Below are 144,179 nucleotides of genomic sequence, written 5' to 3'. Positions count from 1 at the left end.
GTTGATTTCTGAAATGGATTTAGTTGTTGTAGATCTAGAAAGCATAGATATGAATACGAGATACAGATACGACACGATACAGATACGGATACGGATACGGCGATACGACAAAATCTAAAAAAAATAGGATACCGGTACGGCTAGGATACATTTGTGACAAATATATTTTTTAAAATTATTAATAGTGAGTTATACATAAGCTAAAGAACGTTGAGAAACCACAATGTAATTTTATAATGCAAAATACAAACCTTTAAGAATTTTGTAATAATTTAAGCTAGTAGCTTATTTACTTTTTAAATTTTTAACAAGTCTTGTAAATATTTCATTTCAATATCAAGTTTAATATGTTTATATTACAATAATAGAAGAATTCACAACTTGTCCCTATGCTTTTTCCTTCGACACTAGTGAAAAATATTGTATTCAAGTTTACTTCTTATTTATTTATTGATATTTAATTTTACCATTGTTATATTTTCTTGTTAATTCTTACTTTCTATGTAGTTATAGGGGACATGCATGAAATAATTAGGATACATCAATTTGACAAATTCTATTATTTAACTCACTATGCTCTTCTTATCGAAGAACTTAACAAAGTATTAGAAAAATATTCTTAAATTTATACTTGCAGTTATATTATATTATATTACTATGCAAGAAATGATACAATTCTAATTTCATAAAACAAGTATACATGACTTGGAGTATCCGATACTTCAAAATTAAGTATCCAATACTCCAAAATTAATGAAAAAATAATTAAGATGTATCCGATAATTTTAATAAGTATCCGATACATATCCGTGAGTATCCAAGGAGTATCGGTGTCCGATGCGGATACGATACACATACGTCACCCTATTTAAAGTATTTGTGCTTCATAGTTGTAGATTAATTTCTAAACTTCTATGGTTTTTGTTTTAATTGATTTAACATTTCCCCCTCTTTTTCCTTCCTCTCTCTTTCTCTTACAAACACATACAGTGAGACTCTAAACTGTGGTTTTCTGCAGAATTGAGGCCAAATTGGGAATTTTCTTTCCTTTTTTTTTCCCCCTTCTTATGAAAGGGGAAGAAAAAATCTTGTGGAAGGAACAAAAAAAAAAACTTAAGATTCATGTAAATTGAAAGGAACAAGAAGTCGGTTGGCTTGTAATACTAGATGTGTTTATTTGCTAACCATATCCATTGTTCTTAGTTTCACCTTAGGACCATATACAAATAAATAAATAAATAAAATTCTATTTGGTCAATGATCAATGAGCATTTCTAGCTAGTATACATGATTGTTGTTATTCATGGAAATTCAAATAATATTATTGTTGATTATTGAGTCAGACCAATGACACCAAGATTTCTCATAAGAAATCAAATCGCCATTGTGACATCTAGTAAGCCAACAGTTGATAGTATATTATTTATAACAGAAGATTTCAACAGAGGAAACTAAAGTACACCAATTGTTTTTTATACAAAAATCATAGCACTTGCATGTCATTGGCAGTGGCAGAAAAAAACTCATATCTTGAACTTGAGACATGCATGTTATTTTGCTTGGTACTTGTACTAGCCTTTTTGTGGGTAGGCTTTTTATTTTTCAACCCACGATGGGCACCTCTTTCAGAAGATGAATTAGTGTCATATCTTAAAAATACACCTGTGGTTTCAGCATGCTTGATTACTATCTCTTTCCCACTTCCAATTTGAAATATCTCTTCTTTGTGGTTCTGCAAAGTTGATTCTCTATCGCTTCTCTCTGAATCTATGGGACAATAAACAGAACCATGAAGTCCTCTTCCAGATATTCTCTTTTGTGTTGTTTTAGCAGGAACTATATCAGTTTTAGTGCTCCTAGCTAAAATTTACATATTGATGAGTTGCTGAACAGTCACCTTCGATAAGAGCCACATTGGCTTGCAACTCACTCACAACAGCCTTTCCATCTGTAGCTTTGTTGCTAAAAACACCAAGTTGTATGTCTATTCCTGTGGATGCATCCATAACGGAAATTCCCACTCCAACTTGATCATGTTCTTCATCGTACCCGGTCCTAACTTTGCATGCCCTCTTATAGATCTGATTGCTTTCTTCAAACCGAGTCCTTTTAATATATAGTATAAATTGTTGTGCTGCAAGTTTATTTCTAAGAACAACAAAATCAAAAGTAGGTAATTGGAGAAATCTATTCAGTGCACCTCCAAAAGGAACACATTGTAAGAAATGTTACACCACTATATCATTTTCTAAAAAAAAATTACGAATGGAAAACTATACGTGTATAGCCCTAAAGTGAATGTTATGAACCATTTACTAATTGAAAGGATCAGTACCTAACCACATGGGTTTCTAGACTTTCACCAAAGACACACAAGCCAACATAATAAACCACAACCACACGCCCTAATTAGATTCACCAAGGTATATATCCCTTTTTCTCAAAATAATACATTTTCAATGTTTAAGTATGAAACAACGCTTAATGCAAGATGTATTAGTAATTAGTTTCAATTAACATAATCCTCGTGTAATTTCTATAACAATCAAAACTACCCTCCACCAATAGCCCAAAACAAATATCTCTACTCAACAGATAATTTTTTCAACAACAGATATAATCTTATTAATTTCAAAATGGAAATGATAATAGCTATATCTCCACTCTCATCATTAACAAATACATTCATCTTACCCTTTTAAACCCAACATCTTTTCCTTTCTTTCATAAATCAAACATCAATGATTTTCCAAATAAACATCCTTTATTTTCAAAATCACATTTAAGGAAAGAATTTTCAACATTTCAACACAACCCAACAATATTCGCACTCCCACAACTTTTTTCAATAATCTATTTGAAAAACCCCTCTTTTACATTTCAAACTCAAGCCCTAGATTTAAACTCAAAATTTCCAAATCACTAGACCTTTTAAAGAGCAAATAAGCAAGCCATGAACTATACAAAAGGTTAAAAAAATCCCTACCTCAAAGTAGAAGAAGAAGAGAGCAAGAGTAGAAATTTGATGGAGCCGAAAATAAGATCTTCTCCAATCAAAACGAAGTTTTCAACGAGCTCTACCCTTTTTTCCAAGGAACTATGGTGGGGAAATCAATGGATTTGGTGTATTTGAGGCATTTAGGCAAAAACTAGAGAGAGTGTGAAGAAATTAAGTTTAGAAGTGTTTTAGAGAGAGAGAGTGAGAAAAATGAATAATTGATTGAAAATGGCTTCTTCTCGATCTGATATACGCATAGACCGCTTAAGCGACCAAAACACCACTTGAGCGCAAAATGACCCCCTTCTAGAAGTTTAGACCTACAAAAGACCGTTTGAGCAAAGATCACCATACTCACATAAGTTTTACAAACTTGCAAAAATACTAGGAGATCTCAAGGACTGCTCGAGCAACTAAAACACCGCTCGAACGAATAAGAAATGAAGCGAACGACAACTCTTTTGAAAAACTAACTCCCAACCTATTTCAAACATAACCATCAACTCTAAACAACCAAGCTCAACTAACAATAAGATGAAAAGGGTATAAATAACAATTAAAGATTTGAAACTCTAAATCTAAGAACGTGAAAAGGGTTGAGTCTAAACCGGAACCGTTATAATCTCCTCCTTTAAGAAATTTCGTCCTCGAAATTTAAATCAAACCACAATCACACATTATTTCAAATTGCAATATTAACTAATGTTCAAAACAATGGTAAGACATAGCCATTTAACCCATAAACACTACAATTTTAAATCTCTAAAGATCATAACATTCATATATTACAACACAATGAAATTTAAATACAAAACTCAACACCAACAAACAAGTCTGGATACTTCTCATGGACTTCTGCCTCGCACTCCCAAGTTGCCACCTCAGTTCCATGGTATCGCCATAACACCTTAACCAATGGGATAGTCTCAAGACTTGATCTCGAGTATCTAACACCCGAACAGGCCTTTTTTCGTATGAGACATCCTCTTCTACTTCTAATTTAATCCAGTCCAGCACGTGTGAAGGATCAAGTTCGTACTTCGGAAGCATATAGATATGAAACATGTCATAAACCCTAGAAAGTTGAGGCGACAAGGCCAAACGATAAGCTACCTCCCCAATTCGCTCTAGAATTTCAAAAGGTCTAAATCTAGGAGGCAACTTCCCGCTCTTTCCAAATCTCATCAAACCCTGTCTCGGCAATATTTTAAGAAACACATGATCCTCTACCTCGAAAGACAAAGGCTTGCTCCTATGATCAACATAGCTCTTCTGACGACTCTGAGCCAAAACCAACCTCTTACGAATAAGCATAACATTTTCCGTCATTTCCCAAACTAATTCAGGACCTAACAAAGGTGTGTTATCCACCTCGGCCCAACACACTGGAGATCTACATAGTCGGTCATACAAGGCCTCAAAATGTGTCATACCAATACTCACTTGAAAACTGTTATTATAGGTAAACTCTGCCAAAGGTAAATGCCTCTTCCACGACCCCTTGAAATCAAGAACACAAGCCCAAAGCATATCCTTTAAAATCTGAATAGTACGCTCAAACTGTCCGTCAGTCTGAGGATGATAGGCGGTGCTAAACGTCAACCTAGTGCCCAAGGCACTCTATAGGCTTTGCCACAGTCGAGTCATGAAATGCGGATCTCTATTCGAGACAATAGTCACTAGGATCCCATGAAGTCGAACTATGTCTCTAATATATAAGTCGGCAAGATAATCTATCGAGTCACTCGTGTGCACAGGTATAAAGTGTGCTGATTTGGTTACCCACGTGGCATCATTACCTCGTTGAGTCCTCAAAAAAACCCATAACAAAATCCATCGTGACATGCTCCCACTTCCACTCGGCTATAGATAAAGGTTGTAACAAACCTGTTGGTCGTTGATGCTCAGCCTTCACTTGTTGACAAGCAAGGCACCTCGAAACAAATAGGGCTACATCTTTCTTCATTCCTCTTCACCAAAACTGGTGATTAAGGTCGTGATACATCTTTGTGCCTCTTAGGTGTGCGGCAAGATGAAAATGGTGAAACTCTCAAAATACATCCTCTCTACAAGATTCTGGCACATAAAGACAGTCTATATACCTCGCACTCAAGTTAGGATAAACATTCAAGCCCTTCTCTACCTTCCCACTAGATATCTTCCCTCGGATAGATTCCATTTCTAGATCATTTTATTGTGCTTCCATAACTCAGCTAATTAGAGTAGGTTGTGCAACTACAGTGAACAAAGGGGCTAACCCGACGGACTCGCCAAGATGCAAGTCAAACTTGCATACTACGCCTAACATCTCCCATTCTCAGATGGTGATACTAGCTACACTGCTTACAGACTTTCTACTCAAAGCATCAGCCACTACATTAGCCTTCCAGGGATGATAGTGTAACTCGAAATCATAATCCTCCACAAACTCCATCCACCTCCTCTACCTCAAATTCAAGTCTTTTTGTGAAAGTAGATATTTCAAACTATTATGATTAGAAAACACTTCAAATCTCTCCCAGTACAGGTAATGCCTCCAGATTTTTAAGGCAAAAATCACCGACATTAACTTTAAGTCGTGAGTAGGATAGTTTCTCGGGTATGAATCTGCCAGTAGGCTATATGTGCACTACCAAAGCTAGTTTATCGATACTAATTAGAAGGAACGACATCTAACTGCGCAGATTTCTGGACTTTCACCAAAGACACACAAGCCCACATAATAAACCACAACCATACCCCTAACCAAATTCACCTAGGTATGCACCCATTTTTCTCAAAACAATACATTTTCAATGTTCAAGTATGAAACAATGCTTAATGCAAGACGTATGAGTAATTGGTTTTAATTAACCTAATCATCATGCAATTTCTACAACAATCAAAGTTATCATCCACTGATAGCCCAAAATAGATATCTCTACTTATCCGATAATTTTTTTAATAACAGATATAATCTCGTAAATTTCGAAATGAAAGCGATAATATCTATATCCAACTCTCATCATCAACAGATATATTCATCTTACCCTTTCAAACCCAATATCTTTTCCTTTCTTTCATAAATCAAACATCAATGATTTTCCAAATAAACATCATTTACTTTCAAAATCATATTTAAAGAAAGAATTTCTAACATTTCAACAGAACCCAACAATATTCACACTCCCATAACCTTTCTCAAGAATCCATTTGAAAAACTCCTCTTTTACATTTCAAAATCAAACCCTAGATTTAAATTCAAAATACTTAAATCACTAGACCTTTTTAAAGAGCAAATAACCAAGCTATGAACCATATACAAGGTCGAAGAAATCCCTACCTCAAAGTAGAAGAAGAAGAGAGTAAGAGTAGAAGTTTGACGCAATCGAAAACAAGATCTTCTCCGATTAAAATAAAGCTTTCAACGAGCTCTACTCTTTTCTCCAAAGAACTATGGTGGAGAAATCAATGTATTTGGGTGTATTTAAGGTGTTTAGGCAAGAACTAGTGAGAAAGTGAAGAAATTAGGTTTAGAAGTATTTTAGAAAGAGAGAGAGAGAGAGAAAGGAATGAAAAAGTGATTGAAAATGGCTTCTCCCCGATCTGATATACACACAGACCGCTTGAGCGACCAAAATACCGCTTGAGTGTCAGACATAATAGGTGATACCACTCAAGCGACCAAAACACCGCTTGAATGCAAAATAACATCCTTCTAGAAGCTCAGACCTACAAAAAAACTGCTCAAGGGAAGAAAAGACCGCTCGAGCGAATATCACCATACTTCTACAAGTTTTACAAACCTATAAAAATACTGGGAGATCTCAAGGACTACTCGAGTGACCAAAGCACTGCTCGAGCGAATAAGAAATGAAATAGACAGCAACTCTTTTGAAAAATTAACTCCTAATTTGTTTCAAACATAACCAACAACTCTAAACAACTAAGCTCAACTAACCATAAGATGAAAAGGGTATAATTAAAAATTAAAGTTACGAAACTCTGGATCTAATAACATGAAAAGGGTGTGGTCTAAACTAGAACCGTTATAGATGCAATAATTAGACTTTTTGCTTGAAATTTCTATTTTACCCTTATTTTATATGTACATAAAAAGTTAATGTAAAGGTACTTTAATCTTTTTATACTGGTATAAGTCAACAAATGCATGTCAAACATGTTAGCATTTTGAAATTTTTAATAATTTTTAGTTTTTTTGGCTAAAAAACTTCTTCCCAAGGTCTAATTTTAAGAGAAAATTAGTGAAAAATCCATCCTAGCAAACCTCTAAGGCATTACGTCCAGTGATTTTTTTTTTTTTTTTTTTTTTTTTTTGGTAAGAGGTCCACTTTTTGTGAAACAGTTTGGTGTGAAGTCCTGGAGAACATTTTGTTTCCAATTTTGCCCCTTGACTTTTTTATCTATTTGACTTTTCATTGACTATCTGTTCAAATTTATATCTGTTTGTTTAAATTGTTTTCTATTTGTTCAATTTTTTAAGCTATATGTTCAAATTTTTTTCTATCTGTTTGTTCAATTTTTTGTCTATCTGTTCAAATTTTTTTAGTGTAAAATTTCTATTTGTTCAAATTTTTCTATGTAAATTGTCTATCTGTCTACATTTTATCTGCATAAATTTTCTATCTATCCAAATTTTATTTGTACAAGTTTTCTATCTCCTTTTCATCATCATCTGATTAACGGAAGAACAAATTGCATAGATAAATTTATAATATGTTCCATCACTCTTTTTCTCCTACCCTTGTTCCGGATCTAATAAATACTACCACAGACTTCTTGAGTTTGCAACATTTGTTGACAAAACTATCTAACTTTAATGTAAAAACTTAAAGAAACACAACAAAAATAGCATAAAGCATAAATCAGCCAATACCCTAGGCAAGTTCTAAAGTAGAAACTTACCAAATAGCTATGTTGGCCTTGGAATCTGATTTGCCCCGTCTCTTGTAATATTTTCGGAACTTTCTAGGTATGTCATTTGCATCATTACCATAAAACACATTTTGGCATTATCATATTTTCACTATAGAAATAAATAATTATATATACACATGCGTACAATAGTGTTATGATTCACAAAAAGAAATATATATATATATATATATAATGAAAGATTAAAATTAAATCCAAACATGAAAAGTTTAACATTTAGGAATCGTTTGGGATTACTAACCATTTCCAATCATCACAGAATCTCCCAATGCTGGTAAGCATCAAAACAATATACATGCATGCGTATATACATACATAAATAAAGGGCAATTATTCAGTAATCCTGAAGCATGGACAGGTGGTATTCCATAGTATTATGATTGGTGGAGAATATGGGTAGGTGGGGTATTATGTTGGATGATTGGCAAATATGAGGGGGCATATTGAATGATAATTGGTTAGGGAGTACAGACACGTAGTACTCTAAGAATATTGAATAATTTCCCATATATATATCCATATAAAAATGACAAATTAGGAGTAGAAGAAATTCATCAGATCTTTTCTTCGCCGACGACAATGGCGGCGAAAATGCCATCGTAGAAGGTCTCAACGTCCATGTCAGCCTTGTCAGACTCGATGACAAAATGGACTCGCCTTTGTAGAGCACGTCTGTAATAACCCTCATCACTGCTTACCGATAAACATTGATGACTGATAACTGAACTGATTATGACTGATAACTGAACTGATAATGACTGATAATTGAACTGATTAAAGTACTGAACTGACTGACTGAAAATTGGAACTGAATTGACTGAGTATGTACGTTAATCTGTATTCTATCTGTTTGATTGATTATTTGATCTGTTCACGTTTTATGTTTAAACTGCTAATTGAAGGCCTTATCAACGGCCGAACCAGGAATTGATTGATGTTTTATGATCATCATAATTAATGTGGTTTTATGGTATAATTACCTGAAAACTGATTAGGTATGATTAAATTAGATTAAATATTGATGGATTGCGAGTTTTGGACTTAATTACCATTAGACCACTTAGTGGCCACTAAATACAATATATTTGAACCTCATTAGACACGTAGGCAACATTTTGTTCAGCCATTTCCTTGCTCTTGCCGACTTGAGAGGGAGAGAGGGAGAGAAAGCTTGAGTTCTTCTCAATTTGCTTAGAAACTTGGAGAATTGAAGTGTAGATTGCATAATTGAGCTCCTAATCTTGCATTGGAGACCTAAGGTAGAGTAATTACCCTCTTGTTTATCTTGTTCTTGCATGATTCATGCCAAAATTGAGAATTGAGCCATGGATTAGTTCTAGCATGTTGAAATAGAGCATAATTCATGCATGCATGTTTGACTTGTGGGATTTTGAGTTGAGTTCATGGCAAATTGTCATATGCATGTCCATAATTTTGTAATGGTCCATGTTTTCAACTTGTTTTTGGATCAATAGGCTCCTTAGAGCATCAAATTGAAGCTTTGAATTGATTTGAATTCATGCATGTTTGCATGTTCTCCATGTTCATGAAAATGGTTTGAATTTGGGTTTGAATTAAACACCCTTGGGCTTTGATTTCTCAAAATTGAGCTTTGAACCATGTTATTCTATGTGTTTACAAATTTTTTCTGGAAATTTAGCCCAAGAGGTCGAGTTTTGAATTGTGAAAGCTTGGTTTGAGCTTGGAGGTGCAATCTGGGTTTTCCAGATTTTTGCACTTCCGCTCGAACGGGGAATTGGGCGCTCGAGCGGATAATCCGAGCATCCAGTATTTCTTTGCACTATTTTACAGTCCACTCGAGCGGAGGATTGGGCGCTCGAGCGGAGTCTTGCGTCTCAAGCTCGAGCGGGCGTCGAGCGGAGATTTCACCCATCCAGTACTTTTACAGTACACTCGAACGGGAAAGTTGACGCTCGAGCGTGTACCTTTGTTGCATGTCCGCTCGAGCGGGGAAACCTGCGCTCGAGTAGGACTCTGTTTTTTGAAAATTCTGAAACTGTTTTCTGATCACATCTTTGCATCATCATCCCATTCTAGGTATTCTTAGGCCTAGTTTAAGGCATCTTACTGAGGATATAGATGTAGAACACACCGAGGCATTAAGGATTAAGTTATGATTTTTTTTCCCAACCGTGTAGCTTAGTGTGTGTTCAACCTGTGAACTGTGTAGGGTTGGCGACTGGGGAGGCACGCTCTAGCATACCGTAGCCCAAACTCTGTGAGTAACGATTGTGTAAAAATATGTTCAAAAATGATTATTTTCTGAACAACTGAACTGTACTGTTTCTGAATTGAATACCGTTAATTGAATGAATGTATGTCCTATATTCTGAACTGTATTGTGGCATCCTTAGCACCTACTGTTTACTGTTTACTATTACTGTTACAGAGATCTCTGTCAGTTCCCTTGTTGGAACCACCACTGTTTACTGACTGATGGTCATCATTACTGTTCGGTCTTTTAAGACCTATTGTTTACTGTACTATTATGCTAACGGATGTACCACATATGACTGTACCGACTGAACGACTGAAATACTGATTTAATGAACTGTTTTCATTACTGTAAGGACATTCATTCTTAACCTCTTTACGTATTATGTTATTCACTGGGCTTTAGCTCACTGCTCATATATATATGTAGGTGTACAGGCACCAGACCGCGGCTAGAAGCGTCAGAGTTACTCCAGTTTCGTCAAGCCAGCCTATGTGCCTCACTGCGAGGTTCTGAGCCTATCGTGTTAAGGCTTAGGAGTGTTTTACAATTCCCCCTTCTGCACTGTCTTACTGTTTGTTATAATCGAATGGATTGTATAGACTGAACGTGTACCGTACTGCTATGTAAGGGATGGTGTCCCTAGTCTGAATAATTGTATATATTGTGTATACTGTTCTGTACTGATTATGTATATATATATGAAAGCCTTTTTGCATACAGACTGTCACAGCTCATTGGACATTGTTTCTTTACTGTTTTGGCTTCTGCCAGGCCCTGTACTCTATTTTACTGTGCTACTGGTAAGCAGGCCTTTGGTAATCTCGAATTACTGGCCGGTTACGGTGCTAAACCCATAGGTCCGGGTTTGGGTCGTGACAGAGTGGTATCAGAGCGATACTTACCACGAGTTATACCACACACACGTGTCCAAATGAGCTATAGGGTGTCCTAGAATCGTGATTAGGGCATCTCATGAGCATGATAAGTGTGTGGTTATGCTATGACTGACTATATGCTAACATGTTAAACTGTTCAACAAATGATTGCTTATGTTTAAAACTGTTATAACTGCTTATAGTGAAATGGATAATGCAAACACTGCAAATGAAACTGGAACCTCATCCTCTGAGGCCAGAATGGCCAGACTGGAACAAATGATGGAACTGATAACTGCAAGACTGGACCAACAACTGAATCAACAGCCTCCACCTCCTCCTCCGGTACAGCCGGAACAAAATGTGAATGTGAATGTACAAGATATGAATGCTACTGATGGGGATATAATAGCTCTCACCCACAAGTTCAGCAAAATGAAACCGCCATCCTTTCAGGGAGGCCTTGAACCGTTAAAAGCTGAAGCTTGGGTTCTGGAGACTGAAAAATTGTTTGAAGTTTTCCCGTGCTCTAAAGCACACAAAGTACTGTTAGCCACCTTACATTGCAAGAAGAAGCTAGAAGGTGGTGGATGCTCATCCGTGATGAAAATACCGTTCTGACTTGGGCTCAATTCAAAGGAGCCTTCTTTGAAAAATACTTCCCTCAGTGTGTTAGGGACAGAAAAGTAACTGAGTTTGAACAGCTAAGACAAGGAGCAATGTTCGTGGCTGAATATGAGACGAAATTCACCGAGCTTGCTTGATATGCCCCGCATATGGTGGATACTGAGTATAAGAAGGCCAGAAAATTTGAAGGCGGCCTTAATGTTGCAATTCTTGACCGAATAAATGTTCTGAAGTTACCGAACTACGTGAATGTTCTTGACAGAGCCTTGATGGCTGAATCAAACATTGAAGCACTGAAAACTGAAACGCCATTGCCTGAATGGCAGGGAAAAAGGCAGAATTTTAAGTTTAAGAAAGGCAAGCATAGTCCATTGAACAAGAAACAGAATACGGGGTCAACGACTACGGCTAGTCAATGAAACCGTACAATACCGCCCTGTTCTGAATGTGGTAAAAATCACAAGGGAGTCTGTTACAAGATATCAGGAGCCTGTTATAGGTGTGGCAAAGTGGGCCACATGGTTAAAGACTGTCCCTCTGCTCCACAAGCTAGTAGTAAAGCTACACCAACCGTAGCGGCATCAACTGTTACACCAAAACCGAACCCCAAAGCTACCGGGAAAGAGCCTATGAGGCAGGGCCGAGTGTTCGCCCTAGTACCGGGAGACGTCCAGAATACCGAGACCGTTGTGTCAGGTATTCTCTCTATTTGTACTCAAAATGCTTATGTACTGATTGATTCGGGGTCTACGCATTCTTATGTGTCGCATGCTTTTTCGCGTAAATTGAATAGACCCTTAGAACCTATGAACTATTTGTTAGCTGTATCATCACCCGTTGGGGGATCTATCACCTGTGTATACATGTACCCTGCTTGTGAAATCATTGTTGGAGATGCACATCTGTTTATCGATTTACTGCCATTGAACATTGATCATTTTGATGTAATATTGGGGATGGACTGGTTAACGAAATATCATGCCACCATAGACTGTGTAACGAAACAAGTAGTGTTCCATCCACCTGGTCTACTTGAATTTGTATTTAATGGGGTAGGAGTAGTACCTCCCCCATATCTGATTTCATCTGTGAAAGCTATAAAATTGATTAGAAAGGGCTGTAAGGGATATCTGTGTTCTGTATTGACTGTGTCTACTGATGATAATGCTAATGTGAACTGTATTCCTATAGCCAGAGAATTCCCAGATGTTTTTCCAAACAATTTGCCAGGGGATTTGATCGACCGGGAGATTGAGTTTACTATTGATGTGGTTCCCGGAACACAGCCAGTTTCTAAAGCTCCTTACCGAATGGCTCCAACTGAACTGAAAGAACTGAAAGTGCAGCTACAAGAACTGTTAGACAAAAAGTTCATCAGACCTAGTACCTTACCGTGGGGCGCACCTGTTTTGTTTGTAAAGAAGAAAGACGGCTCACTGAGACTGTGTATTGACTATCGTGAACTGAATAAGGTAACTGTAAAGAATAAATACCCGTTACCGCGTATTGATGACCTGTTTGATCAGTTACAGGGTGCTAAAGTATTTTCGAAGATCGATCTCAGATCCGGATACCATCAGTTGAAAGTTAAATCAGATGACATTGATAAAACTGCTTTTAGAACGAGGTATGGACATTACGAATTTTTAGTTATTCCTTTCGGAGTCACGAACGCACCAGCTGCATTTATGGACCTTATGAACAGAATTTTTAAACCATACCTTGACAATTTTATTGTTGTGTTTATTGATGACATATTGATTTACTCCAAGAGTATAGAAGAACATGAACATCATCTGAGACTTGCCCTACAAACCCTAAGAGAACAGAAACTGTATGCTAAACTGTCTAAATGTGAATTTTGGCTTGACCATGTTATGTTTTTGGGGCATGTTGTTAGCAAAGATGGAATTTTCGTTGATCCACAGAAAATTGAAGCTGTAGTGAACTAGCCTAGACCAACCAACGTGACTGAAGTCCGAAGCTTCTTGGGTTTGGCTGGATATTATAGAAGATTTGTCAAAGATTTCTCCAAAATTGCCTTACCATTAACTCAACTGACTCAGAAGGGGATATCATTTGACTAGACTGACCAAAGAGAATCGGCTTTCCAGGAGTTGAAAACTCGATTAGTGACTGCACCTGTTCTGACCTTACCTTCAGGTACGGATGGTTATACTGTGTTTAGTGATGCTTCTCATAAGGGTTTGGGATGTGTTTTAATGCAGAATGGGAGAGTAATTGCCTATGCTTCCCGACAACTGAGACCGCACGAAAAGAACTACCCGACCCATGATCTGGAACTTGCTGCAGTAGTATTTGCCTTGAAAATTTGGCGTCACTACCTGTATGGGGTGACATGTGAAGTGTATACCGACCACAAGAGTTTAAAATATTTCTTCACACAGAAAGAACTGAACATGAGACAGCGAAGATGGCTAGAACTGATTAAAGACTATGACCTACAGATTTTGTACCATCCGGGAAAAGCCAATACCATTGCCGATGCATTGAGCCGGAAATCGATTGGAAACTTAACCTGTTTACTCACTGGACAGAAAGAGCTGCTTTGTGACCTTGAAAAATCTGAAATTGAAATTGTTTTGCGAGAACAAGGTGGAACCTTAGCTGCTATTTCTACTCAACCGGCACTGATTGAAGAAATTAAAGAGAAACAGCAACTGGATGACTTCTTGAAGAAGATCATCGAAGAAAGAGAATCTAAACCGAGACCGGGATTCAAATTTGAGAATAATGTACTGAAATTTCAAGAAAGACTGTGTGTACCGAACGATACTGAACTGAAAAGAAGAGTTCTGCAGGAGGGCCACAACTCAAAATTTTCTATCCATCCAGGGAATACGAAAATGTATCAAGATCTGAAACTGAATTTCTGGTGGCCGGGAATGAAGAAAGAAATTGCCGATTTTGTATCCAAATGTCTTCATTGCCAACAAGTTAAAGCCGAACATCAACGACCTGCAGGCTTATTGCAGCCCTTACCAATACCGGAATGGAAGTGGGAGCATATCACCATGGATTTTATAGTGGGATTGCCTCGCTTCAGTAAAGGTATGGATTCGATTTGGGTTATTGTTGACAAACTGACTAAATCTACTCACTTCTTACCTGTCAAGACAATTTATAATGCGGACAAATTGGCTATACTCTATATTGATGAAATTGTTAGACTGCATGGAGTGCCTGTGTCCATTGTTTCTGAGAGGGATTCGAAGTTTACATCGAGATTCTGGCAAAGCCTACAGACTGCACTGGGCACTAAATTGAGACTGAGTAGTGCCTATCATCCTCAGACAGATGGCCAGTCAGAAAGGACCATCCAGACTCTAGAGGATTTACTGAGAATGTGTGTCCTTGATCTTCAGGGAAACTGGGAAAGCCATTTGCCATTGGCTGAATTTGCTTACAACAACAGCTATCACTCGAGTATTGGCATGGCGCCTTTCGAGGCATTGTATGGCAGAAAATGTAGATCTCCGATTTGTTGGGCAGAAGTTGGAGACGGGCCTTTGCTTGGGCCCGAGATTGTATATGAAACAACTGAGAAAGTGAAACTGATACAACAGAGATTGAAAACTGCACAAAGCAGACAGAAGAGTTATGCTGATGTTAGAAGACGAGATAAAGAGTATGAAGTAGGTGATCACGTATTTGTGAAAGTGACACCAATGAAGGGCCAGACTCGTTTTGGAGTCAAAGGCAAGTTAGCACCAAGATATGTCGGACCGTATGAGATTATTGAGAAAATCAATCTGGTGGCGTATCAAGTTGCGCTTCCTCCTGAAATGGAGCATATGCATAACGTCTTCCACATTTCTATGTTGAGAGACTATCTCCGGGATCCTTTCCATATAATAGAGCCTACTCATGTAGTGCTAAGTGATGACTACACTTACGAGGAACGGCCTATACAGATTGTAAACAGACGGATCAAGAAACTGAGAAACAAAGAGATCACGCTAGTGAAAGTCGACTGGCAAAACCATGGTGGCGTGTATGCCACTTGGGAAAGGGAAGAGGACATGGCTAAAAGATATCCTGAACTGTTTCCACTGAATCCTGTTTTCTTCCAGAACGAAGGTAACTCGAGTTTAGAGGACTAAACTCTTTATAAGGAGGGGAGACTGTAATAACCCTCATCACTGCTTACCGATAAACATTGATGATTGATAACTGAACTGATTATGACTGATAACTGAACTGATAATGACTGATAATTGAACTGATTAAAGTACTGAACTGACTGACTGAAAACTGGAACTGAATTGACTGAGTATGTACGTTAATCTGTATTCTATCTGTTTGATTGATTATTTGATCTGTTCACGTTTTATGTTTAAACTGCTAATTGAAGGCCTTATCGGCGGCCGAACCGGAAATTGATTGATGTTTTATGATCATCATAATTAATGTGATTTTATGGTATAATTACCTGAAAACTGATTAGGTATGATTAAATTAGATTAAATATTGATGGATTGTGAGTTTTGGACTTAATTACCATTAGACCACTTAGTGGCCACTAAATACAATATATTTGAACCTCATTAGACACGTAGGCAACATTTTGTTCAGCCATTTCCTTGCTCTTGCCGACTTGAGAGGGAGAGAGGGAGAGAAAGCTTGAGTTCTTCTCAATTTGCTTAGAAACTTGGAGAATTGAAGTGTAGATTGCATAATTGAGCTCCTAATCTTGCATTGGAGACCTAAGGTAGAGTAATTACCCTCTTGTTTATCTTGTTCTTGCATGATTCATGCCAAAATTGAGAATTGAGCCATGGATTAGTTCTAGCATGTTGAAATAGAGCATAATTCATGCATGCATGTTTGACTTGTGGGATTTTGAGTTGAGTTCATGGCAAATTGTCACATGCATGTCCATAATTTTGTAATGGTCCATGTTTTCAACTTGTTTTCGGATCAATTGGCTCCTTAGAGCATCAAATTGAAGCTTTGAATTGATTTGAATTCATGCATGTTTGCATGTTCTCCATGTTCATGAAAATGGTTTGAATTTGGGTTTGAATTAAACACCCTTGGGCTTTGATTTCTCAAAATTGAGCTTTGAACCATGTTATTCTATGTGTTTACAAATGTTTTCTGGAAATTTAGCCCAAAAGGTCGAGTTTTGAATTGTGAAAGCTTGGTTTGAGCTTGGAGGTGCAATCTGGGTTTTCTAGATTTTTGCACTTCCGCTCGAACGGGGAATTGGGCGCTCGAGCGGATAATCCGAGCATCCAGTATTTCTCTGCACTATTTTACAGTCCGCTCGAGCGAAGGATTGGGCGCTCGAGCGGAGTCTTGCGTCTCAAGCTCGAGCGGGCGTCGAGCGGAGATTTCACCCATCCAGTACTTTTACAGTACGCTCGAGCGGGAAAGTTGACGCTCGAGGGTGTACCTTTGTTGCATGTCCGCTCGAGCGGGGAAACCTGTGCTCGAGCGGGACTCTGTTTTCTGAAAATTCTGAAACTGTTTTCTGATCACATCTTTGCATCCTCATCCCATTCTAGGCATTCTTAGGCCTAGTTTAAGGCATCTTACTGAGGATATAGATGTAGAACACACCGAGGCATTAGGGATTAAGTTATGATTTTTTTTCCCAACTGTGTAGCTTAGTGTGTGTTCAACCTGTGAACTGTGTAGGGTTGGCGACTGGGGAGGCACGCTCTAGCATACCGTAGCCCAAACTCTGTGAGTAACAATTGTGTAAAGATATGTTCAAAAATGATTATTTTCTGAACAACTGAACTGTACAGTTTCTGAATTGAATACTGTTAATTGAATGAATGTATGTCCTATAGTCTGAACTGTATTGTGGCATCCTTAGCACCTGTTGTTTACTGTTTACTGTTACTGTTACAGAGATCTCTGTCGGTTCCCTTGTTGGAACCACCACTGTTTACTGACTGATGGCCATCATTACTGTTCGGTCTTTTAAGGCCTACTGTTTACTGTACTGTTATGCTAACGGATGTACCACATATGACTGTACCGACTGAACGACTGAAATACTGATTTAATGAACTGTTTTCATTACTGTAAGGACATTCATTCTTAACCTCTTTACGCATTATGTTATTCACTGGGCTTTAGCTCACTGTTCATATATATATGTAGGTGTACAGGCACCAGACCACGGCTAGAAGTGTCAGAGTTACTCCAGTTTTGTCAAGCCAGCCTATGTGCCTCACTGCGAGGTTCTGAGCCTATCGTGTTAAGGCTTAGGGGTGTTTTACAATTCCCCCTTCTGCACTGTCTTGCTGTTTGTTATAATCGAATGGATTGTATAGACTGAACGTTTACCGTACTGCTATGTAAGGGATGGAGTCCCTAGTCTGAACAATTGTATATGTTGTGTATACTGTTCTGTACTGATTATGTATATATGTATGAATGTCTTTTTGCATACAGACTGTCACAGCTCATTGGACATTGTTTCTTTACTGTTTTGGCTTCCGCCAGGCCCTGTACTCTGTTTTACTGTGCTACTGGTAAGCAGGCCTTTGGTAATCTCGGATTACTGGCCGGTTACGGTGCTAAACCCATAGGGCCGGGTTTGGGTCGTGACAACATCACCTTTAGATTTGATCAAGGAAACTATCTTATCCTTGGTCATGGTAGAGCTGAGAGCCGGCATAAAGACCTCCTTGATTTTGGCATGGACGTTGGAGATTCTCTAGCGTGGCTTAAGGAGAAATACAGATGAAGGACGACATTAGAGGTTGGAAGAGGAGGAGAGAGAGGAAGAGAATGAACTAGTGATGTAAGAAAAACCGAAAAAATTGACCAAACCGATTGAACTGGACCAAGCCGGATATATTTGGTCTTTTTTTTAACAAGAATCGGTCCACTACAACAAAATGCACCTTTAGCGACAAAAATTGGCGACTAAAAAACATTTAGTCGCCAATAGTTGTGGAATTGGCCACCAAATCTTTTTTTAGTCGGCAAAAATATAATATTTAGCTACTAAATTTTTTTACTCGGGGTATATTGATTATTGGCGACTAAAAAAAAATTTAGCCGCTAAAAATACTAGAATTGGCCCAAAAAAATATTTAGTCGCCGTATATTGAGTTTTGACTACTAAAACCATTTAGTTGCCGAATTTGGTCGCCAAAAACATATTTTCAATGAAAAAAAATAGTTTAGTCACCGTATATTGAGTTTTGGCTACTAAAACTATTTAGTCGCCAAATGTAAGATAAAAAATTATTTTTAATCTTTGGCGACCAAAATTTGAGTCGCCAAAAACATATTTTCAGCTACAAAAAAATATTTTAGTCGCCGTATATTGAGTTTTGGCCACCAAAACTATTTAGTCGCCGAATGTAAAATAAAAAAATTAATTTTTATCGCCAAAAATATATTTTTAGGGTCAAAAAAATATTTTAGTCCCCCAAAAATTAAAATATTGGAAGGAGATATTTCAAATTTTAGAGGGATTTGTAAAATTAATTGGCGTCTAAAAAGTTTTAGTCGCTAATGGTGTAATATATATATATATATATACATATATATAACACCCGCCCCTATTCTCTGTTTATTCTCCTTCACCACACCACCCCACTTTACATGACCACAGACCACCACCACCGCCACCGCCACCGCCTCAGATCACAACGGCCACCGCCGCAGATCGCTACCTCCACCTCTGCAGATCGCCATCACCATTGCTGCATATCACAGGTTTTCTCTCTCTCTCTCTCTCTCTCTCTCTCTCTCGCTCTCTCTTTCGATCGAGCTGTGTCTCTGTGTCTCTGTCTCCCTTCCTCTATTTCCCTCTGTCTAATTGTTGCTCTAGGGTTTTATATTCTTGATTCAGTTTATTTTCGTGTTGGTTTCTGAAATGGGTTTGGTTGTTCAAATAGTTTTTTACCTTCCCTACGTGGTTTGGATATCAAACATTTAAATTGGTTTTTCTAGAAATTATAGTGAACTGTGGCTTACATTGCATTTTCGTGCCTTTCACTTCTAGATCAGCATTTAGGAGGAAAGAAAGGTCTTTAGTTCTCGAGGGCAGGTTCTTTGGTTCTGGTGTGTAGCTTTAATTCAGGGATGAATGTGTTTTATGATTTGTTTTTGCATAATTTGAGGATTAATACCATTTTCCATCCTTTTCTTTGTCTTTGTTTTGATTGCTTCCCGGTTTCTTATTCATGCTTTACAAGCTAATGTCAGTCTGGTTTATTGATATTCCGGTGGTTCTATTTTCAATTGGTGGGGCAGAGGTCAATCTATTCTTCATGTTACAATTTTTTTTGTATACATGCTCACTTTAAGCTGATAAATATTTAGCCTCACTTATTCCTAAGAGGAAAAAAATAAAAATCTTATAATCCTAAAAATTGTGGAATAAAAGTTTGTTCCTCTTTTCTACAATCTACCTCGTCTCCTGTGTATAGACTTGCATATTTATCTACCCAAATTTATTGCCATATTTGTGTGTGTACATATATGTTGTTAGTAAGTTACAGCTCTCTTCTGGGTTTTTTTCCCCGCATGTCCCTATGTAGCTAGGACCTTACTAATTTACTGCTATGTTTGATACTTTGCATCTCCTGGAAACTGGAACAATATCTAATAAGACTGTACTTTATGTTTCTTTCTCTTCTCCTTAAGTTTCTTTGGACGCCTGTAATACTACCACCCTCAAATGTCTCCTTGTTAAATAGGGTTGTCAATTGGTCCAGGCAAGCCCAAAGGCCACTTGTTTGGCCCAATCTTTTCCCGGCTAAGCCTAACTTGGTTTGGAATGGGCTGAGCTTGGGCTATGCCAACTTCAACTGGAACTTAATCACAATCTGCTCAAGAATATGACTTTAAAGTGCTTTCTTATATATATGTAAATATTGTCTGTTTAATTAACAAAATCACGTGTTGATTGAGATTCTTGAGATTTAATATAGTTAATTTGCATGGTTTTCAAACCTTTGGGCTTCCTGAAAGTTGGGAAGTGTTATGTTACTAATAATTTTGAAGAAAAATTAAACAACACAATTGAACATTGAGCTAGCCCGAAGCCTATTGCATAAAATGGGCTGAGCTCAAGCTAAGAGATGTTTTCTTATGAACTTGTCTTGAAGTGAGCAGAGACTCTTGAACATTAGAACATCAGTTTGCAACATACTTGCATGGTTAGAGGCAGTGCATGCCTCAAATACAATAAGGGTCTCCAGTTTAGGGTTCAACTCATGCACAACTCTTAATTTGAGACATGGGTCTCAGAGGTCTGAACTTGTCTTGATGTGACCTTAGACTCATGGACATTAGAACATCAGTTTATAACATGCTTGCATTCTTGAAAAAGAAATGGGTTTGTTTGTCTCAAATTTTCTTCTCATTTTGAATGATGTACCTCATAGTCTCAATGTACTTGCAGGGTTTGCAAACTTGTTTGGTGGCTTTCTTATCGAGGTATGCATGTTGTTGATTAAGAACTTAGTGTAGGTTCCACTGTAAAGGAGATACGCTTTCTTGAGAAAGAAACTGAAAGCAGCTAAGTAATGGTTTATCAGTGCACTTAAGAGAATGTACATGCATGAAAAAATTGTGATGGAACTCTGTGTGTGTGTGTGTGTGTGTTTTTTTTTTTTTTAATCTTCTAAATGCTTGTATATGTATGTCTAGCTATATTTTGCTTAAAACTTTTAAATTTTATTGGTTTTCGGTTCGGTATCGGTTTAAGCACCTTGTACACCGATCTAAACCGAAACCGACCACTTCAACATATATTGTATTTACAATATATATACATAATCTAATAATATAATGATATAAATAAGTATAATAAATCATTAACCTTAATTAATTGACTTTATCATCTTTATAACCTAAGTTTGTAAACTCTTATTATATATTATCTTAACTCTAACTCATTATTCTTGAAACCTTAATTTTTTTAAACTTTTTTTTTTTGTTAATTTAGGAATTGAAACATATGCATTAAACGGATGGATTAGATATGTTTGAAATGGTAAAAAAATACTAATTTAATGTTTTTATATAGATTAATTATTATATTTAAAAGCGGTTCAAGTTTGAAAAATCGTAAACCGATTAAATCGCACCAAACCGAACCGTTTCAATCGGTTCGGTTCAGTTCGGTGTGGTTTGATGGGAGAAGCGATCTGTATCAGTGTTTAAAATAATAAAATTGACATTATCGGTTCGGTATAATTTTTTACTTAAATACCGACCGTACCGAACCGATTACATCCCTAGAAGGAACCCTAGATTAGAGAAGAGAAGAAGCCATTTTAGAGAGAGAGAAATGAGGGTTTGTGTTGTTCGAGTTCCACCATGGATTCCATATATATAAGGATAGTTTGGTCATTATGTAGAGCTATGTCTTTATAGACAAAATAATTTCATTCTTGAACATTTTTTTTTTTTTTTGGAACCGTCATTCCTGGACCTTTGATCAAAAGAAATTTGAATTTGAATTTTTGAACAGAGTGCTCTAATTTTAACGGTTCCATTTCTTAAAAATGAGTTCATTCTAAATCAAGGCATTGTAGCTATTAAAAGGAGTACAAAATGAAAGTTTAGTTCAAAGTTTAATATTGTGTTTGAATTTTAGATTTGTCTAAAAAAAAAAAAATTACTTGTATATTATTTTTGGGATAAATTAAATTTTGTACCCTTGCATTTTGTATCAAATTTCATTTTGATCTCTACCCATGAAATCATGACAATCAACCCCTCGTACTTTTGATCAAACCCCACTTTGGTCCATACATATGAAATTGTGACAGTTACCCCCCTGCTCTTTTGGTCAAATCACACTTTGATCCCTACAAAAGTGTTAATGTCTCACTTTTGTTATAACATTGTTTAAACCTTTAACAGAATCTAGTGATGTGATAAGAATGTGATGCAATGAGGGTAAGATAAGAAAATCATCCATATTTCTAACTAATACACACTTTGTCGTATGGGATAACTACAAGAAAATAGAGCTTTTGAAATCAAAAAAGACAGCAGAGAAATTGAAGAGAAATAAAAAAGAATAGACAGAAAACAGTGTTATTGTGAAAAATAGAGTTTTATAATTCTAATTTATGCCAAAACCCGAATTCATTTTTTTAATTGTTTATAATTTGGGTTTTGTTTTAGTCTAATACAGTCATAATTTGATGTAAAATTTGGAATAAAATGTGTATTAATGAAAAATGTGAATGATTTTTCTCTTTTACGCTCATTTTGCAATCACATTCTTTTCACATGGCTAGATTCCGTTAAAGATTTAAACAATAGAGTACCAAAATGGAGACATTGACATTTGTGTAGAGATCAAAAATGGGATTTGATCAAAAGTGTAGGAATTGATTGTCATGATTTCATGTGAAATGGTCAAAAAGAGATTTGACCAGAAATGTAAATGATTGACTGTCATGATTTTAAATGTAAGAGTCAAAGTGAAATTTAATATAAAGTGTAGGGGTGCAAAGTGTAATTTATCCTTACACAAATAAACGTTTATCTTTTCTAATTTTCCTAACCCAATCCAAAAAAGAGAAAAAACTTGTTTTACCTCATTTTATTTTTCAATAAATCCAAATATACAAAAGACCAAACACCAAATGAGACACAGATGTCTCACAAATTGTGAGTTTCACATGTGGATCCCAGTTACGTAGACTCCATTGCCTGTGACACATTTGTGTAGACTCCATTCCCTGTGACACATTTGTGTCACGTACTGTGTTTACTTTGTGTAATTTAGCATTGCACTTTTGGTTTTCTCTTTTATTTTTTCATTCGACTTTTCAAGTTCAAAAAGCTAATTTCCTTCTCATGGATGCCAAGCAGGCTTATTTAGGCCAAGTTTGGCATACCTCAAATAATCTATTTTTTATCTTTTTATATTTTTTTCATCACATCACCTCTCTACTTTTCTGCACATCTTTTCATAAAAAAACAAAAAGTACACTTATTTAGGTCATCCCAAATAACCCCTTAATCCTACAACTTCGATAAACATCATTAATAAGTAAATATAATTCCCACTTTGTTATTTTTTATTTTTTTTCCTACATTACTTCAAAAAAGTATTTGATGGCTCACATAATTCATGTGTTAATTTTGACAAAAAAAATATTACCTTCTTTTGGAGTATTACTTTACACCAATCACCAATTGATATATCTATATTTTTGCAAAATATCAACACAAAATTGATGAACTGAGTGTATAAATAATCACATTCAAGTTAGGCACTAGGTGACAATGGCGGAGGAGCACCAATAACTTCCTAATTTGACATACACATCTAAGCACTAATGACAACACTGTCACTTCCATCTTCCGAAATACTCCAAATTTTAAATAAATAAATTCAAACTTGAAAAGAATCCCATTTTGACAAACACATCTAAACACTAATGACAACACTGTCGCTTCCATCTTCCAAAAACTCGAAATTTTAAATAAATAAATTCAAACTTGAAAAGAAGCCCATTTCCTATCAATTATCTTAACGGCAGTATTATATGTATTAATTGATATATTAATTAATGTACTAACATATATTATGATATTATTATTGATCTCACTTATTATATAAATTACAAATATCCAAAATATTTTAAATTATGCAATATCATCTATTAGTATGCTAATTAATATACCAATAGGTATATATACCAATATTCTTATCTTAATCAACAATCATTCAAGCCTCGTTTGGGAATATGTTATTTTAGTAATTTTTTTTATTTTTTAACTAAAATATGAGATAAAATATTTAATATGTTTGGAATAATTTTTTAGTTTTTTTTACGAAAAGATGTATAAAAAGTAGAGAGAAAATGAAATCTTTGACTTTTTTTTTATATAGTTTGTTAATTTTTTGATTTTTAAGCTAAAAAATGATATTCCCAAACAACGCCTTAAGCCTTGTTTGGGGAGTAACTATTTTAGCCAAAAAGTCACTATAAATTGTCACATCACTCTCTCCGTTTTTCTGCATATCTTTTTTGTAAAAGGTTAAAAAATTATTAAAATAGCAAATTCTCAAATGAAGCCTTAATAAAGGAATAATTAGCTCTATAAGTCTAAGGTAAGTACTAGTCAGTGTGTTTAGTTTGAGTTTTTTAGATTAAGTTTTTTGAAAATTGAGTTTTTTAGTTTCGTATTTTTTTGTTTTTAGTGAATATTTTTAAAGTTTTAAACATTTTTTTTTTACTTTTTTAGATGCACATTACTTAGATGTATCAAAAAGTAAAAAAATTATGAAAAAAATATTTTAAAAAATTAATAAATACATAGAAATACAAAAAATGTATTGAATTTTTGTTTTTTTTTTTTTATATTTTTGATATTTAGTGAATTTTTAAAATATTTTTTTTACAATTTTTTTACTTTTTAAGTGTATTTATGTTAGGTGTGTCTAAAAAGTAAAAAAATTATTTAAAATATTAAAAAAAATTCAGTAAAAAAAACAAAAAATAAGAAAGTAGAATTTTCTGAAAATATTTTTGAAAAAATGAAACCAAGGAAGCTGAGTGGTTTTTTTTTTTTTTTTCTAACTGTTTTTATTGGTAGATAATTTTGTCCTTAATCAATTAAAAAGAGAAAGGAGTTCGTGCGACTTGTGCGGACACGCTCATGCATATGACAAAAATTTTGTTTTTATATTTTAAATTTTAAAATAACATTATTTTCATTTTTTTTATTACAAAATTTATGTTTTTAGAATCAATAAAAAAAATCAAACAAGACCAAATAAATATATAAAATATTGAATAAAAATATAAAAAAATTAGATAAAAATTAATAATAATTTTTTGGCGAAACAACTGTATGAAATATTATTGTGCGAAACTGAGAAAATTCTTAATTTTAAAATTGAAAAAAATTGAGAAAATTCTCAATTTCATGCGGTTAAAAAAAAGTAATATTTTATTTTTATAAAATTTTATATTTGATATTGATCTTGTTTGATTGATCTGTGTATAATTGGATTCTGTTGAGAAAGACAGCCTCAAATAATTTTACAAAATCTGGCTTGTCACTAAATTCGCATTTAATAAAATAGTAATATTACAAACTCAAAAAAATTATTCAGAAATTATCTAGAATTATCTGATTCAAACTTATTGCCTCAAATAATTCTACAAGATCTGACTTGTCACTAAATTCCCATTTAAATAATTAGTAATATTACAAAGTCAAAAAAAGAAAAATACTCAAAAATTACCAAAATTATCTGATTCAAATTTATTTTACATACAAACTTACACTATACAAATTCAATCTTAACCACATACTCTAATTCGGGATAAATTATGAGTAATTAGTTATCATTCATAGAATTATTGTTAATCAATAAACCAAGGGACTCTAGCCTAGTTGGCTAGCCCTTTGGCCACTAAGTCTCTCCTAAGTGGAATGAGAAGATAAGATTTTATTGCAAAAGTGTATGGGTGCGTGTGTCAATTCTCCTATGTGCTACTATAACAACTAACCACTGACTTTTGCTGATAAAATTTTTTTTTTATTGTTATTCAATATATGTGGTCCAGATTAATAGCCGACAATTCTGACCGAAAGCTGCTTCAAATACATTAGCATTTTTCATTGAGCTCAACCAAACCATGGCTAGAGCACAGGCCATACCATGTTTGATGGGAGTACTGGTTTTGAATCTCCTGATCTCCTCACTAGTTTTTCCTTTGTCAGCTACACCACTTAAAAGGAGAAAAAGTCTGAATACTATTAGGTACCTCAATCGCAAAGGGCCATATCTTGGTCTCATCACAGTCTACCCACCTGAAGAAAAAGCATTCTTTGCAACAAAGGCCTTTAAACTTGACCCAATACACCCTTTTGTGGATCTCACAGGTATATATATACAGAAAAATACTTTGAACCCCCAATGGGGGTGACCCCCACCACCCCCCACTGATTTTTGATTGGATGAATTTTATTTTTTTTTATTTTTTTGACCTTGCCCTCGCCCTCACAGCCCCCCACGTGGAGGTGGGGGTGCTGGGGGTCAACCCCCACTTGGCGTTCCCAGCAGGGCTCATATATATATATATATATACTAGTGGCGGATGCAAACACAATTGGTGTGCAGCTTTTTGAACGGTTTGCAAATGAGAAATATGAGTTGGTTTTGAAAACTAATTAGTAGTCATTTACTGAACGTGACATGTTTATTCATACAGTTAACAATTCCATGGACCTTTTTGGAAGTCGAAATTGTGTGAGAAAGTGTCAAAACAAGTTACGAGGTGATAATTGATGGATACTGGTGTTTTTTTTTTTTTTCTTTTGGCAGGCAGACGATTCCGGGTGGGGAAGTTACATGGGAAGAAGGTCATCTATGTGAGATGTGGGGTTGGAATGGTACACTGTACTTCTGTCTCTAGCTCGCTTTGGATGTTTACAAGAGTATTTATCATGAATTAATCAAATTCATTGAAAATCAAAATTGTCTCTACCAGCCAATTCAAATCAATGTGAAAAATTCGAAATTAGTTTCTCATCAATCCTTTTCACCTATGTAACTCTGTAACTTCATGTGCTTATTTTTGTAAATTTGGCAGCTGTGTGGTAGAAAGGAGTTCATTTGGGAAGGGGAACAAAATTCATGTAGTTGGAATCAAGGATTCCTTGAGTTTTGCATAACTCAATGATGCTTCTCATGGAGTATAACTTTGTAAGAGATTATCTAGTAGGTCCGACCTATAGCATGTTGTGTGCCCGTTCAATAGTAGGGGGACACATGATAAGATGGTTATGAATCTCCCTATTAATTGTTAGGTGATAGGTCAGACCTACTAGATATAGATGATCAACTTGTCATCTGAAACATGGTATCCCTGAATTCAACCAACTCATGCTAGGAATGACTGACCAAGAAAGTTTGCTCAAACAAATATATGCTCCATTGTTGTACAACAGATTAAACCTAGAAAAATGCTTGGGAGCACTAATTAGTGCTCCCACTAATTAGGTGGCAGTGGGTCCCGCCATTAATGATGTGATGTTTTGGTCTTGGAGTTGTGTTTTTTTTTTTTTTTTTACTTTTTTAATGCATTAGTGCTATTAGTGGTGATGTTTTTAGTGGGATGAATCATTGTTGTTAAACCTACTGCCAACAACCCTAACACCTATACAAGATAGCTTGCTGGATTTAATTCCTTGGCAAAAGGCATCTTGCAAACAGGCCAGTGGAACAACATTCTTTCTTCTTGAAGATGATTTTAGAAATATGTCAATGTCTACACCAACTTAAATGGGTAATGGTCTCATGCAGATGAATGCAGCTGCAACAACACAACAAATGTTGGATCTGTTCGACATAGCAGGAATTGTACATTTTGGCATAGCCGGCAATGTGAACAATTCCATGTCAATCGGAGATGTCACCATCCCAAAACAATTTGCCCACACTGGCATTTGGGATTGGCTGGTACTATGAAGCTCATTACATTTCTTCATCATCCCACTGTTTTTCTTTTTAATTAAGCTTTTTGTAATGACCGATTGATTACCCATATATGAGACTTCATTCTGTGCAGAAACTGAATGGAACATTGGGAACTAATGATGTTGCTGACTTAAATATTGGAAGCTACAATGTACCTAAAATGCAAGGGATTAATCTTTTGGGACAAATTGGATATAGCTACGAGGAATTCTTCTCCGAGTCAGGGAAGCCTGATACTAGTCAACCTTTGCTTTGGTTCCAGATAACCCGGAAATGGCTTCAGTTTGCTGCTAGTTTGGAGGCAAGACATCCTTACCAATTATTATTTTAATTTTTTAGATAGTTTTATTTCTATATTTATTCTTTCTTCTTAATTGGATTTTCTTCGCTATTTTAGTACTTTTTGAAGGTGGCGGGTTGAATAGAAAACCCTTCTTAATGAGTAAGGATGAAATAATGAAGTGCAATTTTTTAGAAGGATTTGTGTTGTGGGCACAACTTGTGAGAATAGACTATTTTTTTTGTGAGTTCTGCAACGTAGGTCCGTTTGATTAGAGCGAAAAGTATGATGAAAAGCAAAAATAATAGAAAGTGAAGTGGAAGCAGCGGAAGCAAGGAAATGCTGTGTATAGTAGAGTTTTCTAAAATTAATTTCACTTTTACATTCTAATATTATATTTGGTTTAAGTTTTTAAATCATGATTCCAAATCAATTTCAAAATACATTTTAAAAACATGCTTGGTAAAAACGATAATTTTTTAATTTTTGGTCTACCTGATCGTTCGGCCGGTTAACTGGAACAGTACTCTTTTTCTTTTTTTTTTTTTTTTTGCAATTGCCAAACGCCACCTGCTATTTGGAAAAAAAAAAATTATATTTGTTTTCGATATTTTTTAAATATAGAAATTATTTTTTTAGACTAAAATGACAAATTATTTTTTTGAATTGAATTTTAAAAAAAGTTTGGTTTTGAGTTTTGAATAGAATTTTCAATAAAGTTTTGAGTTGTACATTTGGTTACGAGTTATTAGTTTTTCAATTAAGTTTTGCAAACTCTTTTCAACTCGTAACTAAATAACTTTTCTCATTTTATATGCCACATCAAAAATTCAAAACTCTTTTTAAAACTCATAATCAAATAATTTTTTTCTTTTCAAATCATAATTTCAAAACTCACAAACTCAAAATATAACTTTATTTTCAAATTATTATTTTAAAATTCTACCAAACACTACCTCATTCTCTGGTGTGCATTTGGTTAAAATGAAAATTTTGAAAGTTACAACAGTTTGTTACTCATGAGAAAAATAAGAAATTTAACTTTTTTGCATTTCTCACCATACTCATGCTCAACAAACATGGAAAAAGTTCCATTTTTTTGAATTTCACACTTTCCATTGCTTTGCGTTCACCGTAACCAAGCTCAGCCTATATGAAGCCCCCATTATTTTTTCCTAAAGTTTGCAAGTCCTAAGTTGTGTTACTGCAGGGGATGGAACTAGAACAATGTGTGAACTCAAGTGTGTGCCTTCCTCAAAAGCCCAAACTAGTAGTTGGACTCCGGGGCTCAACCGCCAACATTTTTGTGGACAATGCAGCATACAGGGACTTCCTCTTCAATACTTTTCAAGTTTCATCAGTTGACATGGAGAGTGCAGCTGTAGTGATGGTAAATGCTTCTTAATTTCCTACTTATTGGTTAATCACTCTCTAAATCTTCTTAATTTTTACTACTTCCTATTGTATATGTAGTTCAGAATATGTCAGTTTAAGCAAAGCATCATTAAGTTGGCATTTCAGGAATCCACTGGTACTAATTTGTCTAAGACATTGTTAGCCACTTCAGTGTGATAATCTGACATATTCTGAACAACATAATTCAAAAAATTACATCACTAAAAAGAAAGGAAGAAGAAGTTGATTTATGGGCAAATATAACAATTGGGTTACATTGGTGGTTTAACAGACAAGCAAGTCAAATGGGTATCCAGTGATTGTCATCAGAGGACTATCTGACTTAGCAGGAGGACAACAAAGGCAGAACTCAATTGATATATTTGGGCCTCTTGCTGCTCTCAATGCTGCCAAAGCTGTCATTCAATTTGTCAAAAATTACCATAAAATGCCTTCCCAATTCTAAGAAAAACATATATGGATTTTCTATATATTGGAATTGTTGTGTTGCAAATTTATTTATAAGAATAACAAAGTCAAAAGCAGGTGAATGGAGAAATATCTATGGTGTGCACCCAGAAGAAAGGCACATTCTTAGAAATGCCATGCCACTTTGTGGCGTTAGTTATAAGATTTTATAGTAAAAGTTATGAATGAGCAAATATATGGTGTATATCCCTAAAGTGAATATTGCGAATGTGGGATTTCAAATGAAATCTAAACCCCAAAATCTCAAGTCTAATCAATAAAAGAAAAAAATAATAATTGCGTACCTGACGTCATTGATAGAGGTAAGTAGTAGACTTTTTAGTGGTTATTGTTTTCCGCTCCAAAACCCTGCTCTTGTTTGCTCTCACACACCGATGGGAAAATATGAGATGAAGGCTAGGGTTGGAGTGAGGACCTTAACCACATATTTATAAAGCCCTAATTCCATATTAGCCCATCATAAATAATGAAATTACAAGTAGGCCTAACTAAAGTTCGACTTTTGGTAATATGCATCTGCATCCTGTACAATAACAGGTGTCACAGCTTCATTATTTTCAATATTTATTATAGGAATATCAATACTTTCCTCTTCAAACAAAATATTATTGGATTGTAAACTCCCACTACTTTTTAGCATTCTCAATAATTTAGACATTATTCATCTGAATAATGGTATTACTGAATGGGCAATAAAACTTAAAACCCCTTAACCTTTTCCAAGTATCCAAGCAACTATAGTTCTTGAGTCCAATTTTCTTTAATTTGGCTCATAAAGCTGAACTTTAGTTAGACAACCCCAGACATGAAAACACCTAATATTAGGTCTCTTTCCAGTCTATAATCCATATTGGTTTTAGCTACTGCCTTACTATATGCTCGGATAAGAATGTAAACTGCAATCTTTAAGGCCTCTTCCCAAAAGAAACTCTGTCAAAGAAGAATGATTTATCATACTTCTATCCATATCTTTTAGGATCCAATTTCGCTTCTCGGCTACACCATTTTGACACAGGGTCCTAGATATGTTGTACTGAGGAACGATGCCATATTCCTTTAAGTATCTCGCAAATACCCTGGACGTTATTCACCTAATCCATCAGATCTACCATAGTATTCACCACCATGATCAAATATAACGTCTTTAATTTTCTTACCAATTTTTTTTTCAACATCAATTTTAAATGCCTTGAATACATCTAGTACTTGTGATTTTTTATGTATTAAGTATAGATACCCATAATAAGAACAATGATCTATGAATGTGATAAAATACTATTGACCATTCCAAGAAACCGTATGGAATGGATCTCAAATGTCAATATAAATCACTTTTAAGACGTTTGAACTCTTGTTGGTACCTAACTTCCTTATGTTTGTTTGTTTCTTCTTTATACATTCATTACAAATTTTAAAATTTGTAAAATTAAGAGGACCAAGAACTCCACTTGACACAAGCTTTTCAATTCTCTATCAAGAGAAATGGTAAGTGCCTCTCCCATGACCTCTTAAAGTCAAGAACACAACCCCGAAACATATCCTCAAGGATCTGAATGGTACGCTTTGACTGCCCGTCAGTCTAGTGCCCAAAGCATTCTGTAGGCTCTGCCACAACTGAGTCATAAAGTGCGGATCTCTATCCGAAACAATAGTCCCAAGGAGCCCATGTAGTCGAACAATGTCCCTAACGTCAAGGTCGGCAAAAAAATCTACCGAGTCACTTGTGTGCATAGGTACAAAGTATGTCGACTTAGCCAATCGATCAACTATCACCCAAATGACATCATTACCCCGTTGAATCCTCAAAAGGGCCACAACAAAATCCATCGTGACATGCTCCCACTTCCACTCGGCTATAGGTAAGGGTTGCAACAAACTCGTTGGCCTTTGATGCTCAGCCTTCACTTGTTGACAAGTAAGGCATCTCGATACAAACACGGCTATATCCTTCTTTATCCCCTTCCACTAAAACTGGCGGCTATAATGATCCCGATTGTCCCTTTACTGTTCTGTTGTACTCCGGACTCGGTTCCGTGGAGTTGGTAGTTGTATCTATCTTGTTGTCATCCTTTAATTCCATTTGTTTGAGTTTTAGGATGTGTTGGGTTGTTTCGAACAGGTGGGTTGAACCTTGGTCTAAAATCTTGTTGCCAGGTTTTTGGTCGTTCCGCTCGAGCGGGCCTTGTTGCGCTCGAGCGGATATTGCACACTCCCAGTATTTCGTGTCCCTGCAAAACTTTTGCAGGTGTGATTTTTACGCTCGAGCGGGTTTCTTTACGCTCGAGCGGTCGCGCTCGAGCGGGTAATACTTTTTGGTATAAGTTCTGGGAGGGAGAAATCTACGCTCGAGCGGACTGGTTTTCGCGCTCGAGCGGATGTACTTTATTCTTGTGTCTTAGCGCTCGAGCGGGCCTTCTTGTGCTCGAGCGTACCTAGTTTTTTTGTTCTTGACGCTTGAGCGTTGTGTTCTCCGCTCGAGCGGGAATGTCGTATATCAGTTGGCAGCTGGGCATTTTAAAATCACTTTTTACATTCTCTCTCTCTCTCTCTCTCTCTCTCTCACTTTCTAAAAAGATATTTTGAGAGCTCATCTCTCTAGAAACTCCCTTCTTTCTAGGGTTTGATCTAGATAGAGTGCCTCCTTTCCCTTCGGCCTTTGTAAGAGTTGTGTTGATCGTCAAGGGCGTCGTTTTGATCCGAAAGGTTTGGAGTTTGGAGCATTTTGGTTTTGGTCTCTTCTCCGTTTGAGCTCTAACTTCGAGGTAGGGATATCCTACTCCTTCTCATGAGTTTTGTCTTTGAATTTTAGCATTTTGATGAGTTGGGGGTTGTTGGGAAATTTTGAGAAAGTTTGGGCCTTTTGTGTAATTTTACAAAAGTTGGGGTTTTGTTTATATAAACTTATATGCATGTTTGGCATAGAGAAATGAGATCAATATTGGATTATTGGTGAAAATAGAACCATAGGGTTGTGATGTTAATTATGGGAAATGCTCTAATTACATTGATAAATTAATTGGTATAATTAATTTGAAGAAAAGAGGAATTAAAGTGAGAATGTTGAAATTGGATGTGTATGGGAATAAAGGGTGTAGTTAGATTCGGTCATCGCTCACCTAGTTGAAATGTTGATTATATATCCATTTGGGGCATTTATTTTCAGTATAGAAATAACTGCTTTGGGCTATCGGTGGAGGATAGTCTTGATTGTTGTAGACACTGCATGATGATTAGGCAAACTAAAACTAATCGATTGAGTATGCTATTGAATATAGCGACTGGAATAATACATTAATTCTATGTATTGATTGATTGTATATGATCTATGTTTATATACATGTGTTGTGTGGGAGGAGATAGGGGATGTACTCCACAGTTTAGGGAAAGATAGGGGATGGACCTCTAAACCGGATTTTGTGTGACATTGATACAACGCTACAATGTGTATCAAGTGTTGATTATGGAAGTGTTTGAATTGATTTGATATAGCACTAAAATGTATATCGTTATCAATTGTGAAGTATAGAAGTGATTCTATGTTATGTTGATACAGCACCGAAATGTGTATCTTTCGCAAAGTGTGGGAATGGTTTATGTGTTATTGATACAGCATTAAAATGTGTATCCCTCATAAATCTCGAAAGTGTTTTAAAGATGAGTCTAAAACCTCGTTAAGTTATTTGGCTAGGTGTTGAGCCTTGTTTTCAAACTCAAAGTTGGAAAGACATGGGAAATGAAATGTAACATGGACTTAATGTCATGAAACCGAAATGTAATGTATGTGGATGTAGCTGTGTTGACCATCTATCAACTGCTAATCTTTTAGTCATTGTTCATAGCTGGTTTAGTATATTTCTACTGGGCTGTGGCTCACCCTTTATGGGACATCATTTTCAGGTACAGGTAGCATGCCACCTCCAAGGACATAGCTTGGGAGGCTAGAGGCAAACAGACTACTTTGTTATTTGCTTTCTTTTGATGTATTACATGTAAATTCAAGCCAAGGGCTTAATATGTATTGAGTTAGCACTCTTCTTTTGTAACCAAGTGTTAACTTGGAAAGCTGTAAGCCCGTAGGGCATTTGCTTTTGTTGTTAACATGTAATACTTTTGTAAAGAACTACTCTGATGAATAGAAGAATATTTATCTTTTATACCAATGCATGTCTAAGTTGACGGGTTTTAATGTTATTATTTTGAGGGCATTACAACTTGGTATTAGAGCGTACAGGGTTCGAATACTTTGGGTACGTGGGAAGTGATTAGTATCACAATGGGTTTGTCTCGCTTATTAGAGACTTTTGTGTGTCATTATGTGTTTATTTTATAACATGTTTATGTGACTACTTGGGTATGGGATTTAGTTTCTAGGATGTTGATTGGATCCTTGGATTTCTATGAGTCTTGTTAGAAAAGCACTTGATCAATGCTGTTTCTAACCGGAGCTCTAGTAACGCCTCGAGACTATCATTTTCCGGAAATGAAATTCGTAAGTGCTTATGTGATTATGTGCTTATGTGTAGTGAATTACAGTTGTCCATGCATTAGGACGTGAGTGTTATAGCTTCGGCACATTTGTGAATGTGCTAATGGTCTTGGTTACCTTTATTAGGATGTCAGGACGAGGACGTGGTAGGCGTGGCAGGCGTGGTAGGCAGGAGATGCCTTTACCGGATGATGTTCCGGCACAGCAGGAGGGGGTTGGCCAGGCCAATGTGGCCGAGCCAGCAGGTCAGGAGGCTATGGGCGCTTTAGCCCGAGGGATAGACGATGCTTTAAGGGAGTCTGTGAGTATTTTTCGAGCTGAGAATCCAGTCCAAGCTCCAGTTCAGGCCCAGGTTGTTGAGGTAGGGCCTTTCTTCTTGAAAAGAGAGTTCTTCCGGTCTAACCCAGACGGGTTTATTGGGGATCCGAAGGAGCCACTGAAGGCTGACGAGTGGTTAGAGCAAATAAGTAAGACGTTCGAGATGCTTGGCATCGAGGATGGAGCGTTGAAAGTGACCTTGGCATCCTTCCAGCTTAAAAGGGGTGTGGGTCAATGGTGGAAATGCATGAGGGGCCGTATTACTGGCACGTGGGAGGCATTTGTGGAGGCCTTTCAGGAGAAGTATTTGTCTCCAGTAGTCAGGGAGAAGTTGAGAGACCAGTTCTGTCAGCTTTTGCAGTTGAGTTCTTTAGTAGCTGAGTATGAGGCTGCTTTTACTAGCTTGTCCAGGTTCGCACCTGAACTTGTGGCGTTCGAGGAACGCCGCTGTATTGAGTTCGAGAAGAGGTTGAGGCACGGCCTCAAGATAAGGGTTGGAGGTTCAATGATCCGAGACTATGGGCGCTTGGTTGACGCTGCAGCCCATATGGAAATCATAATGCAGGAAGAGGAGGGACAGAGAGGCTCCAAGAGGAGCCAGGATGGTCAGGGTAATGGCAGGAGACAGAGGAATGCTAACCCTCAGCAGTCTCAGGGAGGTGTTGCTAGATCAACCTTTCCGGTGGCGAGTGCAGGCTCGGAAAGATGTAATTAGGGAGATTTCACCTGTTACAAGTGTGGTCAGTTGGGCCACAAGGCTTCAGTTTGCCCACAGAGGGGAGGAGGTCAGAGAGCTGCTTCATCTTCAACTAGACCGCAAAGCCAGAGTCAGGGCAAGGGTCAGCTCTTGTCTTCTTATCAGTGTGGTCAGCCTGGGCACCTGAAAAGGTTTTGCCCACAGTTGAGTGCCACTTCGGGCGTGTCTGGTTCTAGGCAGATGCAGGGTTTTCAGCTAGCTCAGTCTGTGCAGGCCTCGAGGGCCAATCCAGGAGCTTCGTCGTCCCAGTCAGTGCAGCAGTCGTGTGCTCCAAGGGGTGAGCAGTTGGATCAGGGGCCTACAGGGCGCGTGTATGCTGTTACCGCGCAGGACCTAGTACCGGCTCCATCAGTAGTGAGAGGTACCTTTCTGTTTTGCAACTCGGTTGCTAGTGTATTGATTGATACAGGTGCATCTCATTCTTTTGTATCTGCTGCATTTGCATCTGTTTTGGAATTGGAGTTGGCACAGTTAGCATCTCCTATATGTGTAGTATCGCCTGTTGGTGGTGAGTTGATCTTGAAACAAGGTGTTAGAGGTTGTGATATAGAGGTCGCTGATCATAGGCTTCATTTTCCTTTTGTTGTCATGTCCATGAAGGGTTTCGATGTTATTTTGGGTATGGACTGGCTATCGTCATACCGAGCTGTTATTGATTGCTACTGCCAGAGGGTCACAGTATGTACCTTGAGCGGGGAGTTTTTTAATTTCTTGGGAGATCGGGTTGGTAGTGTGTTGCCACCGATATATGATCCGCGAGGGCGGAATAAGTTTAGTGGTCTACTTGCTAGCTTTATAGTGGTGAGTGTAATGAGACCCAGATTGTATTACCGAGGGTGGTTTGTGAGTATTCGGATGCTTTTTTCGAGGATCTCGTTAGTTTGCCACCTCACCGAGAGATAGAGTTCTCTATTGATTTAGTGCCCGGCACAGCGCCGATTTCTATGGCACCTTATCGTTTTGCCCTAGCCGAGTTGAGTGAGTTAAAGATTCAGCTCCAGGAATTGCTAGATAAGGGTTTTGTTCACCCTAGTGTTTCGCCGTGGGGAGCACCAGCCCTCTTCGCTAAGAAGAAAGGTGGTGCCTTGAGATTGTGTATCGACTACCGAAAGTTGAATCGAGCTACGGTTAAGAATAAGTACCCTATGCCCCGTATAGATGATTTGTTCGACCAGTTGAAAGGTTCCCGTTGTTTCTCTAAGATAGACTTGAGATCGGGTTACCACCAGTTGAGGGTCAGGGAGGAGGATATTCCGAAGACGGCATTCCGTACGCGGTATGGCCATTATGAGCTTCTGGTGATGCCATTCGGGCTTACCAATGCACCAGCAGTCTTTATGGACTTGATGAACTGGATCTTCCAGGAATTCTTGGATCGATTTGTAGTCGTTTTCGTGGACGACATTCTTATCTATTCGCCTTCTGAGGAGGAGCACGAGGAACACTTGAAAGTGGTGCTTGAGTTGCTTAGAGCCCATAGGTTGTATGCCAAGTTTGGGAAGTGTGAGTTCTGGCTAGGAGAGGTCAAATTCTTAGGCCATGTGGTATCCGGGGAAGGGGTGTCTGTTGATTCATCCAAGGTAGAGGCAGTGCAAGATTGGGCACAGCCTAAAAGTGTGTTTGAGATCTGCAGTTTTCTGGGATTAGTTGGGTATTACCGCCGGTTTGTGAAAGATTTCTCCAGGCTAGCTTCGCTGTTGACTAGATTGACGCGAAAAGGGGTCAAGTTTGTATGGAGTGAGACTTGCGAAAAGTCATTCCAAGAGTTGAAGGTTAAATTGACCACCGCTCCGATTTTGATTATTCCGAAGAGAGGGTTGGGTTACGCGGTTTATTGTGATGCCTCACGAGAGGGTTTGGGTTGTGTGTTGATGCAAGAGGGAAAAATGGTAGCTTATGGCTCACGTCAGTTGAAAATACATGAGAAAAATTACCCTACACACGACCTAGAGTTAGCAGCAGTGATCTTCGCCTTGAAGATTTGGAGGCACTACCTTTATGGTGAGAGGTTCGAGGTGTTCTCAGACCACAAGAGTTTGAAGTATTTGTTTACACAGAGGGACTTGAATTTGAGGCAGAGGAGATGGATGGAGTTCATTGAGGACTATGATTTTGAGTTGCACTATCACCCGGGAAAGGCCAATGTTGTGGCCGATGCCCTTAGTAGGAAATCCATTAGTGATGTGGCTTGTATAGCCATCCGGGAATGGGATATGTTGGGTGCACTTGGCGAGTTGCGGCCTTGTTTTCTGTTGTTGCGCAGCCTACACTTGTGAGCCAAGTATTAGAGGCACAGAGAGGTGACCTTGAGGTAGAGTCCTTCCGAGAGAAGATCTCCAGTGGGAAGGTTGAGAAGGGTTTGGCGGTGTATCCCGACCTGAGTGTAAGATACTGAGACCGTTTGTTTGTGCCGGAGTCTTTCCGAGAGGAAGTACTCCGAGAGTTCCATCATTCACGCCTTGCGGTACACCTGGGAGGCACTAAGATGTATCGGGATTTGGGCCACCAGTTTTGGTGGCGGGGTATGAAGAGAGATGTGGCTGTTTTCGTATCGAAGTGCCTTACTTGCCAGCAAATGAAGGCCGAGCATCAGAGGCCAGCGGGTTTGTTACAACCCTTGCCTATTGCCGAGTGAAAGTGGGAGCATGTCACTATGGATTTCGTTGTAGGTCTTTCGAGGACTCAGCGGGGTAGTGATGCCATTTGGGTGGTTGTAGACCGGTTGACTAAGTCGGCGCACTTCATTCCTATGCGCGTGAGAGATTCGGTAGATCATCTCGCCGACTTGTATATTCGGGACATAGTGAGATTGCACGGGGTCCCAGTGACGATCGTCTCAGATAGAGATCCTCGTTTTACTGCTAGGTTGTGGAAGAGTTTGCAGAGTGCCTTGGGCACTAAGTTGACCTTTAGTACGGCTTATCATCCTCAGACTGACGGGCAGTCCGAGCGTACTATTCAGATCCTTGAGGATATGCTTCGAGGTTGTGTCCTTGACTTTAGTGGGACGTGGGAGAGGCACTTGCCCTTGGTGGAGTTTGCCTACAACAACAGTTTTCAGTCTAGCATCGATATGGCACCGTTTGAGGCCTTGTATGGCCGACTGTGTAGGTCTCCAGTGTGTTGGGCTGAGGTGGGTGATGCACCTTTGTTGGGTCCGGAGTTGGTTAGGGAGACGACGGAGAAACTTGAGCTTATCCGTAGGAGGCTTGTTACAGCCCAGAGTCGTCAGAAATCTTATGCCGACCGTAGGAGGCAACCTTTGGTATTCGAGGTGGGTGATCATGTCTTTCTGAAGATATCACCTAGGCGGGGATTAATGAGGTTTGGGAAGAGTGGGAAGTTATCCCCTCGGTTTATCGGTCCCTTTGAGATCCTTGAGAGGATTGGGAAGGTCGCTTATCGTTTAGCTTTACCACCGCAGTTGTCCGGCGTGCATAACGTGTTTCATGTGAGCATGCTTCGGGGATATGAGGATGCCTTGTATGAGGAGAGACCAGTTCGGATCTTGGATAGGCGGGATCAAGTCCTGCGTGGCAAGACCACTCCTTTGGTAAAGGTTTTGTGGAAACATCATGGAGTGGAGGAAACCACTTGGGAACATGAGTTGGAAGTCCGCGAGAAATATCCGGACTTGTTTGTTGATGTGTAACCATGCATTGGTAATTTTGTAATATCGTTGAACTTTAAGAGCATTATATATGTCTTAAGTTATAAAACATTGTGAATGTTTTGGTTAATGGAAGTTTGTTTTAACATTGCGTATGTTAAGTATATTGTGGAAATGCAAGCATGATATTAATGTTACATGTGTTAAGAAATAGTGGGAAACAGGTTGAAACTGGTAATTTTCAAAGGAATTGTCATGACCCAAGCCCGCCCCTATGGGTTTAGCATCGTAACCAGCCAGTAATCCGAGATTACCGAAGGCCTGCTTAACAGTAGTACAGTAAGACAGAGTACAGGGGCTGGCGAAAGCCAATACAGTAAATAAACAGTGTCCAATGAGCTGTGACAGTCTGTATGCAAAAAGACTTCATTCAAATATATACAGTCAGACAAAACAGTATGTACATATATACATTCATTCAGTTCAAGGACCTAATCCCTATTAAACAGTACGGTACAGTAAACAGTCTATACAGTTATGCAAAACAGATACAGTGACAGACGGGAAAATTAAAAACACCCCTAAGCCATAGCTTGACAGACTCGGAACCTCGCATTGAGGCACATAGGTTGGCTCGACAAAACTGGAGTTTACCCCGACCCTTCTAGCTGCGGTCTGGTGCCTGTACACCTACATATATATATGAGCAGTAAGCTAAAGCCTAGTGAATAACACAATGCGTAAAGGAGTTAAGAATGAATGTCCTTACAGTAATGAAAACAGTTCATTAAATCAGTACTTCAGTCGTTCAGTCGATACAGTCATATGTGGTACATCCATTAGCATAACAGTACAGTAAACAGTAGGTCTTAAAAGACCGAACAGTAAGTGATGGCCATCAGTCAGTAACAGTAGTGGTTCCAACGAGAGAACCGACAAAGATCTCTATAACAGTAACAATAAACAGTAGTTGCTAAGGATGCCACAATATAGTTCAAGATATAGGACATACATTCATTCAATTAACAGTATCAGTTCAGAAAGCGGTACAGTTCAATTGTTCAGAAGATAATCATTTTGAACATATCTTTACACAGTTGTTACTCACAGAGTTCTGGGCTACAGTAAAGCTAGAGCGCGTCCCCAGTCGCCAACCCTACACAGTTACAGATTGAACACACACTAAGCTACACAGTTGGGAAAATAATAACTTAATCCCTAATTTGCCTCGGTGTGTTCTACATCTATGTCCTCATTAAGATGCCTTAAACTAGGCCTAATAATGCCTAGGATGAGATGAGGATGCAAAGATGCACTTGTAAAAACATTTTCAGACTTTTCAGAAAACAGGGGTCACGCTCGAGCGGACATGCAGACAAAGGTTTCCGCTCGAGCGTAGACTTACCCACTCGAGCGTTCTGCAAAACAGTCAAAAGTGCTGGATAGGCGAAAATCACACTCGATTGGGCGCTCGACACCCGCTCGAGCATGAGACACAATGTCCCGCTCGAGCATCAATTATTCCGCTCGAGCGGACTTCAAAATAGAACAAGAGTGCTGGGAGCACGATTTCTACGCTCGAGGGCCAGTCAACCCGCTCGAGCGTGAGTCCAAATTCTGGAAATTCCAGATTTAAACCTCAAGCTCAAAACCAAGTTTTAAAACATAAATTTCAATCATCTTGGGCCAATTTTCCAGAAAATACATCAAAACTCATACTTTAACATGATTCAAAGCTCAATTTGTAAAATCAAAACCCAAGGGTGTTTCAAACAACTCAATTTCAAACCAATTTTCATGAATATGAAGAACATGCAAACATGCATGAATTAAAACCATTTCAAAGCTTAGATTTGATGCTCTGAGGAGCCAATTGTTCCAAAAACAAGATGAAAACATGGACTTAACATAACTATAAGCATGCATGAGACAATTCTCCATCGAACAACTCAAAATTCGACAATTAAAACATGCATGCATGGAATGAGCTCCAATTCAACATTAATGAACCGATTCTTGACTTAACTCTTCCATTAGACATGAACCATGCAAGAGTCAATTTAAACACAATAATGAGGGGTTGAATTTCCTTACCTAGGTCTTCAATTACAAGAGTAGAAGTTTAATTTAGGCAAATCTCCTACAAATTCTCCAAGTCTCCAAGCTAGACTCTCACTTGAACTCAATTCCCTCACTCTCACTCTTTTGGTCGGTTGTGTGCAAGAAATGGAAGAAGAAATGTTTTCTTTACAAGTATACAAGCCTCCAAGTATGTTGCCTAAGTGATCCACTAGGGATGGCAAAATTGTGAATAAGTAGAATAATGCAATTTAACAATATTTAATCTAATTTAATCATACCTAATCAGTTTTCAGATAAATATGCTATAATTTCACATAAATCACGATGATCATAAAACACTATTTGGCTTTCGGTTCGGCCGCCGATAAGGCCTTCAATTAGCAGTTTAAACACAAAGACACGAACAGATAATCAAATAACCAAACAGATAGAATTACAATAAAACAGGCATATCAGTCAATTCAGTTTCAATTTCAGTCAGTCAGTTCAGTAGTTTATTCAGTTCACTTATCAGTCATAATCAGTTTCAGTTTAACAGTAATTAGTGGTTATTCGGTAAATAGTGACGAGGGTTGTTACAGTCTTCCCTCCTTAAAAGGAGTTTAGTCCTCTAAACTCAGGTTACCTTTGTTTTGGAAGAAAACAGGATTCAGTGGAAACAGTTCAGGATATCTTTTAGCCATGTCATCTTCCCTCTCCCAAGTGGCATACACGCCACCGTGGTTTTACCAGTCAACTTTCACTAACGGGATCTCTTTGTTTCTCAATTTCTTGATCCGTCTGTTTACAATCTGAATAGGCCGTTCCTCGTAAGTGTAGTTATCACTTAACACTACACGAGTAGGCTCTATCACATGGAAAGGATCCCGGAGGTAGTCCCTCAACATAGAAATGTGGAAGATGTTGTGCATATGCTCCATTTCAAAAGGAAGCGCAACTTGATATGCCACCGGATTGATTTTCTCAATAATCTCATATGGTCCGACGTATCTCGGCGCTAACTTGCCTTTGACTCCAAAACGAGTCTGGCCTTTCATCGGTGTCACTTTCACAAACACGTGATCACCCACTTCATATTCTCTATCCCGTCTTCTGACATCAGCATAACTTTTCTGTCTACTCTGAACGGTTTTTAGTCTCTGTTGTATCAGTTTCACTTTCGCAGTTGTTTCGTATACAATCTCGGGCCCAAGCAAAGGCCCATCTCCAACTTCTGCCCAGCAAATCGGAGATCTACATTTTCTGCCATACAATGCCTCGAAAGGCGCCATACCAATACTTGAATGGTAGCTATTGTTGTAGGCGAATTCAACTAATGGCAAATGGCTTTCCCAGTTTCCCTGAAAATCAAGGACACACATTCTCAGTAAATCCTCCAGAGTCTGGATGGTCCTTTCTAACTGGCCATCGGTCTGAGGATGATAAGCACTACTCAGTCTCAATTTAGTACCCAATGCAGTCTGTAAGCTTTGCCAAAATCTCGATGTAAACTTCGAATCCCTGTCAGAAACAATGGACACAAGCACTCCATGCAGTCTAACAATTTCATCAATATAGAGTATAACCAATTTGTCCGCATTATAAATTGTCTTAACAGGTAAGAAGTGAGCAGATTTAGTCAGTCTATCAATAATAACCCAAATTGAGTCCATACCTTTACTGGAGCGAGGCAATCCCACAATAAAATCCATGGTGATATGTTCTCATTTCCACTCCGGTATCGGTAAAGGCTGCAATAAGCCTGCGGGTCGTTAATGTTCAGATTTGACTTGTTGGCAATGAAGACATTTCGATACAAAATCAGCAATTTCTTTCTTCATTCCCGGCCACCAGAAATTCAGTTTCAGATCTTGATACATTTTCGTATTCTCTGGATAGATAGAAAATTTTGAATTGTGGCCCTCTTGCAGAACTCTTCTTTTTAATTCAGAGTCATTTGGTACACACAGTCTTTCTTGAAATTTTAGTACATTACTTTCAAATTTGAAACCCGGTCTGGGTTTAGTTTCCCTTTCTTCGATGATCTTCTTCAGGAAGTCATCCAGTTGCTATTTCTCTTTAATCTCTTCAATCAATGCCGGTTGAGCAGAAATAGCAGCTAAGGTTCCACCTTGTCCTTGTAAAACAATTTCAATTTCAGATTTTTCAAGGTCACAAAGCAATTCCTTCTGCCCGGTAAGCAAACAGGCTAAATTTTCAATCGATTTCCGGCTCAGTGCATCGGCAACAGTATTGGCTTTTCCCGAATGGTACAAAATCTGTAAGTCATAATCTTTAATCAGTTCTAGCCATCTCCGCTGTCTCATGTTCAGTTCTTTCTGTGTGAAGAAATATTTCAGACTCTTATGGTCGGTATATACTTCACATGTCGCCCCATACAGATAGTGACGCCAGATTTTCAGTGCAAATACTACTGCAGCAAGTTCCAGATCATGGGTCGGGCAGTTCTTTTCGTGCGGTCTCAGTTGTCGGGAAGCATAAGCAATAACTTTCCCATTCTGCATTAAAACACATCCCAAACCCTTATGAGAAGCATCACTAAATACAGTATAACCGTCCGTACCTGAAGGTATGGTAAGAACCGGTGCAGTTACAAGTCGAGTTTTCAACTCCTGGAAAGCAATTCCATTTGGTCAATCCAGTCAAATGATATCCCCTTCTGTGTCAGTTGAGTCAACAGTAAGGCAATTTTGGAGAAATCTTTGACAAATCTTCTGTAATATCCGGCTAGTCCCAAAAAGCTCCGGACTTCGGTCACATTTGTTGGTCTAGGCCAGTTTACTACAGCTTCAATTTTCTGCGGATCAATAGAAATTCCATCTTTGCTAACAACATGCCCCAAAAACATAACATGATCAAGCCAAAATTCACATTTAGACAGTTTAGCATAAAGTTTATGTTCTCTTAGAGTCTGTAGGGCAAGTCTCAGATGATGTTCATGTTCTTCTACACTTTTGGAGTAAATCAGTATGTCATCAATGAATACAACAATGAAGTCATCAAGGTATGGTTTAAAGATTCTGTTCATGAGGTCCATAAATGCAGCAGGTGCATTGGTAACTCCGAAAGGCATAACTAAAAACTCGTAATGTCCATACCTCGTTTGAAAAGCATTTTTGTCAATGTCCTCTGGTTTAACCTTCAACTGATGGTATCCTGATCTGAGGTCGATCTTAGAGAACACTTGTGCACCCTGTAACTGATCAAATAAGTCATCAATACGTGGCAATGGGTATTTATTTTTCACATTTACCTTTTCAGTTCACGGTAGTCAATACACAGTCTCAGTAAGCCGTCTTTCTTTTTCACAAATAAAATAGGAGCGCCCCATGGCGAAGTGCTAGGCCTGATGAACTTCTTATGCAGCAGTTCTTGCAGTTGCACTTTCAATTCTTTCAGTTCAGTTGGAGCCATTCGGTAAGGAGCTTTAGATACTAGCTGCATTCCTGGAATCACATCAACGGTGAATTCAATCTCTCTGTCAGTCAAATCCCCTGGCAGATTATCTAGGAAAACATCTAGGAATTCTCTGACTATAGGAATACTGTTCATGTTAGCATCATCATCAGTAGGTACAGTCAATACAGAACACAAATATCCCTTACACCCCTTTCTAATCAATTTAACAGCTTTCACAGATGAAATCAAATATAGAGGAGGTACTACTCCAACCCCATTAAACACAAATTTGGGTAAACCCGGTGGACGGAAAACTACTTGTCTCGTTACACAGTCTATGGTAGCATGGTATTTTGTTAACCAGTCTATTCCCAATATTACGTCAAGATGATCAATGTTCAGAGGCAGTAAGTTAATAAACAAATGTGTATCTCCAACAATAATTTCACAAGCAGGGTACATATATGCACAGGTCATAGATTCCCCAATGGGCGATGATACAGCTAACAGATAATTCATGGGTTCTAATGGTCTATTCAGTTTTCGTGAAAACGCATGCGACACATATGAATGTGTAGACCCCGAATCAATCAGTACATAAGCATTTTAAGTACAGATAGAGAGAATACCTGACACAACGGTCTCGGTATTCTGCACGTCTCCTGGTACTAGGGCGAACACTCAGCCCTGCCTCATGGGCTCTTTCCCGGTAGCTTTGGGGTTCAGTTTTGGTGCAACAGTTGATGCTATTACGCTTGGTGCAGCTTTACTATTGGCTTGTAGAGCAGAGGGGCAGTCTTTAACCATGTGGCCCACCTTGCCACACCTATAATAGGCTCTAGATATTTTATAACAGACCCCTTTGTGCTTCTTGCCACACTCAGAACAGGGTGGTATGAAACCACTCCATTGGCTGGGGCTAGTTGTTGACCCCGTATTCTGTTTCTTATTCAATGGGTTATGCTTTCATTTCTTGAATTTAAAACCCTGCCTTTTACCACGCAATTCAGACGCTGGTGTTTCCGTTTTCAGTGCTTCAATGTTTGATTCAACCATCAAGGCTCGGTCAAAAACATTTACATAGTTCGGTAGCTTCAAAACATTAATTTTGTCGAGTATTGCAACATTAAGGCCGCCTTCAAACTTTCTGGCCTTCTTATAATCAGTGTCCACAATGTGTGGTGCATAACGGGCAAGTTCAGTAAATTTTGTCTCATATTCAGCAACAGACATTGTGCCCTGTTTCAGTTGTTCAAACTCAATCACCTTTCTGTCCCTAACACACTGAGGGAAATACTTCTCGAAGAAGGCTCCTTTGAATTGAGCCCAAGTCATAACAGTATTTTCATTACGGATAAGCATCCACCACCTTCTAGCTTCTTCCTGCAGAGTAAAGGTGGCCAATAGCACCTTATGTGCTTCAGAGCACGGAAAAACCTCAAACAATTTTTCAGTCTCAAGAACCCATGCTTCAGCCTTTAACGGTTCAAGGCCTCCCTGAAAGGACGGCGGTTTCATTTTGCTGAACTTGTGGGTGAGAGCAATTATGTCCCCATCATTAACAATGGCATTCTGTTCCGGCTGTACTGGAGGAGGAGGTGGGGGCTGTTGATTCTATTGTTGGTCCAGTCTTTCAGTTATTAACTCCATCATTCTTTCCAGTCTTGCCATTCTTGCCTCAAAGGATGAGGTTTCAGATTCATTTGCAGTTCTCGCATTATCCATTTCACTATAGGCAGTTATAACAGTTATTAACATAGGCAGTCATTTGTTTAAACAGATTAACACATTAGCATACATTCAGTCATGTCATAGCCACACACACTTATCATGCTCATGTAATGCCCTAATCGCTTTTTTAGGACATCCTATAACTCATTTAGACACGTGTGTGCGGTATAACTCGTGGTAAGTATCGCTCTGATACCACTCTATCACGACCCAAACCCGCCCCTATGGGTTTAGCAACGTAACCGGCCAGTAATCTGAGATTACCGAAGGCCTGCTTAACAGTAGTACAGTAAGACAGAGTACAGGGGCTGGCGGAAGCCAATACAGTAAATAAACAGTGTCCAATGAGCTGTGACAGTCTGTATGCAAAAAGACTCCATTCAAATATATACAGTCAGACAAAACAGTATGTACATATATACATTCATTCAGTTCAGGGGCCTAATCCCTATTAAACAGTACAGTACAGTAAACAGTCTATACAGTTATGCAAAATAGATACAGTGACAGAGGGGGAAATTAAAAACACCCCTAAGCCGTAGTTTGACAGGCTCGGAACCTCGCATTGAGGCACATAGGTTGGCTCGACAAAACTAGAGTTTACGCCGACGCTTCTAGCTACGGTCTGGTGCCTGTACACCTACATATATATATGAGCAGTGAGCTAAAGCCCAGTGAATAACACAATACGTAAAGGGGTTAAAAATGAATGTCCTTACAGTAATGAAAACAGTTCATTAAATCAGTATTTCAGTCGTTCAGTCGATACAGTCATATGTGGTACATCCATTAGCATAACAGTACAGTAAACAGTAGGTCTTAAAAGACCAAATAGTAAGTGATGGCCATCAGTCAGTAACAGTAGTGGTTCCAACGAGGGAACCGACAAAGATCTCTATAACAGTAACAATAAACAGTAGTTGCTAAGGATGCCACAATATAGTTCATGATATAGGACATACATTCATTCAATTAACAGTATCAGTTCAGAAAGCGATACAGTTCAATTGTTCAGAAGATAATCATTTGAACATATCTTTACACAGTTGTTACTCACAGAGTTCTGGGCTACAGTAAAGCTAGAGCGCGTCCCCAGTCGCCAACCCTACACAGTTACAGATTGAACACACACTAAGCTACACAGTTGGAAAAATAATAACGTAATCTCTAATTTGCCTCGGTGTGTTCTACATCTATGTCCTCATTAAGATACCTTAAACTAGGCCTAATAATGCCTAGGATGAGATGAGGATGCAAAGATGCACTTGTAAAAACATTTTCAGACTTTTCAGAAAACAGGGGTCACGCTCGAGCGTAGATTACTCCGCTCGAGCGGACATGCAGACAAAGGTTTCCGCTCAAGCGTAGACTTACCCGCTCGAGCGTTCTGCAAAACAGTCAAAAGTGCTGGATAGGCGAAAATCACACTCGATTGGGCGCTCGACACCCGCTCGAGCATGAGACACAATGTCCCACCCGAGCGTCAATTATTCCGCTCGAGCGGACTTCAAAACAGAACAAGAATGCTGGGAGCACGATTTCCATGCTCGAGGGCCAGTCAACCCGCTCGAGCGTGAGTCCAAATTCTGGAAATTCCAGATTTGAACCTCAAGCTCAAAACCAAGTTTTAAAACACAAATTTCGATCCTCTTGGGCCAATTTTCCAGAAAATACATCAAAACTCATACTTTAACATGATTCAAAGCTCAATTTGTAAAATCAAAGCCCAAGGGTGTTTCAAACAACTCAATTTCAAACCAATTTTCATGAATATGAAGAACATGCAAACATGCATGAATTAAAACCATTTCAAAGCTTCAATTTGATGCTCTAAGGAGCCAATTGTTCCAAAAATAAGATGAAAACATGGACTTAACATAACCATGAGCATGCATGAGACAATTCTCCGTGGAATCAACTCAAAATTCGACAATTCAAACATGCATGCATAGAATGAGCTCCAATTCAACATTAATGAACCGATTCTTGACTTAACTCTTCAATTAGACATGAACCATGCAAGAGTCAATTTAAACACAATAATGAGGGGCTGAATTTCCTTACCTAGGTCTTCAATTACAAGAGTAGAAGTTCAATTTAGGCAAATCTCCTACAAATTCTCCAAGTCTCCAAGCTAGACTCTCACTTGAACTCAATTCCCTCACTCTCACTCTTTTGGTCGGTTGTGTGCAAGAAATGGAAGAAGAAATGTTTTGTTTACAAGTATACAAGCCTCCAAGTATGTTACCTAAGTGATCCACTAGGGATGGCAAAATTGTGAATAAGTCGAACAATGCAATTTAACAATATTTAATCTAATTTAATCATACCTAATCAGTTTTCAGATAAACATGCTATAATTTCACATAAATCACGATGATCATAAAACACTATTCGGCTTTCGGTTCGGCCGCTGATAAGGCCTTCAATTAGCAGTTTAAACACAAAGACATGAACAGATAATCAAATAACCAAACAGATAGAATTACAATAAAACAGGCATATCAGTCAATTCAGTTTGATTTTCAGTCAGTCAGTTCAGTAGTTTATTCAGTTCACTTATCAGTCATAATCAGTTTCAGTTTAACGGTAATCAGTGGTTATTCAGTAAATAGTGACGAGGGTTGTTACAGGAATGCCTGTTGATAATACAGACTGTTATGTGTAATGTGAAATGCCTCTTGAAAGAGATGGGACTGACCGGTAATGGGTCGGATTGTTTAATATTATGTTGTAATATTGTTAAGAATGGAGAAAACCTGTTTTTGAAAAACTTGTGTTTAATTTCGGGGATGAAATTCTTTAAGGGGGGGAGGTTATAGTGATCCCGGTTGTCCCTTTACTATTCTATTGTATTCCGGACTCGGTTCCGTGGAGTTGGTAGTTGTATCTATCTTGTTGTCGTCCTTTAATTTCATTTGTTTGAGTTTTAGGATGTGTTGGGCATGTTTCGAATAGGTGGGTTGAACCTTGGTCTAAAATCTTGTTGCCAGGTTTTTGGTCATTCCGCTCGAGCGGGCCTTGTTACGCTCGAACGGATATTGCACACTCCCAGTATTTCGTGTCCCTGCAAAACTTCTGCAGGTGTGATTTTTACGCGTGGGTTTCTTTACGCTCGAGCGGTCGCGCTCGAGCGGGTACTCTGGCACTCAAGCGGGTAATACTTTTTGGTATAAGTTCTGGGAGGGGGAAATCTACGCTCGAACGGACTGGTTTTCGCATTCGAGCGGATGTACTTTATTCTTGTGTCTTGGCGCTCGAGCGAGCCTTCTTGCGCTCGAGCATACCTAGTTTTTTTGTTCTTGACGCTCGAGCGTTGTGTTCTCCGCTCGAGCGGGAATGTCGTATATCAGTTGGCAGCTGGGTATTTTAAAATCACTTTTTACATTCTCTCTCTCTCTCTCTCTCTCTTACTTTCTAAAAAGATATTTTGAGAGCTCCTCTCTCTAGAAACTCCCTTCTTTCTAGGGTTTGATCTAGATAGAGTGCCTCATTTCCCTTCGGCCTTTGTAAGAGTTATGTTGATCATCAAGGGCGTCGTTTTGATCCGAAAAGTTTGGAGTTTGGAGCATTTTGGTTTTGGTCTCTTCTCTGTTTAAGCTCTAACTTCGAGGTAGGGATATCCTACTCCTTCTCATGAGTTTTGTCTTTGAATTTTAGCATTTTGATATGTTGGGGGTTGTTGGGAAATTTTGAGAAAGTTTGGGCCTTTGTGTAATTTTACAAAAGTTAGGGTTTTGTTTATATAAACTTATATGCATGTTTGGCATAGAGAAATGAGATCAATATTGGATTATTGGTGAAAATGGAACCTTAGGGTTGTGATGTTAATTATGGGAAATGCTCTAATTACATTGATAAATTAATTAGTATAATTAATTTGAAGAAAAGAGGAATTAAAGTGAGAATGTTGAAATTGGATGTGTATGGGAATAAAGGGTGTAGTTAGATTCGGTCATCGCTCACCTCGTTGAAATGTTGATTATATATCCATTTGGGGCATTTATTTTCAGTATAGAAATAACTGCTTTGGGCTATCGGTGGAGGATAGTCTTGATTGTTGTAGACACTGCATGATGATTAGGCAAACTAAAACTAATCGATTGAGTATGCTATTGAATATAACGACTGGAATAATACATTAATTCTATGTATTGATTGATTGTATATGATCTATGTTTATATACATGTGTTGTGTGGGAGGAGATAGGGGATGTACTCCACAGTTTAGGGGAAGATAGGGGATGGACCTCTAAACCGGATTTTGTGTGACATTGATACAGCGCTACAATGTGTATCAAGTGTTGATTATGGAAGTGTTTGAATTGATTTGATATAGCACTAAAATGTATATCGTTATCAATTGTGAAGTATAGAAGTGATTCTATGTTATGTTGATACAGCACCGAAATGTGTATCTTTCGCAAAGTGTGGGAATGGTTTATGTGTTATTGATACAGCATTAAAATGTGTATCCCTCATAAATCTCGAAAGTGTTTTAAAGATGAGTCTAAAACCTCATTAAGTTATTTGGCTAGGTGTTGAGTCTTGTTTTCAAACTCAAAGTTGGAAAGACACGGGAAATGAAATGTAACATGGACTTAATATCATGAAACCGAAATGTAATGTATGTGGATGTAGCTGTGTTGACCATCTATCAACTGCTAATCTTTTAGTCATTGTTCATAGCTGGTTTAGTACATTTCTACTAGACTGTGGCTCACCCTTTATGGGACATCATTTTCAGGTACAGGTAGCATGCCACCTCCAAGGACATAGCTTGGGAGGCTAGAGGCAAACAGACTACTTTGTTATTTGCTTTCTTTTGATGTATTACATGTAAATTCAAGCCAAGGGCTTAATATGTATTGAGTTAGCACTCTTCTTTTGTAACCAAGTGTTAACTTGGAAAGCTGTAAGCCCGTAGGGCATTTGCTTTTGTTGTTAACATGTAATACTTTTGTAAAGAACTACTCTGATGAATAGAAGAATATTTATCTTTTATACCAATGCATGTCTAAATTGACGGGTTTTAATGTTATTATTTTGAGGGCGTTACAGCGGCTAAGGTCATGATACATCTTTGTGCCTCCCGAATGTACCGCAAGGTGTGAATAGTGAAACTCTCGGAGTACCTCATCTCAACAAGACTCCGGTACGAAAAGACAGTCAAGGTTTCTAACACTCGAGTCAGAATACACATTGAAGCCATTCTCTACCTTCCCACTAGATATCTTCTCTCGGAGGGTTTCTACCTCATGATCACCTTGTTGTGCTTCTATAACATAACTCACAAGTGTAGGTTGTGCAACTACAGTAAACAAGGTAGTCGACTCAACGAACTCACCAAGATGCAAGTTGAACTCACCAATATCACCCAATATCTCCTATTCCCAAATGGCAATACTCACTATACAGCTAATGGGCTTTCTACTCAAGGCATCAGCCGCTACGTTAGCTTTCCCTGGATGATAATGCAATTCAAAATCATAATCCTCCATAAATTCCATCCACCTCCTTTGTCTCAAATTCAGATCTTTTTGTGAAAACAGATACTTCAAACTCTTGTGATCGGAAAATACCTCAAACCTCTCATCATACAAGTAATGCCTCTAAATCTTTAAGGCGAAGATCACCACTGCTAGCTCTAAGTCATGAGTAGGATAGTTTCTCTCGCGTGTTTTCAACTAACGTAGGACATATGTCACTACATTCCCTTCTTATATCAAGACACAACCCAAACCTTCCTGAGATGCACCACAATACACTTAATAGCCCAAACCCATCTCTGGAATGATCAAAACACTGGAGCGGTGGTAAGTCTAACCTTAAGTTCTTGGAACGACTTCTCACAAGTGTCACTCCACACAAACTTAATTCCCTTCCTCGTCAGTCTAGTCAACGGTGAGGCTAATCTAGAGAAATCCTTCACAAATCGGCAGTAATACCCGGCCAACCCCAAGAAACTACGAATCTCAAACGCATTCTTAGATTGTTCCCAATCTTGCACTGCTTCTATTTTAGAAGAGCCTACAGTCACTCCTTCTTTGAACACCACATGGCCTAAGAACTTCACTTCTTTCAACCAGAATTCACATTTCCCGAACTTAGCATACAATTTGTAGGCTCTAAGCAACTCAAGTACAACTCGAAAGTGTTTCTCGTGCTCCTCCTTAGAGGGTGAGTAAATCAAAATGTCATCAACTAAGACAAGCACAAAATGATCTAGGAACTCATGAAAGATCTGATTCATCAAATCCATAAACAAGGCTGGTGCGTTGGTTAACCCAAAAGGCATCACCAGGAATTCAATGCCGTTTTCTGGATATCCTTCTCCTTCATTCTCAATTGGTGATAACTCAATCTCAAGTCTATCTTAGAAAAGTAACAAGAGCCCTTCAACTTGTCAAACAAATTATCTATACGAGGCTTGTTCTTAACAGTTACTCAATTTAACTTTCGGTAATCAATACAAAGTCGTAACGTGCCATCCTTCTCCTTAGCAAAGAGAGCCGGTGCTCCCTAAGGCAATGTACTAGGGCAGATAAAACCCTTATCTAACAATTGTTAGAGTTGAATCTTCAACTCACTCAAGTCGACGAGTGCAAATCTATACTATGCCATAGAAATCGGTTCCATGCCAGACACTAAATCAATAGAGAATTCATTCTCACAGTAAGGTGGCAACCTAGTGAAATCCTCATGCAAGACGTTCGGGTATTCACAAACTTACCTCGATAACATAACTAGGACCATATCACTATCAACACCCAAGAATGTAGCAAGAAGAGACTAAGCTCACCCGGCCACACAGATCACACACTGGCAATAAGGTCCAAATGAATGTCCTAATTAAACTAATTATTACAACACAATTGAATAAACTAAATTAACTAGCTATTACAAATTTGAATAAAGCCAACTAATTAATTACACATACTAATATTTAAAGTGCTAATTTAATGGAATGGGAGGCGATGAGCCACATGCGCACAACCGAGAACATCCTCTCGGAAACCTCTCTGTTTGCTGCCAGAATCTGCTCTATTTGTAGTTAGAAAATTTATTCTATTTTAACCTCTAATTCTGCTCTGTTCTGCTATAAAAATGCCACTGCCTGGACAAAATAGGTGGTTGTCCGGTCTTAAAAAGTGGTCGGCCATATAGACTGGTGGCCGGTCGGCCACTGTTTTCTGGAAAATGCCCTGCTGCCACGGAGTTGAAACAGAGCAAAAACAGAGTATTTTCAGGAGATGTTTATCCTCTCTGCCCTTTCCTATCATGAAGATGATCGAGGAAAGAGTAGATTCGGTTCACAAATCATCAATTGCCGCAAATTTGTTGCGTGCTGATCTTAGAATCGATAAGACAAAAGCTCAATAAAATGAAACAAACGACAAACAACACCGCCTCTCTATCATGGAGTTACCTCAAGAAAATAGATAGACATTGCTTCATGAATCATTAAATCATCACTAAAAACTATGCAATGGTCCAGGACGAAATGGGTTCAATATAACGTCCGATTGAACCCAACTCAATTTTATTACCTTTTTGCCCTTTTTACTCCAATTTTATTAGCCTCTTTTTACATTACCTTTCCAATTCTTATATTTTCTTCCTTTTTGTCCAAAATGATAATTACGTCCACTAAGTCTAAAAAGCGATAAAGAGTATCAAGCATTGGCTTAACCCGAGAAATGAGCTTTTCAAGCCCTTTTCTACGAGGGAAATTATAAAGGAGGAATCAAACTTATTTACGAGTGATAATGAATTCGAAGTCAAACCCGAAAGGGGCAATAATGACCCTAAATCCAAACCCGATAACAAGCTAGAATGAAACCTTCCTTTATGATTTCTAAGGGTCTAAACTAGAAAGTTAGTCCCTTAGAAGTAAATGCACCGATGATAAAGAGAAATGTCAAACAAGAGGTTGTGGTTAGCATAAGAGAAATGTAATGCCTTGGTAATGAACCTCCGAACAGATTAAACCATTAAGTATGGAAGGTTTCTTTCTTGTGCCTTGAGCGATAATCCTTTATTTAATAGGGCTCTTAATCAAAGAAATAAAGAAAGGAGGGAGATTGCAGAGATGATTATGCAAAGGTGATTACTACAAGTGTGAATATTTACATGAAAACTATGTAAAGAAAGCTATCAACTCAAATAGATTGGTGGATATAGCCTAAACACCCAAATCCATGAGGACTTACAACAACATAAGCATAGTATTCAAAGCATAAATAAGCGCACTAAACAGCCCCTACATAGCACAAAACAGTGCTAAAAGTCATTTTGAAAAGGGTAGAAAACTTAAACAAAAATAGAAGGAAAGAGGCCAAGTAAGCAAGCCAAAGAAGGGTGGCTAGACCCTCCTCTTTTTTGTGACTTAAAATCAAATTTTTAAGCTTAAAAATACTCTGAAAAAATAGTGTGAAAAAGATAGAAAAAGATGGTACAAAATCTCAAAGATTACCCTTTAAAGAAAGGATGCTCTTATAATTCACAAACCACAAGTTGAACACTCTCAAGAGCTGAAATTTGTGTTCAAGAATCTTAGCCAGAGGCCTCAAGTTTAGGCTTAGGAAGTGTATATATAGTGTATGTGTATTGCAAAAGAGAGAGGTAGTGTGTTTGGCAAGTTTTTGATTCTTAGCAAAATTTTCTAACCCCAAACCATGAGGGGAATGGCTTCTATTTATAGAAAAACAGGTCCTCACGTTGGAAATATATGTAATGAGACAGCTAATGCAAGACATGCACATGGGGATAGCTGGCAGCCAAAAATATCTGTTTGTCGCTGAACATGGTCGGCCAGCCATAAAAGAAGACAGCCGACCAACCAAAAATGGCCTGCCGACCACTTGCTAGCCAGCAGGTCTCTGAATGGTCAGGCTAGAAAAAATTAGGTTTTGGTCCAAAAGGGGTGCAACGTTTAGGTTCTAAAGCTTGAAACCGAAGCTTTTTGCTGAAGAAATTAAACAATTTGTACAACGTAACAATTCATCATCGAGTGTTCAAAGTGAGGCACCCAAGTCTTAAGGGCGGTCAAAAATAGGGTGTCTACACGATGCATAGTCGCAATGTGCTATATTTCTTCTTAGCAAAGAGAGTTAGTGCTCTCCAAGGTGATGTACTAGAATGAATAAAGCCCTCATCAAACAAATCCTAAAGTTACACCTTCAACTTACACGACTCGGCTGGTGTAAACCTATATAGTGCCATGGAAATCGAAACCATGCATGACGCTAAGTCAATTGAGAACTCAATCTCTCTATATGGTGGCAACTCTGTGAGATCCTCTAGAAAAACATCCGAGTACTCTCAAACTCCTCTCGACAATTCATCCTGAATCATGCTACTCTCATTGGCTACAGTGATGGCAAAAAAAGACTCAACTCTCCTCGAACCTTAAGGTCATACAATGGAGGAGTAGGACTATTACCCCAGTTACATATGAAGTAAAAGCATTTCCCCGATGGCATACATACCGTCACCTTCCTACGATGACAATCTATCGAAGCCCATAAATGAATCAACCAATCTATACCCAGAATTACATCAAAAGCATGCATATCAAGAATAATAAAATTGAAAGAAAGCCAACGATCCGTGACCTCAATCTCACAAGAGTGGCATACTCGACCCAATGTCACTCTACCCCTAATAGGCATCTCAACCAAAAGAGGAGACTCCAACAATTCAAACTCCAAACCCAAAGTGGATGCAAAAGAAAACAATATGAATAAATGAGATACACCAGTATCAATCAACAAGTTGGCGATAGAGTTGAATGACAAAAAGTTGCCTCTCACTTCAAAAAGTGCCAGTAACTAATCCGGCGTAGTAACAACATACACATGCCTTGAAGACCTCTACTCTACCTGCTCACCTCTCGGAGCATAGGCCTGATGCACGGATTGAGCCGACGTGGCTCCCTAATTGGCCCTCGAGGCCTATACTAACTGTGTTGGCTGATGAGTTTGTGTTTGCCTTGAACCAGGCGCACCAAATGTGCCACCAGACTGAGGGCAAAACCTTCTCAAGTGCCTTGACTGATTACACTAATGACATGTAGGCGATTGACCTCTCCCTTGACTCCAGCTCTGAGGATGAGCCGAAAATGGTATAGACTGTTGCCCTCCTCCCCTCCACAGGCAAACCGAAGACTTGTGGCCCTACTGACCACACTTGAAGCAAGTGAACCCACCCTAATTGCCTCTCTTCAAACTTAAACTGGGTATGGGAAAGGTGGAACTAAACTGTGTCATCTAGGATTGCTGTGGGGTGGAACCCCTTTGCCATTTGTTGTCTGTTGTATCCTCTTAAACATCTTGGGATCTCTGCCTAGTGCCCCTCATCTACTCCTTATCTATTTGGATCACCATCTTCATGTGAGCCACCGACTCCACAAGACGGCTATAATCCCTAATCATAGACCCGACCACCATGAAAAGGAGCTCGGTTCTCAACCTCTTTTTGAACTCAATGCAACGGTGTTCTTTTGTCGCCACAAGTTCTACTGCAAACCTCGATAAACTAGTAAAGGCAGCCTCAAACTCAGCTATCGGCGTGTTCAACTGTTTAACTTCTTTCTTGCTATGGGTGGTAAAAATTTATCCTAGAAGGCGTTGACAAAGGCCTCCCAAGTCACTCCAATATGCCCTCGTGCATACTTACATCACTGACTCGCATCTCCTTTCAATTGGAAGGACGTCAAAGCCACTCTCAAACTGTCATCCTCGATGCCAAGCATCTCGAATGTTTTCACCATTTGCTCAAGCCACTTATCGGCCTTCAGTGGCTCTTTTAGATCCCCCAAAAACTCGTTTGGATTCGACTGTAAAACTCTTTTTAGAAAAGATGGCTTTGTTCCTGCAACATGGGCCTAGATTTGATTCTCAACCCTGAGAATGTCCATGGATTCGTGCAATGCTCTTACCATTTCGCGGGCTAAGGCGCCTATGTCTTGCTGATCTGCTGGCTTGGCCGTGTTGGCCTAAAAAACTCTCTCCTCCTGCGCCAGAATTTCATCCAGTATCAACACCTCCTGCAGCCTAGGCTTGCCACACTTACCACCACCATGCTCACGTCCTGACATCCTAATTAAGGTAATATGATAGTTTAGCACATTTACAAATGTGCCGAAGCTAACTCTTACATCTTAATATAGTTGATAACAATTAATTCATTCCACATAAGCATCGAGTCACGTAATCACAAATGATTTTTCTTTCCAAATAATTAATTATTTCATGACATTACTATAGTTCCAATTAAAACAAGCAGTGATCAAATGCTCTTCTAATAGGACTTCTAGAAACTGACTCATCTAGTCACAAAAACATGTCATCACCCATTGTGGTAAAAATCACATCCCAAGATCCCAAAGTATTCAAACCCAGTAGCTCTAATACCAAGTTGTAACACCCCGAAATAATAATAACAACCCATATAAATGTGCCACTAGTGTTATATTTAATATTTCATTGATACTCCTTGATCATACGAAAGATGACATATGCGTGTATACATTCATAAATCTTAGACCGTGAATCTATAGCATATAACATGTGTACATGAATTGAAATAAAAAGAGATATAGGTAACTTTACGCCCTAATGGCTACATCTTTCGAAGTCAATGCTTGGGTACAACAAAAATAAGATCAACACAACAAAAATAAGATCAACACAATACAGTTAAAGCCCATGGCTTGTACAAAAATAATAAATTAAAGAAAAAATAAAAGAAGATCTTCGCTCCAAGTCCTCATAAGCTATGTCCTTGGCAGAGACATATCATCAACACCTAAAAGTTATTTTCCACGTAGAGTGAGCTAAAGCCCAGTAGAGATATTCAAACACAACGTATGAAGCTTACCAAAATCATATGGTGAATGCAATGCCATGCTATTTATTCAAAACATCATGCTTCTTCTTTCAAAACAATGCCATGTCTTACTAGTATGTGATTCAATTCAATAAATGATCCTTTTCCAATTAGAAAATAGAGCAGTGGATACAAAGCACTAGGAATCTCTAGGTATGTGTCTGCCAATAGGCTATACAAACACTACAAAAGTTATTTTACCAATACTAACCAGAAGGATCGGCACCTAACCACGCGGGTTTCTAGACTTTCACTAAGGACATACAGGCCAACATAATAACCACAACCACACCCCTTAACCAAATTCACCAAGGTATACACCCATTTTCTCAAAATAATATATTTTCAATGATTAAGTATGAAACAATGCTCAATGCAAGGTGTATGAGTAATTAGTTTCAATTAACCTAATCCTCATGCAATTTTTACAATAATCAAAGCTATCCTCCACAAATAGCTCAAAATAGATATTTCTAATCAACAGATAATTTTTCAACAACAATTATAATCTCATAATTCTTCTAAATGGGAGTGATACATATATGCAACTCCATCCTTATTATCAACCTATACATTGATTTCATCCATTTGAAAACCCAACAACATTCATTTTGCTTTCATAAATCAAATATTTATGATTTTCAAATCATATACCTTTTTATTTCAAAAACACTTTTAAAGAAGATATTTCCAACCTTACAACATATCTCAACAATAAACGCAACCCCACAACCCTTCTTAAGAACCCATTTAAAAACCCCTTTTTTACTTGTTAAAATCCAAACCTAAATCAAAATCCCATTTTTCCCAAATCTCAATATTTGACAAGAAATACATAACTAAGTTAAGAATCATATTAGAAGGTTAAAGAAACCCCTACCTTAAGTCTAGAAGATAAAGAAAACAAGGGTTAAAGCTTGATGGAACCAAAAACAAGATTTTCTTCGATTAGAATAAATTTTTCGACAAGCTCTACATTTTTCTCCAAAAAGCTATGGTTGAGAAATCAATAGGTGAGAGTGTATTTGAGGTCTTAAGGCAAGAACTAGAGAGCGAGAGTGAAGAAATTAGGGTTTGGAAGGTTTTAGATAGAGAGGAATAAAAAAAATGATTGAAAATCCCCTTTTTCTGAACTGATATATGCGCAAACCGCTCGAGCAACCAAAACGCTGCTCGAGTGTCAGAGACAATAAGTGGCATCTCTTGAGCGACCAAAACACTGCTCGATGGCACAATGACCCATCCCTAGAAGTTTTGCAGACTGAAGAAGACCGTTTGAGCGCAAGAAATATAGCTTAAGCAAAGATACCTTTTTTACAGACCTGCAAAATACTGGGAGATCTCAAAGATCGCTCAAGCGACCAAAACACTGCTCGAGTGAACAAGAAGAAAGCTGAGCAATAACTCTTTTGAAAAACTAACTTCTAACTTGTTTCAAACACAACCAACAACTCAACTCAACTACCAAAAAGATAATAAAGGACATAAACAACAATTAAAGACATTGAATCTCAGATCTAAGAGCATAAAATGGGTCGGGTCCAAATCGGAACCATTATAGTGTGTGTGTTCTTACTGGACGTTATAGCACATGACTATTTTCGTTGCTCTGGCATTAATGCCAAATTTTAGAAGAATTCACCAGCGAAGAAGATGTTGTGAAAATGTGTGGGAAGTTACAGCAGGCATGGATCGACATTGGATTTTTCATCTCGTTATTGCAATTTTATTTTTACTTATAATTTGTAAAATTAAGGTAACATTGTTTGTAATTTATTTAACTCTGATATATTTCTATTTATTTTTGGATGTGTAAACTTAGCAAAATACTATACTTGTTTGTTATTATATTCCCTGACATTCCTGGTTTTTGGGACGTCACATGGGTTATAAAGGTAAGAAAATGAACGACAACACAAGTTTCCAACCATCGGAACCAAAGCTCTATGCCAACTGGTGTGGCTTCTTTGGCACAGTGGCAACCATGAACCTATGCTCCAAGTGCTATAGAGACCTCCGAATCACAAAAGAGCAAGCCGCCTCAGCCAAAGCTGTCATGAACAAGCTGATTGATGGGTTTTGTGTGGAGATGAGGCGATGCAAGATCTAGTTGAGCTTGGTAGTAGAGATGAGTCTGTTCTTGTCATGATCATAGAGCTCAAACGCATCCTTCAGCTCTTCCAGACCACCGTCGCCTTTGGTGGCTCTAGCGATAGCGATCAAAGAAAATAATCGAGTACGGCTATTTTTGTGAGATTGTCAACTTTGGCTTCATCGTCAATGGAAGAACAAGTATGTGATGAGAAATGCGTGGATCTGTGGCCTATAGGTGTCCTTATGAACCTAAATAAAAATCGCATGAATCTATGGCATTTTAAGTCCATAAAATGGATTTATGGACTGAGACCCCAATAATTTTTATTAACAATACTTCTAAATACTATTTTAAATACTTTTATGATTTATTACTTAACGAATATATTGAATAAGATATAAATTTTACGTTTAAATTCCACCACTCGAGATGTAGTTCACCCAATCTTGTATTCAACATTAGCCAATTTGTTTGGTTGAGTTTTGATGCATATAACCTAATGGGATGAACATTCAAATACAAAAAAAAAATAACCATGAATTTGATAAAAAAAAGAGATTCTCTCTTGTATAAAATCAATTCTCCAAATAAATAATTTTATTGTAAGGCTTACAATTCTTATTTATAATAGAACAAAACCGTAATTAAAACTAAATAAGAAAATACCATGATTGCTAATTAAATTTAAATCAAAGGAATTACAAAAAATGATTAAAAATATAAATATTTGAGTGAAGCTTAAATCTAGAAACTATAATGAAAACACAATGTAGACACCCCATTTTGACTGACCCTAAGATTTCGGGTGCTTGTAAGCCTTCTGATGATGAAACAATAACTACTTCATCTTTAGAATGTTTAAAGTTGTTTGGAGTTGCTATACAAACTTGTCTTAGCTAAAAATTAACTTTTTGCAAAAATGACCATTTTACCCATGCACTCGTTTTTTGCTAAAAATTAACTTTTTAACCTCGAAAAAAGAGGGAAGCCTGATTGTACTTTGAGCTAAGACATTTTCCAAAATTAGTGGCCGGATTTATCAAAAACATTGATCGGAGAGCAATTCGGGCTTACTTGAGCCAAAAGCAAGCTAAGGGCATGGGACTCTGCGCTTGTGTATGTATGGATGTCATGTGCACCAAAACAAGTCGTGCATGCGCACATTGGTTGCACATGTGCATATCCAAGCGTAGCAGAGCCAGTTTTGGAAACTCAATCTTGGTGCATTTATGAAGGATGCGACAAGGGGGGAAGTGATGAAACCCTAAAAGGGTTCCATAACCTTCCCTTCTACTTATAAAGGGGACCTCTCCCCCTCCCTTTCAAAAGGTTAAGAATTTTGAGAGCTTTTGAGTGATTTTGAGAGCTAAACACCACTTTTCTTCCCTCTCCCTGACTCCGAAATTCCCCCACCCACACCAACTAAAAATACATAAAAATATTCTAAGGACTAAAGGACTTGGACCCTAACTTAGAATATTTACTTGAGCAAGGCTTGCATGTAAGAAACTTCGCTTTTTCTTACTTTTCTTTTGTGTGCTCTTTGATTCTTAAGAATCAGCGTGATCATTATTAGTTTGTCTATTTCCCATATCTTCTCACTCATCTTCGCATGTTTTCTTTAATTTTTTAGAACAACATATTTTTCAGGCTTATTCTAATCATATAATAATCATGCATGGCCCAATTTGAATCATCATATAGTTAGTTTTTTATTTGCTATTTGTTTCTTATGCATGTTCATCATCTAGTAGCCTCAAACCAGACCTATGTTGCATTTTGTATGTATTAGTTGCATATTATGATCATATTTAATTTATGTATTGCATGTATGACGTTGAAGTGGGCAACCTGGTAAATCCTCTTAATCTCCATAGCATATACATGTCTTGATTGCATTGTTTTTTAATAATCTAAGTTATGTGTTTTTTCTTGCAAAATTGGCTATTTTGGATGTTTTCATGAATGTTGTTTATTTTAGTTCAAATTTATGACTGTATTATATTAAAAATCTCTTTTTGGTTGAAAAACATTGCTTTCATAGAAAATGTGGCTTTATTCTTATAACTAAAATAAATGATATTTATTTTATCCAAATCATCTAATTCATAGGGTTAGTAAAAGATTTTTATGTCTAATAATGAATTTGTATGAATAATTAACCACTAAAATAATAAAATAAAAAAGTGAGTAGAGGCCAATTTTCGAATTGAGCAAAAGATGATGCTATAATTCAATGACCTTTTTCTTTTGTACCTAAGCTTTCGAACTTAGAAATTTCTAGTTATGACGGACTAGTCTTTAGTTTAGTTTTCATTGCTAAAAGTTTTCTTAGTTCCCCTTTAAAAATTAAGTAACGACTCTTTGTCGGTCAAAGTGAGTTGATACAACAATTTGTGTGGGAAATGGGCATTACACTCAAAAAAGTCACGATGCCCACTTACAAATTATATAATAAAAAAATATATTCTCAATTTGATTTGTCTAAACCAAATTATAAATGAATCAATTATTTAAAAAATGATAAAATCACAAAATCAAAGTCATAAACATTAGAATTTGACAGAAATCCATCTGTGATAACCATGTTTTGTGTTATGTTAATTAATCTTAATTATGAATGTGATTATGTGCTTAATATGATTTTGGTGCTAATTATGTTTTTGAATCTATATCTGTTCACCATAGAAAAATCTGTTTAATTTTTTGTTATAAAATTTAAATTGAAAGTCGTGGAGGCGACAAAAAATGAAATTGACTATGTCATTGTGATTAGCATGATTTTTTGAGCTTATAGTGAAATTTAATTAAAAAATGATTCGGACCAAAATAATTAGATCAATTTAATTATTAATTAAGTCTAATTGATTAATACTAAGCTTGGATTAGTAATGTTGATTAGTCTAGCTTATAAATACATGGGAGATTAATGTATAAGCTCATATTTGAGCTCATTTCTCATGCTTGGCTGAATTGCACTGTAGAGAGAGAGAGAGAGAGACGGTTCTAGAGAGAGAGAGAGGGCACAAATTGTGGATTTTGGCTCGAATTTTGGGAATTTGGAAGTTAGGCTCAAGAAATTAGTTAGATTTGGGAGAATTAAAGTTTTAGGTGAGTAATTAACCTCTAATTTATGAGTTCAAGATCATGGTTATGTGAATTCAAAATAATATGAAGCCAAGAATGAGATTTGAGTTGAATATATATATATATGTATATATATATATAATGAAATTAAAGTTTGTATATACATGTATGTAAGCATTCACCATGATTATGTACATTTGAGCTTGAGGCATGTTAAATATGAAGAATTGGTAACCAAGAACAAAATTTAAGTTATGTATGATAAATTGAAGTCTATATGTACATGCATGTAGAAAATTGTCATGATTTTGCATGTTTGAGCTTAAAACATATAACCCATGTTGAATTGAGAATTGTTTGATGCATACATGTATGAATTACCAAGGTATGAACCTCAATTCTACAAATTTATGTTTAAAAAAAAGGGAAGAATTGAAATGATTTGAGTTTATGTGATGAAGCTATAAGGATTTGAGCTTCAAATCTTGTAAAAATTGACATTTATATCATGATAGAAGTTGTATGGTTAACATATAGGCCATCATATGCAAGTTACACCATGTAGAGTTGTGTTTTGAAGCTCAAAAAGTATGCTGGAAATTCCAAAATTCGGCCTGTCTACTCGAGCGAAGAAAGTCTCGCTCGAGTGTAAAAATCAAGCTCCCAGAAGTTTTATAGAAAATTGCACGGTAGCTCGAGCAGCAAACCTTGCGCTCGAGTGAACCCTGTTTTGCAAGACTCATCGCTCAAGCGACAGAAATCTCGCTTGAGCGTAAAAATTATGCAACCAGTACTTTTACAGAGTTTTGTAGACCGCTTGAGCGACCAAAGCTGCCCTCGAGCGGAGTGCCCTGTTTTAGAAATTTTGAAAAGTCATTTCATGTTCCATTTTCTGTTTTCCATTTTTTTTCATTTCTAAGAACTCTTAGACATGCATTGGGCATTGTAAATGAACTAAAGGAATAAGAAAGAAGCCTACGAGAAATGAACAAGTTAAGAACGGATTGAATTGCTTATGAAACAATGTGTTATGAAATGTGTAGGGTCAAGCGCGAGGACAAATCCATCGACGGAACACTGTGAGTAATATCTTAGTGAAGATATTTTCAAGTATGTTATTTTTCAAATACTATTTGGTATAAGCTTCATAGATTTGTTGGTTTGACTTATGAATGAATATTCTATATGCCTAATTTTTATATAAGGCTCTGTGAAGAACATGATTTGGGCCCAAGGCTGTTTGATACGTTTGATATGTCTGAATTGGGCCTAACGTCATTTGTCGTTTGTCGTTTGATACCCGTTTGACTATGAACGTGATGGGCCAAAGGCCGTCTGATTACAAATGTAATGGGCCAAAGGCCATTTGAATGGAAAAGTGATCATGATTATGAATATGAAATGCGCATAAATATGAATATGAAAATAATGGGCCTGAGGTCGTTTGATACGTTTAAAGGATTTGAATTGGGCCCGAGGCTGTTTGATGAATTTGACAAGTTATGCAATGGGCCCAAGGCCGTCAGATATGTTTGTTAATGATCTAAAATAGGCCTTGACGTGTACAACAAAAACACATAATAGGTTTAAGGCCACTTAAGGCCGTTTGCATATGAAGTTTACGGGTTGAAGTATTTAATATGAATCTCATTCATATAATCCCTTTATCTTCGTATTATTCACTGGTTTTTCGCTCATTCTTATTTATATATATATAGGTGAGCAAAGAGATGTCCAACCCCAGCCTCAGTAAAGAATGTGAGAGAAACCCAAGTTTTGTGAAGTCAGCCTAGATGTCTCACGCATGAGACTTTGTTTTTGTTATTTTGTTTCTCTTTTGCTACCTTGGTAATTCCGTTGGATCACCTATGTATATAAACTTTCAGTTTGGCTGACTACATGTTTGAATGATCCTGGATGAACAAGATGTTAATTTTGGTTTATGGTGTGAGTTATTATCAAGCATATGGGTAATGTTTTAATATGCCATATAAGCACAACTCATTAGACAAAATTTTTAAAATCTGTTTCTGTTTTGGCCCCTTATTTATAATTAAGATACGTTTAATCGTGTTTGAGGCCATAGGTAATCTCATGATTACTAGCTGATTATTATAGGGCGCGAGTCCAGGTCCTGACACCATCGGAGGCCAAAGCACTGGATATTCGTTGCCACATCATTTTTTGTATCCTAATCAAATTTCATATTATTTCGAGTATATACTATCTTACATTTATTAATACCTTTTGTCTTTGCTTTTTTGTTCATAAATTCTAGAAATTCTATGATCAAACACTTTCTTATATCAAGTTTTCAAAATACGTTTATCTTTGTTTAAAATAATTTTTTTCATAATTATAAAAATTTAAGGATGTTTATTTTTTAAAAAAATAATTGGTAACTCAAATATGAATTTGTCTGAAAATCTTAATTTGTGTTTGTCGATTGACCATCCAAACAACTATTCCAACGAGCGGTACAACACTTGTCTATTATGATTGTCGTCCTTATCAATTGCGACTATTACCTTCTTGTTAGATGACCAGCCAAACAAAAAGTCAAAATTAAAGTAACTTTGAACAATCTCAAATTCAAGCTGCTAATGAGTGCTACCAACCAGTGCTGTTATTTGATCCCAAAAAAAAATACAGTGCTGTTATTTTTGTGGGTATTTATATTTCCGAAAAACCCACCCGTTCGTACACCGAACCCCAATTGGCACCTACTACCCGCAGCCCCCGCAGCTCGCCTTTTGCAATCTGAGGCTCTTCGGTCAAAGACGAGATGGCGCCACCTGAGTACTGAGAACAAAAATTCTCTCTCTCTCTCTCTCTCTATATATATATATATATATATACATACAGCTTCCTCTCTCTCTATATAGACATCAAAACAACAACGCAGGCGGATGATCGATGGCGCTTTCTCGGCTTCGACATCCCGTGATCTCTCGTGCCCCTTCTCTCTTCAAGGCCCGCCTCCTCTCCTCCACCACCACCACCACCTCCTCCAGATCCCTCTCACGGTTCTCTCTCTCTCTCTCTCTCTCTACGCTCTTTACATTTGGATCATTATACTGTTTATTTCAATCGTTTCTTCTTACTTGTTGAATGCTATGTTTCTCTGCTGTACCTTGTGATTTGATCTTCATATTGCACGTGATCAGTTTTTCAAATTTCGACGCCTCGTATCATAGTTCATTTTGGTTTTTTGCTGATTCAAATTGGTGAATTTTGATCAATGCATTGATATCTCACTGAATTGACGTTGATATGATGAGATTTGTTAGAGTTCGATTGTTTGGAATTGTCAAAATTTCTATATGTTGCCTAAATAAAAATTTCAAGATCAACAGCCGACCAAAATGCATGAAAATAACTAACTAAAGGGATCAAATTGTGATGCAATTATTGCTTGTAGAGTAACAAGTGTTTGTGACTCTGCTGGTTTGTGTTGTTGCCTGAAGATGGACAAAACTTGGAGAAAGCTTAGGAATATACCTAATTGTTTGCATATTGACAACAGTAAGTGCCAGCAAATGGGCAGGCTTGTAATGGTGTTTGACGAACATATTTTGATTTGTAGCTTACTGGTGGACTTGTTGCTTGAATGGTGACCTCATGTTTAAAGTCTTTTGGTTGATGAAGGAAATAGATTGCGTTATGAGGCTCATTAGCATGCAAATTGGATTTTATTGCTGATGATGGCATTGTGATGCCAGAAGAATGAGTAGAATTTAACAAAAGATTTATGTGCTTTGTCAATTTGGGGCTTCATCCAGTGGACTATATAATTTAGTGAGCTTCCACTATGAAATTTAGATTGTTTAATGACTACATAAGAACCAAACCATCTAAAAGATCCAGTTCTAGTCCAAAATAGAAGCTGTAGTAATTTGGGTTTTACTTTTACGTGATATGAGAGTAGTTTTTACCTGAAGAGTGGAAAAGGAAAAGAAAAATATTTGTGGATTTTGGATGGTTGGTTTGGCATGCTTATTTGGGTAAGGGATCATAAGGATATGGCATGCGATAAGGGCACAAAAGTAACTTAGGTGAGTCTCCACTATTACAATGATATAATATGCCAATCAGACATTGGTGACACTTTATGACAGTTTTTTTGATGTTTTTAACTTGTATCATGTTACATTAATTGTAGTAATGTAAGATAATAAAGTTTTTTCATCTCTTTTTTTTTGAAAAAAAAAATGGTAGAATGTGGATGTCTGTGTCATTGTTTTCGAGTGAGGCCAAAATTTTCACACTGATGTGTAACTGAGTTCATACACTCCTTTAACAAACCTCAACTTTTTCCATTTGTTTTGGGCCCTCAAATCAATGCCTACAACCCTAAAAGCTTGTTGTTCAGATTTCATGACACCATTATGCCAGCTGCATAACATCTATTTTGGTGAGTTAATTATCAGAGGGTGTCTTGTACATGAAGTCATGATTTGTGTTCAATAGGGGCAAAATCTTATCGGGAACCATACACAAAATATTTTACTATTCAACGAAAAAAAGTAAATATACTGAAGTGCTATTAAAATGAAAACTTAAATATTTATTGATAAGATAAAAATTCGATTACAAATGACCTGATGCATGATGGCCTCATTTGGAATCCAATTAATAATGTCTTTCTCATTATACACAACCAAGATAACATTTATCCATTGACCCTGATTAGGTTGCAAAGCTGGTTCTTCACAACCTCTACATCGGTGTTCGCAACAGATGGCCAAATTTAGAAGTCTATAAACCAATGAATATACTTTATCTCTTCTAGTCTTAACCATCTTTTAAACAAAGTCACTAATTCCTTTAGAATCTGAAAGCTCAACACTAGGGCCCACATCAACGATAAAATTATCAAGTTGATTAGAAAGTGGCAACAATTTGATATCTAAAAACTCTTTTGGACAAGATTGGGCAAAGCGGATCAACATTTGCTTATAAAAAGCGGTGAAATGAAAAAAAGTGGAGCTCAGGCAATCACACCTAGGGTTTTTGGTATTTGAACCTAAGAGAAAATGCGTCACCCATCACAACTAAATATCTTAATTTACTATTCCGAAACAAAGCCAAATGAACAAAGTATATAGGACTCTCTACCTTGTCAGCCAATTGTGAAGTGGCTTAATCTTAAAAACCAAGCAATCGAAGGCTTCTATATGAACCTATTGGACCTATCAATCTGGCCTAAAAAACATAATGAAGCCCTTAAACAAAAACAGAATTTAGCCTCCAACCTTACCAAAATATGATTAACTCTTTAACAAAACAAAATGTAAATATAACTGTACCGACAGCCATATGGAAACATAAAATCTAGGAAGCACGGGTACGGGTACGGGTACGAGTACTGGTATGATACAGGTAAGTCAATATGGTAAAATCTAAAAAAAAAAAAAAGAAGGTACAGGTACGGCTTGGTACATTTGTAAAAAAATATTTATATTTAATTCGGAATAATGTGAAAATTGATTAAATGGTTTAATTTGTTAATATCCAACCTATAATTAACATTTAATGCCAAAAGTAAAGGTATAAACCAAAATTAAATGTCAATATATCAAATAACTTAGAAAGCATAGCTTAATTTTAAAATCATGCTAAGCATAAAATTAAAAATAAAACAGAGGGTAAATTACATTTTGCCCCTTTTATGTTTGGTCACTTTCTCACTTTGTCTCTTAAAGTTTATTTTTTTTCCACTTTGGCCCTTCATATTTTAAGTTTTTCCCAATTCATTCCTAAAGCTAATTTTTGTTAAAAATTAGACAGAAAATGACACATTAACAATCACGTGACATAAATTTTTTTTATTATATACAATTCACATCTCTAATATAAACTTAAACTCCAATATAATAATATATTTTTTTATATTATGTGACAGTTATTATGGCATTTTATGTCTAATTTTAAATAGAAATTAGTTTTAGGAGTAAACATGAAAACATTTGAACATAAAGGGCCAGTGTGGGAAAAAATAAATTTTAAGGGCCAAAATTGGAAATTGATCAAACATAAAGGGAGCAATGTGTAATTTATCCTAAAAAAGAAGACTAGTGAAAGGAATTTTATCTCTGTAGTAGAAGAAAATATTGTTTCGATTAAGGTACGATACGCCTTGGGTGTATACTAGGTACGACAGAAATTAAGAAGAAAAAATTTGGGTACGTGTTTCGTGTACCCAGTATGTATGCAGAAGTACCATATGCCAGTAAGTATCCGGTACGGGTACGGAATGTTTGTCGAAGTACCCATGCTTAATAGCATATAATAGATTTGAACTGAACTGAATTTAGAGTAAGATTTCCCCCCTTCAAGAGCTCTGCCAAATTGATTTCTTTATTGGCATAGATATGGTTGATTTAACTGCACAGGTAGGTCCTGTTTCAAAACATGGTCTTTATGATTGTTTATTCCTAGGAGGTCAGTTGGCCATAGAATGATGGTTTACTCTGAAGCTTGACCAATACTATTTTTCCAGGAGGGCAACCTATTCTGTTTGTTCTGTGCATACACTCATGCAACCAGGTAGTTAGCTAATACATTATACATGCTTTAGGCTGGGAAATAATCTGGATTCTAGATTTATAGGCCAGAATGCCCATTTTAAAGTACGGAAATACATTCTTTTCTAAACATATGATCACCTAAGGGAGCAGCTGTTATTCCATTATTGCCTTCTTTGTGCATTGAATGTATTTCCACTTGTATAAAGCTGCATATTTCTGTTTATGTCCTTGCTTATTCTGGACTTGTTGCCACTGCGTATGCAGGTTGCAACAAAGTTTTGTTAATGCTGGCGGTGCACTGTTAAGGTTCGCATCTATAGCCTTTTCATTTGTTTTCTCTGGTAGACGTGTCACCCATTCATCGGCTTCATAGGTTAATGTGAATATTGTTTGTCTTAAGGTTTTTTTTTTCCCCCTAATTTGGCAACCAAATACCAGGAATGAACTAGTGCACTTTTTATCTTTATGTTCAGCAACCTTTTTGTCTTGGTAATTATTAGGGTGTAACTTGGTTCAGGTTGCTGATGTTGACATCAAAACTAAATAAAGCTAGAGAATCATTTTGTAAAGCAGCTTGACAGACATATCAAACTGGCACATTCAACTGACCCAACCTGGCTCAGGTTCTTCGGAAGCACTGGTTCATCTCAAACCCCAACACGTTCTAGTGGTTGTTTGTCTTGCACAATAACCAAGGATATAATAAATTAGGGTCTGCTTCTTGTTCTGAAAATGTAAATTTAGAGCTGCCTATGAACAAGTTGGATGATCAGATCTGTTTGGCTGAAAATGAGACAACTAAAAAATCTACAAATTAAATTTGTTTATTTCTTTTAAAATGTAGAATTATTCTAGATTAATTTTGTTTGATGACTAGTCAAAACTTGAATTAACTTGCTAGTAAATTTTCAATTTTTGAATTTGTAAACTCAACGTGGAGCAATTCATAAAATAAGGCTATTTGCACAAACAAAGGAGCCCTTGGTGGTCCTGAATATTTGTGAATCAACATATAGGGCCTCAATTCAGTTCATATTTTTCCTTTCTAGCACCAAAAAAATGTTATAAAACTGAATCCAAGTCAAATCGAGGTCATTATGCTAGGATAGTTCTTGCATTGCTGACTCATGCCTTGTTAACTTTGAAACCCACACACTGCCAGAAAAATGAATCCAGTTATGAAGCCAGGTTGGGTCTGTTAGGTTGTTTGCTCAGTTGTTGATATAAACCAACCCAACATGCTAATCTTCTGTTTCCCCTTTTGTTTGCAATTCACTGACAGGGCTGCACCTTGCTCAGTGTTCTCTGGAGTTCATGATAGTTCTCCGAAGCTGAAGGTTAGTCTTCAAAATAAAGTGGTATTTGTGCTTTCTTGGTAAATCTTTTTTCTAATGATAATTATGATTGTGCAGTTGACCAGTGTCAGATATTTCTCATCTGCAGGTATAAATTATACCATATATTTTAAATCTCTTGTTATATCTTCTACATTTATCTTATGGATGCTCATGAACTTGCTTATTTTATCTCTTGTTCCTATTATTTGTGTGGTCCTTTTCAGCTGCTTACATTTGAGAACTTGGGTGGCATTGAAATTTAGCAAAGTGTTTATGATCATGTGTGAAGTGTAAGATACCCGAGAACTAAGAATCTTCACGCTCAAATTGTTAGGATAGCCTTGCTTGGCCCCAGATAAAATGAATAAATAATGATAATGTCACTATTCAAAATGGGACTATGCATTACTAGCTGATTTACATATTGGTTGTGTTCTATAAATCAATCAGTGGTGCATATTAGGCCAGCTAGCTTGACCAGTGAAGTCCAACCATCCTGAACCCAGCCCAGCTCAAAGCTCCGTTAAAACTGTGCCAGCCTAAACTACTTGAACTCTTGGCTTTCTTCATTGTTGTAAGACAGTAAGTATTTACAGCAATGCATATGAAGTGACTTTCTATTGGTTTCCCATTCCAAAATGCTGAGCTGTGCTAGCCTAAACTTTGAGTTCCTGATTCTTGAATGTTCTTATATATTTAAGGGAACAATATGTCTTTCAGCAATGCTAACATAAATCTCTAACTATGTTACAATAATGTTCCCATACTCTCTCTCTCTCTCTCTCTCTCTCTCTCTCTCTCTTTGTTTGTTTGGTTTTTTTTGTTTTTGTTTTGTGATTACTCTTCTTTACTTGGGAGTTGTTTGGAATGAACTATGTAAGTGCATTTTTTGACTTTTTGGATAAAAAAGTAGAGGAAAAAAAGATGATTGTTTGGGATAACTTTTGGACTTTTTACGAAAAAATGTGTATATTGTATAAAATAGCAAAATTACCGTATTACCCCTATGCCCTATGCGTACTGACAGTGACGATTGAAGGAACCAGTACGAATTGCTTTGAAATGAGATGATGGGCAAGCATCAGAATATATATATATACATATATAGGATGAGGCCTCCTTCTAGTCCTTCATCGGACTGGAGGGTAATGTTGGGCCCGTGGGGGTCTACCACTGGTCCCGTTTCAATAATTCAAACCGATCAATGTGTAGAACTCATCGAGTACTATATGTCTGTAAAAAATCACGTTGATCGGATATCGATAGCTATGTAATCAAATCAGTTTTGTATGAAAAAAAAATAGACTGTGAAAAATAAACTGCTGACAAAAATCTGATTTGATCACATAGCTATCGATATCCGATCAACGTGATTTTTTACAAGTATATAGTACTCGACAAGTTATACACACTGAACGGTTTAGATTATTGAAACGGGACCCGTGATGGACCCCCACGGGCCCAACAGTACCCTCAAGTCCTTCATTGGAAGCCTCATCCATATATATATCTAATTTTTTTTTTTTTTTAACATGTTCCTGTTCACACGTGAGCTTGTACTATCACTTCAATACAAATTTAGCTTGTGTACCTTTTTTTTTTTTTTTTTTTGGTGAATAGTGATAACTTTTTGACTTTTTGTCTTTTATAGACTATCCCAAACAAGCACTTAGTTTCAAAACAACTTGCATGTGTTAATGTTTGTTTGAAGGACCGTATTGCATGTATGTTACAGTGTTTATTGTGACTTCTTAGCTTGGACAAAGTATATGATTCAGTTCAGTGTATCAGGTAGGATCACATGTTATCCTTTGTACCATCACTTCAATACAAATTTAGCTTGTGTACCCTTTTTTTTTTTTTTGTACTTTTTTGGTGAATAGTGATAACTTTTTGGCTTTTTGTCTTTTATAGACTATCCCAAACAAGCACTTAGTTTCAAAACAACTTGCATGTGTTAATGTTTGTTTGAAGGACTGTATTGCATGTATGTTACAGTGTTTATTGTGACTTCTTAGCTTGGACAAAGTATATGATTCAGTTCAGTGTATCAGGTAGGATCACATGTTATCCTAGTTTGGGTTTCAGCTGGTTATAGGGTCTTGAGATTTACGGCCATTGCCACTTCTCAAATCGAGTTGCCCATGAGAACGTCGACAATTGTGTCTTTTCTTTTTCTTTTTTATTTTTGGTAGGGAACACAAATTTTATAACCAAAAATTACATAGGCTGAAAACACATACCTTAACATACCTGAACGTATACACAGACACAGCCCGAAACAATCAAACACACAGCTACCCGCAACATCACAATGTTACCCACCAGCGCCGAAATATATACATTTGAGAATAAAGTAGCTGCAGTACATTTCTGCTCCATGTGGCCTCATAAAATACACTTCAGTGAAATAGGGTGAAATAAGTTGCATTGCACTCTTGAGTAGATTGGCTACCAGCACAATATCATATATGCATGTCTTAAGTAGGTGCTTGTGGCATCTAATGCCATTTGCAATGAGCTCGCCCATTAGCGCCTCCACATATAACCTACTATGCCTCTCCAACACGTGAACACCTTCACAAACTTGACTGTTCAAGACTCAGCCGCGGAGCTCCCAAAGGAGCCTGTCCACGACTTGTGTCCCTCGTGATGCTAGCACCAGTCTATCACACCCACTCATTCAACACCTCAATATCACTACTCCCCCCTGAGATCCAGCTGTACGATTAAACTCAAAAGCAGAAAAATGATGCGGGGTGGTAGATGAAACCATACATGCTTTTCACATGTGTACGCCTGAGATTTATAGTCAGCAGTGCAGGGGAGGTAGCTGACAAGTCACGATCAAAACCTAGAAGCTACATGCACGGCTGCCCATGAAGGGTCAATCATCTCTTACCTCCCAATGGCATAGCAGCAACCTCCAGAAATGCTCAAAGCACCAACCATTCCCAAACTCCAATCCCCCCAAAATTCAGTCACCACACCCACTTATTCAAGAACAGCACAAACCATTACCATGGCAGACAAGCTTTCATAATTTGTCAGCTCTCAGTTGTCCTCCATCACCTAATTAGAAGCATAGACTCAACACAACTGGCCTATCTTGGGTCTTTAGCAATCTCACATAGCATGAACACATGAACAAAACCCCTAAGATCAATACACCCAAACACAAAACATCAACCAAAACTAGGTGCTCAAGTCAGCAACTCAAAGTTTCATCCCCCTTTCATCTCTCAAGAAAGTCACACTGCACTATGGCTGTGCCACCATACTCAAAAGCTACGCCTCACCATAGAACAGGGAAAGAGGAACTAATGTAGAAGGCCAAACGGGTCACAAGCACAATGTTCCTCAGGATGATCAAAAGGAAGACAGGTGAAAACCTCACAAACCCTCAAAAAGACAAGAAGCCCAACAGTAAATAAACCCAAAAGGATGAAACATTAAGTCCATAGGTTGGGCACACAAAACCAAAGCTTCCCTTTATTAAGAACCAGGGAGGGGCACATGGATGGTTTCTCTATGGAAGCAAATAGACATGAAAGCATCCATCTTCTCCACGGCAAGGAGACATGGAAGAAGCTTCTAACTCTAGAGAGAACAAACCTCCATGTCAACAATTGAATTAGAATGTGAATTAGAGTGTGTTTGCATGCCTGTATGTTCATAAATATATATAGATTTTTAGTTGTAAAAAAGAGGCACTTATGACATTTTGTTAGCCATCTGTTGCACAGTTTTCTTATTACTAAGCTTATTCTGTGACTGCAGAGCCTCCTTTGCATATGGTCATCGGAATGCCAGCTTTGTCCCCAACAATGGTAAAGTTTGCTGGGAAGGAATTTATTTTGAAACATTGAGACACAGATTCTTCTTTCTTTTTGAATGAACAACTTTGATGCTTGTCTTTTCTTGTGCAGACTCAAGGTAACATTGCAAAATGGAGGAAAAGAGAAGGAGAAAAGGTCAGTTTCATTAAACGATTGATGTTGTGTTGGTCTTAGGGTCATTCATTTTTAGATTTGATATAATTTAAAGATGATTGGAGAGAGTGAAGCCTTCCTCTTGAAAGCCCAGAGGCCATTTTGTTGATTATTTTGGCAAGTCTTGTTCTTTTGACTATTGATTTAATTTGACAGATAGAAGTCGGTGATGTGATATGTGAAATAGAGACGGACAAAGCTACCCTTGAGTTTGAATGTCTTGAAGAGGGGTAATTCTATCTTTTCTCACTGATAATATATATTGGGCAGCATGTAATATTGGTTTGAAAGTTCTATGCTAGTCTTTGGAGTGACAGCGTGACACATTGCCTAGTACATCCCTTTCCTCAGAAATTTTCTTGACATTGACAAGGGTGATATTTCCTCAGTATATTTTCCCCCACAATTGTTTTCTCCGATTCTTTTTTTTTTTTTTTTTGGCCCCCTCTCTGCAAGCAGAGTAGCCAATTGGATTTGTTTCTTTGTGCCTTTTTCAGTTCTTCTTTCTTTGTGCATTTCTGTTTTGGTGCATCACTATGACATATTCCCATGCAATTATGTACCTGTGTTGAAAAAGAGCATCAGTTCCATTCAAAATCTTATTGTGTAAGTTGAATTGGGTGGTGCACATAAACCTATCTTTTTTTGGGTTGGGCACATTTTTAATATCTTTGGCATGTGTTTGGGTGGAATGCTATCTGGCAGGTATATGGCAAAGATACTGGTACCTGAAGGTTCAAAGGATGTGCCTGTGGGACAACCTATTGCAATTACGGTAAATTGTGATAAACCTCAAATATTTTTTGCTTTTTTCTGTCAATTTTTTTTTTTTTTTTTTGAATTTGTTTCCTTTCCTGTGGTGATTAGACTATACTTGCCATTCAGGTATTTAAGTATGTATTTACATATTTCTTTTTGTTTTCGAGTATTTTCTAATTTATTTAGCTTTATTTAGTATTTTATTTCTTTTTTCCCAATGTTTTCTAATTTTTTTTTTTTTTTTTTTTTAGGAATAACCTTTCAGCATTTCACATAATTATCGAAACTGTCTTCTTGTTTTATGTTGTAAACATTAAGCCTTGCAATTCATGCTGCTATTGTATACTTCAATAAATTCTGTTGGAGCATTACGTATTCAGGATTGCAAAATGCTAACATGTAGTGGTTCACTAGGTTGAGGATGCAGACAATATCCAAAATGTCCCTGCTACTGTCACTGGCAACTCAGAGGTCAAAGAGGATAACTCAACTCCACAAAATGAAGTCAGAGAACAAGAAGCAAGTTCTATTAAGATCAGGGCATCTGAACTTCCTCCTCATATCATTCTTGAGATGCCTGCATTATCCCCAACAATGGTAAAAAAGTTTGTACATGATCTGATTTAGGAGTTTCTGGCCACAATATTTTGCAATACTTTCTTGTCGACCATTGGAGCTTAAGATTGCTTTTTCTTCTTCCCATGCAGAGCCAGGGCAACATTGCTAAGTGGATGAAAAAAGAAGGAGATAAGGTTAGTTACACTTGATTATAGGGTCGTTGAACTTGCAATTGGGCTATTTCCTCCCTCTGCTAGGTAAATACTAATTTGTTGCATCTGTCTTGTTTTTTTGATCATTTTCATTACCTAATAGATTGGAGTGGGTGATGTGTTATGTGAGATAGAGACTGACAAAGCTACCGTTGAATTCGAAAGCCTTGAAGAAGGGTAACATTTTTTTTTTATAATTAAGTTTACTCATTAGAGAGTGGGTAGTGTTTGTTGATGCTAAATATGCAGTGATCTGTAATCTTGATTTTATTCTTGATCAACTGCTGGAAATTGTGTTCATGCATATAATATGATAGTGGTGTTGGTGGTAGATAGTGGCATGTATAGAATATGATAGTGGTGTTGGTGGTAGATAGTGGTATGTATAGAATATGATAGTGGTGTTGGTTGTAGATAGTGGCATGTATAGAATATGATAGTGGTGTTGGTGGTAGATAGTGGCATGTATATAATAAGATAGTGGTAGATAGTGGTAATATATAATATGTAAGTGGCATATAATGGGTTATGATGATGTTTGTAATATCTCCTATATAAGGAGTGTCATTTGGTCTTGTAAGATAAGAAGTTTTGAATATAACAGAAATATATTCCTTCTTCCTCATATTTTCGGAGTTCTTCTTCTTCATATTTTCTAAGTTGGTATCAGAGCAACAAAAAACACAGCAGCCCTAAAACCGTCATAGCCATGTCGGAAGTCACGTCCGGAACCACTTCAACCCCTGCCGCTGCCATTCCGGTGAAAACGTCCAACTCTCACTCTGTCCAAATCACCACCATCCGCCTAAATGGTGATAATTTTCTCCGCTGGTCACAATCTGTCCGGATGTATATCCGTGGGCAAGGAAAGATCGGTTACATCACTGGTGACAAGAAGGCTCCTGCGGTTAATGATCCGCTGTTCGACAATTGGGACGCTGAAAACTCCATGGTTATGACATGGTTGGTCAATTCCATGGAGGAGGATATAAGCTCTAATTACATGTGCTATACTACTGCACAAGAATTGTGGGATAATGTTAGTCAGATGTATTCTGACCTAGGAAATCAATCTCAAGTTTTCGAATTAACTTTGAAGTTGGGAGAGATTCGTCAAGGAGATGATTCCGTCACCAAATATTTCAATTCGTTGAAAAGGTTGTGGCAGGATCTTGACATCTTCAACACATACGAATGGAAATCAGTTGACGACTGCAACCACCACAAGAAAACTGTGGAAGACAGCCGTATTTACAAGTTTCTTGCCGGCCTCAACATTGAGTTCGATGAAGTGCGAGGAAGAATTATTGGCAGACCTCCTCTCCCATCCATTGGCGAAGTATTTGCCGAAGTCAGAAGGGAAGAGAGCCGAAGGAGCGTCATGCTTAAGAAAAAAGGTAATGGTGAATCAATTGAAATTTCTGCTTTAATTAGCGATGCTGCGGCCAACAAGGCTGCAAATTACCAGCGCAGGTTTGATGATAAGCCACGGGTCTGGTGTGATTTTTGCAACAAGCCTCGCCATACACGCGAAACGTGTTGGAAGATTCATGGCAAACCTGTCAACTGGAAAAGCAGCAAACAAGGAGAGAAGAATCGTGGCTTTCCTACCGCTAATGAAGCCGATTCAGGTCCCTTCAACAAAGAGCAGATTGATCAACTCTTAAAGCTGATAAAATCCAACTCCTCAACCGGTACTCCTAGTGTTTTGTTGGCACAAACAGGTAGAAATCCTAAAGCCTTCTCTTGCCTAAACTTCTCTCCGTGGATCATAGATTCCGGTGCCTCCGATCACATGACTAGTTTTTCCCATTTATTTAGTACCTATTTCCCTTGTTCTGGTCATGACAAAATCAGAATAGCCGATGGTAGTTTTTCACCTATTGCAGGAAAAGGATTTATTAAACTAACTGAGAAAATTAATCTCAATGCTGTTCTTCACGTCCCCAACTTAGCCTGTAACCTTTTGTCTGTCAGTAAACTATCTAAGGATTCTAATTGTCGTGTTACATTTTTTGAATCCCATTGTGAATTTCAGGACCAGAACTCGGGGATGATGATTGGGCGTGCTAGGATGCTTGAAGGTCTTTACTACTTTGATGAAGTACCTGTTAGTAATAAAAAAGCTCAGAGCTTTAATAGTACCAGTTCAATCTCTGTTCGAGAAAAAATAATGCTATGGCACTATAGGCTAGGACATCCTAGTTTTCTTTATCTGAAACATTTATTTCCAGAATTATTAAAAGGGATTGATTGTTCTTCTTTTCATTGTGAAAGTTGCATTTTTGCAAAATTTCATCGCTCTACTTATTTGCCAAAACCTTACCAGGCTTCAAAACCTTTTTATTTGATTCATAGTGATGTTTGGGGCCCTTCTAAAATCACTACTCTTTCTGGTAAAAGATGGTTTGTTACATTTATTGATGACCATACCCGCTTATGTTGGATTTATTTGATGAATAAAAAATCTGACGTGAAAAATTTATTCACAAATTTTTACAATATGATTGAAAACCAATTTCAAACCAAAATTGGTATTTTACATTCTGATAATGGAACAGAATATTTCAATGAGCAGTTGGGTGAGTTTTTGGAAAAAAAGGGGATTTTTCATCAATCTACATGTCGGGATACCCCTCAACAAAATGGCATTGCAGAACGAAAAAATAAACATCTACTTGAAGTAGCACGTGCTATAATGTTTTACATGCATGTTCCTAAATATTTATGGGGTGAAGCAATTTTAACAGCCTCGTATTTGATAAACAGGGTGCCTACAAAGGTGTTAACATACAAAACACCTTTTGATTGTCTCAAAACTTTTTTTCCTGACACGAGGTTGTTTTCTGATTTACCCGCCAAAGTTTTTGGATGTACTGCCTATGTTCATGTTCCCAGTCAATTTCGTTCAAAACTTGACCCACGTGCTATAAAATGTGTTTTTTTGGGTTATTCCTCAAACAAAAAGGGGTATAAGTGCTTCGATCCTCAAAACAAGAAATTTCATGTGAGTATGGATGTGTCATTTGTGGAAACAAAATCCTATTTCCCCAACACTTCTCTTCAGGGGGAGACAAGTGGAGTAGAAGACCGTTTTTGGGATATTTCTATCCCGCTCCCCAATGTCATTTATCCTACACAAAAACCACATCTGTCTGATAATGATCACTTAGGAGAACCAAGTTCTATGGTGCCTAGTCAAGAAGATTCTTGTTTAGGGGGAGAAGTACTACAAAATGATCTAAATCCTGAGCTTCAGGTTTATACTAGGAAGCGATTTCATCTGAGGAATAATGACCCGAATGTCCATCCTAATGACCCGAATGTCCACCCGAGTTCTGGCATCGAAATTTTAGGTAATCCTATTCCTTCTATTTCCGACCTTGATGTACCTATAGCAATTAGGAAAGGTGTCCGAAATTGCATTAAACATCCTATTGCAAATTACCTCTCCTATCAAAGACTGTCTAAAAACCATAGAGCTTTCACATCTAGGATTTCACACTTGTTTGTTCCAAGGAATATACAGGAAGCATTGGATGATCCGAATTGGAAATTAGCAGTCATGGAGGAGATGAATGCTTTAAGGAGAAGTGGTACTTGGGAGATAGTTGATCTACCCAAAGACAAGAAAACAGTTGGGTGTAAATGGGTGTTTACGATAAAATGTAACGCAGATGGAAGCGTTGAGAGATACAAGGCGAGACTGGTAGCTAAAGGCTTCACTCAAACTTATGGGATCGACTATCAGGAGACGTTTGCTCCTGTTGCTAAAATAAATTCCATCAGAGTACTGTTATCTCTTGCAGTAAATTCAGATTGGCCTCTACATCAACTTGACATTAAAAATGCATTTCTCAATGGTGATCTTGAAGAGGAGGTGTACATGAGCCTACCGCCGGGATTTGAGCAGAGACTTGGAAGTGATAGAGTATGCAGATTGAACAAGTCATTATATGGACTCAAACAATCACCAAGAGCGTGGTTTGAACGCTTTGGGAAGGCAGTTATCAGTTGTGGCTTCTCGCAGAGTCAAGCAGATCACACAATATTTTATAAACATTCAAAAAACAGTAAAATTGCAATTTTGATTGTTTATGTTGATGACATCATTTTAACTGGTAATGATGAAGCAGAGTTAGCAGCCCTCAAAGAGAAACTCGCAAAAGAATTTCACATTAAGGATCTGGGAGCCCTCAAGTATTTCCTCGGAATGGAATTTGCAAGATCCAAGGAAGGTATATTCGTTAATCAGAGAAAATATGTTCTTGATCTCCTTGGAGAAACAGGTATGCTTGGTTGTAAGATGGCGGAGACTCCGATCGAGCCTAACTTGAAGTTACAAGCTGCTAAGGCTGAAGAAGTCAAAGAGAGAGAACAATATCAGCGACTTGTAGGGAAATTGATTTACTTGTCTCATACACGGCCTGATATTGCCTTTGCAGTCAGCATGGTAAGTCAGTTCATGCACTCACCAGGGGCAGAGCACTTTGAGGCCGTTTATAAGATCTTAAGATATTTGAAAGGAACTCCAGGGAGAGGCTTACTATTCAAGAAACATGGACATCTTCAAGTTGAAGTATACACAGATGCAGACTGGGCAGGAAGTGTTACAGACAGGAGATCAACATCCGGATACTGCTCCTTTGTAGGTGGGAACCTAGTTACATGGCGGAGTAAAAAACAGAATGTGGTAGCTAGAAGTAGTGCAGAAGCAGAGTTCAGAGCTGTTGCCCATGGAATCTGTGAAGTAATGTGGATTAAAAGAATTCTTGAAGAATTAAAGCTTTCTCACCCGACACCTATGAAGGTCTATTGTGACAACAAAGCAGCTATATCTATAGCTCATAATCCAGTTCTACATGATCGCACAAAACATATAGAAGTGGATAAACATTTCATCAAGGAGAAAATCAATGCTGGCATAATCTGTATGACCTACCTTCCAACAGGTGAACAATTAGCTGATGTGCTAACGAAGGGACTACACAAGAAGCAATTTGATAAGCTGACTAGCAAGCTGGCTATGGAAGATATCTTCAAACCAGCTTGAGGGGGAGTGCTGGAAATTGTGTTCATGCATATAATATGATAGTGGTGTTGGTGGTAGATAGTGGCATGTATAGAATATGATAGTGGTGTTGGTGGTAGATAGTGGTATGTATAGAATATGATAGTGGTGTTGGTTGTAGATAGTGGCATGTATAGAATATGATAGTGGTGTTGGTGGTAGATAGTGGCATGTATATAATAAGATAGTGGTAGATAGTGGTAATATATAATATGTAAGTGGCATATAATGGGTTATGATGATGTTTGTAATATCTCCTATATAAGGAGTGTCATTTGGTCTTGTAAGATAAGAAGTTTTGAATATAACAGAAATATATTCCTTCTTCCTCATATTTTCGGAGTTCTTCTTCTTCATATTTTCTAAGTTCAACATTAAAACAGTTATTTTTAACAATCATTTAATCTTTATAACAAGGAGTGTTTGAAGCCATTACAAGGACTCCAGAATAGTGATTTTAGAAAATTTTAAATTGGATAGATTATGGCATTCATATCAATAACCACATTTGTAGTGTATTTGACATGGGGAAAAAGGGGGGTGGGGTGCAGCTTCAACACTTCCATGTACAGGGTATTGCATGACGGAAATTTTTTTATTGGCAAGTGGCTTTTGATTTGTACAGGATGTTATATCCCCTTCTATATGTAGTTTCTTGTGAACTACTGTCTGATTCTAATCCTGATACCTGTTTCTGCAAGAAAGTACTTTTTGTTATGGTTAATTTGATGGAGAAATAAATATAACTGTGATGTATGTCGTGGTTTTGGAGCTTGCTTCTTTACATCTCCTTACATTTTTCAGTGGACTGGTGGTTGCAGGTTTCTTGCTAAGATACTGGTACCTGAAGGTTCAAAAGATGTCTCTGTGGGACAACACATTGCAATAACTGTAAGTTTTTATGATGCTTGAACATTTTATGACTTGCTAGTTCTTATAGTGAAGTACAAATTGCATTTTTTGCCTACTAATTCAAGCTATTAGAATCAACTTTACGTTTTTTGTTGGGCTGTCTTGTACTTTACTGAACAGTTTACTTCATTTTGTCTATATTATTTTCTAATTTTCTAGCCGCTATTTTTTTATCAGCAATTTTGTAGCCACTAGAGGCATATCCGAATACTAATTCTATTTGTTTTTCAAGGTTGAGGATCAAAATGATATTGAAACTATTAAGACTTCCGTTAGTGGTGGGTCGGAGGTGAAAGAGGAAAAGCCAACCCACCATGATACTAGAAGTGAAGCAAGAGAACAGAAAGCAAATTTTAATAGGATCAGTCCTTCGGCAAAGCTGCTAATTACAGAACATGGATTGGATGCGTCATTAATAATGGCATCAGGTCCCCGTGGTACTCTATTAAAAGGTGATGTTTTAGCTGCAATAAAGTCAGGGAAAGCATCTCCAAAAACTTCGTCAAAGGAGAAGATATCTCAGACACCTCAAATTCATCCACAAACTTCACACTCAGCATCACCTGAATCCAAATCCCACTTACAACAGCCAGATTCTTATGAAGACTTTCCCAATAGTCAAATCCGCAAGGTAGTTCCCATTAAAATAATGAACTACAGTTCAAGGTTCTTATTGTTCAGGAATGCATTTCATATTTATATTGTTGATTATCGAATATGTTTGAATGTTGCAAACATAATCTCTTTTTACATGAATAATGTACTTTTTTCTGCTTGTGTATGTACTTGTTCAAGTTGAGTTGATTTGTGGTCACTTACAAAACTGAAGTTAAAACGCCTTTGAAGAAAGCTATTAGGCCAACTACATTTTTTTTTTTTGGTTTTGAATAGTATAAAGAATACACTATAAAAAAAGGCACCAAAATAGGACAAGAATAAAGGAGCAAAACAAACTGTATCATCTATACACCAATCTTTTCAAGAGACTACAATATCGAAAAATTGGTTCAAGGACTTATCAATAGCACCAGAGTACCAACAATACAAAATAGACAACACGGCTTTTCAATATGAAAGTGGGATCATCAAAAAACCATCAAATGTCCTCTGATTATGTTGCCCCCATATGATCCACATCAAAGCCAAAGGAACCAAAATCATGCCTTTCTCATCATTCCCGCTCTAGTCCCCTCTAAGCAAGCAACAAATCTCGCACATTCCTAGGAAACACCCACACCACATCCAGGCGTATCTAAAATTACAGACTAAGAAGCATGGATACGAACACCCCAACACAGAAAATTTCAAAAAATTTTGGGCACGACATGTGTGGGATACGCAAAATATATAGTTTTATATATTTATTATATGACAAATATAAGGATAAACAAATATTATAAGCCATATACATGAGTATTTAATTCAAAGATAATAATTTTGAGAGTTCAAAGGAGGAGAATGGGTATAAATTTATCTTCATTTTTTATTTTTTAATCATTGGATTCCAAATTATTTTATTTTAACTTATAATATGTTTCATATATGTCTAAGCAAAAGACACCTGTTTCTCAAGTGTTTGAAAGCTTGTCTTAGTCTAAATTATTTGTTTTAAAATAGTGGGACAGGTTTGGGCTCGTGTTCTATAGATGTTGGGAAGTGTCTGGCAAGTGTCATATCGTGTGGTGTTCGACACGATGTCTAATTTGACATGCTACCTTCTTAGAAGTGTATGTGCGTCTTAGATCATAGACCACAATTCCCTCGACACCATTCAATGAATCAGGAGATGATTGACTAATTCCCTGTCATGTTTTCACATACAACACCAATTGACATTGATATGTCTCCTTGATCCCGTCAGCATCACCCCTCTTGATCAAATTGTTAATAGTAATGTTGAAATTCAATGTATAAAGAGAAATGTTGAAATTCAATGTATAAAGAGAATTGTATTATTGATTGATATTGTATTTATTACAATGATTCATGATTCCTATATATAGAAGAGGGTGAGTGTGTAGTAGGTAAGGAGTAGGTGAAGTGGAGGTGGTAGTGGTGTAGTGGGTTAGGTTTAGTGGAGTAGGTGAGGTGGTAGTGGTGTAGTGGGTTAGGTTTAGTGGAGTAGGTTTAAGTGGGTGAAGTAGGTGATAGGTTTTAACAGCCCCCGCAAACTCAAGGGGGATAGGAACTAGCCAACTTGAGTTTGGAGAGAGTAACAAAACAAGAAAATAGACGAATACATAAAAGAAAAGAGGATAGGAGACACTGTATGGTCGTGTCAGACCGATGGTGAAGACACTGTATGGTGGTATCATAACGTTGTAGAGGACACTGGATGGTTGTGTCAGACCGATGTAGAAGACAGTTTATGGGGTCATGTCGGACCGTTGTAGCAGACAATGTTGTGACAGTTTACGGAGTCTTGCTGGACCCTTGTAGAAACTAACCGGAATCAATGTCGGGACAGTTTACAGAGTCTTGTCGGACCCATGAAGGAGCTAACCGGAATCAATGTCGGGACAGTTTACTGAGTCTTGTCGGACCCATGAAGGAGCTAACCGGAATCAATGTCGGGACAGTTTACAGAGTCTTGTCGGACCCATGAAGGAGCTAACCGGAATCAATGTCGGGACAGTTTACAGAGTCTTGTCGGACCCTTAAAAAGTCGCACCCTCAAAAGGCGCGCCCACTTTATCAAAAGATGTGCCCGACAGAAATCATCGAGCGGCGAGCCATCAAAAGGCGTGCCAGACACGCGGCGATGCACGTGACCGACAGAACGCGTGTCGGCCTCTTCGTCAGGGTCTTTATAAACCGAAGCGGAGGCTGAGGCTTGGAAGCATAACAAACCAGTTGAAACCTCTGTATTCTCAGAGAGCTTGTCTCGAAGAGCTGCAAATCTTGAAACACTCTGTAACCAACCCTGTCTGACAGTACCAATCGGTAATCGCTGCTTCTCTGAAACACTTAGCAACCCAAAAACATGGCCTCTTCTTCCCGTCCAGCTACCCAGAACATGGCCTCTTCTTCCCGTGGTCTGCTTACTCTCTTTCCCGACCTCAACGAGTCCACAAGAGAAATAACTGGTGCGGTGGCCAGTGAACCTCAACCAAACACCTCTGTGTTTGCTCCGTTGAACTTTCCGATGCGGTCGGTGGAGCAAAAAATGGCAGTGCAAACTGATATTGAGGCCAATCAGTATACTCTGAAGTCATGTGTGGAAACCATGACTGCGGTCACAAACTTGTCGCACCGGCTGCAGAGCAGGACAAATGAGGTGCAACAGTTAAACTCCCAGCTGGCTCTGCTCCAACGCATGTATAAGGATGCGCGAGCAGAGATAAGTGTGCTAAAGGCAGAAAACAAGGAGCTGAAGCGGAAGGCCACCGTGATGTTCCGATTTGGAGGGCCGCCATATGCTGCAGTGGAGGAGCAGGGAGTAGTGATCGTGCCCAGTGGAGTGGGAAACACGGAGGCAACACCGTCAAGGACCGCCCAAGACGGAGGCAAGAAGAAAAGACCGGCGGAATAGGCGAAGAAGTGAGGTCGGTGGGTGGCCGGCTGCAGAAAAGAAAACAAAGCTTTTGGTGTTGTGTGGTGGTTTGTTGTTGTTGTTTTTTTTTTTTTTTTTTTTTTGTGTGTGTGTGTGTAAAATTGTGATCGGGGTTGATCCCTGAGATGAATAAAGGATGGTTTGGTGTGCAAAGCTATATGGTATGAATGGAATTTGAAAAAGATTAAAAATAATGTGAAAGAAAAATAAAGAAGAAATAATAAAAATATATTTGAAATCAAAATGAAAGATGGGTGAAATAAGGAAAGTGGTTTGGAGAAAATAAATAAAAATAATGGATTTTGAAATCAAACGGAGGAGAGAGAGAGTGTGGGGTACAAGATGAAGAGAGAGGGATGTCGTGTTTATACAGCAATTGGAGGATCCTTTGCACTCAAATTTGATACAGCCAAATTCCACTTCTCTCTTGTTTTTGTACCCGCAACCTGCCCAGCCTTTGCCACTTTACTGAAAGCACCATTCAACCAAGCTGATCCTGCAGTCACATACCTGCTTGATTTGACAGCCGATCCCGTGTCATTAAGTTTCCTCTCTGCCGCCATCAATGCTGCTGTTGTCTTATCTGACACCTGAAGCTTTGGATCCACTGACTTCATTTTCTCATTCACAACTGAAATTCCAACCGTTAATTTCTCCGTAAGACCAACTCTCCTATCAAAGGAGATGACTTTGGCGGATGCACTGGCAGACAACCGGTGTTTCTCATCAAATGCTCTAGCCTTGTTCATGGCATCTTGGCTGATGGCTGAACCTTTTGCTAGCATACTGGAAACAACAACTTGAGCTTTACTTACATACACTCTTCCGTTGCTAGGAGAACTAGATTTTTTCTCAGAACTTGGTGAAAGATTTTCCGGAGTCAGGCTCACAACAGTGTCTGCCATCCTTACTTCCCTAACATCATCTTTTGGAACATAGTTCTCAGCAGCATTTATACTAACCAGAGAGGAGTAGAGAAGAGGTTTCAATTGGTTGAGGTCTGGGGGGCGGTTAAGGCAAGGTTGCCGCTCGCCAGAAGGCGAAGAGCACCAAGAGCTTAACCTATAGCTCTGATACCATGTTGAAATTCAATGTATAAAGAGAAATGTTGAAATTCAATGTATAAAGAGAATTGTATTATTGATTGATGTTGTATTTATTACAATGATTCATGATTCCTATATATAGAAGAGGGTGAGTGTGTAGTAGGTAAGGAGTAGGTGAAGTGGAGGTGGTAGTGGTGTAGTGGGTTAGGTTTAGTGGAGTAGGTGAGGTGGTAGTGGTGTAGTGGGTTAGGTTTAGTGGAGTAGGTTTAAGTGGGTGAAGTAGGTGATAGGTTTTAACAAGTAAGGATCTTTCCAAGATTATCCATTCAGAAAAAAATGTGACCTTTGAAGGAGGCTTAAGCCCCAATACCTCTTAGGTATAGTTTGGTTCACTGAAATCAAACGGAATGGAATGATCATCCATCAAAATATTCGTTCTATTTGGTTGACTAAAAAAATAATGACAGAATGCATTATAAATGGAATCATCGTTCACCATTGCAAGGGAATGGTCATTCCATGTGAGAGCCCAAGGAATGATCCATTTCATTCCATTCCATTCCAACCCATTCCAATGAACCAAATAAAGCATTATGACTCACCTCAAATCTCCCAGCTTTTTCCCTTGCCCACCTCAATAGATACTCTTCCTCCCCAATAAGGAGGTAGTGTACAAAAAATCAACAAGCCTCATCAGCTCCTCCACCTCCCAATAATTCAACAATCGGTGAAAAGTCACATCCCAAAAAACTTGGTTACCCTCTTTTTTAAAATAATCGTCGATGGTAGCATCTCAATTGACAGCAACACGAGCAAGAGTAGGGAAAGAAAGTTCCAACTTCTGTTCCCCACATCATGGTGACTCTAAAAGCGAATTATGTCCCTGCTTTTCACAACAAAACGGGTTGTCTCAGAAGTTCAGACCACCCAATTCAAATTCCCTTCCAAAGCCTGACACCATGAAACAAGGACACACTTTCACGCAAAGATTGTTGACAATTTGGCAATGCATTTTCATTCTTATCGTTTGGTATTCCCCCTCTTTTATTTCGTTGGGTAAAAGTCCTGATCAATACTTTCTCAAGAATGCGGATAAGTGTGCTTAATTTTAACCGTCCTCTTTTCTTTCACATTATTATCCTGAAATATTAAATATTCAATAATGCTACCAAATAAAATCGATGTATTATCTTATAGGCATCCATTTGATGATGCTAGGGGTAGAATATTTCGCTTTACTTTACACTTATTTTCTATGCTATTTCTACCTACTCATCTGATTTTTTAATTATTAATGTTCAACGTCACATTGTATGGATTCAGCAGTTAGCATGAAGTTTCTTATGAACTTCAGGCAGACAACTGGTAATTGACTGGCATTTCTAATTGCAGTTGTTCTTGTTAGTCTGTTGCAATTGTCGAGTGGTGCTGTAAGTCATCTATTATTTTGCAGGTGATAGCTAAGCGGTTGTTGGAATCAAAACAAAATACCCCTCATTTGTATCTATCTTCAGGTTTTAAACCCCTATACACCACTCTTATTTTGTTGCTATAAATGAGTTTATGATCTGACATATTTTGTGGTGTCTATCAGATGTTATATTGGATCCGCTTCTATCTTTCAGAAAGGAGCTCAAAGGTATGGAACTTGACCTTCCACCTATCGCTTGTGATTTTTGGACTCATTCTATCATATTTGCTCAATTTACAGAGAAGCATGATGTTAAAGTCTCTGTTAATGATATTATCATTAAAGCTGTTGCAATCGCTCTGAGAAATGTTCCAGAAGCAAATGGTAAGATTTTTTTGAATAAACTATAATCTCTGGTGCAAATTATATTACTCAACACTGATAATTGGTGGACAAAAATTCAATGTAAATGCAGCTTACTGGGATACTGAGAAAGGTGAAGTTGTTCTATTGGATTCTGTTGACATATCAATTGCAGTTGCCACTGAGAAGGTGTTTTTGTATTGCCCTTATTTTCTTCCAAAGTTTTTGTTTTTTTAAAAGCATCTGATGTCATTATCATTAATCCGAGTAACAGGGATTGATGACTCCTATCGTGAGAAATGCAGATCAGAAAACTATATCATCGATCTCCTTGGAGGTACTTTATTTGTTTTCTTGGATGTAGGTTTCACTGAAGAACACAATCACCTGCGACCATTACTACATATTTTGAAGCAAAAAACCTAAATCTAAATGTTTATTACGTGGAAGAGAATAAATATTGATATTGTTTGTTGGCTTCCACTCAGGTAGGTTAAGTCGAGCTAGGGGTTTGACCAGGCCTAGCCTGAGGTGTACCAGAGCTGACCCAACCCTGACCTCAAGCCCAACACATTTCGGCCCAAGCTCAACTTAGTGAGCTTGGGTTAGGCTCAGGTTGCCTGAATTTTGCTGAAGAACGACAATCTTCAGCAAAATATCCCAGAAAAAGAAAAAAGAAAAGAAAAAAAAAAAAAGAAAGAAAAATCAAACAAGAAATGTATAAATAGAGAAAATGAAGATCAATGGTTCGGATCATTTAGCCATTGACATGAGGAACAATATTGATCTCTACTTGCAAATTGATTAATGCCTGACCCTATTATTGTAATGTTCTTGATCACGATTAACATGGAAACCGTGACAAGTCAAATAATACTTGATCAAATTTGGAAGTAGAAGTTGGACATTTGCATATCCTTTTAGGTCTATATATTGTCTTTCCATCTTTCATCCGTTTATCTCTTGATTTACATATTGGAAGTCAAGCAAAATCCCAAGCTTCATTTTCTAATAATTTCTGATTCTTGGATGATCATGCAATTAAGATCAAGGAACTAGCTTCAAGGGCACGAGCAGGGAAGCTTACTCCCAACGAGTTTCAAGGTGGCACTTTCAGGTGAGTACATTGAAAAAAATCTCTTGCATATTATCTCACTTGTCACCTGCTACATAGAAAAATCAGTCATCATGAATCTTGTATAACTTGTTTGCAGCATTTCGAACCTTGGAATGTTTCCAGTGGACCATTTTTGTGCAATAATAAACCCCCCACAGGTACTCTCTCTCTCTCTCTCTCACACAGACACTCATCACATGCACATGCGCATGCACACACAGCCTACAACCTTGTGCACAGTTTCTCTCTCTCTCATCACACGCACGTGCGCATGCACACAGCCTACAACCTTGTGCACAGATTACTTTATCACTACTACCTAAAATATTCCTTTGATAAAATTAAGATAAGTTTCAATTCATATTGGTGTGAAATTAGTATCTCAAGTATTAACTTCGTCGATCGTTTCTTTCAGGCATGTATTCTTGCTGTTGGTAGGGGCAACCAAGTTGTGGAGCCAGTTTTTGGAACTGATGGTAGTACTATGCCCATATCTATTACTTATTGAATGATGCCACTGCAAAAGATGTTATTTGAATTTTATATCTTGGATTTACTTTGTTCCAGGAATCGAGAAGCCTGCAGTTGTCACAAAAATGAATTTGACATTATCCGCTGATCATCGTGTTTTTGATGGCAAAGTTGGAGGTAAATAAGATTGCAATTTTATTTCCAAACCGGGAAGGTTGTAAGCCCATGTTAGATATAAACCCTTCATGTATCCCATGTTATTTTGAATCAATCATCATGATCTACAAGTTGGTGGCTGATTTTGTATGATCAGTGTGCCATAAGTTTCTTGCGAAGTATATGAGTAGGGAGGTTTCAAGTCTAATGTATTATGTCCTCTTGGTTCATTAGGTCACAAAAATCGGGTCTTTGACCTGTTTAGATTGTTTTTTTCATTCAAAATTAAACAACTAGTGTACGGATAAACTTATTTCCCAAACTACATTGAAAGCATGTTTGTAAATCGTGTGTTTCTGTTAAAATTGATGTATAAAGAGAAATAGAGAATTGTATTATTGATTGATATATTGATTGTTTTGTCTATTACAAATGGTTCCTTATATAGATGTAGGTGTAGTGGATGGTGGTAGTGGTGTAGTGGGTTAGGTTTAGTGGAGTAGGTGAGGTGGTGTAGTAGGTTAGGTTTAGTGGAGTAGGTGAGGTGGTAGTGGTGTAGTGGGTGATGGTAAATTCTAACAGCCCCCCGCAAACTCAAGGAGGATAGAAACTAACCAACTTGAGTTTGAAGAGAGGAACAAAACAAGAAAATACATAAAAATAAAAAAGGATAGGAGACACTGTATGGTCGTGTCAGACCATTGGTGAAGACACTGAATGGTGGTGTCATAACGTTGTAGAGGACACTGTATGGGGGTGTCATAACGTTGTAGAAGACACTGTATGGGGGTGTCATAACGTTGTAGAGGACACTGTATGGTGGTGTCATAACGGTGTAGAGGACACTGGATGGCGGTGTCAGACCGATGTAGAAGACAGTTTATGGGGTCATGTCGGACCGTTGTAGAAGACAGTTTATGGGGTCATGTCGTACCCTTGTAGAAACTAACCGGAATCAATGTCGGGACAGTTTACAGAGTCTTGTCGGACCCTTGTAGAAACTAACCGGAATCAATGTCGGGACAGTTTACAGAGTCTTGTCGGACCCATGAAGGAGCTAACCGGAATCAATGTCGGGACAGTTTACAGAGTCTTGTCGGACCCTTAAAAAGTCGCATCCTCAAAAGGTGTGCCCAATCTGTTAAAAGGCGTGCCCTCAAAAAGCGTGTCCAATCCATAAAAAGGCGTGTCATCAAAAGGCGTGCCATCAAAAGGCGCGCCCATTTTGTCTTCGAGCGCCGAGCGGCGCATGATGCACGTGTCTGCCTCTTCGTCAGGGTCTTTATAAACTGAGGCGGAGGCGGTGCTTGAGGCAGAAGCGAAAACAAACAAAAACTTTGTGAAAAAACTTCTGAAAAAACTCTTCATTTTCTGAGAGAGATATTTGTTTTCTGAGAGATTGTCTCTAAGAGCTGCAAATCTTGAAACACTCTGTAACCAACCCTTCTCTGAAAAACTCAGCAACCCATAACATGGTCTCTTCTTCCCGTCCAGCTAACCAGAACATGGCCTCCTCTTCCCGTGGGCTGCTTACGCTCTTTCCAGAACTGAATGAGTCCACAAGAGAAATAACTGGTGTGGTGGCTAGTGAACCTCAACCAAACACCTCTGGTTTTGCTCCGTTGAACTTTCCGATGCGGTCGGTGGAGCAAAAAATGGCGGTGCAAACTGATATTGAGGCCAATCAGTATACTCTGAAGTCATGCGTGGAAACCATGACTGCGGTCACAAATTTGTCACACCGGCTGCAGAGCAGGACAAATGAGGTGCAACAGTTAAACTCCCAGCTGGCTCTGCTCCAACGCATGTATAAGGATGCGCGAGCAGAGATTAGTGTGCTAAAGGCGGAAAATAAGGAGCTGAAGCGGAAGGCCACCGTTATGTTCCGATTTGGAGGGCCGCCATATGCTGCAGTGGAGGAGCAGGGAGTAGTGATCATGCCCAGTGGAGTGGGAAACACGGAGGCAATACCGGCAAGGGCCGCTCAGGACGGAGGCAAGAAGAAGAGACCGGCGGCAGAGTAGAGAAGAAAAATCCTGCCTGTGGATGTGGTTGTTTTGTGTGTTTTTTTTTTTTTTTTTTTTTTGGGTGTAAAATGCTGATCGGGGTTGATCCCGGCATGAAAAAAAATGACAAGTTTGTGGAATGAAAACCGAGGTGGGTGTGAATGGTTTTTTTTTTTTTTTTTTTTTTGAAAATAATAATAATAATAATAAAAATAAAATAAAACGAAGTGGTGGATCAGCAAGAGTTGTGAATCAGCAAGATGTTTTTTTTTTTTTTTTTTTTTTTTTTTTTGAAAATAAGAATAATCATAATAAAGGAATGAAAAGAAAAAAAATAAATAAAGAAAGAAAGAGAGAAATAAATAAAGAAAGAAATAAATAAATAAGTAAAGTTGCCCTTTTCCCTCTGCTGCTGCATGTGGGAGACAGAAGCATGTGAGTATGTATTCATCTCCCAAGGCATGCCGTGTGATGCTGAGAGGGAGAGCTTTTTTTTTTTTTTTTTTTTTTTTTCACAAAAACAGCTGGATATATAATGGCCAATATAATATATCATACTATAATAATATAATATATTATAATAGAACATATTGCTTACAAAACCAGCTGGATATATAATGACCAATATAATATACCATACTATAATAATATAATATATTATAATAGAACATATCAGCCCACAGAACTTAGAACCTAGGTCCATCAATACGCAGAAGCATTTGCAGGAAACAGCTCTTAATCACGTGAAGAGTGCAGGACTTCTGGGTGATGGCTTTGGTTCAACTCCGGAGATGTGCAAAAAAAAAACCTGATTTGGGTGGTCACTAAAATGCAGGTTCTGGTAGAGCGCTATCCTACTGGGGGTGATGTAGTGCAAGTAGACACTTGGGTAGCTGCATCCGGAAAGAATGGTATGCGGCGGTGTGAAGGCTCGGCCGATGTGACGAAGAAAGAAAGAAGAGGACTAATAGCAGAGTTCTTCAATAGTGAGGAGAGGAAGATGAAGTTACAGCGGAGTCAGGATATGTGTAGAGGTCCGGCGGCCGGCCAAGGCGAGGCTGCCGCCCGCCGGTGAAGCAGAATTACTAGGTTCTCAACCTTGCTCTGATACCATGTTAAAATTGATGTATAAAGAGAAATAGAGAATTGTATTATTGATTGATATATTGATTGTTTTGTCTATTACAAATGGTTCCTTATATAGATGTAGGTGTAGCGGATGGTGGTAGTGGTGTAGTGGGTTAGGTTTAGTGGAGTAGGTGAGGTGGTGTAGTAGGTTAGGTTTAGTGGAGTAGGCGAGGTGGTAGTGGTGTAGTGGGTGATGGTAAATTCTAACAGTTTCTTAAAAAGCATTATAACTAATCACATTTTTACTTCAATGTGTAAAACACTCGGAGGAAAATGTAGTTTAGATAATGTTCTGCATTAAGTAAAAAAGTGATTAGCAATCACACTATAACGTAGTTTGGGAATTAAGTTTGTCAGTACACTAATTGTTTAATTTCACAATAAATAAAGAGGCGTATATAGGTCAAAGCCCACAAAAATCACACATTGGGGGCACAGCTGAAAAAGTAAAGCACTTGGTCCCTGTAATGACCCTGCTTTCAGTGAGAAGTTAGATTTCTTCCGGGTATGTGATGTGATGATTACTGATCTCTCAAGCGAGGAATGCTCATGTTGAACCAATACCAAGATTCTAATTGAGAGCTAGTCTAACAGTAAACGTTTGGGTATACTTGGATATTCATAAAACCTTTCTTGTCCTTGCCTTTTGGCCATCCATGACTTGACTTCTTGCCATTGGAATGTTGTGTGAGGTCCATTATTATCCAAATTCAGACATAAGTATTTATCGGATTATTGCTCTTGACGTTTATGCGACTTTGTTCTGCAGGTTCTTTCATCGCGGATTTACGTTTGAACTTCAGCGATATGCGAAGACTTCTTTTGTAATAAAATGAGATTAGCCATGAAATTTGTAGAGAACAACAATAATGAATGGGGTATCTTCTTCAGACCTGATTGAGATTTCTCCAAGCTTAAGCATTTTTGTCTCCAGCGCATATATGGCAAAAGCACGTTAGTGTTTTTTGCGCCCTGTTGATTGTTTATTTTCTGAAATTCATTGGGTCCGACCTGTTTCAAGGGCGGGCCAAGTTTTAAATGAAACAATTGAATTTAGGGTTTGCTGATATTTGAGTACTGTTTTCTCTGATGTTTTAATATCTTCTTCTGAAATGCCCTGTTCAGTGGATAATAATGAAATGAAAATCTCCATTTTAATCATGAAATGAAGATGGTGTGGATTTGGCTTCAAATCAACTATTTGTACCGTGCGATTCACTGTATTTTCTTCATTATTCACGACAGGTTAGTATGATTTGTCCTAAATTGTTATTAATATCGCATGTTTAATTAGATTAAACAATATAAGCATTGGATTGCTTAGTTTGCCATATTTATGCTTTTGAGAATTGTTCTATTCATGAAGTTTTCAGGCCTGAGATATTTGATGGAAACCTCGTGAACACCAAACCGTAGTTTGCAATTGGATTGAAATTTCTGCATGTTTCAAATATTTGGAACAATAATTTTGGCTATTCGATTTTTTTTTTCAACTATGTTATTCAATTGTTGAATATCAAATTTTAATTTAGTTTTTTAAATTTATCATTTAATTAATATCAAAAAAAAAAATTCAGAGAAAAACTAGTCACATTCAGGTAATTTTTCATGAAATTGCAATTGGGTAGCAAGCTCGTCACATAAACCAAACCCACATTTCAATTGCTCTCTCTAACAGACACATTGCAAGATTTTTTTTTTTTTTTTTAAAAAAACACCGTTTAACAGATTCAGTCTGATCTGAACTATTGATTTGGTCAGATTTTTATTAGTTACATTTTTAATTCTGATTTTAAAAATGGTAAAAATCAAAATTATTTGTCTAGGTTTTCGGGCACTAGTTACAGTTCTAAATGGAAACAAATTATATTTGTTTATTATTATTTTTATATATAAAAATAATAATATAAAAATTCATTGTAAGACTTGAACACTAGTTTTGATGGTGAAATTGACAATCAAACTAATTATTTTTAATTTGTTTACAAACATAAAACATATATCATGTTTATTGTTACATAAAATTTTTAGAACCGAACCAAATCAATTGCTATGATTCAATTTCATAGATTGAATAGTTTGATTACGATCCTAATTTTTTTGGAATTGTAGAAACCAGTTTGGTTTCTAATTTACTTTAAAACCAGACCAATCCGATCCATGAACTGTAGCAAACCAAATTTATTGATAGAAGTCATTGTACAAACATATTGAGTAGTTGAAAAGACAATATCATATCATGCTTAATATTTCAATTAGGAAAGATGGAACCATCTGCTGGTGCACTCTTAATACATGTGCTATATTTGAACTCAGAAATTGTTTAGCCTGAGTTTTCAAACATGGAAAGTATATTCAAGATGAGGGTTTGGTACAATACAAAGGTCTAATCTTCAAGCTCAATAATCTTCACAACAGATGAATCACCAACTTTCTGGCATATCACAACCCGGTCGTGTGACTTTATAACACCAGAAGCCTTGCCATGATCCAACGCAACCTTTAAAACCGACTCGTTTGTTGCGCTTGTAGACTCAGCCTGCAAGATCAGAGTATATTCTGTAAGTTCGAGTGGGTTAAAAAAAAAAAAAAAACTCATGCTATGTTTGAATGAAGAGGAAGAAATGAAAGTGAAATAAGTAAAATTAGCCTGTTTCACTTAATTTCGTCTTATCTTCTTCCTTTTGTTTTCTTCCCCTCCACAAATCCATTACCCAAAACAGAAAAGGTTAAATCAACAATATTTATCCGTTCCATATAGGACGAGTAAGAAATTAAGCTGTTCCATATTTAACCTGTTCCATATATTGATACTCCAAAAAAAGAAAGCAATTTCTACTTTGGGATGGTTATCACGATATGTGGATCCTCCACATCAGAAATCTAAAGGCTAAGTTAACGTAATATCCATTCCAGTTTAATCTGTCTAAGCTGAATAGGACTAAGAATATTGCCAACTTGATAAAAAACAAGATTTTCTTTCTCCAAAATGGTATTCTTCTGCAAATAACTTTTTAGCTTTACTTTGCATAGGCACTAGATGGACTTGACAAGTAGTTCTAGGTCAAGAGGCTAAAACAGTTCTATTTTTAAACCATGAGGCACAAAATTCTCACAAGAATATGAAGCCCAAACCTTTCTTTCTGGTTAAGTCGGAGAAGAGAATAAGAAATTTCCATTCTAGTTGTGTAAGTCACATTAACCTCATATTTCTAATTATTATACACAAACCCTTGCATTTTGGACTGTTTTGAACCTTCCTTGATATGTTCTAGTCTCTAATTTACTTCAATCTCATGACCATGGATGACATTGATGCTTTTGTCCCAGACATCAAAAGGTTAAAAATGACCATTCAACAAAATCTAACCTCTAACTCAAATATTAGACAAGTAATGCTAGGGATACCAGATTTTCTATCAAAAGTTTTACTAAATGTCTCACATGGGTGTGAGTCTCACATAAGTGTGGGGTCCACACCCATGTGAGACGTTTGGTAAAATCTTTGGGAGAAAATTTGGGACCTCTACCATTCTTCATATTAGACAGGTCATCTCATCTATGTTAGTGCTCACAATTTGACTAATAATTCTCTATTAGTATTATATGGTTAACGGAAATCAAAACGATATCTCAGTGATAGATTAAGAAATTCTGCAGGCCCATCAAAATGCTAAAATTAGATTGTCAAGGATGAGAATGTAGATCTATATCTAAGGGCAGTAACTTAGTGCAAAATTGCAAATAATGCCAAAAGGCTAATTTCACATGCCTATTATTCTACACAAATATGGTGCCTATTAACTTCAAATAGAACTTACTGGATGCCGAGGATCTGCCAGCAGGGGAAAAAGACCTCTGACTAAAAGTGATTGCCTTGCCTGCCCGTCACATCACGTAAAGGAAAAGATTGCAATAATGAGTTACAAATTCAATTTGACGACAAAATGCATAAAGGAAAATCTCTGTTGATTAAATGAATTGATCAATAGAACAAGACATGTGAAACACAAGCTTTTTGACAACTACAAGTGACAGATAGATTGTTTGTGTGTGTGTATGTGTGTGTGTGTGTGTGTGTGTGAGAGAGAGAGAGAGAGAGAGACAGAGTTCTCCATAGACTTGAGGACTCATTCTAGACACCTGCCAAGACACATCAGAAAATGGTTGAATTTCTCCAAGTCAGGTAGGTACTCCCAGCCTCGGTCATGGGGTTACGGTGTATGTGTTCTATGCTTATTTTTGTTTGAACCAAAAGAAATGCAATTTTTCATATCTTCACATATCAGGAAAAGAAAATAAGAATCCATTGCACCTGCATTTGTGTAAAATTTAGTAAAAGTGGAGTTACAGAAGAAAGCATTGGACAATGGGTCAGATATGGTCTTATTTTTTCAGCAATAATTCCAAGCAGCGTAGAAATTCAGAGAAATGTTCTGGACATTTAGATTATCCTGAAGCATTCGATGTGTGATCCCTTAAAGCATTACCTAATATAATGATGAAACTGTGACAAAAGCACAATAATTTCTTCCCATGTGTACTTAACCGATGAGAGTGCCAGGGCATCCCAAAGATGGTGTCCTCAAAGGGATCATAAGAGGCACAACTAAATATGGTAGCAGAATGATAATCCACAAGACTGAATACCTACTCTAAAGAAGGCAACTCTCTTCCCGCTTACTCATTTCATAGCTTGGAACATCATCAGATATAGCATCAAGAAGGAAATCTATAAAAAAAGTTAAATTAAATTCATACATGTAAACAGGTTCCAACCTCCACAGTACTGTGTTAACTTCATCCACAGTTTTGGAAGCTTCATGAGCAGTATAGTCATTAGGATAAATGATGTCACTGAATCAGCACGATAGCACTGGAGGTGGATGAGGTGAGCACAGAAACGGTGTTAAACCTCGGGGTTGTATCATGGGGCTGCAGTGGTAGGTATGTTAAACATGGGAGATTGTATTGGAGAAGCTGCAGCGGGTCGACGCCTTTCTCTAAGACCAGTCAAGGTGTAGATCCCTTTGACGAGGAGAGGATGAAGCACCGCAACAAACCCTCATTTCTAGTCTCTAAGACACAAGTACTCTAGTGACCCTAAGCTAGTGTTCTGGGAATTCCATGACAAGAGTGTGCCCACCCAATAACAAGGGGCTATGTCCGTACATAGCTTAAAAAATAGGAACTGATTGGGTGCATAGCCACCTGGTGTTCCTGGAAGATTGGATAATTTTCTGCTGAGTAGAGGTTGGTGCCAACTCCTGATCTAGTTTGGCATGTCTGTATCAGGGTTCCCTTTGTTGAAGTATGCACTGGAGGTGTGTGCTTGTTTGGAGAGATGCTCGACCTTGACAAGTCAAGATGGGGCATGAGCCGTGTGGGAGGGTGTACTCGGTTGGACAGTGAGCGCACCTACTACTTGATGATAGGTACTTGGAGCAGAGTACATGCTCAGACAGGAGTTGTTTGACCAAGTTAAGGGTGTCAAACATATCCACAATGAAGAAAGTGGCGCACTTGGGTGGAGATATGCTTAGCTGAGATGAGCAGTGCCTTGGGTGCACTAACAAATGTCCGGTGTTCCTGGAAGATTGGATAATTTTCTGCTGAGTAGGGGTTGGTGCCAACTCCTGATCTAGTTTGGCATGTCTGTATCAGGGTTCCCTTTGTTGGAGTATGCACTTGAGGTGTGTGCTTGTTTGGAGAGATGCTCGACCTTGCCAAGTCAAGATGGGGCATGAGTCATGAAGGAGGGTGTACTCAGTTGGACAGTGAGTGCACCTAGTACTTGGTGATAGGTACTTGGAGCAGAGTACACGCCCAGACAGGAGTTGTCTGACCAAGTTAAGGGTGTCAAACATATCCACAATGAAGAAAGTGGCGCACTTGAGTGGAGATATGCTTAGTTGAGATGAGCAGTGCCTTGGGTCACCAACAAATGTCTTGGTCCTTTTGCCTGGGCTTAAGGGCTAGAGCACCGTGTGCACTATCCTCAGCCAGCCTGAGTGGACCTCAAAGGGGAGCATGTTCTTCGTCCAAAACCATTGGAGGTGTTGATGTGCATGGCTCGGAGAGATATCATGGAGTGGCTCAACTCGCAACGTGGAGTGTCAGATGTATGTACCCGCGATTGCTTACTACAAAATTATTTGTTAGAGGAAAATGCTAACCACCGCCCAAAGTCAGATGTAGGTACCCACAATTGCTTACTACAGAGTTATTTGTTAGAGGAAAATGCTAACCACCGCCATTGGGTGGTGGTTGATGTTGGTATATGAGCAAAAAAGTGTATTGAAATATGTGAAAAGTGTATAAAAATATACATATATAAGTGTATGGAATTATGTGAAACATGTATTGGAGTTCTAATTTTTTTGACATTATGATCCTTAACCAATGCCTAGCAGGCAGTGGTTAGCAAGACTCTTTGTTAAAAACATTAAAAAATCAGGAAAACCAAACTTGCAGCAGTGAAAACTTCACGTAAACCCAAGCACATTGTATACCTCAAAAGCACCAGTAAATGTCCAGCGGAGTTGATTTGTCTTGAGACGAGGTATGACAACAGATATGACAGGCATTGTTGGCCTATACTTCGCAATCAATCTGCAATACTGGTGCTATTAATCAATGTAGTACTCATACATGCAAAGGAACGAATATGAAAATTTGCATTTAGGTTACGCATTAATGTGGAACATCAAATCCAGCATATTACGGCTACTGTTTTCTAAAGAGATGAAGCAATAATCTAAAGAAAATTACTCACAATATCCAGCCCATTAATAATTGCATTTAAATACCACAATGAGTAAAAAAAGAAAGAAAGAGGAACCTCGCAGCTCTTCCTGTAGAAGTGAAACAAATGATAACAGATGCCTTCACCTTGATTGCTGCTCGTACCTGCAGATTAAAGAAAACAGTAGGTGTAATTCCAAAATGAGGAACACACTTTTCCAAAGCACCTTCCCTTGGTCAAATTGCAGTCCACTGAGGGGCCATCTTCATATGGTAAATTTAAGTGAAAAGACAAAAGTCAGATCTACAAAGCAAATACCGCAGATGAAGCAATAGACTCCAAGTGACTCATTGGTTCTCCAACATATTTGACAGTCTTCTTAAAATACAGATCTTGATTGTAAACCTTCTCTGCCTGAATATACATTTTAATTTAAAAACGACAACCCATGAGATAACATCAAAATAGATAATAATTGATTCAGGAGTCAAGCATGACTTTTGTTCTGTTAATAAAATATTTCAATATCCTGAACATTGGGATCATTAGCGACAATTTACATCCATAGAAATAACAAGTTCAATTTCTTTTTAACATAGATACTAGCAGTGACACTATCAGAAATGAGCATCTAACATCAACACATTATGAAATGAATATAGCTAGCACAAACCTTAGCTGAATCTGCATGAACATGAATTTCAACAAGGGAACTGGGAAACAAGATTTCACATAGCCAAACCCAACATTTGTTCTCTCTTAAATTTACCAACAGAAGTATTATACAAATAACACTTTGAGATTTCAACCAATAACTATGTACTCGTCTCACTTACTAAAAAGAATGTCTAGTTTACTTCCAACAGATTAGCATCTATACTAGAATTAGTTAGGTTCTACATCAACATAGAAAGGGAAATCCAGAAATAGAATCCTTATTAAGCATGCAGGGTAGGGACAGACACTAGTGTGGCAGCCATTTATTACAATGTTTTTCTGGACTTAAGAAGTTTCTAAAGATAGATGAAAAGATTTCCAAACACCAACATGGAAAACATGGGCACTGACAAAAGATTGCGTCAACATCATATGGAGAAATAGACTGAAAATGCTTTGAACATATTCATAGAGAAGACAGGCCTAACAGAAGATGAAACTATAATCATTTTAGGTATCGAATTAGGGAAGAAAAATGTCCCAGGGGCTTGGGCAGTGCTAAGAAGGAAACTGGCGCTGCAAGGACCTTGGATTAGAATATTAGGTAGCAGCTGAGAAATTCCTGAGAGAGACAGAGAGAGGATAGTTTTCCTTCAGATATGGATATTTATTTGCACCATTAAGAGGGAAAAAGAAGTTAACAATAGAAAGCAAGGAAAATCCTACCTCGGCACAAATTTTACCAACAATGGAAATAGTCTCAACAGGGTACAGTCCACGCAGGGTCTCTGCTCCTAGAAGAATTGCATCAGTACCTGAACCAAATAAACAATGAAAGAAAACATAAGATCCCAAAATTCATGCCTCCATGAACTAAAAATTGATTGTGACTTACTAAGAAAAACTGAAAGTGGAAGTAATGCCATTAATAGCCACAAATGGTTATGCACTTCCAAGAAAGAAACCATCCAACATACTCCCTCTGTACCAATTTGTTGGTCCCTTTTGGGGATTCCAAATTTTTAAGGGGGCATGCAATCATTACACTTAAATTTAAATTTCAAAATATTTTTCCACTAATGCCCCTATCTTTCCAAATTTTTAATATATTTATAATTACTCAAAAGGGGTAGTTTTGGAAAATCAAATATTTTTTACTTTGACTTTTCAAATGGGACTATCATTTGGGGACATCCCAAAATGGAATAGTGGACCAACAAAATGGGACGGAGGGAGTATCATATATTAGAAAGCTAAAAGTTACCATCCAATACAGCATTTGCAACATCAGTTGCCTCAGCACGAGTGGGTCTTAGATTGTCCGTCATACTGTCCACAACACGAGTAACCACAGCAGGCTTTCCAGCCATATTGCACTTGTAAACAGCAGCTCTTTGAAATAAAAATACCTGAATTTGATAAGGAATTTAACCACAAAAATCAAGTTAGAATCTTAGAGAATGTTCACTAACAGATGTGCACATTCAAAAAGAGAGAAAATACATATATGCAATTAATGGCTTGTTCCATCACCATCAAAACAGCCGTGCAACTTTAGTTTGTTTTGGCAGCCAAAAGGATATTAGGAATTTACTATGTCCAAATTTCAAAGCTGACCTTCTCTGGTGGGAGATCAATCCCCAGATTTCCACGAGAGAGGATAATGCCATCTGCCTCTTGTAGAATCTCATCAAAATGTATTAATCCCTGTAAGAAAATTAAATTCTCATTTGCAGAAGTAGAATGCTGAATTGAAAAAATTTTTGAGGAATCCTAGTCACTGTGAATATCACCTCTATATTTTCAATTTTAGCAAAAATTTGAGTTTGACTGAGGTCACCCAATTTCGAAAGGTATTCCCGAGCCTGTAGGACAAGAAAACCAGATAAGTCAACACTTACTGTGTAAACACTATATATAATAGGCAGTCTATACTATAAAGCTATGTCGCATGGACTTGCATACAGCTCATATGGATGCTGGGTATGGATATGTATCTAAGTGTCCGATTCATCTAATTCCCACAGCTGTTGCGTGAAATCAGGGTTCTTCAAGTGGAGTAGATTTCTAGACGAATAAATTATCATTTTCTACCTCGTCCTCTGTTGTCATAATCAGTGGGGCAAATGGATTTTCCCAGCCAAGTTGGATATGAACAGTCAGAAGAAATTGATCTGTCCGATCAAGTGCTGCCGACACAGGCAGGACAAAATATTCATATTTTTTAATATACTTTTTTGTTTAATATTTTCTAAGGTAAAATGACATTCACAAGGTGGCATACACCATTTCTTGCATAATATGGGAGTTTTACACATAATTTTATGTCAACTCGAATTATGAAATATGCTTTCTCGGTGAATGTCCAGCTACACATGTCAAACACATCCCATACTCTTCCTAACCCAAGTGTCGAGTGTATAAGTACATACATTTAGGAGAGTCCATGCAACATAACTATGAAGAACGATGGTAATATAATAGAACAAGACTGGTAAGAGGAATAGTCCTTACATGTCGAACATCTTCCGCATGTCGTGTATATGACAGTGAAAGAAAGTCTATATTGTTCCGCACACCCCAAGTGCTAATAACCTTGAAATTGGTCAGTAAAATATAATGCAACCACTTGTTAAGAAACAAAAGTAAGCAGAAAATTTTCTAGCAGTAAAAATTCCAGCAATTTTACATGGCACCATTTGAAGTTTACAGAGTAAATATATGTTAAAATTCACCTACTACACACCTACCACTACCACCTACTACACACTCACCTACTTCACCTACTCTCCACCTACTCCTCACCTACTCCATACCTACTACACACTCACCTATTCTCTTCCCACATCCTCTCTTCTATATATAGGAATCATTGTAACAATTACAAATATCAATCAATAATATATACAATTTATTCTCTATCTATCAATTTATTTTACATGGTATCAGAGCAAGGTTAACAACCTAGTCATTCTGCTTCACCGGCGGGCAGCAGTCTCACCTTGGCCGTCCGCCGGACCTCTGCACATATCTTCACTCCGCTGTCACAAATTCCATAACTGAACCGAAACTCCGCCTTCCTCCGCCTTCACTCACCAAGAACCAGTCGCAGATTTCTCTCTCTTCCGGTTCTACCTCCTAAAGAAAAATGGCCTCCCACATCGTTGGATATCCTCGCATGGGCCCCAAGAGAGAGCTCAAGTTTGCATTGGAATCCTTCTGGGATAAGAAGAGCAGTGCTGAGGATTTGAAAAAGGTCGCAGCCGATCTGAGGTCTTCCATCTGGAAGCAGATGGCCAGTGCTGGCATCAAGTATATTCCTAGCAACACATTCTCTTACTATGATCAAGTGCTTGATACAACCGCGATGCTTGGCGCTGTTCCCCCTAGATATGGTTGGACAGGTGGTGAGATTGGGTTTGACACTTACTTCTCCATGGCTAGAGGAAATGCCTCTGTACCTGCTATGGAGATGACCAAGTGGTTCGACACCAACTACCATTTCATTGTCCCTGAGTTGGGACCTGAGATCAAGTTCTCATATGCTTCCCACAAAGCTGTTGACGAATATAAGGAGGCTAAGGCGCTTGGAGTAGATATCGTTCCAGTCCTTGTTGGCCCTGTGTCCTATTTGTTGCTCTCAAAACCTGCAAAGGGTGTCGAGAAATCATGTTCTCTTCTCTCCCTCTTAGACAAAATCCTTCCAATCTATAAGGAAGTTGTTGCCGAGCTAAAGGTCGCTGGTGCATCATGGATTCAGTTTGATGAGCCCACCCTTGTGAAGGATCTTGAATCTCACCAATTGCAAGCATTCACTGCTGCCTACTCTGAGCTAGAATCAGCTTTGTCAGGCCTGAATGTTATTGTCGAGACTTACTTTGCTGATGTTCCAGCTGAGGCATTTAAAACCCTCACCAGCCTGAAGTGTGTCACTGGTTTTGTTTTTGATCTGGTTCGCGGAGCACAAACTCTTGATTTGATTACAAGTGGATTCCCGTCAGGAAAATACCTCTTTGCTGGAGTGGTTGATGGAAGAAACATATGGGCCAATGATCTTGCTGCATCTCTCAGCCTGCTGCAGACTCTTGAGGGCATCGTGGGTAAAGACAAGCTTGTTGTTTCCACCTCTTGCTCACCACCTCTTGCTCACCATTCCACATTTTTGAAGTGAATAGTGCTGGTGGGCCCTACCACTAGCCAAAGCAATTTATAATCCTGATTTCTCTCTTCTTTCCACCGAATTCCACTCAATTTGTCTCCACTCCTGTTTGCATTTTTCTCTTTTTTTTTTTTTTTTCTTTCTTTTGCCTTTTCTTATCATGACATCCACATGAGTTTGTCCCTCTCTTTCCTCCGTTTGCTTTCAAAATTAAAATTTTTTTTTCTCCTTTATTTATTTTATTTTATCCAAAAAAAAAAAAAAAAACCTTCTATTCATTCAATCTCATTTTTCTGCTCAGTCTTGTACCTTCAAGCCATTTAGATTTGCACAATACACTCATTTTATTTCTATCGGGACTTCGCCCTGATCACTATTCTACACCAAAAAAAAAAAAAAAAAAAAAAAACCACAACAAACAAACACAACCACAACACAACAACCACACCCACAGTGGGATTTTTCTTCTCTACTCTACTGCAGGTCTCTTCTTCTTACTTTTTCTTGGGTGTCCCGTGCCAGTCCGGTCTCCGTGCTTCCTAGTCCGCCGAGCACGTTTACTCCCCCCTGCTCCTCCACTGCAGCATATGGCGGACCTCCAAATCGAAACATTACGGTGGCCTTCCGCTTCAGCTCCTTGTTTTCCGTCTTTAGCACACTTATCTCTGCTCGCGCATCCTTATACATGCGTTGGAGCAGAGCCAGCTGGGCGTTTAACTGCTGCACCTCATTTGTCCTGCTCTGCAGCCGGTGCGACAAGTTTGTGACCGCAGTCATGGTTTCCACGCATGACTTCAAAGTATACTGATTGGCCTCAATATCAGTTTGCACCGCCATTTTTTGCTCCACCGACCGCATCGGAAAGTTCAACGGAGCAAAACCAGAGGCGCTTGGTTGAGGTTCCAGGGCCACCACACCGGTTATCTCTCTTGTTGACTCGTTGAGGTCTGGAAAGAGAGTGAGCAGACTACAGGATGAAGAGGCCATTTTCTGGGCAACCGAGTGTTACTGAGTGTTTCAAGATTTGCAGCTCTTAGAGACAATCTCTCAGAAAACGAATATCCCTCTCAGAAAATGAAGAGTTTTTTCAGAAGTTTTTTCACAAGGTTTTTTTGTCTTCGCTTCTGCCTCAAGCACAGCCTCCGCCTCGGTTTATAAAGACCCTGACGACGAGGCAGACACGCGCATCATGCGCCGCTCGGCGCTCGACGCCAACCTGGGCACACCTTTTGATGGCACACCTTTTGATGGCACGTCTTTTGATGGCACGCCTTTTGATGGCACGCATTTTTATGGATTGGGCACGCCTTTTGATGGCACGCCTTTTTTGACCGATAGGGCACACCTTTTGAGGGTACGACTTTTTTATGGGTCCGACAAGACTCTGTAAACTGTCCCGACATTGATTCCGGTTAGCTCCTTTAGGGGTCCGACAAGACTCTGTAAACTGTCCCGACATTGATTCCGGTTAGCTCCTTCATGGGTCCGACAAGACTCTGTAAACTGTCCCGACATTGATTCCGGTTAGTTTCTACAAGGGTCCAGCAAGACTCCGTAAACTGTCACAACAACTGTCACAACATTGTCTGCTACAACGGTCCGATATGACCCCATAAACTGTCTTCTACATCGGTTTGACACCGCCATCCAGTGTCCTCTACACCGTTATGACACCACCATACAATGTCCTCTACAACGTTATGACACCCCCATACAGTGTCCTCTACAACGTTATGACACCACCATCCAGTGTCTTCACCAATGGTCTGACACGACCATACAGTGTCTCCTATCCTCTTTTATTTTTATGTATTTTCTTGTTTTGTTACTCTCTCCAAACTCAAGTTGGTTAGTTCCTATCCCCCTTGAGTTTGCGGGGGCTGTTAAAATTCACCTACTACACACCTACCACTACCACCTACTACACACTCACCTACTTCACCTACTCTCCACCTACTCCTCACCTACTCTATACCTACTACACACTCACCTATTCTCTTCCCACATCCTCTCTTCTATATATAGGAATCATTGTAACAATTACAAATATCAATCAATAATACATACAATTTATTCTCTATCTATCAATTTATTTTACAATATACTTCAATATCTACAATGAGCCATGATTATTCACTATTAAAAGAGTTCTAAGATGTTCTCAGTAGGCCATAAAATTATTTAATGAGAAAAACATTTAATACCACAGATCCATAAGACAAAAGCATCAACAGCGATCTTCAGAATATGAGAATGAAATAAATAAGTCACTGCCAGAAGATATACAACCAAGCAACCAGATCAAGCAGTTAGATATCTACAAAATACTGCTTGACAGTGATGCTTCCTTTCGGGTAACATCCCAAAATCTGCTATATAAGAGATGCCAACCCTTTACCCACCAGATTTTGCTGCAGTGGCATAGCTTAACATGAAAGCAATGGGCCTGATTTTGTTAACAGGAAGTATCTGGTGCAAATAGAACAATTTACCTCCTTATCTTTGTCGGTAAGGGTAGGAAGATCAATGCGAATTTGAGAGACATGTAATGTATATAATGGCCCAGACAAGGTAGCAGAGTTCTTTATCAGACAGACCACATCTTCTCCATTCACTTCAGTTACCTGCATCACGGAAGTGGAACTTCTTGAAATATAAGGAAGTCTAAAAATCAAATTTAAAATGCTTTATCGAGATTGAAACTATGAAGTTTTATTAAATGCCATAGTCAATTCTTTGTTCTTATTGGATCACTAACAAGTAAACAGAATTCAACCCACAACTATCTCTGTTATTGGCAAAAATAACACGACACATCTCTAAAGATGCCTTACTCACTGAGCCATGATAGCATTACCCAACTGGCTTACAAACATAACTTCATTCTGATCTTCCATAAAAAGATGACTTGTAATGGGGAGGGCAAGAGCACTGACTAATTTGTTATATTCCCAAAAAAATGGCAAGAATAACAGAGCAGGTGAATTGACATACCTAGCTAAATAAAAACAAAAATTTTGTCCAGTCAACAAAGATAAGGTATATTTGAATCAAGTGGATAACCAATACTATCTACCTATGTTGCCATACCTCTAGCCAGACAGAAGTTGTTTCACTTCCTGTGAACAAGTACTGGCCAATAAAAATAGTGTCTCCAGTCTTCACTGCCTGCAAAAATAAAATTTGGATTCAGATTATGATTACATTGACAAATTAGTGAACATAGAAATAACAGCATAATAAAATGAATATATGAGCACTAACTAACCTGCAACATACTTTCATTACAAAGTCTAAGAATAAATGCAGTAACCAAAAACAGAACCCAGGGGAGTAACCTATGAAGGATACAGATACAAGATATGTATACAATATGACATGGATACGGATACGAATACAGACATGGATACAAAGATACGACAAAATCTAAAAAATTAGAAAAGGGTATGGCTAGGATGCAATTGTAAATATATATATATATATATATAATATTATACATAAGCTCAAAAAATGATGAGAAACCATTCTTTAAGAATTAGGTATTTAGTTTAAGAGCCAATAGCCAGTTTACTTCATAATTTTCAGTAGATCCTATAAAAATTTCATTTCAGTATCAATTTTAAATTGATTATATTACATGTGTAGTTTTCCCTTTCACACTTAAAAGGTTATATGCTAAAGTAATGTACACAATTTTACTTTTTAATTGTTGAAATATGATTTTAGTATTGTCTTCTCTAAGAATTAAGTGAAGTATTGGAAAGCTATTTTTGCATTAATCCTAACAATTGTACTCTAATACTATGCAAGAATTATTACATTCTCAATTTTATAATAGTTCAGATTCATGACCCAGAGTATCCAAAAAATATTTGATACTTCTCAAAATTGAAAGAAAATTACAGATACATTAAAGAAGTATCGAATACATATCCGTGAGTATTTGAGGAGTATCGGTACCCAATACAGATACAGATACAGATACGAGTACGACTCCCTCCTAGAAATATCCATGCTTCATAGGTTGTTATAGACATAACAAGGAAAAGCTTGTCCTTTCGTCTAATAGGGCAATAAAGGAATTCCCAACAACTCAAGTACCATAATATGGCTGCATTACAGATCAATAGTAAATAAAATGAACTTATTTCTCCATGCTAACAGTTTAAATTAGAAGTAACCCAAAATAGCTTGACAATCAACAATGATAGCATAAGAAGAAAACTAAAGTGAAAAACAAAAAATACAATTAACAATTAACAGATGAGATTGTTTTGAACCAAATAAGATAGCATCTTTATCTATTCTTTCTGGGTTATGCTAATAATAAATCTCATATAGGCAGCTCATGCACAGGTGAACAATATGTGTCAAACCAGATTTGGTCATATGTTTGGTCTAAGACAAACCAGTCAATAATACCTTTCAAACCCAATCATAAGCAAAAGAAAGTATTTCAACTTCATAATTGTCAAGACAGGCAACAGCAAAGTGTGACTATCACAGCAGCCCAAATCAACATTGACAAACGAAAGCATCATAAACACAAATCCCAATAACATCCCAACAGCACAGATGTAATGTCAGAGCTGGTTGAGATATTGACAGGTGCCATATTGAACACCTGTCAAAACTCCATTAGAAAAGTATAAAGTATATGTGCCAGTAATATCCAATTCGAAGCGTAAATATGATGTTTCTTTTGACTTTCAAGTAACTTCTCATGTGTAGGCAAGGCACACGTGTAATTTAGATTCAAAATATTCCGACAAATCTCAAGCATCTAAAATTCAAACACTTGATAAAACTATACTAGAGACTCTTAGTGAAATTTCTTACATTCGATAATCCCCCAAAATTTATTGGCAACAGATTTGAAGTGGCATCTTTGTTTTGATCAGGAGTTAGAACAACCAAGGAATCTTCTTTAAGAGAAACAGGATGCTCAGTTTTATTAACAACTTGCAACTCAGGACCCACTGTGTCTAGCATAACCTAGAAAATAAGAAGATCATGAGATGATATGAGAGAATCTGCAAATATATCTGAAAAATAAAATAAAACAAAATAAAATAGTAACCAAAATTAGCAGAACATCTATACTTATGTCACAAGGAAGGTAAAATAAATAAATAACAAAATTAACAATTTAAGTGGAAGGATTAGTGTCCAGAAAAACATGAGTTAATAATCAAGACCATGAAGTATGAATATAAGAAAAACAAGCTTACTGCACAGAGCTTCTTTGTACTCTTGATAGCAGCCTTCAGATTTTCCAGAGTCTCCTGATGATATTCAGTTTCACCCCACGAAAAATCAAACCGTGCCACTAGAAGATTAAGAGAAAAAGGGTGAAATCAGACCCAAAAAAAAAAAAAAAACTTCTCAAATTCAACCTGGGAGATTAACCTTACTCGATTTTTGGCCAACATGAAAACTGACAGAAATGAGAAAATAAAATTCAAACCTATGATGTGATTGGTTAACCCAGGAAAAGAAAAGGAATTCAAACAGTAGGGAGATAATCTTTTTTCCCCTTACAGTGAGATGCCTAATATTGGAAAGCATTTGCCAGGTTGGCTATTTCCGATGAACAAAATCACTAATCTGTAATTTTGGCACTTGGGTTTGGGTTGGTAGGATGTTCTAGTTGGTTTAGTGAGATTGTTATTGGATCTACGGAGCTTGATGTGTCAAGGTCACTTTGGAGCAGAGATCAAGTTTGGTAAAGCTCATGGTGGACTCAACTGTACGTAAACTTAGGTAAGAAGTTGTAATTCCTTCAATTATGCCTTATAACCATTTGATTCAATAGTAGATTATTTTTTGGCTGCTGTAATCGTGATTTTCATCAAGTGGGAGAGTTTCCCATAGAGTTTCCCCGTTAATTCTTAAAACTCAAGTTGATTGTTTTATATTAGATGACATTAATGGAATTGATGGATTAATTGTCTAGAATTCAATTAATCACTTGCTATTTTTTTCAAATTGGTTGTCATTTCATTTGCTTAATTGACCTATTCACCCCCTTCTAGAAGATAATTTTTTCTCCTTCATCATATTTAGTATATTTTCTAATCATAGGAGAATTTATATGTAAAAACTTTCACAAAAAACAAAAATAAAAATCGAAATTGAAACATAACAAATGAACAGTACCAGACATTCCAGCATTCAAGCAGCTAGAAATAATCTCCACGGATCGTGATTTCGGACCGAGCGTCCCAACGATCTTTGACAGTGCTGGAAAAAAACTCTACAGAAAAAATTCATCCAATACATTACGTCAGTAAAGGATCAAACACACCTCTGGATCAACAAAGTTTGTGCCGACGATCATAATAAAAAATAAATAAATAAATTATGTGTTTGTGTGTGTACGTACATGTACGAATTTAGAGAAAACACGCAAACAAACACGGACTCTTGGAGATTTTTAGGACCTAGTTCATTTTAAATTAGCAAATTTAATAATTTAAAAAAAATAAAAGTAGCAAAACTACATGAAAATATCTGAAAAATTCAAATTCAAATTGATCATAAAAAGGGAGTATAAACACAAAGAAACATGTAGATTAGAGTAGTAAGGAGAATAGAAGTGAGATCAGTGGGATTTGCGTAACATACAGGCTTGGAAGGCTCGAGGATTGAAGCCATCCGTACAGGTTCTTCGAGAAGCAAGTGATTCGAATGCATTTTGGATCAACAATTACTGGTCTCTGTCTCACAGATGAAGAACAAGAACACTTTCACGATCGGATTGACCTGATAGGAGAAGGGAGAGTGAAGAGAGTTCAGTTAATAGTAGTTTATTTTATTTTGCGTAAATTGTAAATACACCCTTCAATTTTATTTAAACTATAAATTATTACTATAATTTAAAAAATTACAAATATTTCTTATTCAAAAATTTATTTAACAAACCTGTTTGGAAATAGACTATTTTAGGGGCGTTTAGTTATTTGAATTTTTGACTATTTTAATTTGATTAAAAAATTATGTTTAGGATATTTTTTTTGTAATTAATTTGATGATTGTAAGAAAAAAAGTGAAATTATTATAAGTTTGACATAACATTTTATTTTATTGATTATTTTAATCTATTTTGGCCCAATTTGGCAAGATGGTTAAAAGTTCTAGCTTTTAATCTATTTTTGGTCATATCACCTCTTTTAATTTTTTACACATTTTTTTTCAAAAAAAAAAAAACTAAAAAGTCAATTTTTAACCATCTTTTCAAAACACTTTTTTATCTTAAGGCCTCGTTTGGGAACATGCTAATTTAGTAACTTTTTGACTATTTGACTAAAAAGGTAGGTAAAAAAAACTTGTATGTTTGGGATGATTTTTTGGCTAATTACGAAAAGATGTGCAAAAAGTAGAAAAAAAAGATAATATTTGACTTTTTGGTATGAGTTGTTGACTTTTTGGCTAATTTAGTAACTTTTTGGCTAATTAACTAAAAAAGGAAGTCTCCAAACGGGGCCTTATTGTCTATTTTAGCCAAACAAGCCTAAGGCCCCGTTTGTTTCACTGGATATAAAATGGAGGATATAATATGATGTGGGATTTAGTCAGGATATATAATGAATAGGATATAGGTATTGGATAGTATATCCTCCAAGTCATGTTTGTTGACTTGATATATAAGATTGAATATATGTTATGCATGTTCGTTTTACAAAATATATTGTGGGATATAACAAGTAATTTCCAAGATTGCCCTCATAATATTATATTATATTAAATTAAATTAAATAATATTATATTATATTAAATTCAAAATTTATATTAAATTATATTATATTAAACTCAATTCAATAATATTATATTAAATTAAATTAAATAATATTATATTATATTAAATTCAAAATTTGTATTAAATTAAATAAAATTAAATTCAATAATATTTATATTAAATTAAATTCAATAATTATATTATATTAAATTAAATTAAATAATATTATATTAAATTAAATTAAATTAAATTCAATAATATTTATATTAAATTAAATTAAATTAAATAATATTATATTAAATTAAATTCAATAATTATATTATATTAAATTCAAAATTTATATTAAATTCAAAATTTTATATTAAATTATATTATATTAAATTAAATTCAATAATATTATAATAAATTAAATTAAATTCAATAATATTTATATTATATTAAATTCAATAATTATATTATATTAAATTCAAAAAAATATATTAAATTATATTATGTTAAATAGACAAAAGGGTAAGTTGAATTTTTTACATCATATCCCAACTAAGGGGATATGATATAATGGGGGGTGGTATTGTATATCCTCCACTTTTTGGGGATATACAATCCTACCAGTTATTATATCCCCTTCAAAAAAAAATTGTAAACATGGAATATATGAATCCCACTGGATATAATATCCAATCTCAATCTTCATATCCCCCAATCAAACAGAGCCTAAGAGTAACTAAAAAAATAAAATTTATAACTATCCTTTTATATAATGATAAAATTATTTAAATTATTAATTGATTTGATGATATATTAATAAAATGGAGCTATTTGTTAAGAAATTAAAAATTTAAAAGCACGAAATATAATTATTAAAATTATTTTAAGTGTATTTGTAATTTTTTTTTTAATATTTCTGGAATTTTTAAAAAGGATAGGGAAAAAGCGTTGGCCACACGGGTTTGTTGGATCACGTGCACAACACTTTCCATTGTGACCATATAGGCACTTTTGTCTCGATATTTTAGAAGGAAATTAGTACGGTTGAATATGGTTCGGATTGATTTGAATTGAAATAAAATTATGATTAATTTGTTATTTATTATTTTTGAAAAATTAAAATTAATGCAATTTGTCTAAATTGTGAAATTAATCCAAATTAATCTATTTAAACACAGATTAGATCGGCTTAGGATCACAGATTCACATAATTAAATAATAAAAAATATATATATATAACATTTTAATTTCATAAAAATATAAATATAAATCATATTAGTTTCACAATAGCAACAGTCTTTCTACAATAGTGATATATAATTTTAGAATTTAAACAATCATAACAAAACGGGTTCCACCATAAGTATTAGACCATTATAAATTAAATCTAAAAACCAACAAACAAAAGTAATAAAAGAAGATACTATGCAGATTTAGGTTTTATATGGAATAAGAGAAAATACTATGCGAGAGAATGTATAATATAAATATATGTTATTTTTATACAGTCCGGATCGGTTCCAATCTGGAACTATGGGGTTCAATCCGGAACCGATCTATGGACTATGGATTTTTAATTTTTTAATCCGGAACCGAACCATGAATTCAAAAAATCAATCCAAACCTACCAAATTGGACTGGACCGGATTGAATTACGAATTTTATGAATTCTTTGCGCAGCCCTAGAAATTACCATATAAATAAATAAAATGAAAATTTACCTGTAAATCCCATCGTGAGAAATGGTGATCCATTTAACCTTAAGGATTTTCTTATAAACTAATTAGTCACATTAATTTTGGAAAGGTAAATATAGTATATTATTTAAAAATTAAATTTACGGTTATACATTTATTTCTATTATGCTTCATTCTCTTTTTTTTCTTTTGTGCTAGAAAGATAAGGTATATGATAATCAAATTTGGAATGAATTTTTATATGAAAATATTTCAAAATGAGTACAAAAATAACTTAAAATATGAGATTTTTCAAATATTCTAAAAGAATGTAGGATTTTTCAAATATTTCAAAAGAAATACAAAAACTACTTAGTAAGCTTTAGCCAAATGTAACACTCAAAAAAAAATCTTAGCGTATCACCCTAATGTAACACACAAAGAAACTCCTTATTGTACTTTTTCCAAATATATAGCACTCCAATATAACATTCTAAAAAGATTCCTTAGTGTAACATTCTAATGTAACACATAAAAAATCCCTTAATGTAACACACACAAAAATTCCTTACTATATTTTTTTGAAACGTAATAGTCTAACATACTCCAAAAAAACTTCTTAGTATAACACTTTAATGTTTTATACACAAAAACTCCTTAGTGTAACATTCTAGTATAACACACAAAAACTCATTACGCTATATTTGATTGAGGGATTTGAGAAGATATTTGAAAAGAGAAAGGGAAAATGTGTGTGAAACTAGGTAAAATGTAAGTATATTTTATTCATATTTTACCTACATTTTCCCTTCTTCTTTCCAAATTCTTTCCCAAATCTCTCAACCAAACACAACATTAGTGTACTTTTTCCAAACCTAACACTTCAATATAACACTATAAAAAAATTTCTTAGTGTAATACTTTAACGTAACACTCCAATGTAACACTAAAAAAAAATTCTTAGTGTACTTTTCCTAAACGTAACACTCCAATGTAACACTAAAAAAAAATGTAGAATTCTTCAAACCATTGCAAAAGAAGTACAAATATTCCTAAGTAAGTTTGGGCAATGTATAATTTCAAACTAAGTGTTACGTTTGAAAAAAATACAGTAGGGAGTTTTTAATATTTTTGTGTGTACATTGGAGTGTTACATTTAAGATTACATTAATGGGAGTGTTATGTTTTGAAAAATTACATTAAGGAGTTTTTTTGTGTGTGTGTGTGTGCGTGTTACATTGGAGTGATACATTTTGAAAAAATACACTAGGGAGTTTTTCTTTGTTGGAGCGTTACGTTTGGGAAAAGTACGCCAACAAGCTATTTTTTAGTGTTACGTTGTTACGTTTGGAAAAAGTACACCAAGGAGTTTGTAATGTGCTACATTGAAGTGTTACGTTATTGGAGTGTTACATTAAAGTGTTATATTTTTGTTCGTAATGTGAGATTTGTTCCAAAATAAGAGTGTTGGCACCATAAATAGTAATATTATTATTATTACTATTATTATTATTATATGATACGTGGCACTCACTTAATCAAATAGATTACAAAGTTAGTGATCTTGCATGGTGGAACATGGAAAACAATGTGAAAGAAGTTAAAGAACATGTAAAGAATATGATGGACAAAGTGACTTAGTGGAAGACATAGAGGAATATGTGGCATTGTGAAAATTTAGATGGAAGAGTAAATAGTTTTAGGTGGTTATTGGGTAGTTATTACTGAAATTTTTTTCCTATAAATAGTTATTGATGGCTGCATGGGACCAAAATTAGATCCAAAAACTAGTCTATTTACTTTACATTTTTCTTTCCAGTTATTTACTTTCTCGCACTGCATTTCAATTTCTTAGAAGTAGTTCTAAGTTAATCTGTCAGTTGCTGTAATCCTCTTCGAAGCTGTGGAAGTGCAAAGGTATAATCATAAACACTTGTTTACTTAATGAAATTTAATTTCTGACATTGTTCTTTCCCTTATTCTTCTACTTTTGTGGTTAATTCTTCTAAATTTTCTCATAAACAAGCCACCAGTAAAAGTCCTATTCATTGAGGCTAAAAGAACTTCAAAACAATCGTTTGGTTAATTGGTTGGCATTTATTATTTCTATAAAGACTTATTGATTCTTATTGGCACGCTCTAATTACATTTTTAACCTTGAAAGCCAAAAAAGCGAACATATATATTTTGGCACGCCCAATGGGACTGCCATAACAATGGTTAGACGTAGACGACAAGGAGAAAATGAGTGCCTTGAAGAAGGCGTAAAAGAAGAAATGACAAACAAATTGGATTTTGCCATTCAAATTTGTTAATATGAAATATATTGGCGTGAAAGAAAAATTTTAGATTTTCAAGAAGAGATCCATTTTCTTGATGAAGAAAATTTCCAAGTTGTTTATTCATTACCATATTATTTGGTAGAAGAAAAAATACACCATTTAATTGGAGTAATTCATCAACTTGATATGGAAATTTGCCAGTGGAGACATGAGTATTATCCCTTCTTGTCAAGCCTTTAATGATTGAATTTTGTGGGGTTTTACAAAATGTTTTCAAGTTTTTTATGCTTGAAATTAGGGAAGAAATAACTTCATCAATGGCTCGGGAAGTTCAAGAGCCTGTTTTTAAAGAGCCAAATTATGAAATTAACATAACGAAAGGGCATGTTCTTTAGTCAAACATGGCTAAGAATGATGTTCCATTTATGGCTCGGGGGGTTTATACATCCATTTGTAAAGAGACAAGTCATGAAAAGCTTGTTAGGGAGCATGTTTTTAGACCAAGTGTAACAGTTAAATTTGGTTGACCGCTCGAGCGGTCATTTGGTCGCTCAAGCGGAGATTCACTGCTCTCAGTAGTTTTCCATTTTGTAGGCGAGACCGCTCGAACGATGGAATGGTCACTCAAGCATAGATTGTATGCTCCCAGTAATTCCACTGTAGCGCTACAAAACTTTTGGGACTTCTTGTTTTTCACTCGAGCGGTAGAATGATCGCTCAAGCGATCTCTTTGAAATTGTGTTGTTCGCTCGAGCGACGGAAAGTTAGCTTGAGCGGTCTATTAGGACAACTGACTTAAAAGTTGATCCTTACTCATTTTCTTTCCACTTTTACATATCCACTCTCTCTTAAACCCTATTTTCCGAAAACCCTAGTCTTTAAACCCTAGATTTCTCTAATTCCAACCAAGATCCACTCTAAATCTTTCAAAGAGGTTAAAAGGAAGCTTAAATCGACATGTTTATCAATTGTTTCGCAAGTTCATCAACGTTTCAAGTGTGATTCGCAACCCTAGCTTCCAATCTTAAGGTAGGGATGTCTTTAACTTGCTATATCTTCAACTTGAACAACATATGTGGTAATTTCATTAGTATTCATACAATATATATATATATATATATAGGTGAATATATGTATGTTGTTAAGATTGTGTTGATGAATGACTTGGGTTAAAATGGGAAATACTTACTATTCATGGAAAGATTTATGCATATTATGGGTGATTATTGTTGTTTGTGGTGATTAGTAGCACCAATTTCATGAGAGAGAGAAATCCCTAAATTTTTCCCTAACCCTAGTTTTGAAATTTGTTCAATAAAAAGGGGTTTTACTTAATTGGTTACTAAGACATGAAATTGAGCGTATTTATTTGATTTGCAGATGGAAATGCAAGCTTAAAGCTTTTCTCTATATAAATCTTGATGATGGTGAGGGTTGTTGATGAGGTATCCTCCATTATTGTTGTGTGAAGTAGTGAATTGTTATGAATTGAAATCATCTCAGGGAAAATTGAAGATTTTCAATTCATGCATCATATGCATATCAAATTTCTCTTTTAACACTATGATGAAATGATTGTTGAACAGCGAAAGGGGGTAAATAGTCTATGAGCCCGGGTAGTGAGTTGTGTTCGGTTTTGAGTTGTGTAATATAATTGGTAATCAAGGTGCCCAATTGCCCTGTCTGTGCAAATCATCGGATGAAGGTGAGAAAATATTTTTGGATGTCCACGAGTCAGTCGTTTCTAGAGTCAGCAAATGTCGAAAAACATGGTTTTGGGTTTCCACGTCCTCGCCGTTTCTGGAGTCAGCAAATGTGGAAGGGAAAAATGTTTTTGGGTGCCCACCGCCCTGCCGTTTCTGGAGTCGGCAAATGTGGGACTATTTTTAGTATACCAATTGTGGCTCTCACTTGGGATGTCATAGTGTATTTACCACTCGTGGAATAAGTGGAAAGGTTGGATGAATTTCATGCATTGCATATTTCCATTTATACACATAGACATCTATATACATTTTTAATTCTATGTTCCAATGTTGCATTTTCTTCAATTGATTGTATAACTTGTTAAATTCATCACCTACTGAGTTTTTGCTCACCCCAAAGCTAACCAATTTCAGGAAATGAAGACGACATACCTTCCAAGTGATGATTTTGAATAGAAGAAACCCTTTTGTAGCATAAATACATTTCTTTTGAAGTCTTGTTGTGTTTAAGGTTGTTTTGTAAATATATGTTGGTTTTGAGTTAGTGTAACAAGGACTTATTTTGGGAAGAAAGTCAACCTATGACTTGTCTAGTTGTATATGTTTCTTACTTTTTGAGCTATTTTGATTTGTGATAGATGTAATGAGATGATATTGAAATCTTGGGAATAGTTCAAAGGGAAAGAAATGTAATGAATGTTATTTACTTATTATTGTCTCTATCTTTATTGTAAGTGTTGTATAGCGGAAATGCCCAAGTGAACAGGATCGAGGAGGTTCTTTCCCACGGTGTTACACCAAGTTTGGTTAAAAATGATGAGTAACCCACGGTTAATGGATTTAAAACTTTTGATTATGTGAAAAATCTCAAAATTTTTGAATTTCCAAAACTATAATATACCACTATTTTTGTTGTTCAAAATCAATTTTGGATTTGTGGTTCACATCAAAATTTAATTTTTATGAAATGGTTAACAAAATATCGAAGTTTAGAAAATATATTTGTTGAGTTTTCTCTTACATTTTCACAATGGTAAGCATGGAAATGACCAATAATAATGGTCCTGGCTATCTTCATGGTTATATGTGAAATAGTGGCCAATACAAATTTACAGTTGGCCAAGGAAAAAGAAGTTCTGTAGAAAACACAATGAGTTCACATGTTTGTTGTTTTCTACCATGCAATATGAAAACTATCATTCTTGACCAAAAGCTGGTCTTTGATATGTATTAGACATGATGTTTTTATACTCCAGATTGTCTTCCGAAGTGGATATGTAAACAACTATCATTTTGGCTTTGTTATTAGTCAACATGTGTGCTTCGAAAGCCCTTTATAATTCGAAGAATGATTTTGGCCCTCTAGTAATACCTTTAGAGGATGGCTTTCATCCTTTGAATTACGACTCTTCAAGGATTCGAGACGTCTCATAATTTATTTTTGCCATGATATTGGCTACTGTGAAGTAAGACATTTGCTACTTTTACATGGCAGTAAACTTCAAATCATTTCGGAGTGGCTTCTAAGCATTTTGAATTAGCTTCGAAGTAGCTTCAAGGAGGCTTTAATATGTCCTTTTTTATACTGGACCTTCTAGTAAGCTTCGAACTATGCTAGAGAAGTTTTGAAGGATTCCGAAAGAGCTTTGAAGAGGTTTTTTATAATGAACATAGTAGTGTTGCCATGTCATTAAAGTATTAGCCATGATTTTTGGACATCATACACAGTGAGTACATGCATTCATTGATTACAAATTGGTGTCTCATGTTGAAATTTTGAACTTGTCACATAAGAAAGTACAAAGCTTCTACTCATGACTCATACCAAACATGATTGGTACGTATTGTGTCCAAATCAAATTGGTACTTCTTGATTCGAATTGATCACTTTGAAGCACTCATATTGAATTTGAAGCACATGTCTTTAATGTAGTGTCCCTTGGAAGCACTTCGTTGGTATTGTTGTGGTACTCAAAGCACTTTATTACTCATATCAGTTATGTGCTTGGTTCTGCTTTTCAAAAATTCAAATAAACGTCATTTTTAAAGAGCCATAGGGGGTAATGTTGGCACCATAAATAGTAATATTGTTGTTATTACTATTATTATTGCAGGACACGTGGCACTTTCTTGATCAATCAGATTACAAAGTTAGTGGTCTTCCATGGTAGAACATGGAAGACAAGGTAGAAGAAGTTAAAGCACATGTGAAGAATATGATGGACAAAGTGACTTAGTGGAAGACATGGAGAAATATGTGGCATTGTGGAAATGAAGATGGAAGAGTGTGTGGTTTTAGGTGGTTATTGGGTAGTTATTGCTGGAAGTTTTTCCTATGAGACTAGAACCAGATCCAGAAATCAGTCTATTTATTTTACATTTTTCCTTCAAGTTCCTTACTTTCTCGCACCGCATTTCAATTTCTTAGGAGTAGTTCTAAGTTAGTCTATTCATTTTTGTAATCCTTTTCGAAGCTGTAGAAGTGCGAAAGTATAATTGTAAACACTTGTTTACTTAACAAAATTTAATTTCTGACACTATTCTCTCTTATTCTTCTACTTTGGTGGTTAGTTATTTTGAATTTTCTCCTAAACAAGCCACTAGTAAAAGTCATATTCATTAAGGCTAAAAGAACTTCGAAGCAATTATTTGGTTAATTGGTTGACATTTATTATTTTTATAAGGACTTATTGATCCTTGCTTGCATGCTCTAATTACATTTTTAACCTATGAAAGCTAAAAAAGCAAACAAAGGGAAAATCCAAAATTTCTATTGTGCAGATCGCCCAAATATGTAAAGAAATACACTTTTATCCCTAAAAAATTAAATCCAAACATATAAGTGACTATCTTTTTGTATAATTTCCACTTTAATGAGACCTGTGGATTCTTAAGAAAAAAAGGGAAGACTAAACAGTTTACAAGATCATATTTTGGAACTTATTGGTGCTTCACTCTAAATAAAATTTAGCACAAATTAGATTAGTAGTATGTAAACTGTGATTATTGTGTCATTTTAATTTTTATAATATTAATTATTTAATTTTGATCTTAAATTCATAATTCTATTTTAATTTGATTCAATTGATTATAATTATTAATATTTTTTTATAAAAAAATAAGAGTAAAAATGGACAAAATTATAAATTTATTTAATTATGTGAGTTAACGTTAATCAATTCAGTAATCGATTTTCGTCAAAAATTCTAATGGTATTAATAAATGGACTAAATTAAAAAAAATATATATCAAAATTAAGTTAATTAGAAATGTAAGAACCAAAATAACATAAACAACAAAATTTATGGATTGGTGAAGTAATTTGTCCTAAAAGTTATAAATATATATTTTTTAAAAAAATTAACATGCGTGTTACAAAATAAAGTGTTATTACCGTGTATTAGGAGTATGAAAATGGCCCGTGACCCGTGGATGGCCTGAAACCTGCCCTTGGCCCAAGGTGGGTCGACCCAACCCAATCAGGCCCGAGCTCAAGCCCAGCTCGAGACCCTAGGCTTGGGCCTGGACCGTCATTTTGAAGCTCTGCCCGGCCCATCGACACGCTCAAGACCCATTCAAAGCTTAGCGCGAGGCCTAATGTCATTTTTAGTGAAAAAAATAAAATTTTGGTAAACAAAATAAAAAACAAAAAAAAAAAATATTCAGGTCTGCCCTGGCTCAAGCCCACCGGTCTAAATACTTTTGGGCTTGCGCCTAATTTTCTAGCCTGTGGGTCGGCCTGGACCACCCCGAATTTTGATGAGAGCCTACGAGGCCCAATGGACTGACCTGAGCCCGAGTGAGCCAGGCCAAGCCAAGCCAAATTCACACTCCTAGCGCGTTTCTCTATAAAAATAATTATTAGCAATTTTTTTTTTTTTTTTTTTTTTTTTTTTGCGTTTTTCTATCTAAAAAGAGTACTATTCACCTTGCTTGGTTTTCAGTTTTTCAAAACACTTTTCAGAAAATTCTATTTTCTTATTTTTCGTGTTTTTTTGTTTTTACTGAATTTTTTAAATATTTTAAGCAATTTTTTTTTTTACTTTTTAGACACACCTAACATAAATACACCTAAAAAGTAAAAAAATTATAAAAAAAATCTTTTAAAAATTCACTAAATATCAAAAATACAAAAAAATACAAGAATTCAGTACATTTTTTGTATTTTTATGTATTTATTAATTTTTTAAAATATTTTTTCACAAATTTTTTACTTTTTAGATACATCTAAGTAAGGTGCATCTAAAAAAGTAAAAAAAATGTTTAAAATTTAAAAAATATTTACTAAAAACAAAAAAACACAAAAACTAAAAAAGTCAATTTTCAAAAAACTTAATCCAAAAAACTCAAATCAAACACAATAATTATAAAACGAAACAGAACTTCTGAATATTTTGTCACGTCCCATTTCACATAGCAAAGAATATGCTTACAAAGGTGTTATACAACTGGGCCAAATCCTCTGGTTTGGCCACTAGGTTGATACTTAGGTCTCGTTTATATACATATTATTTTAATATTATTTTAATTTTTTATAAATTGATTTGTAAAAAAATAAAAAGAATAATATGATTTCTTATAAATTGATTTGGCTAAAATATTTAGTTCCCAAATGAGTCCTTAGGGGTAGTTGGCAACATAGCAAATAAATAATTTATTTGTTTGTTTGTTTGTTACAAATTGTCATATCACCTTTCTATTTTCTTAAATATCTTTTCATAAAAAGTCAATAAATCACTAATAAATAACCAAACCCCAAATCACTAGAAAAATTTTGAGCTTATTTCGATAATTTAAATTATTTATTTTCTAATATCTCCTAAGAAAATTATTTATAAAAAAATAAAATTAATTAAATATCGGTAACTACATGATTAGAGGACATTTGTCATAAATAAAAGAAGAAAAAAATAGACGACAACTATAATTTGGACTAGACTGTCTATTTTTGTATGATTAACATAATTCACTCATATGACTATTGATATGTGATGAAGAAAACTTTTTACATAAAAAACTTATTTGACAAACCATTCAAATAGTGTGTATTATATGCACCTTACGGCTATAAAGAAAAATAACATAATTTTAATTTTTTGTTTCATAACTATAAAAAAAAAATGTCACAACTAAATAAAAAAATGACATAACTAAAAGTACATAATATATTCTTTTTAAAAGGGTGTATATCAGAATTTTCCCCCTAAAATATATGCATTCATGTCACTGGAATGAGATTATAACAAACTCATAAGGGTGTATATTAGAATTTTTCCCCTAAAATATATGCATTCATATCACTGAAATGAGATTATAACAAGCTCATAATTACCTTGTCAACTAAGCTCCATAGTTCATTTAACCTCTTCCTTTCACTAATTCTACCAATTATGTTTTGCGTATTGTGAAATTAAAATTCACTTTATTAATTTTATAAAAATTATACCTTGGGGTACTTTATAATTTTATAAAATTATACTATATCCTTTAATTTTTTAAAAATAATTTAAATAATCTCAAATAATTTTTAGGCCCCATTCGGGAAAATGGTTAAAAGCTCAAAGCCAGTTTTTAATTCATTTTAAGTCATATTACTTCTCACATTTTTTTTTTACTTTTTTTTTAAAAAAACCAAAAAAACTAAAATATCAAATTTTAATCATATTCCCAAAACACTGTTAGAAATTATATAAGTCATAATAACCTTGTCAACTAGGCTCCCTAGTTCATTTAACCTCTTCCTTTCACTAATTCTCCCAATTATGTGTTTGTGTATTGTGAAATTAAAATTTTCACTTTATTAATTTTATACAAATTATACCTTGGAGTACTTTATAATTTTATAAAATTATTCTATATCCTTTAATTTTTTAAAATTAATTTAAATAATTTCAAATAATTTTTAGGCCCCATTTCGAAAAAGGTTAAAAGCTCAAAAATACTTTTTAACCAATTTTAAATCATATCACCTCTCATATTTTTTTCATATTTTTTTTTAAAAAAAATTCAAAAAAACTAAAATACCAACTTTAAACTATCATCCCAAAACATTGTTAGAAATTATATAAGGGGGAGTTGCAAATAAATTATTCATTGCGACTCACAACTCTTACAAATTCATTTCGATTAATCATTTGCGTAGATGTTATTCGGGTGCCACATGAATTAATAATTAAAGGGTAGTGGTTGAGACCCCTCCAATCACCATCTCGGAGAGCTGGCGGGTTACGTCACGTGCTCATGCTCTGTTGTGCGGCTCCACTGACAAAACAAATTTGACTTCAGAAAATCTAATATAAAAATAAATTACACTAAGCATGTTAAAATTGAAAAATGTTTTGGACTCTTTTATTTTTTTTAGGACCCTCATAACTCTTCTTAAATTTTAATTATTGATATATGTATATGATTCACTTATATATGTATTAGACATATATCAAAATTGAAATCTAAAGGAATTGTGGGGATTCCAAAAAAAGAAAGTCTCAATCATTATTGCTAATATATATATATATTAGTTTATGTCTGTGCCTAAATGCATGATAAAAATAAATTTGAGATTAAAATACAATTAAATGTAATTTAACTAACCCGTTGCAAAAAAAAAAAATAAATAAATAAATAAAAATTTGAAGTAAAAAAATATTAATAGATGGTTCGTTAGTTCGAATTTTCAAATGAATTTTATAATTATATTTTTGAAAAGAGTTTGCCAAACTTGAAATTTTAATTTCGTTTGGGAAGTGAATTGAGTTTTTAACTATTTTAACCTGGAATAAAAAGTATCGTTTGAGACAGGCTTTTTGATTTTTTTTGATATTTGCGAGAGAAAAATTGAAAATAATTTTAATTTTAATGTGACATTTTATCTTATTAATTTCTAATATATTTTGTCATTTTGTGATTATTTTTGTCCCAACCTATAATGTCAACCGAAGCCAATTTAATTGTATATTGGAAAAATAATTTTTACAAATTTAAATTTTAAAACATATTTAGTTTTGGTATGTGCCACGCCGCAAGTGATCCGAGTGGGATGAAACCACTTTTGTGTGTACACGGTGAATAGATATGTATATTGGTAGATGCATATATATTAAGAAAAATGCTTGGGAGCACTAATTAGTGCTCCCACTAATTAGGTGGCAGTGGGTCCCGCTATTAATGATGTGATGTTTTGGTCTTGGAGTTGTGTTTTTTTTTTTTTTTTTTTTTACTTTTTTAATGCATTAGTGCTATTAGTGGTGATGTTTTTAGTGGGATGAATCATTGTTGATATATTAAATAAAAGTTGACATTTTGATTTTTTTGGCCTTTTTTAAAAAAACATGTAAAAAATGTGTAAAAAATATGAAAGATAATGTGACCCAAAATGTGTTAAAAGTTGAAAAGTAACTTTTATTTCATTTCTCAAAATAGGTTAAAAAATTTGTAAACTAAAAAAAATTTCTAACCACCATGATCATGGGTATCAAAAAATTTCCACCAACATACGACACGGGTATCAAAAAAACTTTCACAAACATTTTTTAAACCCAGTATCAGCCAGCACACAAAAGGCTATTTTGGAAAGATGATTAAAAGTTATTTTTCAACTTTTAATTTATTTTATGTCACATCATCTCTTACATCTTTTATACATTTTTTCAAAAAAAGACAAAAAAAAAAAAAAAAAAATCAAAAAGTTAATTTTTAAACACCCAAAGCAAATGCAAATGTCCTTTGTCTCCAAAATATATTCTTTGATTTTTAATCTATTTAAGAAATGTGCTAGTGTTAAGGCTTTTGATAGAAAGCACTTAAATTAAAATTATTGAGTCAGACTTATTAAGATCAAATTCATAATCATTTTCATTTTCATTCAAATTAATTATCTTCTCAATTATAATTATTTTGATCTATTAAAATAATTAAAAATTAAAATAATTCCGTTTGACTTTATTATTATTTTTTTGAGAGAAAATAATTAGAAAAATGTTCCGGATTATATATGTTCTCAATTATTTAATTTGTCTCATATATCAAGAAGAAGAGAGATAAATTAATCACATATATCATGAAGATAGATAAATGAATCACAATTTTGAGGACTCTTTACATTTGTCCACTCACTCTTTCTTTTTTACTCTCTCTATCTATTGTCTCCCGTTCATTCTCTCTCTTCATCTTCCCCACTCATTCTCTCTCTACCTATTATCTCTATTCTCTCCTCTCTTCCCTCTATCTACTATCTCTTCCTCCAACGTCTCTAACTATTCTCTCAATCTAAACCCTTTATTTCCTTTGCTCCTTCTTTCGTTAAATAGATTTTTTTTTTCTTCACTTCACTTTCTTTTAAATTTGTGATTTGATTTTGTTAAATCATAGGAAATCAATGCTCATTTTGAAAATCAACAACCATTTCCCATTAAAGAATCAAACTCATTTCATAAATCAAAACTATAACAAAAATCAAATTAAAAATAAAAATTCACTTTTGAAATCAAAATCCATTTAAAAAAAAAAATACACATTTTATGAAGATCGAGAAACATATATACTCATTTATTGGATAAAACCCAAAACCCAAAAAATAAAACCCAAAACCTTTTAAAAAATTAAATCCATTTAAGTTTCTTAATGTGAAGATTACATTAAATAAATTACATTTTAATCCAAAACAATAAGAACACATATACTCATTTAAAAACAAAATGCAGTGTTCTTGTGGCATTTGTAGAGAAGCTTGACTTGCTCTCTGATTACTTGTTTAGCTTGAGGACATGTATCTTTGTAGAAGTTCATAACTAGACCAACTTGTTCTTTAGTTTCCTTATTTTTTGCAAAAACAAGGTTGAGATTGAGAGAAAACAACATTGAGAAGGATAAGATTGAAAAGAGGAAGAGAGCTTTGGAACCCATTTCTCTATCTCTCAACCCACAAAAGCTCACTGGCCTTGCTTTCAAAAAAAAAAATTGTAAACTAAAAACAGATTGAACAGCAGCTGGTAAAAAAAAAAAAAAATCAAATAGCTCCAACTATAGCTCATGGGATGCCTTCAATCAATAAAAAAATAAAAAATGAAGCCATCAGATACAACTATTTATTTCAAATCTATTCTTGGGGTTTTTGACCTCATGTATTTCGAATATGTTGAACCTTCTTGAAGAACAGCTTCAAGGAAGGGCGTTGGAGCGGCGACCCGGCGGAGGCGGAACCGAGAAACCATTGCTGAGTGGGTTGGGCTCCGATAGAATGAAAGAGTATAGGACTGAAACAAAAACATAGAGAGTGAGATGTGTAGAGAGAGAGAGAGAGAGAGAGAGGAGCTACGTTTGTTGTAGTCGCGAATGTGGGCTTCTGTGTTATAGAGACAGGTCTTCATCGGAGGTGAGAAGAGCTAGGGAGAGGGAGAGTTAGAGGGAGAGAGAGAGAGTAGTGGAATGATGAAAGAGGATAAAAGTAGTGAGAGAAGAGAGAGAACATTTGGGCAGGAAATGAATGCATCTCAGCAATTGAATTTTGGATGGAACAATCTGAACCATTAAAACCAAATGTATCTTTGATACATGTTGGACATTTTCAAAAACCCTTCTATCTTATTATATATATATACATAAGAATTAATTGTTGAAAAATTCACTCTAATAATTGTCTAAGATATTAGATTCAAGAGATATTTTTTATTGGTGATAGATCCACCCTTTGTGAAATAGTTTGGTGAGAAGTCCTTTTATTAGTTTTGGAAGACATTTTGTTTCTAATTTTATCCCTTAATTTATCTATTTACTTTTCGTTGACTATTTGTTCAAATTTATGTCTATTTGTTTAAATTTTTTGACTATATATTCAAATTTAAATCTATCCATTTAAGCTTTTTTTTTTTGACTATTTATTCAAATTAATATCTATTTATTGCTCTTCTCCATCAGTCTTCTTTACCTTTGACCTACTGATTTGATGCTATCACCATTGCCACTTTTCTTATTAATAGGATTCCTAGTGCTTCCCTTTCTCATGCCTCTCTTTTTCAACTTTTGTTTCACACTATTCCAGATTTTTCGTTGCTTAAGGTATTTTGTTTGCCTTTGCTATCCATGGCTTCGATTTTCTTCCACTCATAAGCTGCAACCTAACGCTAGCCCCTGTGTCTTTTCAGGTTACCATCCATCCATTAAAGGTTACAGGTGATTAAATATGCAAACTGGTCAAACTCTTATTTCTAGGCATGTTGTTTTCCATGAAATAGTTTTTCATTTTTCTCAGTCCTCTACTTCACCTACTCAACCTACTCTCTATTCCTTCTTTTGGCCTTCTTCTCCATCTTCTTCTTTTGGTCTCTGTCTACACCTAATTTTGTCTTTCCTTCTCTACAACAGCCTCAACAGCCTACTCAGCAGCCTTAATAGCTGCCACGTCAATCTCAACAACCTCAGCTGTAGGGGTATAAATCTGGCCTGGCTCATGTCGGGCCTTATGGGCTCTCGTCAAAATTTGGGCCTGACCGGGTCGGCCCACAAGCCAAAAAATTAGGCCCAAGCCCAAAGGTATTTGATCCTCAGGCTTGGAGGGCCTGACCATTTTTTTTTTGTTTATTTAATTTTTTCTACCAAAATTTTATTATTTTCCACTAAAAAAGACACTAGGTCTTGGGCGGGCCGGGCCTTGCCTTAAGTGGGCCGATGGACCGAGCTTCAATATGATGGCCCAGGCCCAGGCCCAGGGTCTTGGCCTAGGCTCGGGCCCGGGCCTAAACGAGCTAGGCCCACCTTAGGTCGCGGGCCATTTTTACATTCCTACTCAGTTGCCTTATGTAGGTCGTTTTTTTTTGCGCCCCCTTTTGGAAGGTTTGAAAGAAAGCCCTACAGTTCAGACTTCCGCGGTTCTGAATCTAATCTCACAAGTGCAATGTGAAATTGATAATCACCAAAGAGTCCAAATCCGGTAAATCTTTTGAAAAATTGATTTTAGGATCAAAAATGTCAAAATTAGACTGCTTTGCCAGATACAAAGTCACCACCTAAATATTTTATTTTGAAAAAATTTAGGAAACCCATGACTCGTGCCAAAGGCCACGTGTCCGTCATCACCAAAGGTTCCTCGGTTCGGGAAGTTATGTACGAAAGGGGAAGGTCATGAATTGAGCACCCCCGCTCGCCCGATCAAAAATCGGCCTTTACTAATCATGATATGATATTTTATAAACATTATGTGCTCTTATTCCAGTTGTTAAACTAGCACAACTATGTGATACGCACAAGCAAATATAGACTAGTTTGCTTAATTTGGAACAATTCAACTCATGTTTGTTTGCAAAAATAGTTTGAATTTGCCACCTTAAGTAGGTTTAAAGGTTTGCAAATTTGCCACCAAACATAGTGGGCTTAAAACATGATTTTCCACTCAACAAAGTGGGCTTAAAATGCACATTCGTTGGATTGTTCCAAGTCAAACAATGAGCCTTCATCTACAGGCATTCAAGCAGTTTAGCATTTAAGCACATAGCCTCATAGTAAGCATGCTAGATATGGAAACATTCACAATCATGCAAATATGCTAAAGCAAAAAAAAACTCACATAGTACTCCAAACTAAGAAGATATGAGTTAGAAAAATATGCATGATTCCTAACTATACAAGATGTCTAATACAATGCATGCGATATGAAATTTAATAGGTTCTGCTACTAATATGGTATATGGATCGATTTAAACAACATGCGATTAAACACGTATTCAAATAAAGATATTGAAATAATAATGCAGTTTGAATGATGCGCCAAGTCTCAGTGCATGCAATACGAGATGAATGGATGCAAGCATAAGGTATGCTAATTTGAAACATAACCTTAATCTAACCATCAAAAGCGATTAAATAAAAGAGAGAAAGACGTGGGGATGGAAGACATACACACACGCACGCACGCATACATATTACAACATTACACCCTCGTGAAAGAGGGTCCGAATGAATAAAAGCTAACTAGTTAACTAGGCTAATTAAGCTAACTATTACAACACTTAAAAGGATTAACTAACTATTCTAAGCTAATTAAGTAAAACAAATAAATAATTAACTATCTAAGTTAATTAAATATTACAAAGCAAACTAATTAGCTAAATACTTAACTAATTAATCACAAAGCAACTAAGCTAATTAATTACAACATGAAGTAATTAACTAATCTACTTGAATAATTACATCACTTGCAAGTATTAGCTACAACTAATTAACTAAACAAATTAACTAAAAGGCCACGGGAAACGAGGGATGCATGCATGCTCGATTTTTCACCTGAAAGGCCACTGTTTTGCTGTTGCAAGCCTCTGTTGCACAAAAGCACTTATGTTTTCTCCTTCTCCAGATTAACTCTGTTTTGTCTAAGGAGCGCACTGTTGAATTTGCATTGGTGGCCGACAGGGGGGCCGGTTGGCCATTGCTGATGGTCAGTCGGCCAACAATGGTGGCCGTCTGCCACCACTGGCTTGGACTTCCTTGTTGCAACAAAGAGTAAACAGAGCAAAACAGTGTACTTTTTGAAGGTTTGTTTGTACTGTTACCCTCTTTATCATCAAACAAGTTCAAATGAGTGATACTCTTGGCTCTCAAACCATCAACCAAGCAATTTCATTGCATGATGGCCAAAGAACCAAGTTTGTACAAGTTTAATGAATGCAAAACAAGACTCAAATTACCATCACCCTATCATGCATGATTAAGGGCAATGGAGACCTAGGAAAATGGCACATTTCATCACTTTTGAGTACGAAATGTTCCCTTTTTCTTGTGTTCAAACCAATGTCCGATTTGGACACATGCAATGCAACACAAACAAGTGCTTATCTTGCCAATTTTACTTGCCAATTTTGTTTACACATTTTAATTACCAAATCATTCTTTAATTGATTTGTCCATTGGTGAGTGTCTTCTAAGATGAAAGAAGTGTCAACCAAGGGATAGTTTAAGGCATGAGAGAAGCTTCATGCCGTTGGTAATGAACCCTCAAAGGAGGATTAAGCCATTAAGCATGAGCCTCCATCTCAAGCTTAAACAATCCTAAGGTTGAAACAATCCTCAAAGCAAATCAAAAAGTGAAGAAATGAGGGAGATTGCAGAGATTATAAGTGCTAAAATTAGGTGAGAAAAAGCACTAAAACATGCAATCAACTCAAACCAATAGTGGTCAAAGCCTTAAAACACCAAGCTAGTGAAAGAATTTACACTACAACTATGCAAAACAAGACTCAAAAGAACTAATCAGCCCAAAACAGAGCTAAAGCAAGCTATTTTAGAGGCTAAAACATGCTGGACTTGAGCTATGTTAAGCTAGAAAAACATGTTAACATATAAAGCTAACTAAGCATGCAAACAAGACACAAGGAGGGGAGGGTAGCCCCTCCAAATTTAGACTTCAAAACATGATTTTAACCACTAAAAATACTCTAAAATTTAGTTTTTAAAAGCTCAAAAACAGATAGTATAAATGTGGGAAACACAAGGGCAAAGGCCTTCAAAACAAGGTACAAAGAAGGGTGAAGCACCCCTCAACCTTTATTGGCCTTAAACCACAAGTTTCAACCCAAAAAGACAGAGTTTATACAGCCTAAAAATAGTACAAAAAAAGTGCTGAAATGAAGACAAAAAGTACCTAATACAATAAGCTAATACATGGCAATTTAAGCTAGTAAACAAGCCAAAAGAGGGGTGGCTAACCCCTCCATTTTTGGAATTTCAAAACCACTTTTTTAGCCTCTGAAAATTTCTAAAAATCAGTGGTAAAAAGCTTAAAAAAAGTTAATGAAAGAATGGGAAACACAAGTGGAAAGGCTTAGAGAGTACGGTTCAAAGAAGGGTGATTAACCCCTCTACCTTTAAAAGCCTTAAACCACAAACTTCAGCCCATAAAAACAGGTTTTAAAGAGATTAAAAACAGCAAGAAAAGGTAGAAAACAAATGGTGTAAAGATGGTACAAAGGCAAGAGAAAGTATACCTCTTGGAGAGGAGTGAACCCTTAAGCCATAAACCACCAATTTCCACACTCTCAAGTGCTTCAAGAGCTCAAATCCAAGCTCAAATCACCTCAGCAAGAAGCTCTCTAGCTTTGGTTTGGTGTGTTTGGACATAGGCTATGCAAGTTGCAAAAGAGAAAGAGGACATTTTTCAAAATATTTCACTCCTAATGTTTTCTAACCTTGAAAGTAAGAAGAGAGGTCTTTTATATATAGAAAATATGAGCCTTGGGTCGAAAATATCAAGCATTGGCCAGCTGGAGCTTTTGGGGGATAGTTGGCACAAAAGATCGTGGTTTTTCACCATTGGCCGACGGCCAGAAGTGTGCATTGTCGGCTATCAAAAATCTGCTTCTAGGCCTAACTTCAAATGGGGATATCTTTTTCATCTAGACTCCTTTGCAGGTCATTCTTCAGTCTAAATTGAAGCCTCGGAAGTCTAGTTTCCAATAGTAGTAGCCTCACATCTAAATTCTAAGTGTTCTAGGAGATATGCCTATTTTAGTGAAGGTTGCTTATTTCTAGCTTAATCGGATTGATGCCTAACTTCACACAGCCATTTCTCCCTCATCCGGACTTGGCTTTAGGAGATTCTTGAATGTAAAATGAATTCCCAGAAGTCCAATTTCCAATAGTGGTGGCCCCACAATTAAAGTCCAAGTGTACAAAAAGGTAGGCTTGATTTAGTGGAGGCTGCTTAGTTCTCCTTTAACAATTTATACCCAACTTTTTTCCCAACTAAGTTTCTTCCCTCTCCTCCAATTTTATTTAACTCCAAACCTCTAAATAAGATGTTTTAAAATATTTTTGAAAGAGTTCACCTCCCTTCCATTTATTTCCACTTTGTCCTTGCTCGGTTTACCGAAAAGTGTAATTTTTAACAAAATGCGAGCCTTGGAACATCGTAGAAACATGTTCAAAAATATTTTGAAAGAGAGGGTTTTAAAGTCTAAAATAATTTTGGTCAAAAAATGGGGTGTAAGGTTGGGATTTGGAGCTTTTCTTGCCGAAAAAATCGAACCTTTGCATAGCACAACTCTCATCATCGAGTGATCAATCAGTGGCGCCCAAGTCTTAAGAGTGGTAAAAATAGGGTGTCTACACCTTAGTTGCCTCCGCAGCCACATCAACCTCAGCAATTTCTTGACCCTACTCCTTCTTCTCATCCCAATTTAGTACACCAACTCCCTATCCCTATTAATTTTGTTGCTATTCATTTAGGCTATCCTTCTTTTTTAAAGTTTCAGCGTCTTGATAAGCTTTTGAATGTACCTATAGGTTCTAATAAAACTGTATTTTCTTGTATTTATTGTTCTATGTCTAAGAGTCACCGGTTGCCTTTCAAATTGTCTAATTCTCATGTTAATCAACCATTAGCTTTTATTCATAGTGATGTTTGGGGTTCCTTTAAACATGTTCGCTCTACTTCCATTTATAAATACTATGTGTTGTTTGCTGTTAATTACTCTCGATTTACTTGGCTTTATCCTTTGAGCTATAAAAGTGAGGTTTACTCCAAGTTCTTGGAGTTTAAATCCTTTGCTGAGAAATAATTTGGATTTTCCCTAAAAATACTTAGGACAGATGGTGGAGAAGAATTTATTAATCATCAAATCAAGCATTTTATTAAAACAATGGCATCTTGCATCAACAATCTTGCCCTCATAGACCCTCTCAGAATGGTGTAGCAAAGAGCAAACACAGGGACATTTCAGAAACTGCTATTGCTCTTCTCTATCAGTCTTCTTTACCTCTCACCTACTGGTTTGATGCTATTGCCACTACCACTTTTCTTATTAGCAAACTTCCTAGTGCTTCCCTTTTTCATGCCTCTCCTTTTCAACTTTTGTTTCACACTATTCTAGATTTTTCTTTGCTTAAGGTGTTTTTGGTTGCCTTTGCTACCACTGGCTTCTATTTTCTTCCACTCATAAGCAACAACCTAAGTCTAGCCCTTGTGTCTTTTTAGGTTACTGTCTATCCATTACAGGTTACAGGTGCTTAAATATGCATACTGGTCAAACTCTTATTTCTAGACATGTTGTTTTCCATGAAATAGTTTTTCCTTTTTCTCACTCCTCTACTTCACCTACTTTACCTACTCTCTATTCCTTCATTCGGCCTTCTTCTCCATCTTCTTCTTCTCCTAGGTCTGTTTCTCTACAGCCTCTATTTGTACCTAATTCTGTCATTCCCTCTCCACAACAGCCTCAACATCCTACTCAGCTTCCATAACAGTCTCAGCAACCTCAGCTGCCTCAATTTCCTCAGCAGCCACAGTAGCCTCAGCATTTTCTTGACCCTACTCCTTCTCATCCCAGTTTAGTACACCAACTCCCTATCCCTATTAATTTTGTTTCTATTCATTTATGTCATGCTTCTACTTTAAAGTTTCAGCATCTTAATTAGCTTTTGAATGTACCTATAGGTTCTAATAAAACTTCATTTTCTTATATTGATTATTCTATGCCTAAGAGTCATCGATTGCCTTTCAAATTGTCTAATTCTCATGTTAATCAATCATTAGCTCTTATTCATAGTGATGCTTGGATGGGGATGGCCACAGAACAGATTTGTGGTGGATTTATCATTCCCCACCCTTGTCCTAACCCCGCTATGGGTGGGATTTTTTTCTCCCATCCCCGCCCTCGCAGATACCTGCCCACAATTCAAATTGAGTGCTCAAACAATAAAAGTAATTCCTTATATACACATTCCATATTCAAAATAAGAATATGTACAAAATCATACACCAAAGCAATTCTGATCAACCAAACATACAAATATAAAATAAAATAAAAAAAATCAGTCAAACGTACAGTGGAAAAAAATTTGTCAATGAGGAAATTTCCGGTTTATACATAAGTTCCTATAGCACCATCTCATGTTCCAACAAATCATAAACAAAGTAGCTATTGTCAAGCTCTGTGAATCACAAAAACCTATTCCAAAAGTGATTTTAAACCCCTCTCCCCTCTCCCGCCCCCCCTCCAAAAAAAAAAAAACAACAATGAATCAAAAACAAGTTCATGTGCACTATCTTAAGTTGTGAATCACAAAAACCTATTCCAAAAGAGAAACTTCACAGTTCACAAAGCATGACAATGAATCAAAAACAAGTTTGTAGCATCTATTCATCAAGCTTTGTAGTAACACTTTGCTCTCCATGATCATCAAGAATTGTTTGGATTGTGCTATCTTCCGACATAGGTGAAGAACTTGCAAACAAAAGAAATTAATATACAACAAAACAAATCACATCAAATATTTACAAACAAAATAAAAAGCTAAAAATTAATTTTATTAAATAAATAAAATATTAGTTTGCTTACCTTTAATTTCACTCCATAACCAATTTTGAGCACACATTAATGCCTCTAAGGTCTTCAGATGAAGTCGATTATGGTGTGGACTCAACAATCTCCCAATAGTGCTAAAAGCTAGTTCGGAAGCCATGGTTGACACGGGAATAGCCAACACGTCCCTTGCAATGAGTTGCAAAGTAAGATACTGAAGCCCATTACTTCTCCACCAACTCAAAATATCAAAATCTGTGGTTCTTGGCAATACTCCATTCTCAATGTAATGATCCAACTCTAATTTCACGTTCACACTTGCTCTACTACCACTACTAACAAACAAATCAAAGCTGGAAATGAGTCTTTGGTAGTAGATTGAGAGTTCTCTGTCCTAGAAGATGAAGAATTGACACAACTTGATATTGCTTCTTTAACCATCAACTTTAAATTATACTCCTCAAGCAAGTTACAACAAATTACCCTAATCTTCTCAATTTCTTCAAAAGCCTGAACGCCATAAATTTTAGGGTAAAACCACTTCAACAACTTCATCTTATATCTAGGATCTAAGGCAGTTGCCACACCCATAATACCATGAATCACCTTCCAATAGCAATCAAATTTTTCCAACATACGTGATGCCATCGACTTAACAAATTGATTTTCACAAGTGAGCCATTCAGACAATGCAATTTTTAATTCACACACCTTTGGAAAGTACATGTTAGCAATAGGGTAGGTAGTGCTAGAAAACACTTCAGTCACATTATAAAATAACTCTAACCTCTCATAAATTTGTTTGGCCATCTCCCACTCAAGCTCACATGGCATGCAATTTTAAGATGAATCACGTTGTCTAAGTAAAAAAAAAAAGACATCCTTATAAATTAAGGCAATAGAAATCATCAAATATGTAGAGTTCCAACAAGTCTTACAATCAAGAATAAACTCTTTTGAGCATGCAACATGCAATTGTTTAGTTGTTTCCTCAAATTTTTGTTTCCTCTTTGGTGATCCTGTCCAATAAACTACATTATCACGAACCTTCTCAATACCATCATCAATAACGGCCAAACCATCTTGGACAATCAAATTAAGGATATGTGCAGCACAACGCATATGCAACAATGATTCATTAAGGATGAGTGGGCTCCCTTGGAGCTGGTCCAAGAGAATTTTTATCATGGCATCATTCATATTACAATTATCCATCATCACTGTAGACAACTTTCCATCAACATTCCATTCTAACATGCAATTTAGAAGAACCTCAGAAAGAACTTCCTTTGTGTGCGGAGAAGGTACATAAATAAACCTAAAATAAATAATTAAATTAAAAAGTTAAAATAAAACAAATAAAATATGAATGACTAAATAGTTCAAATGCACTTAAAAGAAATATGTACCTCATAACTTGGCTTTTCAAAGTCCACGAGCCATTAATGTAGTGGCCTATGACAACCGTGAACCCTCTTTTTTTGTTATTTGAAGTCCACATATCAGTTGTGATTGCAATTCTACTTGAATTTTTTTCAACTTTCATCAGAGTCTTCCATTTTTCATGATAATAAATCTTCAAAATGTCCCTCTTCAATGTGTTTCTAGAAATCATCTAAAATGACGGTTGAAGAGAATTTACAAGTTTTTTAAAGCCAATGTGTTCAACCATTGTAAGAGGATACTCATGTAATATGACCATATTAGCAAGCTCCTTCCTTGATATGTCTTAATCAAAATGATAGGGGTTTAGACTCACTTTACCATCAGCCTTTTTCTGTTCCTTCACCAAGATTTGTTGCATCAAATCCCCAATATCTTTAAAATTCCGCTTTGGACATTTTTTTGAAATGTTCACGCATGCAAATGGCTACTCCCTTGTCTGCTTTCCCCCAAATACAATTTCTTACAGTAATTACATTTTGCCTTATCTTTCTTATCAATCTTTCGCTTCTTGAAGTGTTTCCACACCGTCGATGTTGTTCTCCTTGTAGTAGGACTTTCTTCGCCATCATTGAGAGGCTTTGAAATTGAATCATCCACCAAGACTGGAAATTGAGAGGACTGGCCATCCACCAACATTGGATCACCTTCGTGACTTTGGTCTTGGTCACTCATTTTTTTTCTTTGAATAAGCAAGATTTAGAGAGTTTCAAAATAATGTGAGAAACAATATATTTGTTAGATATCAGTTTAAAAAAAAAGTGAGATTAATGAAAGAAAAAAAATGCCCAAAATACCTACAAACATGCAATTAAATTTAAATAAACTTCTTCCATCATATCCATTACTACACAGTTGAAGAATAAATGCAATACTAACCAAAATGTCCAAAATACTTTAACATTTTCCTATTTAATCTCACACCCAATGACCTCCATATATATAAGTAAATAAAAAAGTTTTTGGACCAAAAATAAAAAATAAAAGAGTTTTATAGATCACCATAAATACTAATAAAATGCAGTAACCTTTTGCTGTTATATACGTACATACACACACACACATATATCTATCTATCTATACTATTATAAAGTGAACAGGAACTTTGGTGTCCTGAAGCTTTACTCTCCTCATGCCATGTGGTAGTATTTTTTATTTTTTAAAAAAAAGTTAAACAAAGAGATGGGCAAGACTTGAACCCATGACCATTTAAGTACGAAGACTCATACCACTTAAACTAAGTACACATTATAATATTAATTTCATTATTATTTTTTTTTATTCTTACTTATTTAAATTGCACACACATCGTGTGTGCCACCCACTAGTATATATATATATGCATACATCGAAAATAAAATATAGATAATAAGAAAAATCACAATAGAAAGAAGTTAACTTAAATAATCTATGATTGAGATAGTATACGAATATATATATATATATATATATATTATATTTACAGAGAGAGGGGAGAGAGAGAGTAAAGAATATATATACAGAACTTAAAAGAATTTAAAATAAAACCCACTTTAAGAACTTAAAATAATCTATGATTGAGAGAATAGAAAAATATAGCATTGCAATAGTATACCTGTAGTATTTTTGTAGTCAAGAGAAGTGAAGCAAATCTTCATGTGAGAAATTGAGAGAAAGACCAACAGGAAGTTCAAACAGCAGAGTAGAGTAAAGCAAATTAGGGTTTCTTATGTGTAATAAATAAAGGGGGCTTTTTATATATAAAACAGAGCTGAGACATTTAGTATTCTTTATTTATTTTATTATTTTATTATTTTATATTAAATACATATTATTTATTTATATATTATTAATTATATCGGGTTGGGTTTGAATTGGGGGAGGTCATACCCACCCCCGTCCCACCCCCACTTCAGGTGAGCAAAATGTAATCCACCTCCGCCCTGCATAAGTGTCGAGTTGGGTAAAACCCGCCCCATTCGAGGTAGGTATGAACGGGACCCCACGGGTCAAGATAAAAAGACCAACCCTATGTTTAGGGTCCCTTTCAACCTATTGGCTCTACTTCCACTTATAAATACTATGTGTTGTTTGTTGATATTTACTTTCGATTTACTTGGCTTTATCCTTTGAGCTATAAAAGTGAGGTTTACTCCAAGTTCTTAGAGTTTAAATCATTTCCTAAGAAACGGTTTGGATTTCCTCTAAAAATACTTAGGATAGATGGTGGAGGAGAATTTATTAATCATCAAATGGAGCATTTTATTAAAACAAATGGCATCTTGCATCAACAATCTTGCCCTCATACACTCTTTTAGAATGGTGTAGCTGAGAGGAAACACATGCACATTACAAAAACTGTTACTGCTCTTTTCTATCAGTCTTTTTTACCTCTCACCTACTGTTTTAATGCTATTGCCAATGCCACTTTTCTTATTAACAGGCTTCCTAGTGCTTTCATTTCTCATGCCTCTCATTTTCAACTTTTGTTTCACACTATTCCAGATTTTTCTTCGCTTAAGGTGTTTGGTTGCCTTTGCTACCCTTGGCTTCGATTTTCTTCCACTCATAAGCTACAACCTAAGTCTAGCCCTTGTGTCTTTTTAGGTTACCATCCATCCATTAAAGGTTACAGGTGCTTAAATATGCAAACTGGTCAAACTCTTATTTCTAGACATGTTGTTTTCTATGAAACAATTTTTCCTTTTTTTCAGTCTTTTACTTCATCTACTCAACCTACTCTCTGTTCCTTCTTTTGGCCTTCTTCTCCATCTTCTTCTTCTCCTAGGTTTATTCCTTTACAAGCTCTGTTTGCACCTAATTCTGTTATTTCCTCTCCACAACAGCCTACTCAACTGCCACAATAGTCTCAGCATCCTCAGCTGCCTCAACAACCACAGAAACCTCAGCTGCCTCAGTTGCCTCAACAGCCACAACAACCTCAGCAGTTTCCGACCCTGCTCCTTCTTCTCATCCCAGTTTAGTACACTAGTTCCCTATCCCTATTAATTTTGTTTCTATTCATTTAGGCCATCTTTCTGTTTTAAAGTTTCAGCATCTTAAGAAGCTTTTGAATGTACTTATAGGTTCTAATAAAACTTCATTTTCTTGTATTGATTGTTCTATGTCTAAAAGTCATTGGTTTCCTTTCAAATTGTCTAATTCTCATGTTAATCAACCATCAGCTCTTATTCATAGTGATGTTTGGGGTCCCTTTCAACCTATTAGCTCTACTTCTATTTATAAATACTGCTTCTTTTGTCCCAAAATATTAGTCTCTTATTCTATTTTTCATTGTCCTAAAATATTAGCCCCTTTTCAAAAATCAAGGACTAAAATAATATAAATTTCATATTTTACCATTCTTTTAAATTCATTAACAACACAAAAACTACAATTATGACAATTGATATTCTCCAAAAAATATACTATCAAAGGATAATTTGGAAATCATTTTTTTTAAAGTGCAATAATGATACTACCAAAAAAAGTTTGATTTCTCGAAATGGACTATTATTTTTGGACGGAGGAAGTATGTGTTGTTTGTTGATGATTACTATCGATTTACTTGGCTTTATCCTTTGAGCTATAAAAGTGAGGTTTACTCTAAGTCCTTGGAGTTTAAATCTTTTGCTGAGAAACAATTTAGATTTCCCTTAAAAATACTTCGGACAAATGGTGGAGGATAATTTATTAATCATCAAATGGATCATTTTATTAAAACAAACGACATCTTGCATTAACAATCTTGCCTTCATACACCCTCTCAGAATGGTGTAGCTAAGAGGAAACACAGGCACATTACAAAAACTGCTATTGCTCTTCTCCATCAGCCTTCTTTAGCTCTCACCTACTGGTTTGATGCTATTGCCACTGCTACTTGTCTTATTAACAGGCTTCCCAGTGCTTCCATTTCTCATGCCTCTCATTTTCAACTTTTGTTTCATACTATTCCAGATTTTTCTTTACTTAAGGTGTTTGGTTGCCTTTGCTACCCTTGGCTTCGATTTTCTTCCACTCATAAGCTACAACCTAAGTCTAGCCCTTGTGTCTTTTTAGGTTACCATCCATCCATTAAAGGATACAGGTGCCTAAATATGCAAACTGGTCAAACTCTTATTTCTAGACATGTTTTCCATGAAACAGTTTTTTCCTTTTTCTCAGTCCTCTACATCACTTACTCAACCTGCTCTCTATTCCTTCTTTTGGGCTTATTCTTCATCTTCTTCTTCTCCTAGGTCTATTCCTCTACAGCCTCTATCTACACCTAATTCTGTCATTCCTTCTCTACAAAGCCTTGGCAGTCTGCTCAGCTGCCATACCAACTGCCACAGCTGTCTCAGCAACCTCAGCAGCCATAACAGTTTCCTGACCCTACCCTTTCTTCTCATCCCAGTTTAGTACACCAGCTCCCTATCCCTATTAATTCTGTTGCTATTCATTTACCTTTTCTTGTCCCATCTTCTACTTCTAACAGTCATAACATGCGAACTAGAACCAAATCTAAACTCTCCAGTTCTCACCCTTCCTCTTCTTGTTTTCTTATTTCCATTCTTTCTTATGATTCCTCTACTGAAGTCTCTCTTACAAATCAGCCCTTACCTCTCTTGTTTGGTTTCAAGCCATGTTAGATGAATATTCTGCCTTGGAAATGCAACACACTTGGTCCTTGGTTCCTCTTCCATCTGTTAAACAAGCCATCGGTTGTTAGTGGGTTTTCAAACTTAAGAAAAAATTCTAATGGAACTGTGGCTCGACATAAAGCCAGACTTGTTGCTAAGGGATTTCTTCAAGAGCATGGTATTGATTTTCAAGAAACTTACAATCATGTTGCTAAACAGCCCACAATCAGAATTCTTTTATGTTTGGCTTTGCATTCTAACTGGTCTTTAAAGCAATTGGACATCTCTAATATAGCGATTCTGGTATAGACCCGACCCATTTGATGTTCCGGATTCGGGTTTCATTATCTTATATGGTTGTTCATGCTTTGTTTCTCCTTATTCCTCATTGAGTTTGATTATTGGAGTGTCTCGGTTGCATTTGGAGCAGATTGGTAGCTTATTTATTTATTTTTTTTTATATAAAAAAAATTATTATTACCTAGAATTTTGCCTCTTCGCTTAAGCGGTGAGTCTTGCGCTCGAGCGGTCTTTGTGAACTCCCAGTACTTTTGCAGGTCTACAGAGATACTGGGAGATGGTATTCATCGCTCAAGTGGTGTTAGCTTGAGCGGTCGTTCTTGTACTAGAGCGATGGTTCTCCGTCTGTAAAATTTTTGAGAGTTTGTATTCTTCGCTTGAGCTGTCTCACTTATTATGTCTAGTCGCTCGGGCAACACTTCTTGAGCTTGAGTTTTCTGTGCGTATATCATAGCTTAGGAGGAACTTAGAGCTGAAGGCTTCTTTTTGATTATCTGATGTATTTGTTTTGTACAAGCCAAGGGCTTTTAACTGTATTGAATTTTAAATCCATCTTTGTTGTAACCAAGCATTGTATTGGGAAGTTGTAAGCCTTTAAGGCATTTATTGTCAGTTTAACTTTTATTTCATATTTCTCATTATGACACATGCTATGGATTCAGGGTTAAGACTTATGAATGTAAAATTGCATGTGTTATCTTTTGTATATCTAAATCATATGAAATGGAAGGACATAATAATAAGAATTCTTGTCATTTATTTATTATTGAGAAAATAGTTTATTATCATTTATTTTGGGGTGTTACAACTTGGTATCAGAGCGTATCAGGTTTGAATACTTTGGGTACGTGGGAAGTGGTTCTTACCACAATGGGTTTGTCTTGTTTGATAAGGATGTTTGTATATTCGATATGCTATGTGATAACACGTTTATGTGACTAAGTAGGTACGGAATTTAATTTCAAAGATATTGATTGGGTCTACAAGCTTCTAAGTTTCTAGAAGTCATGTTAGAAGAACATTTGATCACCGCTATTTCTAACTAGAACTCTTGCAACGTCGCAAGACGATCCTTATCTAGAAAGGAAGTTCATATGTGTTTATGTGATTATGTGCTTACGTGAAGTGAATTATCTGTTGTCCATTGCATTAGGACGCGAGTGAGTTAGATTCGACGCATTTGTAAATGTGCTAATCTCTTGTGTTACCTCTATTAG

At 36.5% G+C, this 144,179-nt stretch overlaps 3 protein-coding genes, 1 long non-coding RNA gene and 2 pseudogenes across 7 annotated transcripts; 3 read left to right on the top strand and 3 right to left on the bottom strand.

Annotated features, from left to right (window-relative positions):
* Positions 1-26,247: 26,247 nt before the first annotated feature.
* Positions 26,248-30,476, top strand: LOC114291081 (bark storage protein A). The gene is made up of 6 exons (XM_028235111.2): positions 26,248-26,542; positions 26,985-27,052; positions 27,966-28,121; positions 28,231-28,440; positions 29,630-29,809; positions 30,107-30,476. Exons 1-6 carry the CDS (start codon positions 26,296-26,298, stop codon positions 30,278-30,280), a joined length of 1,035 nt encoding a protein of 344 aa, XP_028090912.2. The 5' UTR covers positions 26,248-26,295; the 3' UTR covers positions 30,281-30,476.
* Positions 30,477-66,379: 35,903 nt separating this feature from the next.
* On the top strand, positions 66,380-95,575 carry LTA3 (Dihydrolipoamide acetyltransferase, long form protein). The gene is made up of 23 exons (XM_028235090.2): positions 66,380-66,786; positions 70,555-70,596; positions 71,573-71,627; positions 71,703-71,733; positions 75,408-75,457; positions 75,557-75,601; positions 75,776-75,849; positions 76,325-76,394; positions 76,793-76,975; positions 77,086-77,130; positions 77,252-77,325; positions 83,041-83,110; positions 83,364-83,762; positions 89,184-89,244; positions 89,325-89,369; positions 89,442-89,525; positions 89,617-89,693; positions 89,779-89,841; positions 90,551-90,621; positions 90,719-90,779; positions 91,037-91,097; positions 91,189-91,269; positions 95,152-95,575. The coding sequence occupies exons 1-23, from the start codon at positions 66,677-66,679 to the stop codon at positions 95,208-95,210; spliced, it is 1,911 nt and encodes a 636-aa protein (XP_028090891.2). The 5' UTR covers positions 66,380-66,676; the 3' UTR covers positions 95,211-95,575.
* Positions 86,733-88,010, bottom strand: LOC145797048 (binding partner of ACD11 1 pseudogene; annotated as a pseudogene). The gene has a single exon (XR_014338008.1). The product of XR_014338008.1 is annotated as a binding partner of ACD11 1 pseudogene (transcript).
* A 973-nt stretch (positions 95,576-96,548) lies between the features above and the next one.
* On the bottom strand, positions 96,549-112,788 carry LOC114291088 (pyruvate kinase 1, cytosolic). Of its 2 annotated transcripts, XR_003639283.2 has the most exons (17): positions 112,571-112,781; positions 112,103-112,199; positions 111,175-111,272; positions 110,783-110,938; positions 109,034-109,111; positions 108,436-108,567; positions 104,299-104,379; positions 103,578-103,649; positions 103,402-103,491; positions 103,049-103,193; positions 102,511-102,599; positions 101,446-101,541; positions 101,224-101,291; positions 100,895-100,994; positions 99,162-99,317; positions 98,204-98,263; positions 96,549-96,921 (listed from the first exon to the last, which is right to left on the bottom strand). XR_003639283.2 is itself a non-coding variant. In XM_028235122.2 (16 exons), exons 1-16 carry the CDS (start codon positions 112,637-112,639, stop codon positions 96,769-96,771), a joined length of 1,584 nt encoding a protein of 527 aa, XP_028090923.1. In that variant the 5' UTR covers positions 112,640-112,788; the 3' UTR covers positions 96,549-96,768. The 2 variants fall into 2 exon arrangements, 1 of the variants encoding a protein (XP_028090923.1); XM_028235122.2 differs by lacking the exon at positions 99,162-99,317 and having other exon boundaries at positions 112,571-112,788.
* LOC145797047 (5-methyltetrahydropteroyltriglutamate--homocysteine methyltransferase pseudogene) lies at positions 104,842-106,044 on the top strand (annotated as a pseudogene). Its single transcript, XR_014338007.1, has one exon. The product of XR_014338007.1 is annotated as a 5-methyltetrahydropteroyltriglutamate--homocysteine methyltransferase pseudogene (transcript).
* Positions 112,789-136,333: 23,545 nt separating the features above from the next.
* On the bottom strand, positions 136,334-139,763 carry LOC145797046 (uncharacterized). The gene is made up of 3 exons (XR_014338006.1): positions 139,656-139,763; positions 138,028-138,743; positions 136,334-137,936 (listed from the first exon to the last, which is right to left on the bottom strand). It is a non-coding gene; the product is annotated as an uncharacterized LOC145797046 (long non-coding RNA).
* Between the last annotated feature and the right edge of the window lie 4,416 nt (positions 139,764-144,179).

This window comes from Camellia sinensis, chromosome 8 (assembly GCF_055761805.1).
Source record: "Camellia sinensis isolate YWXY chromosome 8, ASM5576180v1, whole genome shotgun sequence".
Classification (NCBI taxonomy): Eukaryota; Viridiplantae; Streptophyta; class Magnoliopsida; order Ericales; family Theaceae; genus Camellia; species Camellia sinensis.
Note: the sequence above shows the minus strand (reverse complement) of the source record. Positions and strands in the feature narration are given on the sequence as shown.

Excerpts from the sequence above, each read along its gene's own strand:
- LOC114291081 (XM_028235111.2), top strand. The coding sequence starts at position 26,296 with ATGGCTAGAGCACAGGCCATACCATGTTTGATGGGAGTACTGGTTTTG. Across the intron at positions 26,543-26,984 it reads CCCTTTTGTGGATCTCACAG|GCAGACGATTCCGGGTGGGG; the intron begins GTATATATATAC and ends TTCTTTTGGCAG. Across the intron at positions 27,053-27,965 it reads TGAGATGTGGGGTTGGAATG|ATGAATGCAGCTGCAACAAC; the intron begins GTACACTGTACT and ends GGTCTCATGCAG.
- LTA3 (XM_028235090.2), top strand. The coding sequence starts at position 66,677 with ATGGCGCTTTCTCGGCTTCGACATCCCGTGATCTCTCGTGCCCCTTCT. Across the intron at positions 66,787-70,554 it reads TCCTCCAGATCCCTCTCACG|GTTGCAACAAAGTTTTGTTA; the intron begins GTTCTCTCTCTC and ends CTGCGTATGCAG. Across the intron at positions 75,850-76,324 it reads TTTGAATGTCTTGAAGAGGG|GTATATGGCAAAGATACTGG; the intron begins GTAATTCTATCT and ends GCTATCTGGCAG.
- LOC114291088 (XM_028235122.2), bottom strand. The coding sequence starts at position 112,639 with ATGCATTCGAATCACTTGCTTCTCGAAGAACCTGTACGGATGGCTTCA. Across the intron at positions 103,194-103,401 it reads TTGATCTCCCACCAGAGAAG|GTATTTTTATTTCAAAGAGC; the intron begins GTCAGCTTTGAA and ends TATCAAATTCAG. Across the intron at positions 96,922-98,203 it reads TGGCAGATCCTCGGCATCCA|GCTGAGTCTACAAGCGCAAC; the intron begins GTAAGTTCTATT and ends CTGATCTTGCAG.